The 144179-nt window shown below is 33.0% G+C and overlaps 4 protein-coding genes across 5 annotated transcripts in view; all 4 read right to left on the reverse strand.

Annotated features, from left to right (window-relative positions):
* The window catches only part of LOC137823680 (long chain acyl-CoA synthetase 9, chloroplastic), a 10704-nt gene extending 4810 nt beyond the window's left edge, over nt 1–5894 (reverse strand). The window contains exons 1-7 of the mRNA XM_068628904.1: nt 5119–5894; nt 3859–3939; nt 2854–3117; nt 2259–2390; nt 1962–2135; nt 1362–1591; nt 302–419 (exon numbers count right to left, since the gene is read on the reverse strand). Coding sequence (XP_068485005.1) covers nt 302–419; nt 1362–1591; nt 1962–2135; nt 2259–2390; nt 2854–3117; nt 3859–3939; nt 5119–5565 — 1446 coding nt within the window. The 5' untranslated portion in view covers nt 5566–5894. The remainder of the gene's footprint in view (nt 1–301; nt 420–1361; nt 1592–1961; nt 2136–2258; nt 2391–2853; nt 3118–3858; nt 3940–5118) is intronic.
* Nucleotides 5895–30806: 24912 nt separating this feature from the next.
* LOC137824045 (uncharacterized) lies at nt 30807–40201 on the reverse strand. The gene is made up of 10 exons (XM_068629470.1): nt 39909–40201; nt 39407–39642; nt 37464–37497; nt 36384–36517; nt 33186–33252; nt 32262–32361; nt 31948–32111; nt 31506–31552; nt 31377–31427; nt 30807–31219 (listed from the first exon to the last, which is right to left on the reverse strand). Exons 1-10 carry the CDS (start codon nt 39985–39987, stop codon nt 30944–30946), a joined length of 1188 nt encoding a protein of 395 aa, XP_068485571.1. The 5' UTR covers nt 39988–40201; the 3' UTR covers nt 30807–30943.
* An 11939-nt stretch (nt 40202–52140) lies between these two features.
* LOC137823575 (sister chromatid cohesion protein PDS5 homolog B) lies at nt 52141–83937 on the reverse strand. Of its 2 annotated transcripts, XM_068628764.1 has the most exons (28): nt 83703–83937; nt 83085–83318; nt 82771–82952; nt 82249–82369; nt 81558–81785; nt 81184–81400; nt 80944–81089; nt 80702–80859; nt 80469–80618; nt 80349–80397; nt 78914–79105; nt 78266–78433; nt 76946–77085; nt 76279–76399; nt 72783–72920; nt 72584–72661; nt 64019–64161; nt 63208–63325; nt 61018–61152; nt 58352–58545; nt 58102–58249; nt 57898–58020; nt 57715–57804; nt 57129–57623; nt 54257–54306; nt 53096–53187; nt 52496–52566; nt 52141–52412 (listed from the first exon to the last, which is right to left on the reverse strand). In XM_068628764.1, exons 1-28 carry the CDS (start codon nt 83796–83798, stop codon nt 52386–52388), a joined length of 4104 nt encoding a protein of 1367 aa, XP_068484865.1. In that variant the 5' UTR covers nt 83799–83937; the 3' UTR covers nt 52141–52385. The 2 variants fall into 2 exon arrangements, 1 of the variants encoding a protein (XP_068484865.1); XR_011083149.1 differs by lacking the exon at nt 54257–54306.
* Nucleotides 83938–111155: 27218 nt separating this feature from the next.
* LOC137826327 (uncharacterized) lies at nt 111156–113482 on the reverse strand. The gene is made up of 3 exons (XM_068632258.1): nt 112778–113482; nt 112158–112279; nt 111156–111525 (listed from the first exon to the last, which is right to left on the reverse strand). Exons 1-3 carry the CDS (start codon nt 113132–113134, stop codon nt 111366–111368), a joined length of 639 nt encoding a protein of 212 aa, XP_068488359.1. The 5' UTR covers nt 113135–113482; the 3' UTR covers nt 111156–111365.
* Between the last annotated feature and the right edge of the window lie 30697 nt (nt 113483–144179).

The following is a 144179-nucleotide window of genomic DNA, read 5'->3' on the forward strand; positions in this document are numbered from 1 at the left end:
AGAAAGGTAGATTAATTATGCTTATAATGCGTCATGATATAAGTTGCAACGACTTTCTCTAAAGCTAATTGGGAAGTATGATTCCATTAAATAACAGTATGAAAATTAGTACTGACTTGTGTAAGATCTCGAGTTAAAGCCATTAGGAGGGGGCTAGTGGTGAGGTAGGTTTGAGTAGTTTGCAAGAGTTCATAGGATCAAATGCCATGCTATGACATTACCCCCCTCCCCATAAGCAAAAAATAAATAAAAAATCGCCATTCAAGTTGTAAGAAGGTAAATTGATCAAATCTATAATTACCTTAATAAATGAGCACGGAAGAGGTGGTCCAACACGACCAACAGAAGTATCATCAACATCAGAGAATGTCCCACCAGCACAAGTCTCTGTAAGACCATATCCTTGACCGATTGGAGCACTGAATATGACCATAAATTTTAAATATGACAACATATTAAAGGAAATGCAAAAGGCAAAAGCACTAGAGTAGAAACTAGTAAAATTTCCTTTAGTTGAACACACAAAAGTGAATGAAGTAATTTATCCTGTAGAAGGCCATTCTACGCACAACAGATACATCGGATTTTAAAAGAAAAATGCTAACCCACAGAAAAGTTTCAGTTTTATTTGTTTACGACAACTATCAAGGCCAATTACAACTTCAGCAATTACGTTTGATATTTTAATCGCAAGCCTCCCTATCTAGATTATATACTCTTTCATAATATTCTGACTTCTTGTGTTTGGTTCAGATTGTTTTGGGATAAAATAATCACTTCTTTCCAAAAGCAATTTCATGAAACTGGCAAAGGAAAAAAGAAAACATCGTTTCTCTAAAATAAATTGTGAAAAATCATCATGAAGGTTGATAGAACGATATCCTAATATTAAGTCTGACTCTCAAATTGGTCCTCTAGACTTAAAGTTCTGATCCTCAACCAGTATCATAAAATAAACGGTCGAAACTTTTACAAGTTTCACTACACCACCTTAAAATACCAAAATAATATGTCTTCAAAGTTAAAGATAAGCTAATATTTGACATATACATGCAATGCATGCTGCAATTTAGTGCAATGGTTATGTTTTGGAGAATAATTCTTTCTCTTTTGATTAGCTTGTAAAATATAGTGTTCTTTTCAATTGACAGTTATTTTATATGGATTTCAACTGTTGAAAGACTAGCTAGATTTGAGTTAATGTGTCTTTCATGTTTAGCATAAACTTTATGTTTTTAATGTTCTTGGTTTCTTTTAAGAAAATATCTTATCCTCTACACTTTTTCGCTCATTTTTTTCCAAAATAAAATTAATTTTTTATTTCAAAGATAATGCATATATATAATGACAAGAAGACTGACCCGAGACAAATGTTGATGAACTTCTGGGTATCACCAGAAAGAGGAGCGCCACCGGATAGTATAAAACGGATACGGCCGCCCAAAATAGCTCGGACCTTTTTGAACACAAGAAAATCCCAAAGAGCCTTTTCCAAACCCCAAGCTCCAAGCCAACTACCATTAACTGCTTGCAACCTCCGGGCATAGGCTAAATAAAATAATTTCTTTGGCAATCCTCCTGTTGCATTTACCTGCATTGACAAGCTTTTAAGTTTTAAGTCCTCAATCTCGCCCAACTAGACCGTGTTTGGATAAACTTCTCTATAAATACCTTTAAGAGATAAAACTCAGATAAAATACATTGACCTTCTCAAGATAAAATTAACTTATAGAGCTTAGTTTCTGGTAGAGCTAAATAAAAACTAGAACTTTCACAAATGTAAAGTGTATCAATTGATTTTGGCTTATGCATGAAGCTCAATTCATTTTACCTTCTTTTGTTTTCTTCTTTAATTGCTATAGAAAAGTACGTCCTAACAATGCAACTAGCTTTCTAACATACATGTACTCTTGATGTGTGCAATGTAGGAGTGCAATCACATAAGTCACAAAGCAAAGTACCTTCTTGAACACTCCATCACGAACACGATCAAGAATTGCCGGTACAGCTGCCATTAAAGTTGGACCCAGTGCACTAGCATCCCCCTTTGTTCCTTTTTTAATCTTGTTTGACGTGTCAGTAAGGGTCAAAGGAGATCCATATCCTATAGGAACTCCTACAGCTGCCATCAAACTCTAAGTCGTATGCAAGTTTGTCAAAACATGAAATAAAGGAGAACAGAAGAAATTAATATGGAAATAAATCAACGCCCTTAAAAATATTCATGGAATGTATTCGAGAACAGTATACTCACGTACCTCAGCTGCTAATTCTAAGATATGAGCCATCGGTAAGTATGCAAGATATATATCCTTTGTCCCAATATCAGGAATAATGGTCATCACAGCAGAGAGTGTAGCTAAGACATTCCCATGTGTCATCATCACACCCTGTGCAAAAGAAAGATTAAAGAAATGGCAAAACAACATAAAATTTAAACTACTTATTTGGTCCTAGTTGTCTCCATTTTAGGTTTTAGTCCCTGTACAAGAAAACTGTAAATTTTAGTCCCTACCTAGTCTTTTTGTGACAGTAGATAATTTTCGTGGCGGTTTTACTGTCAGAAAGTGTTTTCTAGTGTTAGTAACAAGGATCAAAACTAAATTTGTGTGCATGCACAGGAACTAAAAATTTAGTTTTCTTGAGCAGAGGCTAATACTTAAAATGAGGGAAACTATAGAACCAAGGGAATAATTTAACCTAATATAAACAACAATAGAATAAAAGGGAACAAAAAGAAACAAAGAAAACATATTTTAGACTTTCTAAAACACTATGTAGAACAGTAATTCCAGTAAAAGGATTCAAGAAATTGAAATTGGAAGTGCTACACATCTCAAAGATGCTTCTGACCTTGGGTAATCCTGTACTTCCACTTGTATACATTATAACTGCAACATCTGCGGAAAGAGGTAAATCAGCTTCGACAGGGTTTTCTTTGCCAAGTCTCGCAACCTCAGCGAACGAAGTGATTGTCCAGTTATATGCAATAGAAGAGGCATCAGATGGGATATCATCATCCATGCAAATCACACGTTTCACCGAATCAAGTTGTCCACTTATATTTACTAGTGTTTTCAATTCTTTTCGTCCACAAATCACTGTTGTAACCTCTGTCTGGAAAAGGTTTCTTAAAGTGAGTTCGTAACAAAACAAAGAGCACACAAACTTAAAAAAAAGGCAAACACAAAAACATTGCAAACCATATTAAGTTCAAGAAAGTAAATCACAAGTGTGAGAACGAGCTCTGGCTATATAAACAACTTTATGAGACATTCAAATTTCGGTAGTTAAATAAACCGTAAATGCTAGAAAGTGTGCGATGTGATGTTCAAGTTTGCTCACAAAAATATTGTGAACAATATCTCAGTTGATTTCTTTCGAAAACTTACAAACCAACTATAGCCTTTTGTTGGTTGCTTATATAATGCCACCTTATGATGTAGCCAAAATTCGTTTGGTGCACTGAATTGAAGAGGATTGAGAAATTGCAAGAAGCATTTATACATTGACATTTGCTGTGAAATAGAATTGTCTTCATGGCATTCTAGTGTTCTGCCAGATAGCCAGCCATGGCTACTGTGCAGTTCCTAGCAAAGTTATTATTTGGCATACATCAAAAGAGGCCATATTGCTTTAGAAATGTAATCACACTTCTTTCTTTCTTTTTTCTCACATGTCATATACGGGACAAGAGCTAAAAAAATAGATCCATCATATAATACAATCAAACGTGGCAAACTGGTATTTATCCAAGGGTAAAATCCACTGGATTATGATGAGGAGATACAGCAATTAGCAGGACATTCCAGGCATAGATGTGTGAGAAATAAGAGACAAAAGAGGAGTAACAAAAACCTCATTCAATGAGTAAGATAAAGCTTCCTCTCCCAATGATGCATATATAGTCACAACTGTCACATTTCGCCTGAAACAACCCTGAAGAAGCAAAAGGAGGGAAAGAAAAACCATGTCAAATTATTTCGCCCTTATTATAAGGAAGAGTTATAAGTACACAATCTTATCCTTCCTAAGCAAAGAAGTTGTTTTCACATTTAAATTCATGACAACTGATATCAAAGTGCAACTTTACCACTGGACCAAGTGTAACCTTCTTTAAATGTCACGAAGGTGTAGTTTCTTTCTACCTTACTAAACTTTAAAGACAGCTTTTTTGTTTCTTAAGCGAGTTCTTCCAATCAAATTTCCTACTTGATAAATAAAAGAATGGTGATGACTCTACTTTGTGAGAAAACAATTCCAGCATTAGAAGTGAAGCGTGACCCGTTTGTATGTAGTGACAGAAATATGTAAAAAATAAATAATTGCCACAAATATTTCATTGAATAGAAATTAAAAATAATTCACAAAAATAGTTAGAAAAAAATAAAATGGTCAGGCAAAGCAAGGTTTGAGAGTGGTCTAACCAGTCCTCGACCTACTATGATTGAGATAAATTAAACAGAAAGTGTAACCCATATAATTTCGTAAACTTAAATAAATTTTATCTATTAAAAAATGTACTTCTCCTAAAATTAGCACGACATGAAGTATTAGAATCAAAATGAAAGTGCATACAAGTCAAGAAATTAGTGCAGATATAAAATGTCAAGCGTAAACCTATATTTTTATAATTACATAAATATAATCTTACTTTTTTTCACAAAAATCCCATGTTACTTAATTACTTAAGAAATTTAAATATTTTCCAGAAAACTTACTGCCTTAAATACATTTTATTTTCCATACTTTCAATTTCGTGAACTTAATCCCATAATTTTTTGCAAAATTTTCATTCTTCTACTATCTTAATAATACAATTTTAGTCTATCCATAAATTTAATAATTGACAAAAATCTTGATGTTACATTACAACATTGTCATAACATTTATATTGACCGACACTTTAGTATACTATTACATGAATATTTTTTTATCAAATATTAGATGTTGAAGTAATTCACATAATAAAATTGTACATTAAATACTTAGAAAAAGCAAATCCAAAACAATATGAAATGAGCGAAACTGCAAAATTTGAAAAAAAAGAGTATAATAATTAGTCAATTTTAATTTTAATTAAATTTGTTCAGCAATAGTTTAACCAGGCAGCAGAACCTGAAGCGCCATAAACCACTCTTGGCGCGTGTCAGCGAAGATGGCGGCGCGTTCCTCCCTGGCATGTCCGAGGAAGGCCAACCCCGAGGCAAAGCTCGAAACGACATCGAAGACAGTGGCGTAGGAGAGCCAGCCGTAGTCTCCCAAGTGAAGCTTCTCGAACGACCTGCCGTCATGCCCGCTCTCCACTTCCCTTGCCAGCACCACGCGCGTGCCGAGGAGGACCCTCTCCGCGTGCGTTTTGCACGCCTCTTCGAAGAGCTCCGCGAGCGTTGCGACGCCTTCCCACGCACTCTGGACCGGGGAGTCGAACCGGCTGTTGCGGATGGTCAGACCGACCTCATCACCGGTTTGGAGCGGAACGCCGCGTTGTTTGCGAGGATTCTTGTTGCGGACGAGAAGCGTGACGAGGAGAGGGAGTATGACTCCGAAAATGTAGGGATTCATGGTGGCGAGGGATGTGTGTGTGTGTGTGTGATGTGTTCGAGAGAGAGGCTTAAATTAAGTAGACGGAAGAGAAGAGAGTGCTGCGTTGGGGAGAACGACGCAGAGAACGGCGTTGGAGTTTCAGTAGCGAACGAGTTCCCCAACTTGGTTTGGCTTAAGTGCTTTCAGATTTGTTTTGTCGTCAACCTTTCTCTGTTTTTTTTCTTTCGAATTTTTGTTGGATGGTTTTCCTTGGATTAGGTTGCCTACGTGGAAACAGATGCCTGCCCGCAAAAGCGGAGAATAATGGAAAGAAATCATTATTCCACCAAACTACACTAAAACTCTACAAAAATGGTTTCCTTCTTATTTTTTAATATTTATAACAACTTTTAAAATACATATAACAGCTGTCTTATAATGACGGTAATTTAAATTCTTTTTACACATATTGATATCGCTTCTTAAATAATTTTACTCTTTTAATATATATATATATATATATATATATATATATTGTTTATTGAGCGAAAAAAGTAATTAATTTGGAAATGAACTAAAAAAGTTAATGCCCCATTAGAAATTGAAAATATCAGTCAAATTAGTTTTTTAAAAACACTACGGTTACAATTATTTAAAATGAAAAAAGGTTGGATGTTATACTTTTCATTTAATTTAATGTATAATATTGTCAATATAATGCTAACGTGCGAATTAAAAAAATATGAAATATTTGTTACAATTTTAAAAACTTTAAAGGGATAATGCAATTTATTCAAATTAATTTTAAAATAAATAAATAGCATAATAGATTTAATTGTAGAATTTATTATTGAAGTTTTGTACCGGTTCGATACCAACCAAGTCATGTCACTCGATCTTAGCGACCGATTGATCGATTGAAGACACATTTAAAGCAGTTACAATAAATAGTAGTTAAGGTAGTTGCAAGAATTCCCTGAAAATACAAGACATGTCTCATCAAATCCTGGTAATGCCCCGAGAAATCAGGGAACCTCCCTAAAAATAAGTTAACATTGATATATGATAGATTTAACCCATTACACAGATGGTCAATGACTAAACACTATAAATAAACCCTCTACAGAGGTGTAAGGTACGCTTTTAATCAATTCTTAATATACACTCTATATATTGAGTACTTACTTGATCATCGGAGTACTTTTTCCAGGTCAACCCCGATCAAGCACCAACAATTAAAGAATGAGACTTAGAGGGAGGAGCAAGGGAACGACCGACACGTCAACAATTGTACAACCAGTTTCAAGTACTATCTAGGCTCACTTTGTCCATACAAGTACAATTGACGTCCATCGTGGGTCCGAGATAAAATACAACAAACAACAATGGTTTCAATAAGGCAACATCCAGTGAACAATGACCGAATGCCTGAAGACCAAATCGCTATGCTCCAAATACTTCAAAAAACAAATGGAAGAGATGCGTCAAAAGGCATTGAAGATCGACAGAAGAATGACAGGTTTATTTTATTAGCCAAGTACTACACGGTGTAAAGGTTCGCTATCAAATGATTGAAAAGGTAGCCATAGCACTAGTTGTCACCGCACGAAGAATGCAGATGTATTTTCAAAATCACCGCATAATAGTCAAGACTGACTACCCACTTCTAAAGATTCTAGCTAAGACTGATTTGGTCGGACGAATGATTGGATGGGCAGTCGAATTATTTGAGTTTCAGGTTCAATATCAACTAAGGGGGGCAATTAAATCTCAAGCCTGATGTGAGTTGATTAGGAGATGATTCATTTTTAGACACTTTAAGAATTAGGATCAAGATTCTTCAAGCAATTCAAGAACACAATTCAAGAAACAATAACCGAATTGATACTAAGATACAAACACACCAAACCAATTAGAAACTCATTTCAAGAACATGAACCGATTGGTATCACAACCAAGCACACATGAACCGATTAGAACCACAAACAAGTAATTCCCACCGATTAAAATGAAGATTAACAACAAACTACAAAATTAAAACCAAGAATAACAACTTCTATCGATTGAAAAACAAGAACAAAGAACAAGACATGTTTTAGAGTTTGATATGGAATGAAAATGGAAGAAGAAGATGAAAGGTCGGTGAAAACTTATGTGGTTATAGACAAGGGAATGATTCACACCACTTGGAAGATGAATGGCTCCAAGATGAGTGAGGAATGCGGCCACTTGAGAGCTCCCAAAGACTCACAAGATAAGACTAGGAGAAGGAGAACAAATCTCACAAATCTCTCTCAATTTGAGAAGAGTAACTTTACTTCAATTTCAATCTAATGTTATGTGTATAATAACCAAGCACCTCTTTATATAGTGTAGAGGGTTGGTCACATGAAAAGGCATATGAAAATGCCGCCCAACAAGTTACAAGCTCCATAGAAAAAGTGACTTTTGGTACTACTCTTCATAAGTCTTATACTCCTATTCATACTTTCCTTTTTATGTTCTATTTTAAATCTATTCTAAAGATATTACAAAAAAGATATTAATTGGGCTTGGCCTCATTTTGAGAAGACTAATAAGAAGAACTTCAAATGCTTTGGGCCTTGTCCATTTCTTATTGATGAAGTCTTTATTTGCTTGTTGAGATGACCCTTCAAGTATAGCATCCTTGGTCATCTTCATGTATTTTTGGGTCACATCAAAGCCTCAGCTAATTTTATAGCTGAACTCAACCCTCGCTCGACCAAGGCTGATGATCTCCAATGGACTGTGCATATGGATGGCTCGAGCGGTATTCTCCTCGAGCAAGCATTCAAGTTAGATTTTAAAACTTCAAACAATCAAGTTGAATATGAGGTCATTCTAGTCGGCCTCAATTTAGCATATGACATGGAAGCTCAACAACTTATTTGTAGAAGCGACTCTCAACTTGTGGTCAGACAACTTAAAGGGGAGTTTGAAGTAAAAGAATCTCTGTTACAAAAATATTATCACCTCGTTCAGAATTTGATGTCTAAATTAAAAAATGTTCAAATTGAACACATTCGCCGAGAACATAATGTTAAAGCCGACATGCTTTCGCGATTGGCTACAGTTAAAAAGAAAGGGCTCCATCAATCGATCATCTACATAAATCTCAAGAATCCCAGTGTCAACACGAATAAATGCATCGCAATTCATGAAAAAGAAAACTAAATGACACCTGTCAAACAGTTTTTAGAAAAAGACGAATGTGGAACACAAGAGGAAAAGACAATGAGGCAACAAACCACTTGGTTTATCCTCATTGGTTCTAATCTCTACCGACGAGGATACACACAACCGTTGTTGAAATGTATATCACAAGATCAAGCTTACTATGTCACGCGTGAAATACACGAACATCACCAATTCAGTAGAGCACCCTCAAACCAATGGGCAAACCGAAGCTGCCAACAAAATAATTCTTAACGAATTAAAAACAAACTCGACCCAGCTAAAGGCAAGTGGACCAAGGAGCTCCTTGAAGTCTTATGGCCTTATAAATGCACACCACAAACCACTACTCAAGAAACTTCATACAACTTGACCTATGGTACAGAGGCTATGATTACAGTTGAAGTCAGAAAACCTTCTCTACGACGTCAATTATTTGATATAAACATCAATGAGGAGAGCCTCTCGGTCGGACTCGATCTCATCAACGAATACAGATACAAGAGTAGAATAAGAGAAGAGACTTGCAAGATTCAATCATTTTTTCCTAAGAAGGGTTTTCGACTGAGAAGGTTTTAACGAGGCACTTTAAAATTCATATTTATTATTATTTGAATTAAACACACACCGCATTAATTCAGTTGCCAAACACGAAAACTCGATCGGTTAAGGCAATTCGCTTAACAATTAGTAGCCCTTCCGACCACACAAAAACTCGGTTAAGGTATTTCGCTTAACAATTAGCAACCCTTACTAACTGCACGACTACTCAGTTAAGGCAGTTCGCTTAACAATTAGCAACCATTACCAACCACACGACAACTCAGTAACTAAACAACTGGAAATCCTTACCGACCGCACACTTACATACTCAAAGACATAACCTAAAAAATGGCTATTGACTAAGGTAGTTTGCTTAACAATTAGCGGCCCTTACTGATTACATGCGTAAAAGCATAAATACACTAGGAGGATTTACCTTAAAAAAGGCTCTAGACTAAGGTAGTTACTTAATAACTAGTAACCTTACCCGAACAACTACACAACGTAATTCATCTGGACATATAAATGGTTTATTCAATGATCTATTGTACCTTGAAGACCTACGACTAAAATTTTCTTGAAGCAAGCTAGCAAATTATTGCACACGGTAGGTGAAAATATAGTGCCCGGACGGCATAATCAAACTCTTAAAAGATCGTTTAACTTCAAGTCATATCAAGAAGACATAAAGATTATGCCAAGCATATGTTAAGTTATTACTTGTTCAATTTTATTGATTGTGATCAATACCATTCAGTCGGTGTTTCACACTATTAACTATTACAAGTAAAAGTTAAAAGAAATTGCGCCCAACAAATAATATTGGTCGTCATATGAGATATCGATCAACATGAAAAGAATATAAAGCATTCAATTAAAGAAAAAATTGAATAAATTGAAAACAAATATCCCAATTGTTTTATGCCCACATCTCGGGCTCAAGATATTTCTCAAAATAAAGATAAAAATAGATTTACAAAGGGTCGAACAACTCTTCCAAAGAGTGTTTGACCTCATGGGTTGGTCCATCAAGGTTTTATCCTTGGCCTTTAGCTTCCTCACCATCCTCTTCTCCGCCAACTGATACTAGTTTACCATTGATGACATCTCTATCTTCATCGTATCAAGCATCACCAATGGGAACGCCATGGAAGAAAGTCGTCAGTCGGATACCTTGGTTGAAACTTTGTTTGCTAATCCGGAGCAGGAAAGACTAATAATGCTCTAACTCATTGGCCAGGGTCTTGTGCTTAGTTGTTGCTTCCTCGTCGACCTTCAATCGGTCGGCCCTCTCAGTTTACAACTCGACCTCTAGGGTCGCCACTTTACCATTTGCTTTGTCAGTTTCAGTACTAACTTGGCATACTTTCTCTTCTAGCGACCCCATCGCCTCGAGAATCACCTTCAACGAGTTGGAGGACTTGACCATTTTTTCCTTTAACTAGCCACTACCATGGCTAAATTCCTTTCCAGCTTGCTCCCGAGCGTATAGCTCACCACGAGCGAACGACTCAACATTTCAATTAGTCCTAAAACCAAGTCGCAAGTGGGAGCATCCGCCGGGATACTCTTCTCCTCGGGCGTAATCGCCACTTGAATGCCTCGGGCAAGTTGGAGGCGTTCTCCCAGTACCGAGGGAGAAGAACGAAGATGACCCCGCTTTTGCCCGAGGTTAGGGTTGAGGCACTTTAGTCGGGCGACCCCTTTTCTTTGAATTTACCAGTTGTTCATTATTGGCCAAGGGCACTAAGTCTACTATAGGTGCGGACGTCCCTGCACCTATCAGTTCAATGGACCCTTTATGTCTCTTTATGGCTTGACGCTTCAGTTACTTCAAAATGTTAACAAACTTTTGATCAATGTGCGACATAATCTCTGCATTCAGAAAAAAATTAAGAACACGATCAACATAGTGAATAAAAATAAGAACATTAAAACGATGCATGCCCGTTAAATCGACCCATATATGGGACGACTCGTATTAGTTCAAAAGCTTTCGAGTAGGGAGCCTATTTGGAAGTTGATCAAGTACATGAAAGACTTTTTTGTCTTGAGAGTCATGGAGGACCTCAGCCAAGATGCATAACAAGTCGGAAATTGGGTTCAATGAAAGGAAAATTTAGGTTTCCCCTCTGAATCATAAGAATATGGTTTACCGTTCGGCTCAACGAACATTTAAAAATATCTTTCCTTGAAATTTTTGTAAGAAAAGGTGAACGGGATAAAGAGAATGCCACTCGAACAGCTTGTCAATGCCAGTCAACCCATAGGATGAGTCGGTCGGGAATTATAACAAAAGAAAAAAATGATTGGGGGGACGGCTTCAACCTAAAGACATGACAAATTAACCTAAAGTCCTGAAGGGTCGCCCATAAATTTGGGTGTAGTCGGGTAGGAGCAACATTGAGCATATTGTAAGCTTACCTTGTATTTCGAAGAATTTTATTACTAATATTTTTAAATTAATTGCATTTTATCTCTCTAGTAAAAATAAGCCAAATGTTGATCGTTATGATGTTACGACACAAGTGATGTGATGATTGAAAATTGAAATAAAATGATCCAGATTTAAGTTAAAAAAAATGACACAGGTAGTAAATTATTCCATTTTACTAGTCACTTAAAACTTAGAATATTCAATTTAATCCATCAATTACTTAATAATAGATTAAATAATTATGCATGACTTTTAAAAGTCATGATACACAAAATCATCAACTAAAATAAATTAAATTATTCTTTTTATAAAAGATTAGTCTATTTTTTAAAAGTTATAAATCAATATTTAAATATGTAAATTTGAGTAGATGTGTCTATTGAATAAAATATTTTTCACTGACAAGTAAAAGTGAGTTACAAACTTTAGTGAATAGACATTATTTATACTAATTCAAACTAAGTTAACTCCAAGTAGTTTTCTAACAAAATATAAAATAAAATATTTGCATACTCAACATAATAGTAAAAGTATTTAACAGCTTTAAACAATATTTGACATTCTAAAGACCAGTAGATATGTTTTTTTTTTTTTTTTAAGGTTTAATCACTTTTTTATCTTTATATTTAAGGTCAAGTATTTTTTTAAAAAAATCAATTTGGTTATAATGTTTTTAAAAAAAGTATGCAACTTGATCCCTTTGGTTAAATTTTCACCAACAACATTAAATGTTGATGATGTGGCAAGTGTGAGTGGCACACATGTCTCCACATCAGAGCCTCATCGTCACACTCAACCCTAAATTCTTCTCTCGCCCCTCTCTTCTAACCCTAACCATCTTTCTCCAATGACCACACATGTCTTCCATTCGGTGCCTAGGGTTGTCGCAGTTCTACCTCCCGTAGAAACGAACTCCACCTCCTCCAATGCACCAGCACCACCGTATCACTTGGGAAAGGCAGGGAGCAACAATGGCTTCCTCTGGATTTAAAAACTATATCCATATACACACCCATTTTCTCTTTCTACAGTTTAATCCATATTTTTGGGGAGAAAGAAAGAAAAAGAACAAACAACATCATAAGATAAAACATACCATATGCTTGTTTAATTAACACTTGTGGCTTTGCTTTTGAAGAGGAAGGTAAGAACATAACATTGAGGCCACAAAAACACAGGAAAGAAACACAACCACAATTAAGAAAGTCAAACATTTCTCCATCATTTAGGATCGCATGTTGCACTTACCTACCTCGGTGGATGTTCTTTTTAACCAAATAATTTTCATTAAAGTTTGTTGTTTTTAATCCCTTTCATTTTATTTATCTTTTCCTAGACACTTAGTTATATTTTTCTATTGTATCCCAGTTCAATAGTTGAATTGGTGTTGGGATAAATTCAATAGACATGTGTAGGAGGGTTGATGTAGAGGTCGGTGGAGACGGGGATGATCGTGTTGGTATTGACGAACCTCCTAAGTGGTGAAGAGTGGTCATCCATCATGGTTGATTGCAGCTCTGTTCTAGAGCAAGCGAGTTATGGTGGCCCATTTTTTGTCGAAGCGAGAATGGGCATTGAGTTTGGGTAAATGCTTTTGGTTGTGAGGCAGGATATGATAAATGATGGAGAAGAAGTCATTATTGTGAAAATGGAAGTCAGAGAAATATGGTTAGGGTTAGAGGAGATAGGGGAGAGAAAAGGGTTTAGGTTTGAGGGTGATGACGTGGAGACTTATGTGCCACTCACACTAGCCATGTCATTAGCAATTAACATTGTTGGTGGAAATTTAACAGAAGGGACCAAGTTGTAAACATTTTAAAAAATCTTAGACCAAATTGATTTTATTAAAAACCACTATAGTAAATTGAATATTGATCCTAAATATAGGGACCAAAAAGGTAATTAAACATCTTTTTAACTATACTTTGAACTTCTCTAAACATAACATTTAAACTTCCAAATATCAATACTTCTTGCAAAACCCGATTCAACAATTGTTAAACTTCAATTTGTCTAATATATTTAAAACTTGAATCAACGAAGTCTTCAATATTTTAAATTCCAATTTAGTTAACATAATTCAACATTAAACTAGTAGTTCACCAAGGTATCTATTTTACAAGTAAGATATCCTTAACCAGAGTTCTTAAGTCATGTAATAATCTTTTTTTCTCCTTTCCTTTCCATCTTTAGGGTCTCAATTGTCTCTTGGTTTGGAGCAAGATACCTGCAGAAACACGTTGACACTCAAGTCAGATGTGGTGGTATGTTATAATTGTGTCTAGGGTCAAACATTCATTACATTTCACTTTGGGAGCATTCACCTATTTATAGTTTTCGCCACGACGCCAACCTATAGGGGGTCCTTCTAGGCCCATGTCGTCTCAATGCTTTCTTAATCATGTTCTTAGTGTTGATCAACAATGATCAAGAGCTTTGAAGAATCCAAATTCATGGTGTTTGGTGAAAGGTTGGTGTTGCTGCTGTGTGTGGGTGGGATCTGGGTAGATTAAAGTGTGATCCACTCTTTTGTTGAATCTAAAACTGATGTGAATTGAAACCTTTTTGAAATTAGATGTTTTTCCAACTAAGTGAAAAACAACATGTTGTTTTGTCGAATCAACCGGTTGTTTTGCTCTTAAAGGTTTTGAAAAAGGTTGAAAGTTGTTTGACTTGGTTGACTTAATTGTCAAACCAAATCAATCGGTTGTTTCGTGGTTTCAACCGATTGTTTCTTTGAAAATCCTAACAGAATTCAGTTTTGAATGGTGAATCTGTCTTAAATGTTTTCTAACTGAATACAGTCCTTCATTAAATGTTTAACCAATCTTTGGGAAATATAAATAGTTTGTTATATGTTTATGAAGGGTAAGAAACAATTTTGAGAAATTCAATTTCAGATAATTGATCTCAAGTTTTCAAGATTCACATCAAGCTTTGGATTTTCAAGTGAGAGTGGAATAGGATTGCTATTGTATTCTTTTCAGTTGTACTTTGATCATGTGTAATTTTTTTCTCAATCATCTGTATTTCTGTTGTTGTATTGCCAAGGAGTGTTGTGTGTTCTTGAGGTGTTCAAGATCAATACTCTTGGTGTGGTTTGCCAAAGGTAATGTGTTTCTTGAGGGGTTCAAGGTCACTACTTTGGTGTGTGATGTATGTAATCTGGTTTGATTGCTTAGTGGATTACCCAGTGGTTTCTGGGAACTGGATGTAGCTCTTGTTGTAAGAGTGAACCAGTATAAACTTCTTGTGTGCATTTCTCTTTCTTTGAACTCTTTTAAATTCTATTTTTAAGTTGTTTAAGTTTTAATTGGTATAAACAACCAATTGATTCGAAGAAACAACCGATTGTTTTTGTGTGTTTCACTTTAAAACAGATTGTGTTCTTGGCTAACTTGATTCCTCTTCTAGATTTCTTCACTGAGTTTCATTAAACCTTCAAAAGTTTTCGAAAATATCTTATAAAAAATTCATCCCCTCTTGTTTAAGGCCATATATTCTCACAATTAGAGAGTAATTATTTTTTCCCATAATTAACCTCCATCATAGGTTTTGACTCTTAGTGCCAAGAGGTTAATCAATTGTGAATAAGGTTCGCCTGGTAGGATGACTGAGGTGCGGAAAGGTGTTATGACATAGAATAAAGAGTTGACCAGTCGAATGCTTGGGGTGCTGAAAGGTTTGGTGTGGCATTGAGAGTTGACCAATTGAATTGTCGAGGTACCGGAAGGAACGAATTTGGTGTTTTGGTGAGCCTATAGTACAATATCTTAACACCTATTTTGGAGCCTTCAAATGTTGTTTATCTGAATTCACCATAAATCTATTAATAACACTCATAATAAAAAGTCAAATACAATAAGCAATACATCGTTGTGTAAATGATACTTCTAACCACACTAAAATAAATATTATTATGCATATAAATCAGTTTTTCTATAACCTTCTTGTGAACAATTGATTTTCAAAATCAAATAAAAATAAAATGAATACTAAAGAAGAATCCATTAAGAGTTAAGAACCATGTTTTTTCAATAAAAAATAAAAAGAACATTATATATACCCTAAGAGTAAACATGGAGAGGGGGTCAAATAGAAAGAGAGAACATTATACATACCCCCACAAAGAGAGGAAGGGGTGTGTGAAATCTTTGCTATAATTCCTATCGACCACCTTCTAAACAACATCATAATCCTAAAAATCCCCCTTATGCTAAAGAGCCAAAAGTATACCTTCTGTCTTTTTATGGAAATAAATATGTTGATGTGTAGTTAGAATGGGAGACAAAGGTTTATCAATTTTTTTAATACCACCAAGTGAATGAATTTAGAAGATTATCCATGGCTACTCTAAATTTTCAAGAACATGTCATGTCTTGGTGGAAACAAAGGCAAAATGGTGTTAAGATTAGTAGAAAATCATAAATTTTGAATTGGAATGAAATTGACAATTGTCGTTTTGCTGTCAAATTAAAATGTAGACCTATCTAACGCTAGAGAGATGATAGTATAATTGTAGTAAGATGACCCCAAGTTGTCGCCCAACGAATCCAATAGTAAAATCAGTAAATCAATGTTTAGAATCTATCTGCAAGCAAGAAAAGTTAGCTATAACAATAAAGATAAAAAGGGGTTGAGATTGTTTAACATAAAATATAAAAGAGATTAAAACAACAAATAAAAAATGATTGATCCCCAAGTTCTTTCACCAATGAATTCCTCACAGGTTCTCTAAAGATTATTCCTTTCTCAATCATCAAATAGAGCTAAATCACATTGAACATGTATCAATTTGATTCAATTTGAAACTTATCAGTAAAGCATGTGTCTACTGGTTTAATCAATATCCATGGGAATGTTTATCTCCCCTATCTTGAATCATGCACCCAAGAAATTAATTAGAACAATGTGAACTAACTAAGAAGCCAAAGTTTAAGATAAAGAAGACTCTCAATCATGCGTGAAGTACAACCTCTCACAAAAATTAGTTTTTCAGGAGACTATAATATTAAAACAACTGCTATAGAGAATTAAAAAATGAAACTTTTATTAATCAAAACCTTAGAACTTAATGGGGAATTACAAAGGAATCGACCAAAAAGGTTTAACCTTCCATGCAGAGACAAAACAAAAAAAAATTATAAAGAAGAAAAAAACTAAGAAAATCATGTGAAACTTCCTCCTTTTCTCCTTGAAACTTGTGTCTTTTTATAGGTTTTTCTGCTCCAAGGATCTTGAAAAAATATTATAGTTTAGATTTTTTTAACAGTTTCTCAGTTTCCAACTTTCCATTATTCTTGTATTTTGTAAAGGATTTGCTTCTAATTTTGTTTCTGAGATATTGTAGATTTTATTTTCTCTTTCTTCTCCTTAGATTTTGTTTTCTGTTTTGATTCAAAGAAGTAACTTGAACTTTTGCATATTTTGCCCATTTGTGAAGGTAGACAATTCCTTCAAACTAATATAAAAAAACATAAAATTAACACAAAAAATAGTTAAGGCCCAAATAAACCCAATTATATTGAATTAAAATAATAAATTTATTTATTATTGTAGTCCAATAATCTATGATGTTATTGAGTGTGAATAAATATATGTTCATAAAAAATGAAGGCTTGTATGAAAAGAAAAATTGTTTCGCCTTCATATGAGAACAAATTAAGTTTAGAGAAGAGATAATAAAAGAGCTTGCAAGAAAAGGAAGAAAAAATGTAGATGAAGAAAAGCATTTCATAAGAAGAGAAAAAAGAATTTAGAGAAAAACTGCAAGCTCTTATTAAAAAGAAAAAAAGAGAAAAGATACAGAGAAAGAGGGAAGAAAGAAAAGAGAGAAAAAGAGAGAATACAAAAGGAAAGAACAGAAAAATTAGTGTCTGATGTTGAACTAGATATAAATATAAACATTTCCTCCATAAAAAAATCATATGAAGGATTGTTTGAAAAAGAAGAAAAAGAAGAAGAATCTAGAAAGGATGAAGAGTATCTTATAACACCCCTTACAAGCCTAGTTGGAAAAGAATTCTTAAAGGAAGATTGCAATACTTTGAACTCTCATTTCCTTTAAATCATGATGCCAAATCTTTTTCCCAAAAATCACAAAAACAACACTTAGTGATGTTGTTGCCTATCATGGGCAGTGAACAACACAAAGTGAAAAAAAAAATGAAAATGGCCTTATTTCTTTCCATCAAAACTTTTATAAAAAATAATAAAGGGACATTATTTTCTTTAAATACAATTGTCTTTACTTTTTTATCCCACTTTTCTTTGATGTTTATTGTAGATTGATATTTAACCATAGAGGAAAATAATAAATAAAACAACAAAAGCTTTTATCACTAAGTATTGTTCAAATCTTAGGACAAATCCTTCTCAAAAGGGAGGGAATGATGGAAACCACTCATCCTCAAAACCATAATTGAAGATAAAATAAGATAAAGCTTTATAGGAGAGGAACACTCATAATTGAAGAGTATTTTTCTTCTTCTTAGCCTTTTGTACATAGTAGTTTAGAACTTTATTTAGGACATGTGTTGGACCTTGGTTTAATTTTGGGCCTTATATTTGGACTAATAAAGGTAGGTGTGTATAGTAATAAATCTTCTAAGTTAGAAAAAAGTGACTCACCACTTGACATGAGAAGCATGAGCATGGCACGAGAAGCATGAACATCCACATGACTCTTCCTTAATGGAGAGGATTCGCACCAATTAAGATGTGACATTTGTCAAACTCTTATTTGATAGGAATAACTCAAATGTGAGGAAAACACTAGTCAACTTCTCATTTGAGAGAATCATGAGCATGAAACATGTGACGTTACTTGTCACCTTGCCAATGAAATTTTTTAGGTTAATTTATTTATTTATTTTAGATATCCAAATCTCCTATAAATAGAAGTGCACATCTCCTGTAATTTTTAACTTTGATTTGAGTAAAGAATTATTGTCCAATTTTTTCAGACATTTATACTTGTCAAAGTTGTCTTTAGAATTGTCTTTTTACTAGAGAAATTTATAAACTCCTCCTAGTAGTGTTTGTCCAACCTCACTATAAAAATTAGGTGTTGACCTAACCTCACTTATATTCAACTTATGATTTTCACCTCCTCTTCATTCTTAGGCTTGGAATACCTTTTTTTTTTGTCTATCTCATGCGAATTAACCTTGAGCAACTTCTTTCTTTCAAAGTAAACGGTTCTTTAGATTCTTGTCCAATTCAATGTTGCTTCTAACTTCGGCAAATTTGAGTAGGATGTGTTTCTGTAATTAGTATTAATTTTCCCAATCTATAGTTAAATAAAATCAGAACCTAAAGCTAACATAAAACTTATATGATACTTGTCACATCTTTAGCAGATCGAGGTTACAAATAATTTTACAATTATAAACAAACAATTTTTAAAAAAATAACTAATAATTTATTTTGTATCAAAGTAACTTTAATTTTAATCAATAAAAATAGTCATTAATTAATTAAATGGAAGAGAAGAAGACTGTGTTGTTGTCTGAAAGAATGGTTGTTCAATTTCCAGCCAAGTGGATGATTGTGGACCTCTTGATTCAGTAATGTGTTTTGTGTGGGTGATGCATCATTACATTATTTACTTCGTTGCCCTTTTTCTTTGTAACTTTTGTTTTAAAATACATTGAGAGTATAAAACCTTTTAAAATATTATTTACAATAATTTGACACTTGTGACAAGGTTGTTAAGTTTTGTTATATATATTTAAAAATTATACGTGTATTAATTATAATTAATTGATCATAACAAGTTTACTTCAATATAAAATTAAAATTATTAATAATTAATAGTATTTTTTTTTTTGTCACGGCCTAAGTTATAGGAGGATATTGTAAACCTACTTTGAATGGAAAAGAAAATAATAGAGTGGAAAGAAGCAGGAAAAAAGGAGAAGAAATACGAGTAGATTTATTAGAAATATGTCTTGTCTATGGATTAACAAAATAGAAAAGGAAATATTGTTCACTGTTTGTTTAAATTAAAATGTGAAAGAAAAAAATTATGAAAAGATAAATATACTCTTTAATATCTATTTACAGTAAAGATATTTATTTCTTATAAATTTTAATATAATTCATATATTACAAATATTCTTTTATGAATTTTAACTTTACAATAAATGGTTTTATTTTAAAAAAATAACAAAAGTTTAAAAAAAAAATGAAAATGAAAAGTGACTACTTTAAGATGAAAGTACTATAGACATTTAAGGAAAATCTGGTTCGATATGAATTACAAAAACAGGTTTGTTACAAAGTATAAAAACAAGAAGAATATTTATTATGAAATATATACCTCGCGTGAAAAACACATTCAAAGAATCACATGAATTAAAGATACAACTTTATTCTCTTTAATATAGTAATATTCATTTTCTCTTTTCCCCGAGGAAGAGGCATCTGAAGTAGTGAATCCGACGGCAGATTTGAATGACTGAGGACACTCATCCTATCCTTATTATAATCCATCAATGGTAATGAAAGATATTATCAATAATTTTGAGGCCAAAATAATATTTTTAACATCTAGCCTTCATATAAAATTACTATATTTATTCTTCATACGTTTCAAGGTAACGTGAGTAATCTTCTCTTCATTCTTATATGCGCACGGTATCACCCTCACTAATGACAGATCCCCCAACCAGAAGTTCTACTAGAACAAGGATCCAAAGAATCCTATGAGAATGGAACTCAACGGAGACTATTAGAGGAACATTCTTAGGACTCCAAGGAGAATAGAACTCAACAGAGATTTCTGGAGAGACATTCTTAACATATCTTATACCTTGTTCTAGCTATTAAATAATATAACAGAATTTTATTTCTTGTAAAATAATTTCGACCTACACAATTAGGTCAAGTAGTGTAGAAATTTGGTTTGTACTTACCTTTAATGATACTAGATTTAGGTTTAGGGGTTTAAATCTACCTAGGGTTTAATTGGGCTCAATTATGACCCATCTTAAACCCTAGACCGATCATAGAAACCTATGCATGGCATGGTAGAATTCAGATCAAATATACTTCAGTTATGTTGCTGAATTTGCTAGCCAAACTCTCATTGTCTCCTCTCTTTAAGGTAGACACCTTGTTTGATCTCTCTCTCACTTTCTCCAAGTGATTAGGCCTAACCTATCACTCTCCACACTCCTTACAACACTCATTGGAGCCAAGAGTTCTTTGCAACTTCTCCTTGACCTCCATTCTCCATTGCTTCCGCCAATCACTCTATTAAGCCAAGAACCAAGCCAATCCATGGAGGTTTCAACTTATCACTCACCTTGCAGGTGAACAAAAGATGTTGAACAATTTCATACTCCTTAATCACTAACAAGATTTGACCACCTATCTCTACTCTCTACTCTTGATGGAAGAAGTGTCAAAAGTGTTGAATCTGATGACAAGGTGGGTGGTCGAGGCTTCCCCCACCCCTATTAAGATTCGTTATTGCTAGTGACAAATCTTGACCAATAATTTTGGGGATGAAAAAAATAATATACTAAGACTAAGTATAATTTTAATGTCTAATTTTCTTACAAAGCCACCAGAGTCCAATCTCCACACGTCACAAGTTAGCATGAGCGAGCTTCTCTTCCTCCCATTTGCATACTGCACCACCCTCACTCTTTATGTAAAGAAAAGATATTGAACAACTACATCCTCCTTAATCACCAATAGTATTGACTCTTATCTCTGCTCTCAAAGGAAGAAGTGTTATAAATGATGAATCTAACGACAAGATTGGTGGGTCAAAGCTTTCCTGCTCTATTAAGACCTACCACTTCAAGAAAGCAAAAATAAGGGTGACCAATTTCACTTATCTTGGAATATTGTTTTAAATTAGTCAACTACTTATTGTAGTGTAAATTGAATATATAGTATTTTTTTTAAAACTTAAACAAAAAGATAATATATAATACATTCATCATATGTATGTTCAACATAAATTTGGTGAGATGATAAAAGAAATATTTTTTTTTTGGTATGACCATATGGATGGTACTCACCTACGTTTTGCTAATTTCTTAGTTGATCTAGATGAAAAATTGCCCACCTTATTAATAATGAAAATATTGAGAAATGAAATGTGATAAGGATCTCATGAAATAAAAGTTGATATTGAACTATTAAGAAATAAGACTTTATCATAGATTGTTTATCTTTGTCATGAACCTATAATGCAAGTTATTTACTCATGTTGAACTTGTCTCTTTCTAATATTTCTATAGAGTGTGTGAAATGATACTTTTCAATATAAAATTTGTTGGACTAAGAGTGTGAGACGAAGTCCTAAAGTTTGTTTATTCGGTAACATTTCATAAAATGAGGGGTGGAATAAATACCTCATATTCGTCAATTCCTCAAAATTGGATGAAGACTTCATGTTCTTATGCCCTTACTTTATGAGACGAAGATTTAATTTATTAGATGATTGTTGAGTTATTAATACTAGTTTAATTTGTGTTTAAAATCATTTTAGTAATAATGTCACAATAGTATTGAATATATTAAAAATATCAAATGGTGTTTTTTCATTATCATTAGTGTTGAATTTTTAGTGTTTATAATTCATGTTATATTTTGAAATTATATACGTTAACTAACTAATGTAAATTGTTTTCTATAAATATTTATAATTTCATTGTTAGAAACTAAAAAAATGAGAGTATAAAGATTTGTTTTATTAATATAAAATATTTAATTTCAAAATTATGACAGAATTAAAATGCATTATTTTTCATAATTTATTAGAATAATGATGATTAAAAAAGTCATATCATAATCAGAACAAAATTATGAAAATTTCAAACATTATCTACAAATTTAAGTTGTTGTTTATACCATAAATTAAATGACATTATTAACTTAATTTTTAGTAGTGAGTTATAAATATGTATCAAACAAAGATAAAGGTAAGAAATATCAATATAAAACAAATATATATATATATAAATAAAATTCTTTACTTTGTAAAGTAAATATCAAATCATTTTGGATAGAAACTTTTATATCCTATAATTATTATTTCAAAGTTTAATTTTATGATAAAACACATCTAGTACTATTACAGTCAATGAAAATGAATATTCCTTGTCTGATGTGGTGCATCAAATGGAACACACGTAACTGCAATGGAGAAAGGGAGGTTCTGATGAACTTTAATTGCAAATGAAAAAGAGACAATGACTTAAGCATAAAAGAGAGAAAAACAGAGAAAAGAAAATACAAAAGAAATTCTTATTTACATGGTGAATATATAAGAAAAAGACTAAGACAGATGAAACAGAAAAGGAAGTTGAGCCAAACAAACAAAACCCAATAACTTAAAACAGAAAAACTAAATATGTTAACACCCCCTCAAACTGGGGAGTAGATATTCGTCAGGCCCAGCTTGGATTTGAGAGTAGAGAACTGTGCAGAAGTAAGGGGCTTGGTGAATATGTCAACAACTTGCATGACAGAAGTAATGGGCAACAGTTTGAGGAGACCAGAGTTAAGTTTTTCACGAACTAGGTGACAATCAATTTCGATGAGCTTGGTGCGTTCATGAAAGACTTGATTGGACGCTATTTGAAGGGCAGATTTTTTGTCACAATACAGGGTTGTAGACTGGGATAGAGGAAGATGTAAATCCTGAAAGAGGTAAGACAACCATTGTAGCTCACATGTGGTGGTGGCAAGGGCTCTATACTCGACTTCAAGGGGCTGCGGGAGATAGTTGGTTGCTTCTTTGATTTCCAGATATTAGGGAGTCTCCTAAGTAGATGGAATATCCAGTGACAAATTTGTGTGTGGTAGGACATGTTGCCCAGTCAGAGTCACTAAAACCACAGAGATGAAGTGAGCTAGTATGAGAAAAATATAGTCCTTCACCAAGGGTTCCCTTGAGGTAACGCAAAAGACGTGAGACAACTTGTTGATGATGAGTTGTGGGTGCAAATATGAATTGGCTTAAATTGTGGACAGTGAGGGCGATGTCTGATCGCGTGTTGGTTAAGTAGATTAGATGTTCAAGGAGTCTTCTGTATTGGGAAGTTGCATCAGCATCAAGAGGGGAGCCTTGGTTGGGAGAGAGACGAAAGGTGTGAGTCATAGGAGTGGCCACAGGTGCATAGTCAAGCATGCCAGTTTCGTGAAGAAGATCAAGAGTATACTTGCGTTGACTTAAATGAAGACCAGAACTGTTGCGAGCAATTTCCAGTCCCAAAAAGTAAGTGAGATGACCTAAATTTTTTATCTTGAAGTGATGGTGAAGGGATGCAGTAATTGTATTGATTTCCTCTGTGTCATCACCAGTTAAGACCAAATCATCAACATAAACAAGAATAACAGTGAATTTATTGTTATTATATTTAAGAAAAACAGAGTGATCAACAATAGGAATAGAGTAATTATTTGATAAAAGAAAAGTAGAAAGCTTGGCGTACCATTGGCGACCAGCTTGACGAAGGCCATACAAAGACCGTTGAAGCTTGCGAACATGCTGGGGAGAAGGAAGAGAAAGTCCAGGTGGGGGGGTCATATATACCTCTTCATGGAGATCACCATGAAGAAAGACATTATTGACATCAAGTTGTTTTAAAATCCAATTTTTTGTAGTGGCAACAACAAGGAGAAGGCTAAGGGTAGTGAGTTTAGCAACAAGTGCAAAAGTGTCTAAGAAATCAAGTCCTTCAAGTTGGGTGAACTCTTTGGCAACAACTCTAGCTTTGTGGCGCTCAACAGTTCCATCAGAATGGTATTTGATTTTATATACCCATTTACAACCAATAGTTTTCTTTCTTGGAGGGAGAGGGGTAAGTTGCCAAGTATTGTTAGCAGCAAAAGCTTGAAGCTCATCTTGCATGGCAGATTGCCAAGAAGCATGTTTGGAGGCTTCGTTATAGGTCCAAGGTTCAAGATGAGAATTGATAGAGGAATTAATATTTCTAAAATTGGAAGATAAGGATTGTAAGATAAGTAATTATGAATATGATATCTACTACTTACATCGTTGGTTGCAGTGTGGAAATCCGCAAGATAGGCAAGTTGTCGGTGAGGATGAGTTTATCTTCTTGGAAATTGAGGTGCAATGTTGGATGCAGGAGCAAAGGCACTATTTGCTAGAAGATCAGAGGATAATGAGGCTAGTGGAGGGACAATATTGGGTGCAGGAGTAGAGGCATATGGCTCGGCAAGAGGTGCAGTATCAGAAAAAAAATCAAAAGCAGAATTATATGCGTTAGAAATAGGGAGAGATAAAGTGTTAAGGTCCCTAGGCAAGCCACTGTCCAATTTATATGGAAAGTGGTTTTCATGAAAGATTACATGTCTTGATATCTCTATGCTATGAAACTTTAACTTTAAGATAATATAACCTTTTGTATACCAAGAAAAATACCTTTGATAGATCTATCATCTAATTTTTTTCCTATGTGCAGTAATGGTACTAGCATAACAGAGACAACCAAACACTTTTAAAAAGGAAATGTCATACAATTTTCCAAACAACTTTTCATGAGGAGTGATGTTATTAAGTAATGGAGTAGGAATATCATTTATTAAGAAAACATCATGATTTACAACAAATTTCCAAAAAATAGGAGTAAGATTTGCTTGAAAAAGTAAAGCCCAAGTTACATTTAGTATATGTTGATGTTTACATTCTACAATGCCATTTTGCTGTGGTGTTTCAACACAAGATTTTTAATGTATAATTCCCTTTGAAGCATAAAAATTTGGCATAGCAAACTCAACACCATTGTCAGTATGAATCGTTTTGATATTAGTTTTGAAATGATTTTGAATGAAAACAGTGAAGTTAATGATGTGTTGACGCACTTCAGATTTGTTATGCAATAGAATAACCCAAGTATAACGCGAGTAATCATCAACAATAGTCAAGAAATAACGAAAACCTTGCATAGAAATTATGAAACATGGTCCCCAAATATCAAAGTGTACAAGATAAAAAATAGCAGAGGTAACAATATTACTTAAAGTGAAAGAAAGTTTTCTCTGTTTTGCACGACTACAAGTGTCACATACATGATGAGTATCAATAGTAATGAAAGAGAATTGTTTGCTTAAGACATATAATCTTTCAAGTGAAGGGTGTCCTAGTCTATAATGTCACGGTGTTTTGTTTGTGATATTACAATTAATAAAAGGAGCAAAACAATGCGGTTTAGAACGGCTAGAAGCAGGCAAGGTAGTGACAAGGTACAAGCCAACAATGGCTTTAACTGTACCAATCCTTTTTTGGGTGAGATTGTCTTGTATAATGCAGTGGGTTGAAGTGAAAGTTAAAGTGCATTTAAGTTGGTGTGTGAGTTTAAAAAAAGATATTAAGTTTAATTGAAAATGAGGCACATATAACACATCAGACAACTAAAACTTATCAGAAAAACGTACTAAACCAGAATATGTGGCATAAACAGTTTGACCATTTGGAAGACTAATTAAGACAGGTTTAATTTTAGTATAAGTAGTAAAAACGTTCAAATTGTAGCAAACATGATCCGTGGCACCAGAATCAATAATCCAAGATTCTTTTATAGCAGATAGTGAAGAGAGAAACTTACCTGTTGAAGATTGCTCAGTATTGGGGATTTCATCCGCAGAGAAGGTGCCGACTTGATTAATTTGAGTGTGAGGGGCAAGATCCTCAAGGTTTTGCTGACGCAAAATGTTGGTTAGGAATTGGCACTATTGTGATGTAAGTTGAATCCTCTTTACATCTTGTTCTTTAGGAAAAAGCTCAGAAAAAGTGTCAATAGTAATCATATTATTGGCTTTGGATGTCCAATTTGTGAATTTGTAGCCAGGAGGGAACTCATGCTTTTTATAACAGGTGTCGACAGTGTGGCCAAAACGATTACATTAAATGCAGACTTTTCTAGTAGAAGAAAACTTTGAGGTTTTAACATTACCAGAAGGAAAACCCACTTTGCGAAAACAAACAGCCTCAGTATGACCGTATTTACCATAGAAATTGCATGTAATAGTGTGATTACTATTAAGACTATGAAGACTAGGGTTTTCATTAGACATTGTCTAAGAGATTTTGAAACCCAATCAAGATTTTGAAAGAGAACAGAAAAGATAACCAAGAATAACAAATGGGAAAATAAAGATCAGAGAGAAGCGCAACAAAGCTCTTCATTCGAAGAGTTTTGATACCACATTACAGTCAATGAAGATGAATATTCTTTGTTTGATGTGGTGCATTAAATGGAGCACATGTAATCGCACGTAATCGCAATGGAGAAAGGGAGGTTCTGATGAACCCTAATTGCATATGAAAAAGAGACCATGACTTAAGCATAAAAGAGAGAAAAACAAAGAAAAGAAAATACAAAATAAATTCTTATTTACTTGTGTATTAGAGAGTAAAATACATGGTGTATATATAAGAAAAAGACTAAGACCTAGATAAAACAGAAAAGGAAAGTTAACCCAAACAAACAAAGGCCAATAACTTAAAATAGAAAAACTAAATATGTTAACAAGTATAAAAGTTCTTTATTATTTATAGACTATTTGATATTAAACTATTTAATTAGAAAATCATTAAACTGGATCAATTTTAATAATAAAAAATAATTAACTATTATATTGACTAAATTAGATATTATTTTAGAGACTAAAAAAATTATTATCTAAATTAGTTTCTATTATTGGTAAATAGTTTATAAATTAATATTAATTAACTACCAAAAGTTTTAGATACCAATTATTTAGATTCTAAAGTTGACTATTAAAACCTTGGTAGTGAATTAAATATCAATTTTGAAACTATTTATCTATAATAGAAACTAATTTAGATACTAATAATTTTTTTGTCTATAAGATGGTATCTAATTTAGTTAATATAGCAATTAATTATTTTTTTTCTAAAATTGATTTTTATTTAATAATTTCCTTATAGTAGTAAAAAGCTCACACTAATTCATTAGAGTTATATGTTATATACATATAAGTAAAAGAAAAAAAAATGATTTTAAATAAAAAGATCCATAAACAAGAGTAAGAGTAAGAGTGTGTTTAGTAAAATCAATAAGCTAGCTATTAGCTTATTTGACTAGGTTATAAGTTAGTTCAACCAACACAAAAGTATTTGATATGTACTCCAAATAGCTTATTTTAGGAGCTTTTAACTTATAAGATAGAAACTAATTTGAATAGCTTTTAACTTATTTAATTTTCTTCTATTATTACCCCTTCTATTTTGATACATTTTCTTATTAGCCTTAATTTCTTTTTACCCATTACTACTTATTTTAATTTTATAAAGATAAATAATTATTAAAATATTGTTAATATTTCCTGAGTTACTTTTTAATTTTTTTATGTAGTTCAAACTAAAAAATTTAACATTATAAATTAAAGTAACTAATGTTTCATGCTATGTGAAAATTACACAAATTTCATGTAACAGTAAATTAAATTGAGAAATCAAAAAAATTAAATTTTGAAAAAGAATAAAAATTTAATTAATTAATATTTATTACATCAACTAATTTAAATAAAACGACTTGTTTAGATAAAAAAAAAGTACTAAACTTTAGTAAGAATTTAATTATTTAAACTATATAAAATTATCATTACATAATAAGACATATTTATTTGAAAAATATAAACTTCACTTCCTTTTTATAATAAAATTTATATAATTATATTTTTTATAATTAACTAGTTTATTAATTAACTTATCAAACATTTCTAATTAAATAGAGTAGCTTGTTAGGTTGGAATTTATAAGTTGGAAACTAATATTAGTAGGTAGCTGAAAAGCAAAAAGTTGGCTTTACCAAAAATGGACAAGGAGCAACACACATGTTCTTTTACTTTCCAACAAATTTCTCCTTGTATTTAAAAAATAATAATTTTATCTTTTTTAAAAATGACTTTTGAATTTTTTTTCAAAACATATTTTTCAAAATACATGAAATATATTTCTAAAACGGAATTTTCAGAATAAACTTTTCAAAATGTATTATATACGTTTCAAAATATGTTTTTTTTTTTAAAATCCAAAATATATTCTGAAAAAAAAAATAGCTTTTAAGAATAATGATAAATTAAATGAGATATTTTGTTCATTTCAATTAATTTATAGGATAAAAGGGATAATTTGACACAGTACAGGAAGAAACACCCTTGCATAAATGTTCAAGATTCGATTAATAAATAATCTTGGTTGTGCTTTGATTTACAGTTTTGTTTCAATTTGTAATATTCATTTTAAAAAAATGGAACTGGAGACTGTAAATAAATTGAATTTGCACCATTCATTTTAATCTATAACAAATTCTTCTCATTTTTAATAACTTCAGGAGAGTTCTAGACTTTTAATTTTAGTTTTTATGTTAAACCATTTTTAATTATTTTGGTCGTTAAATATTATTAATATTATTATTTAAGTTATACAGTTTTTTAAATTTTAAATTAAAACAGTTGTCGAATTATATTTTAAGAGACCTTATTAGTTTTAGAAACTGAGGCACCAAAATAACTTTTTATCCTAATTTTTACTGTCACCTAAAATTTATAAATGAAAAAGATAAGTCCTCTTCAACTTACAAATTAAAGTTTGATTTATATCTGAAAAAATATTTGATCTTATGAATACCCTGAAAAGTAAGGTGCATTTACAACTATCATATCTTAAAATATTCCTTCAAAATTCAAAATACATGATCGTTATGGCTAATGTAATGAAATTGGTAATTGTCTTGTTAAAGGATGAGTTAATTTGAAACACTAAATTTTTTTATTTGAATGTCATAAAAATAGCTGAAAAAAAGTATATTTATGATTCCTGTGTTAGCAGCCACAGAACTGGCATACCAAACCCTTCTGCCTGTGATCCTTATGGCGGAATCTGTTAGGAAGCTATATTTTATATTTAATGTTTTACAAATTCTTCCTCCACCTTCATACTTTATCTTGCATCTTCATATTAATTATTAAAAGTCATTTTTTAAAATTTTAAATAATCTTAAATAAAACATAATCTTCTTACATTTTAAAATAAACTTAGTTGTACTATTTAAAATAAACTTAGTTGTACTGTTTGAATTATAATATAAGTGATAACTTTATTACTTATTTAAAAATGTATAAGTAAATTAAAAATGAAAAAATGACATGGTGGGTTTCCCAAACATGCCTAAATACCACCTTCATTACTAAGAATTTAATTATCCAATGTTTTTCTTCTTTTTAAATCAAAATAAAATGTAACACAATTCTAAAGTTGTTATAAGCCAAAACATGTTTTTATATTGCATAGCAGATTGGTGTGATTAGATTGTTTTTCAATTTGAATCTATGAAAGTTTGTTAAAGAACATTGATATGTTTTGCAAGATGATTTAGTACTTGAAATGTGCTTTTCAATCAGGTAACAACGCTATGCAATTTAAGAAATACAATGATACAATTGAGTTGTATAATTGTGCCATTGCACTCAAGGAAAATAATGCTGTTTACTTCTGCAACATGTATTCCTCTGGTCTACACTTATACTATATTGTTAAGTATATCTAGGCTAGAAACAGGAACTTAAAAAAATTACAAGTTAGTTTTCCTTGTTTACTATATTTAACTGATGAAACTGCATTTTGTGCCTTCATTTTTTGACATATATCAGGGCATATGCTTACACTCAGGTTAACAAATATTCTGAAGCAATTCTAGATTGTCTTAGATCTATCAAGATTGACCCAAACTACAGTAAGGCATACAGTGGTCTGGGTTTGGTTTATCATGCTCAAGGAAATTACAGAAAGGCCCTCGATAAAAGATTTATCTTTAGTTTGGAAAACATAAAATACAACGAAACTTCTCGTCAACTTTTTCACCCAAACTCAAATATCCAAACTCAAATATGAAACTGTTCTTTCAAATTTCATGGCTGGAAAATAATGTAAATGTTGTTATTGTTGTTAAAAGAGAAATATGAAGTGTGAGGATACAACTAAGATTATTTAGAAATTTTGTTACGAAAATTCTATTCTAAAAATCATGTTTCGAAAATTTTGAAAAACTTACTTTCAAAACAGGTAAATTATGAGGGAGGAGGAAGAAAAGGCCCAAAAGAATAGTGCCTCATAAGCTGTATATGATGTAAACACACAAAGAAGTTGGTTAGTTAATGGTGTTGTAGTATGTCAAAAAGTAAAACGAAAAAAATGGTGTTTACAAATTCTGAGAATGGCGAATGGGCTTAGTTTGGTCCTGTTCTTCGATTGGTTTGATCATGTGGTTGGCCAGGGGTTACAGTCCTAGATAACGTTGCCATCATAGATTGAAAGGGCCCTCTTAGATTCTCCGGAATTTGGTCCATGTTTAAAATTTCAGTAGTCGTAGTCGTACGCCGAGTAGTAGTGGTGGGGTGAACCGTCGTAGTAGAAGACGTAGTAGAAAATGTACGTGGCCCCCCCTGGCTTCCTGATCCTTGTGCAGATTGGTTTGGAACTTCTCGAGATGACCTTGTTAAACTCTTTAGAGAATGAAGGGAGAAATTTGTTGAGTTGAAGACATTTTGTTAAAGTTAAGTGTCATTGAACACTATAAACATCTTAATAGAAATAACAACTATAATATAACTATTTAAATAATAATAATAATAATAATAATAATAGTAATACTAATAATACCTGGTTGTGATGTGCACGGTGTTGCTCTTCTAACAATTTCTGCTCAGCCACCTGTGTTTAAAGGTAGCATTACAACCACATAGAAAAAGTAACAAGAGAAGCACAAGGAAAAGTTAAAACAGAACAAACCCGTATATTTTCTTTCACAGATTCATTATTTGGATCCAACTGCAAGGCTGCAGATACAAAACATGCCAAGGTAAAGTAAATAAATACATGGAGTTCGAACCAGCTTGGATCCTATACATATAATGACATTAATAACAGCTTCAATCATTTTCAAACTATAATTCTAATAAATACAGAATGCATTTTCACTCAAATCAATTCTTTAGAGTAAAAAGTTCCTAATATGTTCCAGCAGGGGTAGGAAACCCAAATGGCAAAAAAGAAGCTAACCATTGGTGAACTTTCGAGAAAAACTTAGGTCTGATTAACATTTCAAAATTAAGGTGATGGATATCCACCATATTCACCTTGATATGTAACAGTAGATAACAACAATAAAGTCAATATCATCCGAAAATTTCCAGTAAAAACACAACAAAAAAGATAATAATTCTTTCCCAACCTTTTCTAAACCCTTTATCAAGGGCCTCCCTGTAATTTCCTTGAGCATAATAAACCAAACCCAGACGACTGTATGCCTTGCTGTAGTTTGAATCAATCTTGATAGACCTAAGACAATCTAGAATTGCTTCAGAATATTTGTTAACCTGAGTGTAAGCAGCTGCCCTGATATGTCATAAAACGAAGGCACAAAATGCAGTTTCATCAGTTAAATATAGTAAACAGGAAAAACTAACAACTTGTAATTTTTTTAAGTTCCTGTTTCTAGCCTAAATACACTTAACAATATAGTACAAGTGTAGACCAGAGGAATACCTGTTGCAGAAGTAAACAGCATTATTTTCCTTGACTGCAATGGCACAATTATACAACTCAATTGCATCATTGTATTTCTTAAATTGCATTGCGTTGTTACCTGAGTGAAAAGCAAATTTCAAGTACTAAATAATCTTGCAAAACAAATCAATGTTCTTTAACAAACTTTCATAGATTCAAATTGAAAAACAATCTAATCACACCAATCTGCAGTGCAATATAAAAACATGTTTTGGCTCATAACTTTAGAAATGTGTTACATTATATTTAGATTTAAAAGAAGAAAAACATTGGATAATTAAATTCTTAGTAATGAAGGTGGTATCTAGGCATGTTTGGGAAACCCACCATATCATTTTTTCAATTTTAATTTAGTTATACATTTTTAAATAAGTAATAAAGTTAACACTTATATTATAATTCAAACAATACACAAAAATTAACAAATAAATAAATAATTTTTTTAAGAATTAATTATGTTGAGTTAAATGTATGATTTTTAGCTTGTTCTTTAATTATTATTGAAATTAAATAATTAATTTATATTTTTAAAAATTATAAAAAATAGAAGTATAAAAATAAAAGTTCAACTCTAATACAAATGCGTGTGAGAGAAGAAGGATTAAGTTTCTCCTTACCGTCACTCTATAACGGTTGAGTTACATATTAAAACTATTAAATTAAAAGGTAAGGATGAGACCTAGTTATCTTAGAAATACTTTTAGAGCATCTTGATCCTTCCCCTCTCCCCATGTCTCTATCTATTCACACACACACACATATATAGATACCCACTGATTCAGGTTTTCTTGTCATAGACATACTACACATCACCTAAGTCACAGCTGAGTTGTTCAAGAGAGAGAATTTTGATTCATCCACGGAAAACATCAAACCTCTTAAAGTTAAAGTCACTTATCATACCTAATGTTTTTAGTGATTCAGCCAAACTCTCCAAACAAAACCGCTGACAACCGGATCTTACCATCTCCTACATAGAAGCAGATTTCATCAGAATTAAACACAGTTTTACTAAAATTTGTCTTTTGATAGAAACCTATCAGTCCAATGGCATTGATTAATCTGCATAGCCAACCCCATCAAGTGGTATAAGACTTGACTGCTGTTGTAGAATTAAACAGGCAAAAAGCAAGATATTAAAAACAAATTACATAATATAACACGAATAGTAGCAGAAATAATAATTTGCATTTTATTAACTAACTCGAGATAGCAACTGTATATTTATCATCCTCAAGCTCTTGTTACCCGCCTCAACAAAGCATTAATGGAAGAACCTGGTTCTCCTGCTAACCCACCCCTTCTTCCATCATCCTTGCATCTCAAGATGCAATTTTAGATCTTCCAATTCCCATAACGTACATTTGTGTCCCTCAACATCTTCTTGCACCTTTTATACAATATGAGCAACTTTCTCCTTCCACCAAATCCGTTTTTGCTTCTTTACTGCTGTCTCAATTCCAAAAACAATCCCCAAGGGCCTGATACTTAATGGAATGCAATGGAAGAGGAAAAGATAGCTTTTGAACATAACCAAACAGGGGATCTTACTTTTCTCATCGTTAAACATTAAATTTTTAAAAAAAGCGTGGGTAATGATTGCTATTGACAAGAGTAAGCAAGTTGCTAAAGGTTATGCGTCGACTTAAAATATTGAGCTGCACTAAGATCTCTAAGCTAAGTTGGCACATATTCTTGATCTCCTCTTTTAAGGTGGGCAAGTAGGAATTGTTAAGATATGTTGAGAACCTTGATGTTATTTTGATTCTATAACCGCATTTCCCCTAATTTAATATCCCCTGTTTTCCAGTTTCCCTATTTTACTTTAATTTTATCTTATAATAGGAACTTGAGTTTTATAGAGTGTCTAAGTCTGAAACCGAGTAGTATGGAATGGTTGATGGTGAATTTAAGTGTTTGGTTTTCTCCCCTTAACAACTAGCTTTTAAAGGTGAGTTTCCTAAGTGTTTGAGTGCTTTCCAATTGGTAACCAAACAGATTGTCAGTGTCTTGAAAAGGGATACCTACAACAAAGAAAGACTCTTCTGACTAGTAGAGGGTTCTAACCAATAAGGAAGTTAAAATTTGAGAAAGAGAGAAATATTGAACTGAAATCGCATGTTTCTGAGTCAGCACAGGTGTTTTATTTATATTGAGAAAAAAGGAATCAATACAATAAATAGAGGATATTTGATATCCTCTAATAACAAAGATATGATGTGGGAATAAGTAAAAATACTCCTAATAATATATGATTTAAATATTTTTTATTATATAGGATTACATCCTTATTTATATAATTATAACAAAAGAAATTCAGTGAAACGATACAGAGTGTGAGCCACTAAGACGTTGACTTTCATCGGTGGTGCAGCCCTAGGGATTTGGTATTATGGGGTGTCTAAGTTCCACAACAAGTAGTATGGATGCTTGGTAGAGTATTTAAGACTTTGGTTCTTCTTCTTTAAATTAGCATTTGCATTTAAGGGTGGGTGCCTCGAGTACCCAGTGCGTATCAGATAGCTCAGTCATATTGTTTAGTTTTCTTATATAGTAGACTTCTGGGATATAAATTTTGTGTAAATAATTGTACAAATTGTGCAATACAAGAGAAACAATTCCTTCTATCTCAATAAGAACTAGACCTTGTGACACTTCAATGGTTCTAAATGTGAAACTCATTGCACATAATGGAAGTTACTATCTGAACTGCCACGTTGCTAAACTTAATTATCATACTATGACACAACGAGAGACATCTCTTTCCTATAAAGTATAGTTAGTCAATTCATTTTATCTGATCAAAGTCATCATTAGGATATAATATTGTACATCTCAAGGTATTCGGCAAGGGCCCTAGGTTGTCAAATTAATTTTAAGAGAAAAGGAGAAACAAATTACAAGGTTCACCTATTGCAAATTTGACTAGTTTTCCTAAAGATTAGAAACAACCCTAGCAGTTACCATGTGTTCCCAGAAGGAAATTTAATTTGTTAGAAAAGCAAGAAATTAAATGTAGCAGTAAGATCAAATGCAAAGTAAAACGTGTATTGGGTTGCACTGATGAAATCAGCTTCAAGGGCCACCTTCTACCTATGAAGCTCTGCTGGACATTCAAGCTGCCCTCGCTGTTACCTCAAACCCAACAGAAGCTGATTGTCATTTTATTCAGGCGGGAGGGAGGAATTGTATCCCATGGACATGTTACGACTCAACAATAGATAGTTGATATCTTATCAAGAGTAGGAATGATTATAACAACTTGAGCATGATTACATCTCCGAACCAACTGGAATGTATATTGCACTGCATTGTACTGCTAGCCTAATTTATTGAATTCGAACACAAAGACAGCTGCACCCGCACTGAATCAAACCAGATCGGTAAAACTATCCTGTCCAGGGATTATCTAAACACACTAGCAACTGTTTCTCAAAATTAATTGCTTATTTTTCAAATAGCTCTTTCTAGAAACCAGGCAAAAAATAAGCCGAACAAACATGCATTAATTCTACAAATCAATGAGAATTTGTTTTCTCTATGTTCTTTCTTTGTGTTAAAATGTTCTCATATAGGTTCTTGTCTTCCTTATCCCTCTAACAAGTTCTACCACCATTTTCCATCCTACAATAAATTTCATAAAGTGGTACAGAATAAAATTTATTAGATTTTCACAATTTGAAGTAGGGAAAGTCCAATAACACCAAAACTCTAACTAAAATCTGGAGTTCCAACCTGCTTCCTCAAGTTGCTCAGGACATGACAAATTGTGAGTGCACAGAATTCCAACTTGCAACATTTTTATGAGTTATATAACGCAAGCAGAATGGTTATAGAACCTAAGGTTCATGCATAGAACTTTCATTTAAAACTAGAAATCAACCACACGTTGGAATCTTGACCAAACAAGTGTTAGGTTAGAAAATGCATCATGTTGGGCTCTGATTACAAATCAGTAGTATAGTATTAATTTATTTTTGCATTTCTTTTCCAGTAAGTGGGAATCAATTGTGTATATCAGGATAGAAATAAACCAAATTTAATAAAATAATAACAGCAGTAAGAGCAACATATGTTCATGCATGATATAATATGTCATACCTTATAAGCCTCGTCAAATAAAGAACATGCTTTCTCCAGTTGCACTTGGTCATCACTCCCATCAGTATTTCTCCTGAAATAGTGATTTTTCTCCAGAGCAGCAAAGAATTGTCCGCACAGTTCATCTTTAGATGCTGCGCTCAAATATTAAGAATATCAATGTAACTTTTCACTTAAAACATTTTAAGAAACCAGTGCACTCCAAAATAAATTTAGAAATTATTCTCTTGGGGTTGTTATTATCAATCACCTTTGGTAGTTATTATCAACCTTTAGAGGATATCTCATCTTTCTAACCATGCAGAAGCATCTTTTCTATTGCTTCAATTTTTTCCCTTTATCCTAATTTTTTTTTTTTTTGTAAAAGTGCACCTGACCTTAATAATAAATGTTAAAAAATTAGAAAAATAGCATTCATTACTCCCAGAAATAGAGAAGAAGGAAGTTCTATATGATTTTCAGATTTTTTCAAAACATAGCGTGCTTTTACATTTCATTTAATTTTTCCTATCGTCTATTTCTTACCCTATGATGAAGAAGCACATTAAAGAAAACCATAAAAAACCTAAACAGACTCATCTAGAATCTAAATTAACAATAAATTTTTTGTATAATAATTAACAAAAAGCAACACCTTGTAGCTGTTTAATATCTAGATTATCAATGAAAATTTTATTCCCTGCCTTTCTACCCATTCACAATCAGAAAAATCATATGGATATGTCAAACACATTAAGAAATTGTCATTAGAAAATATTAGCAATCTGCAATCTTTTCTTCCATAAAAATGACTATTCAAGGAAGAATTGTGTTAGTCCTTGTCATGTAAAAGAAAACTAAAATAATTTAGATATTAATATACATAGCAATGTTTGATGAAGGGGTCTACATCCAAGAGCATTCTCAAGGTATAACAAATAAGGATTTTAAATGTTAAAATTTCAAAACTATAAACCTAGATATGTCTTGTCATTGATAGCCTTGAGACAATAAATAATATAAAAATATTCTCTAAATGAATGTTTAAAAGTATACAATAACTCAAAATTCAAATAAAATGAAGGGAACCTATTATCCTACCAAAAGCACGATGGCCCTGTGTTGAATCTTCAACCTGGTCAAGTTACATATAACGAAATAAATCAGAACTGAATCAAAACTTCAGCAATACACAATTTTAATGTGATTGTTTGATATGCTACAAGAACAGTGAAAGTAGAGAGATACATCATGAAATAATTAGGCATCAATGGGACATAAATATTGTTTATTAACTATTATTAGCAAAACCAATATTACTCCTTAAGTAAAAAAGGTTACAATTAATCTTCTAATTTCCTCAGCAGCGTAACCATGAACCAACTATATATACTACACTCACGGATCATCCATACCAAAAGTTCAAGCTATTAGGAATGTCACATGAATGGTTTTAAATAACACACCCACAAGCAAGAGATTCTTGAGCTTGAAGTGTGAACCATGCACAGGCTCATTCTATCTTAAGCTAAAATTTACCTTTCATTAGAAGAACAGGTACAACAAGGATTGAAGGCACAAGTCATGACAATAGGTCATAGAGGCTATATCTCATGTCATGAACGAACTATCCCAAAAACTTATGCTGCCAAGTGAAGATGCATGAATGATTTTATATCTCATTATATTTCATCATATGTTTATTCATTAAAGTAGAATTTATAGTCTAAGGTAAGAATAAATAAAGGAGTAAACCCCCTAGTTAGTCCAAAAACTAGTCACATGCAGTCACCTTAGTCCTTGGAACTAAAGAAATTAAAAAAGAAGTCCCTGGAAATAAACATGGTTCCTCATGTCAGTTGAAGGGATAAGTGAGGAATATTATTTTAATAAAATAGATTGGCTTATGCGGTATGTCATCACATAAACATGACACTCATGGATGCCCCACCAAACAGGGTCAAGTCAAACATAAAGGCTCAACAGGAGTGCAAGCACTTCCTCTCCTTGCCAGCAAGCTCGTTTGCTTTCATCACCACTACCACAAGTTCAACATAATTGGAGAAAAACACTGACCCAACACACAAAACCAAAAGTTCAAAAGCCAACCAATATAAGTCGTTGTAGTTGCACTTGGGTTTTTACTGTTTTTTTTTTCAATTATTGTTCCCAAATGCTCCATCACCTCCTCCCAACATCTTTTCACTGTTAAAATGGAGACCAGGAGTATGATCTAACTATTTGATTTCAAAGAGGTCTTACCACCTTAATGCTGAAATAATAAATATATGTCCTTTTCTATTATTTTCAGCTATCTGTACCAACTTTGTGGAAGAGAAAATGCTGTTATTTGCTTCTACTATGGTAAGTAGTCATTTGCACTCAAGTAATAAACAATGAGAAAAAGGATAGTGGCACTTCATACCCATTTTGTAACTTACAAAAAATTTAAGGCATTGAGCCTACTGGCAGATGAGTTAACTTTGATGCATGAGGTTTGAGCATTTTGATGCCAACTGCAGGAGACTGCCAGAGAAGACATATTTCCCTGGCCTTTTACAGGTCGCTAGGTTACTGGTAGGAATTTAAATTTTATTTTAAGTGACAGATTTCTGGTTTTGTTCAGTAAAACTTGAGCTCTTTATGATAGATTTTCTTGAAGGCTTCAACTCGTTAGCCAGTGTGAATCTTGAAATTATATTTCCATTATTCAAAGATTGTTCTCTATTCTTCCTTCTCGACGTAAATCCCAATAATTTCAATGTACACGAGTAAAACAAGATGTTAAACTATGTCGATTTGAACGGTTGAGTAAATGAAATATCGCATGCTCACCATGCACTAGTTAAACAAGAACAATTCAAGAAAAGTGTGAAACATGAAAAAAGACAAGCAGATTCCAATCAGCTGAACAGACGAGGGAAAAAATTAACTCAATCCATAAAAAAGTAAGGCCCCACCAAAAGACGGTAAAATATAACAACCAAAAAAGTTAACGAACTGGCCTAATGCGGCATAAGAGGGTAAGTGTGAAGTCAATTAACCGTAGATTTTGACGCCTCAGAAGAGAATGAACTAGAAGCATTCGCAGAATTCCGTCGAGTATCTGACTTCCTAGTTTCACTTTTCTTGTTAGCTTCAAGAGACTTGAACATATCAATCAAAGAATCAGATTTCACGTCATCCCCAGCCACAGAAGACGAATTAAGCTTGAAAGCCTCTGTCAAACACTCTCTAGCAACCTCAATCCCCTCAGCATCAACCCCACGTCCCAGTTCAACTATTCCACACGAACCAAATCAGAAAGCATGCATTGATCGCAATAAAAAAAATCAAAAAACAAAACTGACAACATAAACGAACAAATTCTCTCTACCCTATTAAACTTAATACGATTAAAATGACAATTGGCAACTCGAACCTAATTAATCACAACAACAAAAAACGACCCGGTTAATAAAATTGCTCGATATGCATACATAGGCAATGAAGATAAAATCTTGCAGTGGCAATTAAATTGGAAAGTGATTATGAGAAGAATAATACCAGAATTTAGGAAGCTGAGGAAGGCACGAACTATGCGACGAGAGAGAGGAGAATCGGTGGAGATGTGATTGTCAGCCATAGGCTATCGCAAAAAGAATGATGATTGAAAGAGAAACTAAATGAAGATAAAGAAATTTTTCATGCTAAAACTTGTCTTCTGGAAACTTCGTAGAACAAGAAGCGAATCTAGCCTCAAGTGGTTGAAGGCGCACTTCGTTCGTAGGTTTTTTATTTTATTTAACTTTCTGCATTTTCTATTTTATTTTTACATTTTATTGAAAATTTTGAGAAGCACAAAACGATCCTCACCTTAGATGTTATAAACTATGAAACTCACAAACTCCTCTTAAATGACGTGTCAGTATCCGATACTTATCAAATATTTATCAGATATCGATACTTGTATGACACTTGTAGAACATGTATCCGTGAAGTGTCAAATTCAAAAAGTATTGGTTAGATTTGTGACAATTTTTGTACAGTTCTAACATAATTTTCTAAAAATTCAAACTTTATTATATAAATTGTTATTATGATTATAAAAATATAATAAACAAATCCTTGTGAACCAGTCATGAAAAACATTTTTATGTTCCAAAAAATAATCTGTAACTTGTGCACATAAATCTTTATTGTCAATTTATATAATTCATAATTATATAGTATATAAATTTGTGTCCTCGTGTCCTACATTTTAAAGATTTTACATATTTTCGTATTCGTGTCCATGTTTTTACTACATAGGTTATAAACAAAAACAAACTTGTATCGGTACTAAGAATATTTTTCTCTATAACATGAATAAACATTTTTTGTTATTTTTATTTACATGTTTATGGTACAAGTGAAAAGTTATAAAATATTTTAATGGAAGAAAGAAGTTTAGATTTCACTTTAAGAATAAATTAACCTAATATAAAATTAAATATTAATAATTATCGATTCAAACCGGTGAGATTTCAAAAACTTAAATAGTTATATTAGCTACAAATAATAGATAGACTATTAAAATTTAAATATCAATATAATCAAATAAAAATAACAATTATAACAATTTGTTAAATTCAAATAGGAAAAATAATTAGAATTGGAATGTTACCCCGGTGACAAATAAAAAAATGCTTTTGATTTATGTATAATGTTGTGAGATATAGATTAATTACATAGAAATAATTAAAGTACTATTTGTAAGACTTCAATATTTGTTTATGGATGAAAGAAGTTTAGATTTCACTTTAAGAATAAAATAACCTAATATAAAATTAAATATTAATAATTATCGATTCAAACTGGTAAGAATTCAAAAACTTAAATAGTGAAGGTGATTTGAAGCTATTACGTGAAAATAAAGTTTCTTTTGTGTATATTTGATTAATGTTTGATGGTTTACACCTTTAGTTGGATTTTATAACATATCTTGCACTATATAGAGTTTTACTAGTTATGTTTAACATTATTTAGTAATTTTTCTTTTCAAGTTTTATGTTCTCTTACCTTATTCTTTTCTTACATTTGATAATGGAGAGATTTTTAGTTTTTTTTTTCTTTACTAATTACAACTTATATAGAAGATCAATTAAATGTGTTGAAGTGATTGTTATCATTAAATAGAGGGGATTTAATGATTAAGTTGATATGATGCTCTCAAGTACTTGGATTTGATGATGAATGCATTGAAGATTTATTGTTGTAGTTAATTTAGTATTTGAGTTGTATTTTTGATATTTTTTTTTATTGTTGTAAGTTTTCATGTTGATCTTGATTTCTTTGTATTAATATGTCTTTAAACTGTTTAGAATGTAAGTTAATTTTAGTTTATTAAATATGCGTTTAATCAATTTAAATATTCTTGATTGTCTCTATAAGTTATAACATTTTAATTGATTAAATAGTTCTTTTAGTTTATTAAAATCAATTTAGTATTTTTTTAAGAATGAAGTTCACGTTCTTTTAATCAATTAGAACATTAAAATCACTAAAAGAATATTTTTAAGTGGTTAAAGTTTCATTTTAACAAGCTAAATTTTGTCAAGTCCATAATTTTTTGTTTCAAATTATTAAAACAATTTTTAATTGGATAAAATTGTTAAACTTGCACATGTATGATTTTTAGTCTTTTTAATAGACAAATTAATTCAAAGTTTAACAATACTGAAAAATCAAAAAATTATTTTGAGTGAGTGTTTTTCATTGTGAAAAGTATTTTCTTAAAAATTTCCTAGACGAATCATGTAATCATGGTCATGACCATGATTGACGAACTTACATTAAATATCATTATTCTTTCTTTTCTTCTTGGTTTGAGTTGAAATTGTTATAAAAACTAATGTCTTGTTTAAATTAAGAAAGTATGAATTGATTTTTATTTTTTTAGAAAATATTTATTTTATTGAAGTTTTTTTCAAAATTCTTTTAAGAATGAAAATTGAATGCGATTATATTGAAAGATTGAATTTCAAGACTACTAAAAGAAGATAAACAAAGAAAAATTGAAAAAAAATAGTATATTAATTTATATAAACAAGATCCTATATTCACTCTCAACAATTCAACTATTGAATTGTTGGTTACACTAACTTCAAAAGTTATTATAATACAATCAACTCTTTAACACTTTCTAAAGGATAATAAAAATCTTAATACCAAGAGGATATCAATCCTATTAACTCTTTTCAACACAAAAAGATTTATGTTTCATTAACTCTTGATTACCAAGAACCAAACACTTGAACAGTCCAATTATAGCAACAAAGAAAAATGTTACCAAAATTTCATGACAGCAATACATAAGGTTCAACAAAACACAACCTTGACTAGAAAATCTTGAGAACACAAATGAGTGTGAGAAAATGCTTAGAAAAACTTAGTATAGAATGCTTTTGACGGTAAATGTGTTATATGAAAATATTGGGTCACGTACTTTATTTATAGAGACCTAAAAACACTAATTAAAAATTGATAATAACGTTTCTATGTGATTATATAAGTTGTAAATCAAATTTTCTTTTTAAAATTTATTTACAACATTTTCTAGTTTAATTGATTAAAACACGTGTTAATAGATTAAAAGGTTGAAACAAGGTTTCCGACTTTCTGCTTTAATTGATTAAACATGAGATAATAAATTATCTTGTTCAGAAATTGGGAACAACTTAATCGATTATAAAAAAAAAATTATTATGTTCATAGAACCTTTTAAAATAATCGTTCTCTTTTAAAACTCATTTTAACACATGTAATTATGTTGTGTGTTGATTAACCTTGTGAATACCTTGTGTGAAGGACTCAAACAACCATTATAATGAAAGGAAAACACTTTAAAACATCAATATCTCCATCTTTAATCATCATCATCATCAAAATATTTTCACTTGAGGTTTGAGGATTTCTTCAAGATCAATAATCTCCCCATTTTTTATGAAGACCCACATCTAATGCATGTTCTAGACTTGTATGCTAGATATGATGTCAAACAACTTTCTTTTGAGTCTTTACATCACACAAGTACAAAGACATAACAAGGAATTTCCCCTTACTATGTGAACTCCCCCCTTAGTCCATGCCCTTTGCTTAAGGTTTAAGGAAAAAAACAAGCGAAGAACCAAGACTAGGAGTCCAAAGAAAATTTTAATTTATTTGTAAAATTAAGTGCATATATACTATAGTCAACATACAACATGCATACATCTCCCCTTTGGGACATTATAAAAAAGATAAACCAACAAAATTATGATATATAACATGTGTTAAAAAGAAAATATGAAAAATTTCAAGTCAAAGTATTAATAATCAGTTATCCTAGAGCAAACGTGAATTTCAGAAAACAATTCACTATTGAAGATTGATTAAGCTCCCATGTAATCTATTATCCTAGAGATAAAACTCATTTCTAGGATGAAAACCTTATGGAATAATCAATTATTGACATTAGAAATAAAAAAAAATAGTTTAAAATATGATACATTTAATCTATTATTACACATTTTAATCCATTAAATTGATATTGTAATAAATTATGTCTGAATTTAACATATTAAAATCGAAATAAAACTAAAAAAAGTGAACATAAAAATCTAAATTGGGCCAATATCTATTTATTGATTATTTTAATAAAAAAAAAAACAAGATACAAAACAAGAGAAATCAAAACATCATTACAAGAAATACAACGCAATCAAAGATAGACATTATTCATCACTAGATTCACTACTACTACTCTCAACATTCATCTTTTTCAACTTTCTCTTAATGCTTTCAAGGGCAAGGTGACCATTCTCTAAAGTGTCATTGTGTTCCTCATCCTTTCTATATTGATATTGTACAATTTGTTCAAAGGGAGTAAGTAGTTTTTCTTCTACCTCTTGGGCATGATTTCCCTTAGCTTGCATTGGTTCAAGCTAATCTTTTGGGGCTTGAATATTGTGTTCATGTTTGAAGACCCATTGGTCATTCCTTTTGATAAGTCCTATTTTTTGAAGTGTAGTCTCTTCGATCTTATTAGAAGGGTGCAGGGATGTTGCAAACTCTCCTTCAACTCCAAATCCATACTATTCAAATAATCTAGAGAGAAAAACAACAAAAGGAAGATGATAGACTGACAAACTTTTTGCTTAAAGCATAATCTAAAAAATGATTATAAGCTAGTTTAATTGGATGCTATTTTAGAGGCATAAAATAGTAGCATGTCATCCTCCAAAAGTTTAGCATGATTGCTTCCTCTTGAAGCCAACATCCATGCAATCACAAAGGCTAACGATCTTTCACCCATCTTCATGACACCCATTTATAATTGTTTAACATTATTTCCTTGAACTACAGTTGGGTCTCTTAGACAATCAAGATAAACAACTATTTTATTGAAATTTTCCAAACTAGATAATGCAACCTCAGCCTCCAATTTGAGCTCAATAATGTTAGCCCTAATTTATTTGGTAAGGGGAATTTCAACTCCTTTTACCTTATAGAGGAAAAGTCCCCCTACACAAGAGAGTTTTGAGTAGAAAACTCTAATAAGATTAGGATAGTACTTACCCTACTTCTCAAAAAATGTTTTCAACCACTGACTTCTTAATAATTCCTAAAAGGTGAACTATCTTCCCTAAAGTAATCCAAAAGAAGACACTTATAGGTAAACTTCCTATCACTCCAAAATCTCTCATACTCTTCCCTAAATTCTTCATCGATAAACCATCCCTTAATAGACGTTGGGAGTCTTGAGAACATTGGAGTTTTCCCTCTTTTAGTAACAAGGCTCTGAACTCCTTTAGGATGAGAAGGAAATGTTATTTCTAAAGTAGTGTTTTTGAGACAATAAGGAGAAAACTAAAGTTTTAATCAATTATAATAACCTAGAACGATAACTTTAATTGATTAAAATTTTAAGTAACTGATTATATTTCTCTTAAAAATCAATCATATGAATGCATACATAAATAATGGATTATTACTCATGTCAATCAATTAAATCAGAAAGTCCCAAAATAAAACACTCACAAATAATCGATTAAACTATGTTGTAATAGATTAAAATAGACAATACAACAACAAAATGCACTCAATTTAATCAATTACGGTGAATGTTAATCAATTAAACTACAACATTTTGCTTAAGTTTGTCACGGATAATCAGTTATATTTCAAGATAACATATTAAACTGCACAAAAAACATTTTTAAGCAATACGTTTAACATATCTAAGTATATTATCAATCAATTTACAATCTTTAAACCTTTAATAATACACCCAATGATTCAAACAACATGTTAAAAAACATGTTCACCTTGATATTATGTAGGAGCTTTTTGATTTCAATCTCCTTTTGTCCCACCCATGCAAAAACAAGTAAATCAAATTCCAACTATGCTCAAAAACAAATATGGATCATCTCATGTTAGTGGAAAATTGTACACCTTGGGTTCATGTATATTCTCCTTTAGCTACACCAACTTTTTTGAAATAACATTTATTCATTGCATGATCCTTTTTCATGCAATTGAAACAAGAGACTTGATATGTAAATGATCTTTTTCTGATTTTGTTTTTGTTCTTTTGGTTGATTTAAATCCAAGTTCAGATTCGTTATTCACATCTCTTGGAGAATTAAAGAGGACATCAAAGTTATACTTTTCAATTGATAATCTTGCAACTTCACCTTCAAGAAATTTTAATGTTTCTTCCAAAACCAGCAAGATTCACATTCAAAGATTTTATCTATTCAAACTTTTCAAGATTTTTATATTTAGTTCTTTAGTATAAAATTTCTTACCTTGTGCAACCAAATGATTAATCACATGTGTGAATCTTTTTTGTATTTTGAATATGTTGTCACGCTACTACATTTTGAACATTTTATATTCTTAAATCAAGGTGTTTTTCCTTACTTTTATAACCTCCTTTGTATCCTCATGAATAACGTCCAAAACTTCTCACGTTTCTTTATCAGTTTCACATATAAAGATTTGTAAAACTTGTCCAAGGTCAATGCATAGGCAATGATACTTCTAGTCTTGACATCATACTATGCTTTCTTTCTTCATCAATAGTTCAAAGGAAAAGGTCTTTCTTTTCTTGCATATTATTAATAACATTTATTGGAACAAATGGACCATTCAAGAAATCCTCCCAAATACCTTTATGAAATAATTCCAAAACTATTTGCATTCTTACATTCCAAAAAATATTATTTTCTTCGCAACATAATGGAGGTATGTTTATAGCAATGCCTTACACAAATGTTTGATTTTGCAAAGCCATTTAATGAAAAACTAAAGATCTTTATTTTGATAAATTCTCAAAAACTAGCTCTAATACCTATTATTATAAAAGAATGAACATCTTATTTAAACCAAGATGGGGTGAATTGATTTTCAAACCTTTTTTGAGAAAATTTTGTAGAGCTTGGAATCTTTGATGTTTCAAATCTATGGTGAAGGTTGAAGTTGTGCTACTTTTGGTTTGGGCTTAGTCTAGGTTGTTTAGAATCCTTGTAAAGATCACTCCTAGTCCCTTGCACAAGCTTGCTCAATCTGTTTTAAAAGAGAAAAGTGTTTTTCTAATCAAAGAGAAAAACAACCGGTTGAAACCTCGAAATAATCGGTTGTCTGTCACTTGGCTTGTTTAAAGGTTTTAAGACTGTTTTTGACTTAGTTAAATAACTGCCTAACCAATTCAACCGGTTAAAACAACTTTTCAACCGGTTGATTGTAACATTTCATAACAGCTTTTTGAAAACCTGTTAATCTGTTTTGGAAGTGAATCAAAATTGTTTTGGCTCATAAATGCTGCCTAGAACGGCTAGTTTTGAGGGCTATAAATATGACTTTTCTTTTAAAACAAACAACAAAAAGTTAGATATCAAATACAATGAGATTAAGATTGTTTTTGAAAGAAGTTTTTCAATAGTTTGCAAGATTGCTGAATAGTTGTGCACTGGTTCAAGGTCTGATCATGGGAGCTTTCTGATTCCTGTAAATTTAGGTGTAATCTGTTCCTTTCATTATTCTTGTATTTGTTCTTTTATAAACTTGTAAAGTGTGTGGAAATCCTGTAAAGTCAGAGGGTGTTCTGACTAAAGTGTGTGTAGCAAAGAGGGTGAGTGGTTCTTGTGGTATTAAGATCACCTCTTTGTAGTTGTGTAAAATGTAATTTGTGATTGGTTACTAGTGGAACCCAGTGGTTGTTTTGGGAACAGGATGTATCTCAAGGTTGAGTGAACCAATATAAAATTTGTTGAGTAAATCTCTCTCTCTCTCTCACTCCTTATAAACTGTTTGTTTTAATTATGCTTTTGCTGCTGCCATAAACAACCGGTTGAAATTCTGCAAACAATTTCTTTTACATTGTTTAATTGCTTTCCTTGATTGCTTAATCTGTGAATTGTGATAAAGCTTCATTCGTATTCAATCTTTGCGAAAATCTTTGATAAACAATCCCCCCCTCTTATTTAAGCCATTAATTATAACAATTGGCATCAAGAGTTTTGGATGGTCTTAAGCAAGTACCAAGGCAATGGTATGAAAGGTTAAGTTGTTTTCTTCTATCTCATTAATATGAAAGAGGGAAGATTGATAAAACCCTTTTCATTAAAAAAATCTGATTCTGCTGTAATGTTGGTCCAAATATATGTAGATGACATTATCTTTGGATCTTCTAATGAAAGAATGTGTGAAGATTTTGTAAAAGCTATGCAGGGAGAATTTGAAATGTCATTGATGGGGGAGCTCTCTTTCTTTCTTGGGCTGCAAATCAAGCAATCCAAAGAAGGCATCTTCTTGTGTCAATCCAAGTATTGCAATAACATACTCGAAAAGTTTGAGATGGAGAGTTGTAAAGCTGCAACAACACCTATGTCTACAAATTGCTACTTAAGTGCTGATGAAGTTGGAACAATAGTTGACCAGACAAAATACAGGGGGTTGATAGGTTCTTTACTATATGTTACTGCAAGTAGACTTGATATTATGTTTGTTGTTTGCCTCTGTGCAAGGTTCCAATCCAGTCTTAAGGAATCTCATCTTAAAGCTGCCAAAAGGATCCTAAAGTATCTTAAAGGCACAACATTTGTAGGTTTATGGTATCCTTCACACTCTCCTATTCATTTAGTAGGATACTCTGACTCTGATTTTGCAGGATGTAAATTAGATAGGAAAAGCACAAGTGGGACATGTCATCTACTTGGATCAAGCCTTATATCATGGCACAACAAAAAACAAGCGTGTGTAGCATTATAAAGAATATATAGCTGCAGGGAGCTGTTGTGCACAAATCTTGTGGATAAAGCAACAAATTGAAGACTTTGGGTTGAAGATAAGCAAGGTCCCTTTATTGTGTGACAACACAAGCGCAATAAATCTCACAAAAAATTAGGTTCAACACTCCAAAACCAAACATATTGATATTAGACATCACTTCATTCGTGACCATGTCAGCAATGGAAATTGTGAGATTTAGTTTGTTGCCACAGAAAGCCAGCTTGCAGACATTTTTCACAAAACCCTTGACAATTATGACTTATCAACTTTTGATCACCAATCAAACACTAGAATATCTAGAAGTTACAACAACAAAGAAAATAGAGAAAAATGTTACCAAAATTTCACAATAGTAACACATAAGATTAAACAACCCACAACCTTGATTAGAAAAATCTTAAGAACATTAACGAGTGTGAGAAAATAATTAGAAAATCTCAATATAAAATGTCTTTTATTTCAAATGTGTTATATGAAAACATTTAGTCAAGTATATAATTATAAACTTTTGAAACACTGATTAAAAATTGATGTTGATGTTTTTAATTGATTATATAAGTTGTTAGTCAATTATTATTTTGAAAATTAGTTACAACATTTTATGGTTTAATTGATTAAGGCACATATGGTTTCTCAACTCTCTACTTTAATTGATTAGATAGGGATAATCAATTATCTTGTTCTAAAACTCATCAAAAAGCATTTTAATTGATCATACAAAAATATAATTGATTATTATGTTCATAAAACCTTTTAAAACAAATTTTCTATTTTCAAAACTCAATTTAATTCATTTAATTAAGTTGTGTGCTAATTAACCTTGTAAATACCTTGTGTGAAAGACTTAAACAACAATTACAATGAAAGCAAAATACTTTAAAATATCTACAACATCTTCATGTTCAATCATTATCATCATAATATCTTTAGTTGGGCTTAAGGATTTTCCCAAGACCAACAAAATTTTATCAAGGTAAACTTGTTCCTTAAAAAATTGGCAATTGCTTCCTACACCCAACACTTTTCAATCTGCACCCAATACAATTTCAAAAATTCTAAAAACACCCTTTATTTTGGAAATGAAAATCCGAAATTGAAAATAATGCATTTTGGAAAATTAGACCCGGAAGAGATCATTGTGTTCCGGATATAAAAATCCAGAAAAATCAAAATCCCATTTCGGATAAAAATATATGGAATTGAAAATAATACATTCAGGAAAAGTTTATCTGGAAGAGATTATTGTGTTCCGTTAAAGGAGATCCGAAATGTAATTTTATATGTACCTCATTTTTTAAGGGTATTTTTGTCTTTTTCCCTGTAATTGGGTGCACTAATATGGTGGTGCAGGAAGCAATTTCCTAAAAACTTTCTTGTGAGTTGTAAGGTGTTTATAAAAAGGCAGTTTCTTCCTGCACCCCCACAAGGTTGCGCAAAGACAAAAGTGTCCCTATATAAATTGTACATTTTTTTTTGTATTCCGGGTTATGAAATCCGGTAAATTTTTGGATTGGCACTTCCGGTAAATTTTCGGATTGGCGCATCCGGTAATCTCCCGGATTGATGCTTTCGGTAGTACATGAATGATAGTGTTAATCCAAAATAAAAAAATACAAAACATCCATAATTGAAAAAACCATTTCGGATCCACCAATCCGTAATTCAAAATATGCATTCCGGATTCAGAAATCCATAATTGAAAAAAATCATTCCAGATCCACCAATCCGTAATAGAAATTAGACTTCCGGATTCAGCAATCCAGAAATCAATAGTTTATGCAAACTTTGCTTCCGGAACACCCCCTCATCCGGAATGCAACATGATTCACTTCCGCCTTGATGAATCCGTAGCACACTTCCAGATCCCGAAATTGTGGGGGTCAGTTTTGGAATTTACAAAATTGTGGGGGTGCAGGAAGAAAAATGTAGGGGTGCAGGAAGAAACTGCCTTATAAAAACTTGAAGTTAATTGATTGGCCCAATCTGGATGATTAAACAACGACTGTTTCTTCCTGCACCTCCATAGGTTCTTCTGGCACCCCCATACACAACATGAAAATACCTTTTTAGCCTTCTTGTGCCACCCCAATAAAATAGCTTCCGGATTATGTAATCCATACATGCATTTAAAAGAGACTTCCGTATTATGTAATCTGGAAGTCTTTTTTAGCTTCCGGATTACATAATTCGAAAACTAATCCTGCATCTGAAAAAATACTTCCAAATTATGTAATCTGGAAGTTAATTATGAATTTAAAAAGACTTCCGGATTACATAATCCGGAATATTACTGAGGAGTATTTTTGGAAATATGAAAATATATGGAAGTGGGAGAAGAATATATGGAGGTGCAGGAAGAAACAGCCTTAAACAACTGGAGGTGAAGGTGGACTGTAACATTCCAAATTTTTAATATACTATTTTTATCAATACTATGATTTTTAATGAATTAGATGATCTTATATATGTTTTACAAATAAACTAAACCAGTGTTATGATAGACGTGGAAATGATTCATCCGACTTAGCAATAAACAATTAAAAAATTTATGTCTAACACCTTTCTTTTGACAAATACAGGAGTTTAGATAAATTAAATCTTCATTTGATGAATTTGAGGGTCAAACGAACATGGAGTCTTCGTCTAATACACAAGGAAGAACACATGAATCTGAACTCTTCACCCCGCCTTTCATTTCAGGAAATATTAATCAGCAAACTCTAAGACTTCTTTTAATGCTCTTAATTCGAGAAATTCTACACCGAATAAGTATTACTTGACATGTTTTAGATAAATATTGGAAAAAGACAAGCTGCTTGAGGAAATAACTCTTGTGTGTTAGATTCATGACAATGACACACACTTTACGTTGAAGAATAGAAGCTTACATGAAATATAGAGAATAATTATACGAACAAAGTTATTTCAATTAAGTATTCAGACTATCAAGAGTCTTAACTTATTGTTTGACAAGAATTCATTATCAAAAGTCTTAACAAATGGAGTGGTAACACTATAATATTATATTCTTTCTAACAAATATTTATTCATATAAGGCCAAAAAGATTATTTTAACCTTAGTTATTGTTCATGACATGGGTAAATCTATAATTAATGATAAAGTCTATCCAGGTTGTCCCTTGTTCATAGAGAGTAGAAATTTTCTTATAAATCTATTTTTTTTTACCTTTGTCGTAATTTTGGATATGGACTTATTATCTTCTAACCAAGTTCTAAATTGTGCTGAAATTTTTTTAAGATTTCCCAATTCAAAAGACCTTTTTTATTCATCTTCCAACTCAATTAGCATATCCTCAAAGGATGAAGTTCATTGGTATTTAATATTATCCATCATTTGTTAACTTCTGCATTTTATTGATCGAATTCGTATACATTTGGTTCTCCTTTACACTAATACTTTCATGCTTTTTTCAACTGGACATTTCATTATATCTCACATTTGATTTTCGCATGGTAATAGTTTTTAAAATAAATGCCCCCCTCCACTGTTGTTGGTGCTATTCTCTATCATTATATCTAAATGAAAATATTAGTATATATATACAAGAAAGAAAATATGTTTGGGAGTCTGGAAGTTTTAGCATGCATACAAGATTAGAAGAAAACGTATAAACACAAGCTCGAGTTCTTCTCAATACGGGGAAGGTTGCAGTATGTGATACGCGGTCTTCAAAGCTCCGTATCCATGAGAACACGGCACAATATTTATACTTTCCGTCTTGTTCTTCTAACCTGAAAATAAGCAACAACAGTTTAAAAAGCAAAATAAACATTTGTTAAATAGGGCATCAAAATATAGCTGGGCAAGACTTTACAGCATTTGCATTTGTACTGACAACTTCTGAAGCTGATGTCTCCATGCATTCTCCCCTGGTATTTACATTTGCTGCACCAAAATTCTTGAGGGCATGAAAAATCCCATATATACATACATTCAATTAAATCTTGTGAACCAGTAATCAACAAGTAGCAGAAAACTAAACATCGTTTAGTTATCTTAGCGGCAGTGTGTTATAGTTCATAGAGAGTCTGTTATATAGTAACAGAACAGTTATGGTGCAGGGTTTACATATAACACCCGTGTTTTTTTCGTTAAGACATATAGAAGTATTGAATTCATTTGTTCCTCTTCAACCTGTGAGTGTAGAAAAGATGGCAAATTGTTTTTAACAGTGATTATTGCATGTACAACATTTGTTTAAAAAGTTTTTATGATGCCTCGATTTGTAATTGTATTTCCACCCACGGACCATGGAACACATCATAATCACAGGTTATTTTTCTGTGTTTATCTAGAACACGGAATTTTACATGCTTAGGAATGTTTAAATATTAGAACTGTTCTTAATAGGCAGTGCCTGTAATGTATAAAATATCAGCCACAAGATCCATTTGCTGGTTGTTGAACTACTTACTATTTTCCTTATTCAGTGGTGTTTTCTCTTTGGCAGCTAGGCGTCTAGTAAGTGCAGGCTTTACACCACCAAGAGAATATTCACCAGGTTCACTGCAACATGAAACAAGAAACCTTGTAATTTATTTCAAAGACAAAACAAAAACGGCATATAAAACATAAGTCATACGGAAAACAAGATGAATAGCTGATACAGATGTGTTTATCGGCTGGTCAAGTCTCAAGGTGATGAAAAAATAAAAAGGTGAAATCAGAAATGAGATACCTGCATTGGCATGAAACTGCAGGCACATGGATATTAATGGACTATTTTATGGTGATTTTTGACTAGTAAACTTAAAGAATTTATGTTTACAAGTACTCCCAGTACCCACCATTGTATCAAAAAAGAAGCGAGGGAAAATAATCAACAGAAATCAAGAGTGGAATACCACCAAATCAAGTCAATATCAATTAAACTTGTTGGGTTCACAACAATAGGAAAATCACAGAAGAAAGAGAATTGAAAGAAAACACTATTATATTGAATAACAATATTAGATCATACATACAATCAAACTAGACTCTCTATATAAACCTCAAGTGTACAAAAAATCGTTAAGATATTCGACTGTCTATTGTCTATGCAATAATAGACAGACTAGTCTACAAACTACTAAACAAATCTAACATTACTAGAAGAGTTCAATTGACAGTCTAGAAGTCGGCCTAACCGATGACACATATATACTTTAAATATTTCAAAGTTATATCAAAAGGCATTGATAAAAAAAAAAACTAATACTTTTTAACTTCATAAATAATTTTAATTTTTTGGGTATCCATTGACCCAACCGAATTCATTACTGATTTAGTTGATTTTGGATTTTGAAGAAAAATTATTCTAATGGAACTTAATCCGAGCCAAACTATTTTAATTAAGTTGAATAACTACTTGATGAACCCAACCCAACCCAACCCGAACATCCCTAGAAACAAGAAATAAATGTATGTAATTCTAGACAAATCTGAATTGATTTGATTCAAATTTGTTGCTCAAAATAGGATCTAATGAATTTAGACATATTCTTCTACCAAACTTGACACTTTTTAAAGAAAATTGAAATTTTTCAATAAAAAAGGGGTAAAAAACTAGAAATAATAAAGTTATCATAAAACTCACCGAAGGCTGAAATTATTTTTATTCGAAACATCTTCTAGTATATCTTGTTTCTACATCAAAAAATCAAATGATATTCATAAGAATTGTTTCCACAAGAAACACGTAAGCAGCATAATATAAGTACAAAAGACGAGTAAGGACAAAATGAGGCAAAACAAGGGATTCATTACACCTATTTCTTATATAGCATCAAGAAGAAAAGCATAGCGCTATCTTCTCAACTAGTACTAAAGGAAACGAAAAGAAAAAAAAAATCAAGGAGATAAAATGAGTCAAACATATCCCATATGCTAGAACGTAAAATCAACTCATGCATATCAGCTTTTCATAAACTTTCTCACATAACATCTCAATAAGCAATTAAGCATTTACAAACTTAACAAAGGTTTGAATTCTTGCCTCAAAAGATTCAACAGTTGGATTTTATATCTTAAAAGTCCCCATAAGTTAAAAGCTAATCCAAACTATGTTTTCTATTCTAAGTACCTGTTTTCTCATTAACAGAATGCCTTCTTCACTTAAAAATCCCCATAAGTTAAAAGCTAATCCAAACTATGTTTTCTATTCTAAGTACCTGTTTTCTCATTAACAGAATGCCTTCTTCACTTAAAAATCAAGTTACCTACTCATTTCTATTTCCAAAAGAACCCCTCTTTCATATCAAGAAGACACATTTCGGTTGTGTATGTTTTGTCCATGATGTTTCCAGGATTAGATAAACACTCGGCTAAAGCCATCAAATGTGTCTTCTTGGGCTATTCTCGACTTTAAAAAGGATATTGATGTTACTGTCGTGAGACCAAGTATATTTGTATGCTAATGTCACCTTGTTTAAACCAACTTCGTTCTTCCTTCCTACACAATATTCTAATTTTGTCGAACATGTTCTACATGTGCCCTTAGTAGTCTTTTGTTCCTTCAGCTCTTGACACCCAAAATTCCCAATAAAATCTTTCTACACCATTGTTACTACCTTTTATTACTTATCAACTAGAGATGGCCGCCCAGCAGCCTGCTACCAAAAAAAGAGGGGTGGACTCACTTATCTAGTGTGCTGACCCGTTTTGGCCATCCCGCATAACCCGCAACTTGCACAAGCCAACAGTGGGGCAGAGCAGGCTGGCTCGCTGGCCCGTATAAATAAAAAATAATTATTTTACTTTTTTTGCAAAAAAAAAATCATGTCTCATAGTTAATAGTATATGTTGATGGTATAGTTATTACAAGAAATGATACGGCTAAAATCTCTCCGTTAAAGGAACACCTATACAATAATTTTCAAACCAAAGATTATGGAAATCTCAAAATAATTTTTGGGCATAGAAGTAGCCCAATAAAAGGAATTAGTGGTAACATCTAAAAAGGAAATATGCTCTTAACATCCTAAAAGAGAGATATGATTGATTGTAAACCAATGGATTATCCCATGGATCCAAATCAGAAATTAATAATAGATCAAGGAGAAGTTTTCTCTAATCTAGAAAGATATAAAAGACTAGTTGGAAAACTTATTTATCTTACAATTATCAGACCAAATTTGTCTTTTGCAGTTGGTGTTGTGGGTCAATTCAGACAAAATCCTTGTATTGATCATTGGAATGTTGTCATCCGTATTCTAAAATATCTCAAAAAGGCTCTAGGACAAGGAATACTCTATGACAATAAAGGGAATACCCAAATCTTTGGATAGTCTAATGATTAGTTCTCTTATGGACAAGTGCTCTGCTATAGGATATTGCTTTTTTGCTAGGAGGAAATATTATCTCTTGGAAAAGCAAGGAACAAAATGTTGTTGCTCGATCATCTGCTCAAGCTTAGTATAGAGTAATGGCATCCCTCACTTCTCCAAGAATTAGATTTTTGTGAGATTTAGCTGATGAAGATGTATTGTGATAACAAACTTGCTCTCCACATTGCTTCCAATCCATTGTTCCATGAAAGGACTAAACACATAGAAATTGACTATCATTTTATTCCATAAAAGTTGTTGTCCAAGAAAATATGCACTGAGTTTTCCGGATCAAATGGTCAACTTGTAGATGTGTTAACAAAATCCTTGTGAGACCTCAAATTGAATTTATTTGTTCCAAGTTTGACACATAAGTTAGAACAAATAGTCTTAAATAGAATTTATAGTAAAGATGTGTGCTTTGTGTTGTACTAGTTCCTAGACATATATTTTCATAGTCTCTTCTCTTCCCTCTCATACACTTCATCTGATGTATCCAAAATTATTATAAACATGAGATCCTAAGAGAGGGAAATTCACTCTCTCAAACTCATTCTAATTCTTTTGTATTTTTCTCAAGTGACCTCATTATGATTAAATTACTTACTGATTCAACATTATTAAAGCTTCAGGATATTTTTAAAGCATATGCTATTGATAGTAGCTTAATAAATGGTTTATAATTTTTGTTTATAATTTTTATATAACATTAGTTCCATTAGGTTGAGAGCATGTACAAAGAACTGTTATCAGATGTATCCAAAGTTATTATAAACATGAGATCCTAAGAGAGAGAAATTCACTCTCTCAAACTCATTCTAATTCTTTTGTATTTTTCTCAAGTGACTTCATTATGATTAAATTACTTATTGATTCAACATAATTAAAGCTTCAGGATATTTATAAAGCATATGCTATTGATAGTAGCTTAATAAATGGTTTTTAATTTTTGTTTATAATTTTTATATAACCTAGTTGCATTAGGCTGAGAGCCTGTACAAAGAACTGTTAGGATAAAAAGTTTAGTAAACACTTGCAGTCATAAAATAAAATGAATCAAAGAGATAAAATAAATCAAATTTCTTTCATGAGCACAAAAAAACAATACTAAAGTTATGATATTTCAACGAATTTCCCACCAACCTTTGAGTCACATGTATCTTTCCGTTTGGTTCTAGGACATTTGAAAGGTTCAACAGTATGTTTGCTACTTGTCACAGCATTCTCCAATGAACAAGCAGCAGCTCTTTTTGATTTACGGGTTTGCACATGTGATTCATACAGAGAACCCTTAGAGCACACAGAATCACTTGACGAAAGGATGTTTTTCTCTATTGTCTTTCCACAATGTTTTGATGGTATTTTTTGTTGCTTCGCGATCTTAGAGCATTCAGGCAAACCAACAGAACCAGGAGAAGATACAGACACACATTTTCTCCTTTTCATTGAAGGGATGTCTGGCTTCGCAGTTTTAGCATTTGTTATTTCTCTCCTCGACAAATCATCTGGTTTGCTAGATGCCAAGTCCAGTACACCATCAATATTAATATTAGACTTTTTAACATCTTGTTTACCCTTATGACCATGCTTAGAAAGTTTTTTTGCAGTCTGTTTTGCATCAATCACACCAACACCCCCCTAAAAAAAGGAGATAAAAATAAAAATGAATGGCATCATTAAAAAAAAAATGAGAAACAATTATTGACAATTGTATTTACAAAAAACGTACCTTTTGAGCCACAGTAATTTCCTTAAGTGCATGAAAAACTCTCCTTAGAAAATTTTCATCAAAAAAAGACTTTGGACATTTTGAAGTAGTCTGCAGTTAAAAACAACTTACTGTATAAGCTAAAAATAAATAAATTAGAAACTAATTAAATCTTCTGTCTAAAGCATCCTCAAGAAAGCTTACGAGAGTCACTCTATATAATGATGAAGGCAATAAAATTTTTCCAGGTGTTTGCAATTTGGAGATTCCACCGTGACTTAATTCGTTTAATGTAAATATCCCAAATTCAGCCAGCATGTGCAGCTTCTGCATTTCATAAAACTCAAATAAATCTTACATACAACAAAAAGCAAGCAATTATTGAAGAACAAGCTCAAAAAAACTTACAGTTGTCATTTGTGCATCAACAGCATCCTCAACCATTCTGATTGCTCGAAAAATACTAACTGTATGTTGGAAAGCATCATCGACAATGTTCAGGTGACCATTAACAATATTGATATCAACTAATGCCTGCAGGAGAAAGAAAAGTGGACTACAAAGAAGCAACCAAGATGTGTCACCATCTAAGGGTGTATATTCATATGCCATAACTGTTAAAACTAAAATATGAAGAATAATAACTGCAATATATTACCGGAAAACGTCAGCATAAATTTTTTCATCTGGACAAACTTCAAATGGAAAGTCATTACTCCGAGCAAGCACATGGATCAAGAAGACCAAAATGTATGCTGGGTAATCAATGATGACTCCTTGAGTAGCAGAAGTTTCTCGCTTATGGGCTACTATACTGTAATCCCTTATAAACTCTGCCATATACTTGTAGTTCTAAAAGAAGCACCATCAATAACCAAACCATTAATCAGCACAAGCATAACCTAAAATAGGACAGGTTCTAGAATATAATTTATGTCATATCAAGAAAAAACAATAATGATAAAATTGCAGGCTTTCTTCTAGGGCTGTAAGGCTGTAATGGGAAATAAAACCCTACACTATCTCTTTCAAGTAAAATCATGTTGAAGAACCTACATTGACTAGAGATAAGACCAAATTATAGTATATAAGCGGGGTGTAAACCTCACCTTACAAGTCGGTTTGATAAGATTGAGTTAAACTTAAATTCCAATACTTTAAGATGGTATCAAAGTCATTCATAGCTTACCCTAGCAAGGAGTTGGGCCTCATGTCACCTGCTATCGGGTTCCACCCTAGTCCCACACTCGAGATGTTCAGTCCTCGACGTGAGGGGATGTGTTGAAAAACCCACATCAACTAAAGATAAAGTCAAATTATAGTATATAAGTGACTGCAACCCACTTTATAAGGTTTGAAAAGGATATCAACAACCTTAACCCCATAAGTAAATATGACCTCAAAATAAAATATGAAACTCCTATGGGTTTGACGTGTGATAATTAGTTTGCCATCAGTATTGCACACAATCCAGTTCCACATGACCGAACAAAGCATGTAGAGATAGACCGACATTTCATTAAGGAGAACGTGGATAATGGTCTTATAGTCATCTAGTACATTCCTTCAAAACTCCAATTGGCAAAAATGTTCACTAAGGGACGTCCCACAAAACATTTCAAAGATCTTACTTGCAAGCTAGGAATGATAGATATACATTCACCAGCTTGAGGGGGAGTGTTGCATAATTAGGAGATAATTATTCCATAATTACTGCAGATTATGTTTTCTATTTATTAGGACAAATTCAATATCTTTTAGTGATTTGATTTGATTTGATTTGTATAGCTTTAATTATCTATTATTTATTTCCTTAATTAGGTTGTAAATAGTCTATAAATTTATACTATAATCACATTTGTAAACACATTCAGAAATATATTTAATCTTCTTTCAACTATCTTTTGTCATCAATGGAGGTCGTTGTTTGGGTAAGATGGTGAACATAATCCTATCTCTTATGCAAACTTATTGCCAACTAACTATTCATATCGAGCAACACTTGATGTTGCCATACACACATCGAGGAGAGAGAAAACTAGAGTTGAAGAGAGAAACACAAACACTTACACAATTCGGAGGGGAGACGTAAAATGATCTTCGATAAAAAAGTTGGTACCAGATATGGAAAGGGCAAGTTCAATGTCAGTTGTTACTGAAAAAGTTGTTAGACATGGAACCACACGTAGTGGTTGGAGACAAGCAAAGGTCATCTACGCGAGAAGAGACCAGTGCCTAAGAATAAGAAAAATGGTATTAACTAAAATTTAGGGAGGAATAAAGGTATTATTTAATGGAGTCGAAGTATATAATTCACAGATTATGGAAACAAAGGTGCACTATGGTTTATGGAGGAAGCATTGCGATTGAAAGAAATACAACATATACGTATAGATAACTTCAAAAAAATATTAGAGAAGGTGTTGTGGTGGCAGGATAAAGGTGTTGTTGATTTGAATTGTGAAGGTGCAATAATTATAATGTTTTAAATGGGCCAAGTAAGGCCCAAATAAACCTAGTTTTATGTAGGTTTTGCAATTTCAATTAGGTTTATCAGCTTCCTTCCAATGACGCCACACAGCACATTCAAAACTTAATTTGAATAATTAGTGTTTCATGAGTTAAAATATTTGAAATTAGGGTTCATTGGGCAGTTAAAATAACAAAGACGGTAATCCCATATATCTACTTCATTTTCTGCCGCTGTCACAACGCACACCGCCACTGCCGCCACACAAGCTCATTGGACCTTGCGCCGCTGCCGCCACACAAGATCATCAGACCCTGCACGCCTCTGCCCACCTTATTCTCTCCGCCTTTTTCGCTATTGTCGTTCCTGTTAGCATCCCATGATGCAAAAAGCGGTCGCCATGGACTGCCATGAGAAATATGCATCTCCACCGCCTTGTTGTGGCGGTGATCAGAAAATCTGCCACCACCTTCTGGCATGGCGACACTATAACCGATTAGTAATAACACTAGATGGAATGGAGAGAAACTTTATGGAAAGCACTCCATTCCATACATCTCATTTCCTTACCCTTCAATTTCACAAAAAATGGAACCATTGTATTTTTTCTTACAATAATAAAAAAAACTAAAAGATGAAAATAGTAACTTCGTTTCATTCAATTCCACTCCAATCAATTCCATTCCACCCCATTAGATATCTTGCCATAGCCTTAATAATACCAACAGTCATGATAAAAACATTTCAACCACATGGAATACAATTAAATATCCAACAAGTAATGCAACTTGACATGAATAGAAAAAAATAAAATAGTAAAAATTACACATAAAATTTAGGACCCATAAACACACCTCATATTGCTGATTGCCAGTACCATTTGTCGCTGCCAAAGCAAAAGCACAAGCAAATCTCATTGGTAATTTATGCTCTTTCAACAACTTTTGGGTCTTACAAAGAAAAGTGCTACTAACAAACAAAGAAGAGTCCTGAAATACGGAAAGATACAAAACAAAAGTTAAAATAAAAAATATAATAATGAATCAATTGAGAATCATTTATAGTTTATGGAAGAGCTATTTTTAAATTTTTAAAAGCAATACAGGCAAAACACAAATTTAGTATGTTTGTCCTTGTGTGCCAAATTTCATATCAAAATCAAGTGGCATAGATAAGATCTACATCAATTTAAAATTCCATTCACTTTTAACACGATAGTAAACATTAGCCAATGTTTGGCTTGTTTTACTTGAATAATGGAGGGAATAAAGAAATATTTTATAGATTACAATCATACAAATCACATTCTCAACTTCCCTAGTTGTAACAATCACATTCTCATAAAATAATAAATAAAATCTACCAGAATGAATGTGTAGATACTACAAATATTTTTTCAAATTACAGTGGAGATATTAAGATATCTTTATCCTAATAATCCCTTATTTACAACACTCCTTCTGAAGTTAGCTAACTAATGTTTTGTAGGGACATGTTCTGAAGTTAGCTAACTAATGTTTTGTAGGGACATGGGTAGTAACTACAAGACCCTAATGAAGTCTCTGAATTTCCTTATGTTTGGTCCCCATCATGCAATGGATTATGAGCAATGTCAGTGGATGACATGTTATCACAGTACAATTGAATACAGATGTCTACCTTTATTTTAAGGTCATCTAATATGATCTTCATCTAATGCTTCACACACACTTTGGTGGCAGCAAAAACAGAACATCCAAGGTTGAGAGATACCAACTTGAATAATGAGACAAGGAATAAAGAAATAATTTATAGATTACAATCATACTAATTAGATTCTTAAGTCCCCTATTTGTAACAATCACATTCTCTTAAAAAAGAAAATAAAATTTGATGAAATGAATGTGTAGATTTTAGGGATGTTTTTCCCAATTAAAACAAAGATATTACGATATTTTTATCCTAATAATCCCCTATTTATAAAATTTCTTTCTTTTCAATATCAATTGGTATGTTCTTAATAATTACAATACTACCAGATTTCAATTTGTTTCCTATTTTAAAATTTTGTGAAGGAACATTTATAATTGTTGGAGTGTGTTGGAGACCTCATATTGACATGAGATATGATCAAATTAAAGAATATACGTGGGTAGAAACCTAATCATATAAACTGTTTTTGTGAGGTTGGGCTTAAAATTCATCTAAGAGTGATCAATGATAAAAAAATGAATATATAGAGAAGAACACGAGGATAAAAGTCAGGACAAGTTGGATCAACTTTGCATATTGAGGATACAAATTTAATTTATCTAAAAAATGAATATAAAAAGGAAGAACATGTGGACTTAGTCTTGAAACTTACAAGAGAAATGTGCCAAACTTCAACTAAGTTCAAGCATGGAAACAAGTATAAGAAAGGAGTTACATGTTTTCACTATAAATCTTGACAAGGTCCTCAATTGGATATGTTAGTAATAGGCTAGAAGCATATGATAATTTTTAGCTTGAATGAGAGTGTTGACAATATGTTTAGAGATTTGATAAGATAGTATTTTCCTCTCTCCTTATTTTCTTTTCTTTTCATTTGGTTTTCCTAATTAATGCACAAACTTATGGAATTAATTTATCCCTCATCTATAACTACAAGTGTTTTAATCATTCAATAATGCACAAGAAACAATTATTCTTCCCACCTCAAGAATATGATTCAACTTAGACAAGTCCACCTTTTAATAGGCATTTGACTATAGTCCATTTAGTGCTCATTGGAGCGAGCCAAATTTCTTGAAAGAATAAAAGAAACTATAATTTCCAACTCTTAAGACAAAGAAGCTATTATTGTAGCAATAGATGAATAGAATTCTTGTATTATTTAAGCCAATGTTATAAACATCTTGAAAGGTATTGTGTTTTTTAATAATTTAATGTTACTATATCTCAATATTGAATTTAGTATTTTAGAAACTAAGCAATTTTTATTAATGTTGTCATCAACTTTAAAATTTCATCTACTTCCTCTACCAACTGAATTATTTCATATGTAGACAGTTCAATATACATACCTTTGCAATCAATATACAAAACTGAAAAATCTGAGGAGTAATATGTAAATCCCACTTTCTAGCAAGACGAATGATTGCCTTTGCCGCAGCTAATCTAATATGAGCCTTATCATTTTCACTACATGCAATAAACACAACAAAATTTATAAGCAAGTTTAACACATGAATGTTAACAGTTCAATGCAGAGAGAGAGAGAGAGAGAGAGAGAGAGAGAGAGAGAAAAGATAAAAATAATCAAGAACATAACTTAAATTAGTAACTATTCACTACAAGACTTCTAAAGGTCTTCTAAACTTTGCAAAATAACAATTATCAACTATAGATTGTTGTAACATACAATTTCAAAGTTGATTAATATGAAATCCTTAGTATGTGAATCTTATTCTATATGAACCAGCTGAACTGCACTAAGTTTTAGGAATTTAAAAGAAATAATATGGATATTTATTATACAAGAGCAAAACAAAAAAGTGATGTTGTATAAACACAAAAAGTAAGCCAAGAATAACACTCAAATTTATTTGGTACAACAGCATAAAAGTTCAAATCTATGACTTTCTAACTGCTACACTAACATCTGACCATTATGATTTTTTATATTTGTAAGTAAAACAAATTGAAAACAAGAAAGTCTGATAGTGATGCCTAGCATATGTTTCATAAAAAATAATTGAAAACAACAAAAAACAAGGTTTTTGTAAGTAAAAACAAGGAATCAACTTTATCAAAGAAGTGGAAAATGAAGAAGAAAGCATTGTACCCAAAGATAGGCATACATAAAATTGACCTACAGAAATATAGAAGTTATACCAGGAGCTAGCAGTTATATTAACGAAATTATCACTTTCTTGTAGCATTCTTGACAAAATGTCCAACAATCCATTAATATTGCGCTTAACATGACTTCCTTCATAATGCAAAGAAACCTTCACCAGTGTTTTCAGCCCATAAATCTGCAAAATCAAGGTCATGAAACTAAACAAATTACAAGGCCATTTTGGGATGTGTCAAAAACCATATCTTTATGTAAATAGCAATTCTTTGAAACATTGTTTAACTATTGTTTTGGGACTCAAAGTGATAGTATCCTTATTCAATTATTCTCTCATTATAAATAAATATGTGTTGCATAATCAGGAGAATTATGCTGTAATTAAGTGCAGATTCCATTTATATTTATTAGGAGAGATTTGTTAGTGATTTGATTTTATTTGATTTGTACAGCTTTAAACAACCATTATAATTGTCTTTATTTCCTTCCTTAAGTAGATTGTAAAACAGTCTATAAATAGAGACTGTAATCACATTTGTAAGACACATCAGAAATACATTCCTTCTTCTATTTCTTTCTATTCCTTTCAACTTGGTATCAGAGCTATTTCGAGCCTATCCTAGCGAGTATTTGTTGGGCCTATCGTGCCACCCGCTATCGGGCCGCTATCGGACCACCCATAATATATAGTCCCACGCACGAGTTGGTAGTCTCGGCGTGAGGGGGTGTGTTGCAGATCTCACATCGACTAGAGATTAGAGCCTTTCATTGTATATAAGTGGGTGCAAACCTCAACCCTATGAGCCGGTTTTATGGAGTTGAGTTAGGCTTAAAGTCCACTTCGTAACATGGTATCAGAGCTCCTGATCTGGGAGACTCTGTTTCTACAATTTTTTGGCAGCCTTCATTGCTGCAAATACTTTTCTAGGCAGCCTTTATTGCTGCAAATACTACCGCTGCCGACCTCTATAGCCGACCTCTACCTCCGCTGCCGACCTCTATAGCCGACCTCTACCTCCGCTGCCGACCTCTATAGCCGACCTCTACCTCCGCTGCCGACCTCCGACGCCGACCTCCGCTACCGACAGACGTAGCCGACCTCCGCTGCTGCCCGACGTTGACCGACGTAGCCGACCTCCGCTGCCGACCGACGTAGCCGACCGCCGCTGCCGACTGACGTTGACAGACGTGCCGACCGACGTAACCGACGTGCCGACCTCCGACGCCGACCTCCGCCGTTGACCGCTGCTGCTGAAATTTTTTTTTTCCAGCATTTTTTTTTCAAACAAAAATCACCTCCAGTTTTGTCGTGTTTCGGTCAACTCTTACCAATGGCAACTAACAACACAACCTCTCTTAGCTCCAATGATTTGCCGATGTTGCAAAGCAGTTATCGTCTCGATGGAAACAACTACCTGCAATGGGCCCAGTTGGTTCGTGCTACTCTCAAAGGAAGGAAGAAATTGAGTCACCTAGAAGGGAACCCTCCAGCCAAAACTGATTCGAAATATGAAGACTGGGACGATGAAGACTCTCTTATCATGACCTGGTTATGGAATTCTATGACGCCAGAGATTAGCCGAAATTGTATGTTCTTCTCCACTGCTAAGGAGATTTGGGAAAACCTTTGTCAAACATACTCCATGAAAAAAGATACTGCAGCATGGTACGAGATAGAAAACAAGATCTTTCATACCAGCCAAGGGAGCCTTTCAGTAACAAACTACTATGGTATGTTGAATGGTTTATGGATCGAATTAGATCAATATCAAAATTTGAAGATGAAGTGCACAGATGACTGTATTGCACTAACACAATTTCTTGAAAAGGTACGCATATTTAAATTTCTTTCTGGATTAAACCCTGAATTTGATCCAATTAGGATTCAGATTTTGGGAAAGGAAAATTTCCCTTCTCTCTCAGAGGTTTTTCACATTGTACGAGGGGAAGAAACTCGGAGGTTAGTAATGTTGGATGGGGGCAACTCCGTTGATAGTTCAGCTCTAAGTACTAACAACTCTGGTGATAGTTCAGCTATGGCGACTGGCAAGGGACCTATAAAAGGTTCATTTCCTTCATTTGGAAAGCCTCCCACAAAGGCTAATCGTGAAGATCGTTGGTGCAGTTATTGTAAAAAGACAGGTCATACTAAGGAAAGATGCTTCAAACTTCATGGAAAGGAGAAGGTCTTGGAACGTATTGGAGGATTCAAAGGTACCATACAAAGGCATGCTAATCAAGCATCATCTGACTCTGAAAGTACGACCTTACCTTTCCCTCAAATAGCAGAGGAGGTCCCCTCACTCAGCAAAGAAGAGTTGGAACGTTTACGAGCTCTCATGAACTCTCTTAGTAAGACTAGCTCTTGTTCTTTAACCATGAGTGGTAAGAGTTCTAGTTTCTTATCCTTTAATGCTTCTGGTACTGAGAATATCTGGATTATAGACTCTGGTGCTACTGATCATATGACACCTCATTCCTCTTATTTTTCATCCTACAATGTCTTGTCTTATAACCAACATATTACTGTAGCTAATGGTTCCAATACCCCCATTACTGGTCGTGGTAATATCCACCTTCAACCTTCCTTCCCTTTAAAAAATGTGCTTCATGTTCCCAACCTATCTAATAACCTCTTGTCAATTCATAAGATTACCCAAGATTTAAATTGTGCAGTGACATTTTTTCCTTCCCATTGTGTTTTTCAGGATCTTGCCACGGGGAAGACAATTGGACTTGCTAAAGAGCAGGGCGGGTTATATTACTTACAACAGGAAGAAACTAAAAAATGTGCTAAACTACAGGCACACACTTCTAGTCTTCAGCAAGGCACTGAATCTTGGTCATCTTCTCAAATATGGCTTCAACACAGACGTCTTGGACATCCTCCTTTTAGTACCCTAAAATCCTTATTTCCTGTTTTATTTACAAAATTATCGGTTGAGTCTTTTCATTGTGATGTTTGTCAGTTTGCTAAACACCATAGAACAACTTTTCCTTCGAATAATAATAGAAGTTCAAAACCTTTTGATCTTATTCATTCTGATGTATGGGGACCTTCATCTATTCCTAATATCTCGGGTGCAAAATGGTTTGTTTCATTTATTGATGATTGTACTCGCGTTACCTGGATATTCCTTATGAAAGATAAGTCTGAAGTTTTTCACTTGTTTGTAAATTTTTACAAAATGGTTCAAACACAATTTGAAAGTCCAATTAAGAGATTACGTTCTGATAATGGACGAGAATATGTCAACCAGAACCTTTCAAAGTTTCTTCAGGAAAATGGAGTTGTTCATGAATTAACCTGTGTGGACACTCCTCAACAAAATGGGGTTGCTGAAAGAAAAAATCGCCATCTCCTTGAGGTAACTAGAGCTTTACTTTTCCAAATGTCTGTTCCAAAATCTTACTGGGGGGAAGCCGTCCTGACTGCCACTTATTTAATTAATAGATTACCTTCTCGGGTTCTAGAGGGTGTTACTCCTATTCAACTTATGACCATATTCTATCCTTTTATTCCCATGTTAACTAGTCTTCAGAGTCGTGTCTTTGGTTGTCCAGCTTTTGTACATGTTCATAGCCCGTATCGAGGTAAGTTAGATCCTCGTGCCATCAAATGTGTCTTCATTGGTTATGCCCCCAACAAAAAGGGGTACAAATGTTATCATCCTCAAAGTCGTAAAGTTTATATTTCCAAAGATGTCAGCTTCCATGAAACAGAGTCTTTCTTTCCTAGTTCTCAGCTTCAGGGGGAGAGTATTCAAGAAGCTGAGGACCTTGAGTTGCCACCTTTTCCTTTGTTGCAGAATTCCGTTCTTAAGGAGAATGACAAAGACCCTATGCCAACATCATTACCAGAGAAGAATAATGAGGACAGATACTTTGGGAAACAATACCAACGAAGGCAACAAGAACCCGTCCTGATCGAACAGCAACTTCAATTGTCCGAACCGGAGGTAAGAACCCATACCTATGAGACCCTTGAGGACACTTTAAATAAAACTAACCTAGATGATTTACCTATTGCCTTGAGAAAAGAAAAAAGATCTTGTGCCAAATATCCTATATCTCAATTTGTGTCTACAGAAAAACTTTCTATGCAGCACCAGAGTTTTCTTTCAGTTATTGATTCTATTAGAATCCCTACATCAGTACAAGAAGCCTTAGAGGATGAGAACTGGGTTCGAGCCATGAATGAAGAAATGAAGGCATTAGAAAAGAATGAGACTTGGGAGATTGTAGAGAGACCAAAGGATAAGAAGGCAGTGGGTTGCCGGTGGATATACACAGTGAAGTATCAGTCTAATGGCACGTTGGATCGATATAAAGCAAGGTTAGTTGCAAAAGGGTACACTCAAACCTATGGGATCGATTATGAGGAAACTTTTGCTCCAGTAGCAAAAATGAATACAGTCAGAATTATTCTCTCCTTGGCAGCGCACTTTGATTGGGAGATGCATCAGTTTGATGTTAAGAATGCCTTCTTGCATGGATGCTTGGAGGAAGAAGTATACATGGAGATTCCACCGGGTTATGGTAATGTTAATGAAGAAAATAAGGTGTGCAGACTTAAGAAGGCCTTGTATGGTCTTAAACAATCACCTCGTGCTTGGTTTGGAAGGTTTACTCAAGCTATGGTATCTTTGGGGTACCGACAAAGCCAAGGTGACCATACTCTGTTTATAAAACATTCTCAGAATGGTAAACTCACTCTACTTTTGGTCTATGTAGATGATATGATTATTACAGGTGATGATGAGATTGAAAAACAAAATTTGAAGGAGAGACTAGCTGCTCAATTTGAGATGAAGGATCTTGGGAAGCTGAAGTACTTTCTTGGGATAGAAGTTGCTTACTCAAGACAGGGCATCTTTATTTCTCAAAGAAAATACATCCTTGATCTTCTCAAAGAGACTGGTAAGTTGGGTTGTAAGCCCACTGGAGTGCCAATAGAGCAAAATCATAGGATTGGGAATGATGAGGAAAACCCAAAAGTGGAGAAGACACAATATCAAAGACTTGTGGGGAAACTCATTTATCTATCACACACTAGGCCAGACATAGCCTATGCAGTTAGTGTGGTTAGCCAATTTATGCATGATCCAAGGGAAAGACACTCACAGGCAGTAGATAGAATTCTTCAGTACTTAAAAGCCTCCCCAGGAAAAGGATTGTTATTCAAAAAAGGGGAAAACTTATCCATGAAAGTATATACTGATGCTGACTATGCAGGATCGATTGTTGATAGGAGATCCACCACAGGCTACTGCATGTTCTTGGGTGGAAATCTGGTGACATGGAGGAGCAAGAAGCAAAATGTAGTTGCAAGATCAAGTGCAGAGGCAGAATTTAGAGCCATGGCTCAAGGGGTGTGTGAACTATTATGGGTGAAGATCATACTTGATGACCTTAAAATAAAATATGAAGCTCCTATGGGCTTGGCGTGTGATAATAAGTCTGCTATCAGTATTGCACACAATCCGGTTCAACATGATCGAACAAAGCATGTAGAGATAGACCGACACTTTATTAAGGAGAAGTTGGATGATGGTCTTATAGCCACGGAGTACATCCCGTCAAGACTACAATTGGCAGATATGTTTACTAAAGGACTTCCCACAAAACAATTCGAAGATCTTACTTGCAAGTTGGGAATGATAGATATACATTCACCAACTTGAGGGGGAGTGTTGCATAATCAGGAGAATTATGCTGTAATTAAGTGCAGATTCCATTTATATTTATTAGGAGAGATTTGTTAGTGATTTGATTTTATTTGATTTGTACAGCTTTAAACAACCATTATAATTGTCTTTATTTCCTTCCTTAAGTAGATTGTAAAACAGTCTATAAATAGAGACTGTAATCACATTTGTAAGACACATCAGAAATACATTCCTTCTTCTATTTCTTTCTATTCCTTTCAACTATATGTATGAGATTACATCCACAATTCAATAAACTCTTTATATTACAACCAAGTATCCAAGATCCAAGAGAAACATGAAGTGTTGATTGAGTGAAAAGGTGCAACAACTCACTAACCATATCATTGGTTGAAACAAAAAAGAGTCGATAGTATTTGATTCAGTTTTCAGTAATGGAAAGTTATCCACCAGGTGATGAAGCTTATCGAGATAGGTCTACGAGCCCATATTCTCTAGATTTGTGGACATCGTAGAAGTAACCAAATTATAAAGATGATGGACATCATTGGAAGAGATTTTCTTGCCCTTGATAAAAAATACTTCAAAGCATGGTAGAAAAACATGATATTAAAATTAAAGGCTAGCCGATATAAAAAACTAAAGAACAGTACATTAAGATGTGTTAACTTGTTGCGAACAAACTCAATCCTTGGTGGCAATATATGAAACACGGGTGATCTAGTGATCCACAAGCTTTGATTGTGGAACCACACAAAGACAAGAACTTCCCAACTATGACTAGAGAACCCATACCGACTAGTCATACTGACAAATTATTGCATATAAGAATATAGTCCTCACCTTAGAAGTCAGTATCGTATGATTTAGTTAGGCTTATCATGTCAACAACCATCCCACCACTTGTAAAATATAGATTTATGAGGCATGTTTTTAAAGTGTCCTATTCAGTGGTCATTGTTGTTGCTGAAAAATAGGTGACATGTTTTCAGAAAATAATTATAGTGGAAAATTTTCATGAAATAATTAAAGTGAAAAAGAAAACAAAATTAAGGTGGGTGGCACTAAATAAAGATAATTTAAAGAAAAAAACTCTCAACAGAATGCAGTGACAAGGGTAGTGTCAACAGCAATGCCGACAGCTGCAATAGTGGTGTTAGTGGCAATGGCAACGTCAACTATGAGCAGCAGCATTAGTGGGTGTGATTCCACAACAATGAAGGAGGTTGTTGTAATCTGGGTACGGAGCTAGGTCAATGTCATAATGTTTGCATTAAGTGAGGTTGTATGGCCCAACCCCTTTTGTTAAAAGGAAAACAAACGTTTGGGTTGTCTCTTAGTGAAGAAATGAGGGATCATTCATTAAGGTTGTCTTAGTAAGTACGTTTATGCCTAACTCAACCTCACAAAACTGACTTGTAAAGTAAGGTTTACTTGCCACTAATATATTATGATTTGGTCTTATTCCTAGTCAATGTGCAATCTACATCTCATGGGTGTCACAATGCACCTACTGTTTGTCCTTCATTTTTTATTGGTTGCTACATCATCTCTCCGCAACTTTCACCATCTTCGTTCTATGACAACATTCTATGACACAAAGCACCGCCATAGTGGATTTTTCGATAACACTGGGTCTAATAATGGTCTGATAATGGGTGACACAATAGGTCTTACAAACATTGTTAGGATAGGCTCTAATACTATCTTACAAAATGGAGTTAAAGTCTAATTCAATCTTACAAAATTAGCTTACAATATGAGGTTTACATACATTTGTATATTATAATTTGGTCATATCTATAGTCGATGTAGAATCTCCAATAAAAGATCACTTTTTGGATTTTGATTTCCAATAAAGAAATGTATCATTGTAATACTGGTGACAATGATAAAAAAGAGTTGAATTTAGAAGATGATGAAGGATGATTGATGATTCACGTTTAGGAATCTTGTGTTTGCATTTAGTTGAATGTTTTGTTTGAGACATGTAAGACATTTTATTGTTAATGAATGTCAAAATAGCATTTATCCCACTATAACATTTTTGGGATCAACAACTATCAAGGATTTAAAACATTATTAAGAGATTGTTAATAATTGGTCTTGAATATTGCATTGTCATCAAAATTCTACTAAGGCAGAACTATGATGGAAACTAGTGGTGTATTTTTTTATAATATTTATGTGTATGTATTGTATTTTTATATATGTATATGTACATATTGTTTTTTTTTTTGTCCATGATGATTCCTCCATAAACCGTTATGGCTTTCGATATATTTTTATAAAGGATTTGGTCACTGATATGTTCCATTACTGATATAAAAAACAGTGGAATATTGTCTTCTGTTAAAATGTAATGTTATTTTACTATTTTTTTTGTTTGTATGCACCAACTTTAGGGTAAGGATTTAAGGTAAATGCCTCGCCTTATTTTGTAACTCCTATTTATACATCAATAAAAAGCACCACAGTGTAGGTTGAATACATTGTTTCTCCTTCATCTTATTAATTGAAGTTTCAAATAAAAGATGTCTTCAAATGTGTATTTTATTGCTCTTGAATTTCCGAATCCCACTGCCCTAATATTTAGTTAAAGCCTCAAAAGGTATGAATACTGAACGTGAAATCCAATACCTAAGAAGTCATGCTTTCAGTTCTTTTTTGGGCCCCTAGAATAAGCTAATACAAACAAATCAATTGCTTTGTACAAGTATTTAAGGTGGCTGGAATTTTAAGATGGGCAAGTGAGTAGAAAGACGAGATTATTTCTACGAAAACTATTTGCAATTTGCAATTTGAAAACAAGAAAATAAATTCAATATATGGGCACAATATACAAGAAACATATAACAGATTAAAAAAATATTTATATGTATAGTCAGATGAGAACTTTGTAATCAAATGCAATATTTGATTCCTCATACTAACCTTCAATTGACAAAATTCGCTACATTGAGCAGTGTCACCCAAGGATGTCACATAATGACCATCATCCAAATGCTCCATCTAATCAAAGACGCAACTTATTTCATGAACAATTCAAACAGCTAATATATTTTCCAAAAATATCAACGGTGCTCTAGTAGAATAAATTAAACAAGCAAGACAATTTATTAAATTTAAGTACTTGAATGATCTTCTGGAATATATATGACGTGATCTCTTCAACTCGAGTTTCAAAATTGGAAACATATTGTGTAATGCATCCCAGAGATTGCAAAATAGTAGGGACATTCCGCTCACTATATAAAGAATCAATTAGCTCCTGGGCACATACAGAAAAACAGAAAGGGATAATGTTAATTGTCAGTGTTAAGAAGCAAATCACCTACTAGTAACAAATAGCTTTAAGTTATAACTGTCAATAGACAGATTGAAGTATGCTCATGGAGCAATTTGAGCTTTCACAAATCAACCAACATGCAAATACGGCTGTATGGTAACAGGTATAGCTTCAATTCACTAGTAGCCACTAGGGGTGGCAATACTGGCTGGGCCACCCCGTATTGTCCTGCAAAATGTGGACCGGGTTGGCCCACCCCTCATAAGGCATGGCCCCCGGTCTTGCGGGTCAGCCCACATAAGAAAATTAAAATTCTATTAGAAATGATAAATATTAATGCACTTGTAATATATATAGAAAAAACAAGCGTTATCTTGTCTGCAAATTGCATGGTGGTAGTGTTGGTGTGACAATAATCAATTTGCATCGCTAGGGACCACATTTTACCTCTTTTAATTTGTTTTCATTTTAATAATTTCTCCAATGACTTTACATTCCCCTAATATTCCTACCACACTACGAACTAAAAAGGTATTTAGGGTGGCAGAAATAGTAGGAGTCAAGAGAGCATGTGGGGGGACTGGGACATGACATTAATAAGAACAAAAGTTGGAGGAGGCAATTTTGTATTAGGGTGTTTCTTCTTGCATCCCATCAAATTTCTCCCTACACCTCATCAATTTAGGAATTTAATTTCCATAACATAAAAATTAATTTCGAAAATGGAAATTTAGAAGAGAAATAGAAAATATTCTAGAATAAACTTTCTGGAACAGCTACTTTACCTTCCATAACTCAATTTCTAGAATTGATGGGGTGCAGGAAGAAATTTGATGGGATGCAGGAAGAAGCACCCTTTTTATTATTATGCAGGTTGGCTCGTCTTGCCCCATACCTGGCCCACAAGGATTGCAGGTTATGCAGGGCAAGCCTAAGCAGGTCAATGGGCCAAAATAGTGGGTTGGCCCTTTGTTTCCCAAAGCGGGGGCTGGCCTGCTGGACCTGTCCCGCATTGCCACCCTTAGTAGCCACTAGCCATAAGAAGGAAACAAAGTGTTTACTCAACTCTCAACCTTTTACAACAATCAAATAAACTTGAAGCATGGGTGATTATGGATACGGGCTTCTACACATAAACTAGGTCATTTTTTCCTCATTTTAAGGGGGTTGAAGAGCTGTTATAATGTTAAAGAATTAATTTTTCATTTAATATATACAAATATATGAAATTATATGCAATTTTTGTATAAGTTAGTTATTTGAGATAGAACTACGTAAACTAAAAATGAAATTGTATTGTATTTAGGTCTATCAATAGCAGAACTAAAAAGAGCTTTTGTAATTAACTCATTGGAGGATATTAACCGGAAAAACTTGTTAAGTTATACATGGTCATGATTATGAGAAGTCAACATCCATACTTTGATCATGCATGTGAACAAATTTTGGTTAGCCAAAAGATCCCTTCAATGGACAACTTAGTCACTAGACTTCTTCAGGTCCCTACTTCGGAAAAAGATGAAAAATCAACTGAAGTTATTGAAATTTCATCAACGATAGAGGAGGAGAACAAAGCAACTATGGTGGACATAGAAGTTGGAATGGACATTCTAAATGCACATACTATAAGAGCATGGTCATATCCAAGAAAGTTACTACTCCTTACACTTTTTCCAAGACAAGCCAGTCCATATGTCTAAATTTGAAAAGGGAGATTCGAAGTTTTGTGATGAGTACCATGAATATGAGACTTAAATCTGAAAATTTTAAAAATCAAGCTAAATCTTCTTCAACAACAAGTATGTCAACATGTATTTCTCAATCTGTGGAAGTACAAACTAAAAAAAAGATGTAACTCAATTTTTTCTACCATTCATTCAAACACTTGGACATCTTTTGGGTTTAGATATTTTGTAACCTTCATTGATGAATTTTCTTAATGTAGCTAGGTTTATTTAATAAAAGATAAATCTTAAATTTTGTCCATGTTCACATCCTTTAACGAGTTTAAGAACCAATTTGGAAAAATAATTAAAATCTTCCAAAGTTACAACACTAAAAACTATTTCTATATTGAGTTTTCTTCTTTTTTATCCTTGCAAAGTATTCTACATGTCCCCACGCACCAACACAAAGTGGAATAGTGAAGAGGAAGAATGGATATCTTGCATGCTCCTTAACGCTAAACCCAAATGTTCCTCACTATCATCGGAGAGATAGAGTCCTCACTACATGTTTTCTAATAAATAAAATGTCTTCTTCCTATCTTGAAAATCAAAAAATTTCACTCCATAATTTTTCCAAATGATCCTTTTTTTCATGTCTCTCCTCAAGTGTTTGATTGTACATATTTTTGTTCATAATGTCTCTCAAGGGTTAGAAAAACTTTATGCAAAGGCTATTAAATGTGTTTTTCAGAGATGTTCCCTCCTTCAAAAAGTATACAAATGTTATTTTCTAACTACCGAATGATTATATGTCTATTGTTGTTACCCTTTTTAAGGAGATACCTTTTTTTGTTAGTTGTTCTTTACAGCCCCTGTATAAAGAGAATCCTTGTTTTCCTTTGTACAATTTATCAATACAAAAGTTACTTTTTCAAAGTGGTTACTCTTCTTGTTAATCGTCACCCACCTTGAGTTCACGGGAGGTGTTATAATTGTAATCTATTTGATATTAGCTTTATTATAGGTGTTTTTCATCAGTTATTCTTTACAACCCCTGTATAAAGAGAATCCTTGTTTTCCTTTGTACAATTTATCAATACAAAAGTTACTTTTTCTCTTTTCTCTCTCTCTTAACTCTAATATAGAATGTCAATAGCACTTCCTCTAGGATACTACCAATCCCATCTATTGAGCAATGTGTTAATATTCTAGCCAAAGCCCTTTCTACCACTTGGTTTCAATTTGAGGAATAAGCGGAAGATGTGTAACCTTCCACCCTTAGTCCAATCACCTACAACTTGAGAGGGATATGTTAAAGAATATAGTTAAGGGTTCACGGGATCCTATCATTAGCATTGTTGTACTGTATTTCTCTCTCTAGTTCATCACCCTATTCAATTAGTTAGTGTCCAGTTACATTGAACCGTGTAATCTTACTATTCACAACCAATAATAATAACATATATCAGTTTCTTCCTTTACAAGTTTATCTTGCTTCTCTCAGAATCTTCAAGTGATGATGCCTGAGCAATTAATATGTACTATAGGAAAAAATAAAACTAAAAATTGTCTCTCAGTTGGTAGCTGTTAAACATAAATAGTTGTTTTCTTCACTAAAAAACTAAAATAACAAATATATAGTTAGAAGTAGCATTCACACAAAAAATGTATACCTCATATAACTCTCTAAAAACTGATTGTTCAAAACGTAAAGCAACAATCGCAGAACCAGCAAATTTGGCCTGTCTGCGTGTTCCATCCAAGCAAAGTCTCCTTAAAAATGGATAAATATCACTGCATATAGAAAACACAGGGAAACTAAATTAGGAAGGCAGTCAAATATCAGTTCATCGACTTTTACTTCGAATGGTTAACTCAAAGCTGACATTTCTCCAACTAAAAGAAAAGTTTCAACTTAACTCCAAAAAATTACTATCTTAATCATAATTATAGATTCTTAGTACATTTAGTCAACTTTACATAATTGGAGAAGCCGCAAAATCTGACAAAAGGAGAGAACAAAATTTGAAAATTAACAAGCTGACAACATGAATACAAAGTATCTATAAATTACTTAATGTCTCAAAGCAAGACCCCACCAGATGCATCAGAAGTCCAGGAAAAAGCCACTGTTTTTATCATGAAAATAAGTTACAGATCAAACCTTTAAAAGTCCAACACAGGACTCTTTTATAAAAAATATTTCAAATTAAAACAAAACACATTTGGATGCAATACAAGTATTCATTGAAATAGTAGCAACAATGGTAGTTTTTATTAAAGCAGACTATCTGGCGTGTAATTCTGTAAAAATATTTAGCATACATATGTTGAAAATACCTATGATTGAAAGACATATGACAGCCTGCCTTTGCTATAACTTCAATCAGCTTGTCATTAACAGGACTTTTCTGTTCCAACAACAATAAGAACTGTTTTTCCAAACCTTTCACCATAGAGGGGAAATATCGAACAATAGCCTGATTCAAATAAAATGGTGGCAAGATTTATCAAGTAATTCAAATTAAAGACTACTGCTTGACTCCTACAAACAAATAGGTTTGATTCAATTTGGCTTTAATAGCAAAAATAATTTAATATTCTTAGGGTAGCCATAAATCACTTCATATTCAAAAACCTTCTCTACTTTTGAATTAATTACTGACAGAGAGACGACATTGATAAAGAAAACACACAAAACCATTCCTGAAACCTGATGGATTAAGCTTTTGCACTACATACGTTCATTCATGAGATATCTAAATTATTTTGATCACACTTTCATTCCTCATCAACATTAACTTACAATGAACATATAAGCAGACTCATATGACATCCTAAACAAATAAAAAATCCAAACCCAATAATCTATGGTTTGTTATTCTTCAAGCTTGAAGATATTTCATTTGAAGAGGATTGAAACAAACATATCATGCGTTAAGCCTTCTTCCTATTGCATAAACTTCTAGGATGAGTACATCTTTGGCCAACATAACAAAACCATAGTAAAATATCACTTTTGAATGCACTTGTGTGAAAGGAACAGAACAATAGAAAACATTGTTAACAAACTGAACTGTGTTATTTCACTTATGAAATAAAAAGCCTACAAGAGTTTTATAGGTAACTGCTTACAATAAAAGATATAGTAGTAAGTAATAGCTAACTGTTGTAACACTGTAGTAATAGCTAACAGCTGTAATAGAGTAGTAATAGCTAACAGTTGTAACAGAGTACATACCCAATATAACAAAGTACTTACTCTAACGCCACCCCCATCAAACTCGAGGAAAAGATTTTTCAAAGGAAAACTCTTCAAATAGAGTTTGCCTCCAAGGATTCTGTGAAGGGGGAGCATTTGTTACAGGACGGGACTTTTTAGCTAGTTACTTTGTTTTTCTGTTTTTATGTTGGTACTTTAACAGTTAGTAGTTTAGCTATAAAAAAGGATGCTTTGTGATCTGAGTTCTTAATTTTTTTGTCCGACTCATTTTGTAAACTTCTGTATCTTTTTCCTAATTCAATACATTAGGAATCCATTCATTCTTTAGCATTTCCTATTCTTCCAATTCTTAGTTCCCTATTCTCTTGAAATGTCTACATCAGAACTAACTATATTGAAGAAAGTGTATGAAAATCGACTAAGAAGCATTGTATTACCAGCAGAAGATTAGCAGAAGAATCCTCCAAATTCCTATTTCCATTTTCATTATTGGTAAGATAATCTAAGATACATTTGACATGCTCTGAGCCGAAAATGTTGGATGAACATTTGGAGAATAGTGGACGTAAAAACTCATAATCTCCAATCATTACCAGATGTTTATCCTGCAAGAAAAATATAAAAAAAAAGACATAAAATGGGGAATATGGATGGTTATACAAAAACAAAAATAAATACATACAGAATACTAAGATTAAAAATATACATAGAGAACATTCAACAGGATGTATAGAAAAGTTCGAGAAACTTGACACATGAAAACAATCATTACATATTCTCATTTGCAACACTCCTGAAGCATAATCATCACACAAGTCACTTACTTTTAGGGAGAAAACAAGGTTACTGAGGGAAGAGCAACGAAAGAAAAATTATGAGAATCTCAACCCTTAATCCAGCAAAACTAATTCACTTTCAATCATAAGAGAACTGTTTAGGGTATGACTAATTGTACAGAAGTGTTAACACTTCCCTATTCACAGGACCACACACAAAAGAACACTATGCATGACATTCAATTAAAAAACTCATTCAAATTTCTGATATAGAATATTGTGTGCATAAGTGGGAACCAAACAGCATACTTTCATAGTTTGTCCAATCATGGTGAAGTCTTGTTCCTCCAACAATTGTTCAAGTAAATTAAACACACTATTATCTTTAATTTGGTTTAACTTATGCAGACACTCTTCAGCTTTGTGAGAATCCGGGAAGAATGCTGCCAATTTTGTAAACATACTATCAATCTTCTTCTGCATTTCTTCAAGACAAATTTCCTGAAAATAGTTACCAAGCTCCATTATTATCAAGCTATCAAATCATAGGTAGAACACATAAAAATGACCATATGTTATGCTGATTCCATCATACAATTTCTTAACTATTAATTACCAATTGGGGAAAAAAGTAATGATTGACTTTCAGTAAAAAAATTATAATAAAAGTCAATGAAAAAATATAACCCATAAGATGAGCAAATTGTTATGGCTGAAATTCAATCATGTGCACAAGTTAAACCTTTATTATAAAGACCCTCCTGAGTTGTGATTCTCCCACTATAAAGAGAACCATTAGAAAATGTTCCACGCTAGCTAAAAATATGAGCAGAATATTCTTTATAAGGTTTGGGAAATCCTCCTCCCTTAGGCTAGTTGTAAAAAGTAAATATGGCTCTATTTGTTCCTAATATCATACTAAAGTCTTTCTGACAGTTACTATCAGAAAACCTGTTTCTGATAATATTCATAGAGGAGCAATTGCTCTTAAATAGAATACAAAAAAACTTAATAATTGAAAATCCTAATTTGTGATGGACACAATGATTCTATCCCTATAATTTTTAAGGATCAATGATTGTGTACATTAAATATAAAATATACTATCAATCTATTAATCGTCCTAATTATGGAATGTAATTAAATCTCCTAATTATGTAATTAAAACTGTACAAGGAAATATTTTCTCCAGCAAAAATCAAAGGATTCTGACAGTTACAGAGTTGAATATTTAGAGAGTCAGTTAGTGTTTAGAAATATAAGAAATATCTAAAGATATCAGGTACTGGGCGTAAAGGGTATTAAAAGGTCCTGTAGAATATGGGCAAATTGTTACTTATAAGACTTGGACATTCCTCCTCCCTTTAATATTTTTTTGCTAGTGACCTATGCCCAGTCCGTTTCTAATAATCATCACTCTTGCTCCATATGTCTAAAAAATATATCCTAATTACATACATAAGATTGTAATAACAAACTTATGTTTTGTTACTGCCAAGTCAATCACTCTAAAATTACAAGTAGGAAGCCTCTACTACTTAATTACATAAAATATTCTACTAACAAATAGCAAGCCTTAGTCTCTACTCACTACTCGTTAATAATTAGTTTGATTTTATGTATGCCTTTTTAATCAGCTATATATTAACAACTTACTGAAGTATTCCACCTATTTCTGTCCAACAAAAAACATACTAAAAGGTCACCTTATAATGAGTAAATACACCAACTATTTTACTTTTACCTTCATTTTCTTCCGCATAGTCAAATAGTTTTTCATTTCATTTTGGAACCTGAAAAGAAAGGAACAATTTATAAACAATACTCTGTTTTGATCCTGTTCACACCATGTTGGTATTAGTACCTTCTCTTTTGAACCAAAATAATATCCAGCGCCTTTTCAAGAGGAAAACGGGAAAGAGAAAACATGTGTATCCAATGGTTTGTCCTTTCCTCAATTGGAAGATCCTCAGGGAATAGATCATCAGAAAGAACAAATTCCAAGTTCTGGAACCTGAACAATGAAAAATAACTTTCACTTCTAACAAGAAAACTCTAACTTTGAATCAACTAGCAATCTTGAATTCATAAACTGACCTGAACTCCTTACAATCTTTATCATAGGACAGCCTCATAATTTTACAGGGAATCTCTTCAAAGTGATTACTAATTTCCATGCTACCTTCATAACATTTCTTGCAGTAATCTCGATATACCCTGATCAACTTTTGCAAGGCACTTTTTCTAACAGTTATCTGTAAAAGCATTACAAATTATTAGGAATCTATATTGTCCCTATTTTTTCCTTCAGAAAGCAAACAAAATTCCACAGCACATGCCTTTATATCCCGAAGTCTTTCGGTGGCTTGAGATAGTAGTTTGGATGAAACAAGTTTTAGGTTTGAACTAAAAATATCACAGGCGACAAACACTGCCTGCTTTCTCACTTGTTCATCAGAGTCTAATAATCGATCTTCAACACAAGCTGCTCAGTTGGACGAAATTATCAGGACATTTGAATATTGAATATGGAACCAAACAAGGTACTATCAATGAAGAATATTTATCAAGGAGCTTACTCATAATATCACATGATTCTGTACCATCACAGGGATTTGCTAAATAGAAAACTTTAGCACATTGTAGGGCACTAATCTTAACATCCACAGATTTATCAGAAAATCTTTTCAAAAACTCCATAAAAAGAAGAGGATAGTTCTGAGCAACACGATGTTGAAGTGCAAAAAGCTTCCCCACCAAATTTATAGCTTTTATCTGAACATCAACCTCATCAGCCTGTAAAGTCAAATGCAAATACAGCCAAAAAAAAGTAAGAGTACCAATACATTTTAAAAAAAAAAACAGAATGGACATGTAGACAATAAATGAACCAATTTCAAACAACTGGTTCCATCTTATGTAAAATTTAAAATTTTGATGTAAAGGTGTGTACCGATAATTCTTTGATTAAACTTGGGATGACAGACACAAGCATCTCAGGCGCACAGTCGAAAACTTTTGAGAAAATTTCATAGTAATATTGTTTAAGCGCACTGCCCATAGCATCTCTGTCATGTATACAAGAAGCTAAAAAACCACAAACTAGGAGGTTTAGCTCATCCTCTTGAGCACAAGTTTTGATGACTGATGCAGCAAGGTTTTCAGCAGCAAAATTTGCATCCTGCCATTCTGCTGGAGTTAGATTTTGAAACAATATGACTTCATTTCAGATATAGAGAAGTGTTTTTTTCAAACCCAAAACATCCGAATAGACAAAACAAAAACTCAAAAATATCTAAATGTCACTATCACTATATAATCATGAATAATGGTATTCCCAGCAATTAAAGAGGAAATCAAATTGCGAAAATAATTTGCATCAGACCTTACAAACCAAAGCAAACCAAATTAGAAGGCTTTAAACATAAAATACACTAAGCAAATTGACTTCACAAAACAATGAAGCACAGTGTTTTCTGGAAAATAGTCATATTCTAGTGGACAAAAAAGGGAAATAAATGAAATTGCATCACACTCAGCATTTGATTTTCAATTACAAAGCTCATTTGTGTATTTCCATGAAAAAAAATACAAAACACATGTTAACTACGATTAAAAGAATTGAAAAAAAAAAATCATCTTACCCCTTTTTGCTTGACAAGATTTTGTAAAACCACTCCTAATAGTTGCTGAAAAGCCTCCTCACTATCATACAAAATGTTTATCATTATAGAAGTCATGGCACTAGTGAGAAGTTGTTCATCTCTGCAAAAGAGGTGAAGTGGGTCAGGTGTCATTAATTTTTCCATGAAAATCAACAATCGAAAACGGATTGCATATTTCTGCAATTATAAGGAATGGCTGCTTCACAAGAAATAACAGCTATGGTTATTAAACTACAACCTCCCAAGCCCCACCAACTGTTGTATTACATAACTTAAACATTAAGGATAAATGGATGATATGAAAAATCCATTATAAGCTAAAACTATCAATTTTGTCTTAGAAGTCAGACACTGAACTGTGTCCGCCGTATAAAAAGACCTTTGGTAAATCTAAAATAAGCTAATACAATTTTCCCCAATTAGATAATAATCCCAGAAATACAGTAAAGTAGCCAAGCACAAAGAGGGAGGGAGAGGCAGGAGATTGATCTCATGTTAAACCTCACAACTGAGAAGAAAATATTGAACATCTCAAGAACTAGGTCCAGGCAGTTATTCTCCAGCATTAACACACAACACTTTAACTGAGCCATTATCTCCAATACTTTAACCCTTTTCGAAAAGAATGGACTTGCAGTATCAGCTAGATCCTCAAACAAATTAATGATAAGTTTAAATACATCCTGAAATAAAAATACATCTGCAGTCAGCGCAACAATTAAACTAAAGTAGTATATAATTCAAGCAGTCAAGAAGCAAAAAAGAGTAAAAGAAAAAACTACACATATTTCAACTATGCTACACATAATAGATACCCTCAAATGCTTGTCTTCAAAAGGCGGTTCAGGTGCCATAAGTCTAAAGAGCTCGGTGACACACGTGGCAACCACAAGTCTAACTTCCTTATCTGCATGTTGAAGCATACCACCACAAACCACAGCATTTGACAGGGGCTTCAGAGCATCTTCTTGTTTCTTAGCAGCTTGTAATTCCTTGGCCGTCCGTGGTTGAGGAGACTGTTTTATCTGAGACAAAGCATTTGCCGCTTTCTGCACAGCATAATAATAATAATGAGAATAATAATAATAATAATAATAATAATGTACTTAGTTTACCAGCGGGTAAGGTAACCAACACTCACTGGAAACCATTTTAGAGAGGAAACTGAAATTGATTACAATGGAACCACAAAGTGACTAGTATACTCAGAAAAGTAACTAATTATCCCAACTACTAGCAACCATCTAACCAAACACCTAGAAACTGATTTCAAGAAACAGAGTTCAAAATGTCACGGTAATTCTCGAGACTGATAATTTATTACAACCTAGTTCAACGCACTCAAAATTCATCGGCAAACGATAAAAATCACAGATATAAGTGGTGCAAGTGTCATTCGAGAAAGAGAAGGTATCCAAGAAGGAGAAACTTACTCCGAGGGATTTGACGATGAAGTCCTTGTTGGGACGAGTTCGTTGAGCGAGGTGTCTTCCGATTTCGGAGACTAATTGCAGCGAGGATTCGTCCATGGAGGAATTGAGGAACGAACGAACAAAGCAGAGCGTAGTTTGGGAAGAAAAGGAGCGGGAGTGTGTGAAAAATAATGAGTAAAGGGCCGTTTCGTTTTCGTTGAGCAGGGAGGAACCCGCCCTAGCACGCGCGTTAACACTAATCGCGTGTCAAAAATAAAAATATATAACGAAAGAAGTTAGCTTCTTTATAAAAATATTAAAAATTAAATAAACGATATTATAAATTTATAGTTTTTATATGTTTTTAAAAAATAATTATAAATAAGAATATATATATATATATATATAAATTTATAGTAATATTTAAAAAATATAGATATTTATAAATTTAAAAAAAAAATATTTGTAAGCGCAAAAGGAGAAGAAATAATGTAGTTTTGTATGTATAAGACAAAAAAAAAACACTTTCACTATTATTCATTTTCAACATTTTTCTTTATTCTCTTCTTCCATATATATGATCAGGTCTTAATTATTTAATTGACTTTTTCTAATTTAATAAGTTCTTTGAAATGCTTGCAAGATAATTCATATTTTAACTATTTGTTATCTCAAAGAAATTAAAAAAGAAATAATTACGATCATATCAATTTGGTAATATTTTAGAAATAAAGAGAAAACAAATATTGATAGTAATTCATAATTAATACTAATAATAGATACAATATCAGTCATGACTGATTATTCGTACTAATTAATTCTAAGAAAACACAAATCCAAATATGTGTAATATAAATAAAGTTAATACATATATATCATACTTGGTGGCTATAAAAAATATCACTGTACAAATGAGAGATTCACTATACAAATAAATTTATATCTTTTAGTAGATTGATATCTTTTTATTTCAGTTTCACTCATACTTTTAAGGAAAAATAATAAAATTATTTATTCTTTGATTTTGGAGTATCATATCTTTATTTTATTTTTTCTGTAAAAATTGAATAAGTATGCATCAATGCTGTTAATAAATTGATTTACTCGATAAGATATTAATTTATATTTTTTATGGGAAAACAATTTTCCTTTGTTCTTTTATGAATTAAAATATGTAAAAAAATAATTTTTGTTGTTAGTATTCTACGCACTAAGTCGACGCTTATTATCTCTCTTAAGTCTTTTTGTAAATAAACAATTAGGCAACGATAAATTAATATGATTAATAATTATTGGCATCATTCTGTTTTCCATTTTGTTTTAGAGTAAAGTCTACATCTCCAATATTTGGAATGCTCAGTGCTATCACCAATTTTCCATTCAAGAAAATAGTTTTCTATTTCTAATATCATTAATATGTCTTTATTAACAAATTCTTTAACAGATATTGAATCAATGTAAAAAAATCCAAATATGGGATTTGTGGAAACAAAGAATATGGTTGCTTCATATTTCTTACTTCCTCAAATCCAGCGACTTAAAAAATCCAAGACCTTCATAAGAATTCTATTTGAAAAAAGAAAAAAGCATATGAGCCTACAAAGATTACATGGAAATCCAAATACATCATATTATTAGTCAGTCAGCTATTTCATCAAACTTTTTTTTTTTTTCAAAAGGTTTGAAAACAAGAAAATCGTGAAATGAAAACTAATTTTAGAAACTAAAAAAAATTAGTTGCTAGTAACTAAATTAGACATTATTTTAAAAATTAACAAAATTTTTGTTTTTAAATTTATTTTTATTATTATTAAATAGTTTCTAAATTGGTATCTAATTAACTACCAAGATTTTTGCTACCAAATTTGGTAGTTATTAGATACCAATTTAGAAACTATTTAACAATAATAGAAACTAATTTAGAAACCAAAAAAATATTAGTTTATAAAATGGTTTCTAATTTAGTCACTATAACAACTAATTATTTTTTATCTCTAAAATTAGTTTCTATTTCATAAGTTTCTATGCATTGTTGGAAATGTAAATATTTAAAAAATGATGTTATCATTATTGTCAAATAAGTAACTTGTTGTGAAGTTTTTCCTCTCATAAACCACTTCATATTTATATTGTAGTAGTACCAATAGCAAAATACTATATAGGTGATTTTTCTTAGAATTGATCTTGATTTTTTTTTTTATAGAAAGTGCAATACTGCAATGCTTTTGCTGCCACATGAATCACTTAATAAATACCTTAAAAAAGCAAACTAAGTGGAATGTTGAGCATTTTCGAAATTAAACAATTTTACATTGCTTATGAAATTGAATCTTATTGAAAAAGGTTGATATGTAAAGAGTGTTGATGAGAAAAAGTGAGGAGGACGGTGATCAAAGTAATGAAGAGAATCAGTTATTAACAGGTTTTCATTTGAATATCAACTCATTCGTGATATTGAGAAACTGCTCCTTAAATTGAAAATTGCTTAGCGGAAGAAAACTGCTTAGTGGAAGGGAAAATTACTAAATCACCAAAGGATTCTTCTGATAATCAAATATATTAAAGGAGTAAAATAGGAAAAAAAAATTGTCTACACAAAAACAATTTTAAAGGGAAATCTCCTTAGCTATAGATTTTAAAATTATAATATTTAAAATTTTAAAATTACTATTTCTGTTATCTATCAAACGATATGATAATAAATTATAAATTCACCAAAAATAATTATACAATGTTATTTTATAATATAATTTTTTCTTGTTAATCTTTAAAATAATTCTCAACAAATTAATTAGAGACATGTTTATTATTTAGTTTGGCCATCATTTTGAGAATAACATGTGCTAGAAATCAAAAGTTTAGTTTCAAACATTTCCTAATGAATTTTTCAAAATTGACTAAGAAACTTAACATCTATATAAGACAATCTTAGGTAGACCATGCAACCCGATAACTTCTTTTAATAATGGTTTAAGAATGTAGCTAGCATTATCTAATTTGTGGCATGATATAAAATGGGTCATCTTGCTAAAATTGTACACCACCATAAAGATAGAATCATAGTCCCTATGGGTTCCAGAGAGACCTAAAACAAAGTTCATTCTTATTTCTTGCAAAGGGGTACTAACTATAGGGAGGGATGTATAGTTCATGAGGCATTATTTTAGACTTAACTTTCAAACAAACTATGCATTTATAATAGTGCCTTTGGACATTTACTTTGTGTGGCCAATAAAATTTGCTTTTACAAAAAAATAAGGTTTTATCAATCCATAATGGTCCATGAGACCTCCCTCGTGACTTTCTCTTACAAGAAGTTTCTGATGAATCCTTGAGCTATATAAAGTTTTTCTTTAGTAAAATGATAACCCTAAGAAAGGTAGAACTCATAAAGACATGATGTAAATGTGGATGCAAAATTGAATGATCAAGTATGAGAAGTTAAAGAACAACAAAGATGGATCCTTGAATGTTGTTAGTCAACTTAGGCTTTGGATCCTTCCCTCCAGTGTATGTTTAGGCTTTAGCCTTGTGGCTTTCTCCCTTAGACCTTTCTCAAGGCCTTTTGACTTATTTTCTTCTTTGTTCTACCTTTCAATGATGTTCCCTCTCAATGATTTGGAATGTTGCCCTGAGGTCCCTATTTATAGAATTTTGGAATGGACCTCCAATGGATTCATGAGATTTGGTATTTTTGGCTTCTTGAGATTCTCAAATTCAAGATTTGTCAAAGATTCGCTCCTAGCTAAGCCCAACTCTCCACCTTTCTTAGCCATGAAGTAAATTTGACTTGGGTTTTGGCTTCAAGCAAAATCTGTCTCCTTCATTTTTATGCATGAGGGCTTCAAGTCTTTCCTGAGTGAATTTGGGTTTTCTTCATGGTGAATGAGTCTCTGCACTCATCCTTCTTGGATTCCCTCAGCCCTTTGAGCTATGGATTTCTTTAACTATTTTGGCCTCAATCTGCTCAACATATTATAAAAGCGCTCAACGTTGTGAGTATTTTCTTGAAGCTTGTTATCTGCACTTAGTTCGTTGAGTCTTTCTTCATGAGTTGGACATATTGACTTTTTTTTACTTTGTCATAAGTTTGCTACTCTTTTGTCCTTTTTTGCAAGATTTATGCATATTTCTCCTCCTCTTCTTTATATCTAAGTTCAACTGGTTTTGGAAGGAATTGACATGTTTTTCAACTCATTTTTATACATTTTCTATGCAAAATGCATGTCTATTGATGTATGATTTTTACTACATTTTAACCCCTGTCAATTACTCCTAACTTAGCTCTTTCTTTTTCTTCAAGCAAAGATCTTGTAGGTGTGGGTCTTGAGTAGTAATGATTAGCTTGAATTTTGTCAAAGTTAGTTTGGAATTGAAGAGATGTCAATACTTATGCTTTTAGCATAAGTGTTGCATACTTAAGCCCAAGACACATGAAGTTTGTATTACAAAAGGCTCTAAACCATGCATAAGCTAATTCATTTTCCCCAATCCAATTTCACTCCCAACCCATATAGTTGTTTACACTCAAGTGATTTTTGCAATTCTCAAACAATTTTTGTATTTCATTTATAGTTCTCAAGATAACACAACAAGCACAGACTAGTCAAAGTGCTTGTTTTTTCCCTGGGGAAGTGTATCAACTTTCTCACTTAGACATTTAAGGTTTATCTCTTCTTATTTCATAACACTTGTTATTTTCCTTTTTAGCCAATTCCTTTCTATTCTTCTATTGCTCATACTACTTTTCTTTTTATGATTCTACTAAGGGTATGAGTTAAGCACTTTGTTGGACATCTAAGGGTATTTCTCCAATTTGTTTTTGGTGAAGTCTAGCTTAGTTTTCTCATGTGTCTACATTTTATCTTTTTCAAAATAAGATGATGGATCCAAGATAATAGTTTTAAAATGGTTAAAATGTTTTTGAAAACGTTATCGAAATGGTTTATGAAAGTTATTTTTTGTTAACCGGTTAAATTCATAAATCAACGAGTTGAAAATACTTATGAATTTTTTCAAGTGCTTTGCGTGAAAAGTTTTAATCTGTTAAAAAATGAGTTTTCATGTGTTAGATAAAATGTGTTTTTCATTTCAGGTTTTTAACATGCATAAAAAACCGAATTATACTAGTAATTTCACTTTAAGTGAAATCAACTGGTTAATTCATATTTTAACCGATTATTTTTTACAACTGTGTATTTAATTAGTTTTGTTGTTTGTCAAAATTTATAAATAGGTTCCTAGAACCTTAAAATAAAATCGTTTTTGGAATTTGAGAAAAATATTATTGTATTTTTTTACACAAAGGTTGTAAATTTTTATTTATTTTTTAATTATTGGAGATCTTGTTTCATCATCTTGTTTTGTGAAGGATTAAGGTTGATTTGGATAACCAAAAACCCAAATTGTGTTTCTATAGTTTTTTTGTCAAGTGGTTTCATTCCATCTTTCTTTCTTTACTTGTATTTGATTGAATTACAATGCAAGATGGGGTTTCTTGGGTGTTGTAATATGTATCAGTGTGTTACAGGACTACAATTAATCTTGTAGGGTTTAAGATTGTTGTTCTTTGTATAAGAATTGTTTTGATTAGTGAAAACCATTTCAGTGTGAAGTGGTAACTCGATGTAGCTCTTGGAAAAGAGTGAATTGTTAAAATATATGGCCTTAAACAAGAGGGGGTGAATTGTTTAAGAAGGATTTTCTAAAACTTTGAAGGTATAATGAAAGCAAATGAAGAATCACAAAGAAAGAAACTAAGGAGAGCAATGCACAAAACTATTTTAGTTGATTCCCAGAAAATCAACCAGTTGTTTTTGCGATGCAACCGGTTGTTTTTATCAGCAATTAATAAAAACAACTTCAAATATATATATATATATGTGTGTGTGTGTGTGTGTGTGAGATCAGGGAAAGAGAAAATCACACAAATAGATTTATACTGATTCACTCTTACACCAAGAGCTACATCCAGTCCTCAGAAACCACTAGATATTCCACTATGCAATCAAAACCATATTACAAACACCACACACCAAAGTAGTGACCTTGAACTCCTCAAGAAACACACTACCTTTGGCAAACCACAACTATAGTGTTGATCTTGAACACCTCAAGAACATACAACACTCTCTGGAAACACAAATACATAAATACAGAAGATTGAGAAAGGATTACACCTGATCAAAGCACAACTGAAAAGAATACAATTGCAATCCTATTCCACTCTCACTTGAAAATCCAAAGCTTGATGTGAATCTTGAAAACTTGAGATCAAATTTGTCAAACTGAATTCTCAAAACTGTTTCTTACCTTCAGGAGCGTATAACAAACTATATATACTTCCAAAGGTTGGTTAAAAACATTAAAGGCATGAGCGTATTCAATTAGAAATCATTTAAGACAAATTCACCAATCAAAACTGAATTCTGTTAGAATTTCTAGAGACACAATCGGTTGAAATCACGAAACAACCGATTGATTTGGTTTGACAGCAAAGTCAACCAAGTCAAATAGCTTTCAACCTTTTTCAAAAACCTATAAGAACAAAACAACCGGTTGATTCGACAAAACAACTGGTTGTTTTTCACTTGGTTAGAAAAACATCAATTTTCAAAAAGGTTTTAATTCACATCAGTTTTAGATTCAACAAAGGAGTGGATTACACTTTAATCTACTCAGATCCCACCCACACACAACAACAACTCCTTCCTTTCTTCAAACACCTTGGATTTGGATTCTGCAAAGCTCTTGATCACTCTTGATCAACAATCTCCCCCTATTTGATGAAGAAAAATCCCTGGTTGCTTGTGTTGGTCTTGTTTGAATCTGAAACAACACCTGCAAAACAGAAACTATGCAAACCCAGAGCATCTCTAATAGCAGGTTATGATGGCACACTAACTAGTTTTCTGCATAACCACAAGAGTAGAGAAACCAACCACAAACAATGCCAAAACTACCAAAACTGCAGCACCAAAACCAAACCAGCATATGCAGCAGAAACTGAAACACACTTCAATTAGAGTTATAGCAGTTTTAAGACAACATAAAAACCATATTCTCCCCTTATTTGTCTTCACAAATAAAATTGGGAAGAGATAAAAATAGAATTAAGAAAGAGATGTCCAAAAAATAAAGTAAGATAAACATAAAGATAACTAAAATTTTGCTTGAATCTTCCTTTCCGTACTGCAACTCAAAAAGTTGGTTTTAAACAGCTTCAATTTGTTCATCAAGGTTCTAGAAACGTGTATCCATGCTTTGGAATCTGTCATCAAAGTTCTTAAAATTTGTAGCACAAAAATCATGGAGATTCTTTTGGTTTTCAGCAAAGTTGTCCATCCTATTAACCATAAACCTCTGAAAATGAGACATCGAGAGAATCATTTCTCCTTGATTTCCAACACTAGTTCCAACACCTATATCAACAACAACATGTTCTTCTTTTAGCATCAACTCCAGCACCTTCAGCATCAAGATCTTCCTCTTCTTGTTTAGCTTGCACACCACTTGAGGAACCACCTTGATCACCATCTTTGCTTACCCATTTTCCACCAATCTTGGTGAAACCCATCTTTCTAAGTGAACCATTGTTCACTTCAAGAGATGATTTCACAAATTTAGTTTGTTCTTCCTCAAGGTCCACTTCAAAATAATTCAAGAATTTAGAAATCAAAACAACATATGGATAATGATAATCATTTAACCTTATTGATTTTTGCATGTGTTCCTTGATGATGTGGATCCAATTAATCTTAACTTTGTTCATAATACAATACATGTAGACAAGATCCTCCTCAGTAAGCACAAAATGATTGTTCCCCCTAAGTGTGAGCATCCATGTCACAATCAAGGCAATTAGCCTTTCATTCAACTTAAGACCTCCCACTGAAAAATTTCTCACTTTATCTCGAGGATTCTTCAAGCAATTCTTGTAAAACTGTATTTTGTTAAATTCTTCCACCACACTAATGTTCCCTTTGTTGATTTGCAGCCCTGCATACTTTAATCCAGTGATGGCAGTCCATACTTCATGTGTAACCTCCATATCAACCCTTTTTACATGAGAAACAAGGTTATTTCCAACAAATTGAAGGTTGGTATAGAATACCCTTATAAGATCAGGATATATGTTCCCTGACATCTCCAAGAACCTCTTCAACATCTATTCTTTGAGAAGACTTCTCAGCTCACCCAACTTCTGCTCTTTTAACCAAGTGAAAGAGATAAGCTTTGGATTGTTTATTGTCTTTCTACTTGTTTCATGAAGATATTTCTCAATCTTTTCATCTTCACCCGAGAACCATGCCTCAATGCGTCCTCCCCTTCTTACAACCCTTGTTTTGACCCTCTTTGATGAGGGGGGTGTGGGTTCCATGAAGACAAAGAGAAAAGCAGAATGAGATTCTTGGGCAGATTTTCAAACCAACAAGAGATGTGGCAATGAGTTGTTTTTGTGAAGAGAAATAACTGCATATGAGTTTATATATTCACAAAAAACAGTTCCAATCCTTGGCATTTAATGGGTTTTAGTCTTCAAGAAAGAGAATTTGGTCCAAGGTTACACAGTGGCACGTCACTTAGTGGCAGATTTCACATGGTGACACATGAATACTTTGACTAGTCATAAAGATTCTTAATTTTCCAAGAAATTATGGAATATATTCCATTTATGACAAAAGTAACACCCTTCTGAACGAAATCAGACCCATGATAAATGCACTTTGACCCATAACTGCTTGGGGAAAGAATCTACAACAGTCATAATGAAAAACATATTAATTCAATTTTTAATGCAGTGTTGTCAAAGGGAAACAATCGGTTGTTTCGTGAAGACAATCAGTTGTTTTTTTGTGACAACAACTTAAGCATTTCACAGACTCAGAAATGACAGACAAAGATGAATCAGAAAGAAGGCTTCATATACACATTACATAGGTGAAAGATAAAGGCATCAATCAATATTTTTTGTACTACACAATTAAAAAAAATCAAGAGATGAAAATAAAAACAAGGAAAGTCTTATCCTTTTGACAAAGTAGTTCTTTTAATAATTCATTGTCCATGATCAAGAAATTTCACTTGGCCTTCAAGAGGACTAAGCTGGAACTACACAATAATTGGATGTCCAAAAGATTCCTTCATAAGCTTGATCTTGTGAATTAAGACTCATTGATCATTGTTGATCCTTTTACCAATCAACACTACTTCCTTTGAATTGGGTAGGCATATCTCACAAGAGTTTGGCTTGAAGATTACTTGTTTGTCACATAGCCGACTAATGCTAAGAAGACTGTGTTTGAGACCTTCCACATAAAGGACATCATGAACCAAGAAGTTTTTCTTGTTTCCAATGGTGTCTCTTCTAAGAATCTTTCCTTTATTGTTGTCTCCATAAGTCACATGACCTTCTTGCTTGAAATTGATGTTCACAAACTTAGATTTATCTCCATTCATGTGTTTGGAACAACCACTGTCCAGGTACCACATTTCCATGTTTTCCATCAAGCCCACCTACAAAAGAGAAAATCAAGCAACAAGATTTGGTCCCCTTACAAATGTGGGTCCTTTGACATTAACTTTATCACGAGGAACCTCATAATTCTTGGGAATCCATCTCATAATACCTTTAGGAACATAATATTTCCTAATATTGCAAAATCTAACAGAGTGGCCTCTTTTGCTGCAATAAAAGCATGTAACAACCGGTTGTTTCGATTTTTCAATCCATTGTTTTTCTGGCAGTTTTGAAAAAGACTTTGAAAACTCATTTTTCTTGCTCTGTGGATTAAAACCTAAATCTGCTTTTCCAAAAACACAATTTTGAGATGCCAAGATATTCTCAAAGTTGGATTTACCCTTTGAAAGCTTATCCACAATTTTCACAAGGTAGTGAACCTTCTTTTCAAGAGATTCACAATTTTCATAGACAAGTGAGTCACACTTGCAATAAAAGTTCTTGTAAAGCATTTCTAGATTTTCAAAATCAGTTTTTGAATTCTCCAACTCTTCTTCTATTGTCTTGACTTTGTTTTCAAGTAAGTTATTCAACCCTTTCAATCGGTTGTTTAAGAGTGCCAAAAAATTAGCTTCCTCATGTGTTTCTTTAAAAGCTTGAAGAAGTTGACTATAATTTTCAGCATTTAAAGAAGAGCAAGAACTTTCACTACTTGCATCATCCTCTTCCTTGGCCATCAAACACAGATTAGCTTCTTCATCTTCACTTGATGAGGAGCTAGATGAAGAGACATCATTTTCATCCCAAGCAATGTAGGCTCTTTTTTATTATGCTTTCTTTTCCTTTTTGCTTGATTTCTTCTCTTTATTTGGGTATTCAACCTTTATGTGCCCCTGCTCTCCACAACCATAACAAGTATAATTGTTAGCATTAAAATCACTAGTTTTCTTGTTGTCAGACCTTTCTTTATTAGAGTCTTTGTCACGGTTCTTCTTCAAGAATTTGCCAAACTTTTTGGACAGCAAATTAAGAGTTTCTCCATCACTTGAAACTTGATTGTTCTTGTGCTTGGCAATTTTCAAGGCAATGTTTCTTACATGCTTATCTTCACTCTCTTGAATGTTGAGTCTATTCATCTCCAACTCATGCTCCCTAAGCTTTCCAAACAAGGAGGTTGTAGTCAAATATGTCAAGTCCCTTGATTTTGAGATAGCCGTGACTTTAGGTTGCCAAGATCTATCAAGACATTTGATAATCTTGATATTTAACTCTTCTTTGTCAAAGACATTTCCAAGACTCATGAGATGATTGACAATGTGAGTGAATCGATTTTGCACATCCGCAATTAATTCTCCTTTGAGCATTCTAAACACCTCATACTCTTGGATTAGAGTATGTTTCCTTGCCATCTTTACATCGTTTGTTCCTTCATGAGTTACCTCAAGAGTATCCCACATATCCTTAGAAGATCTGCATTTAGAGACCCTGAAAAACTCATCAGAATTTAAGGTATAGGTGATAATATTTTTTGCAATGCGATCAAACTTTGCTCTTATGTTTTCTGCATTAGTCCATTGGGACCAAGGTTTTTCAATAGAAACACCATCCTTTCAAGCTTAGGAATAAAAGGGTCATTTTCAATTGCATCCCATATTCCTTATCAAGAGATTCAACAAAGATCTTCATACGTACCTTCTAAAATTGGTAATTCAAACCACATAACAAAGGTGGTCTGTTTATTGATGCATCCTCCCCAAAGGGTAATTTTTTAGCCATAAGAAAAATATTTTTAGGATCAAACTTGAGTATTTTTCAAGTACCAAGCTCTGATACCAATTGTTAGAATATATGGCCTTAAACAAGAGGGGTTGAATTGTTTAAGAAGGATTTTCGCAAACTTTGAAGGTATAATGAAAACCAATGAAGAATAACAAAGAAAGAAACTAAGGAGAGCAATGCACAAAGTAGTTTTAGTTGATTTCCAGAAATCAATCGGTTGTTTTTGCGATTCAACCGGTTGTTTTTATCAGTAGTTAATAAAAACAAACTTAAAACAGATATATATGTGAGATCAGGGAAAGAGAGAATCACACAAACAGATTTATACTGGTTCACTCTTACACCAAGAGCTACATACAGTGATGGAGATCAAGCCCAAGAGGACATGGAGGCCAATCAACAAGATCAAGAGGAGGAGGAGGCACAAATAGAAGACGCCCATGGAGGTCAAAGTCCACCTCAAAGGATTACAAGAAGCATGTTCAAAGCTTTGGGAGCTAGAGGACATTTATTTTCTCTTTTTGTAATTTCTTTAGTTGAAGGTGCTTAGAGGGAAACATTAGAAACCTCTTTTGTTTTAGCATCTTTTAGTCTTTAGTTAGGAGTCTTAGGGGGTGTGTGTTAGTAGATAGGTGTAGGAGTAGAAAAGGAGGTGCCAAAGTGAAGGAAGAGGTCACACCTTCCTCATGCTTTGTTTTAGGCGCAAATTCTAGAAGCTTTTTGGGAGGGAGTTTTTGAATTTGTGTAGCTTATATTTCAGCACCTTAGGCTATAAATAGAGGTGCTCTCTTTGTATTTTTCAGATTTGAATTTATCTAAAGAAACTATACTCAAAATTGGAGTGAGCATTGGAGAGCTTTTGAGCCTTCTTCTCTAGTCTTATCTTGAAGGATCATGGTTTCCTCAAGTGGCGGCTTGCACACTCATCTAGGAGCATCCATACTTCTAGTGGCGTGATCATCCAACCATTCTTCTATCCTCATGAGCATTCTCTTCTCCTTCCTTTCTTATCTTGTTAATTTCCTTGTTTTAGCTTGTTTCCTAGTTGTTTTGGTTCGGTAATTTCAGCTTGTTTTGTGTAGCTATGGTTCATTTGTGTTCTTGGCTGTTTTTCATCTTTTCTTCTTCAATTCCAGCAATTAGATTCGGTTCCTTACTGTTTTGTGTTGTTAATTAGTGTTTTTGCCTTTCCTCCATCTCTTTTGGTTCAATTTGACAATATGTGGAACATCCAAATGAGTTTGGGATTTGGTACTAGTTTTTGGTGAGTTCTTGTCTTAGAACAATGATCCAACTCTAAGAAAAGTGCCTCAATAATGTCCAGCTCAAGGTGATTCCTAAGAATGTCAAGAATCATTCTCCATATGGCTAGTGGAATCACATCATACAGTCCCCAGAAACCACTAGATATTCCACTATGCAATCAAAACCATATTACAAACACCACACACCAAAGTAGTGACCTTGAACTCCTCAAGAAAAACACTACCTTTGGTAAACCACACCAAGAGTGTTGATTTTGAACACCTCAAGAACACACAACACTCTCTGGAAACACAAATACAGAAATACAGAATATTGAAAAAGGATTACACTTGATCAAAGCACAACTGAAAAGAATACAATTGCAATCTTATTCCACTCTCACTTGAAAATCCAAAGCTTGATGTGAATCTTGAAAACTTGAGATCAAATTTGTCAAACTGAATTCTCAAAACTGTTTCTTACCTTCTAGGAGCGTATAACAAACTATATATACTTCCAAAGGTTGGTTAAAAACATTAAAGGCATGAGCGTATTCAATTAGAAATCATTTAAGACAAATTCACCAATCAAAACTGAATTCTGTTAGAATTTCTAGAGACACAATCGGTTGAAATCACGAAACAACCGATTGATTTGGTTTGACAGCAAAGTCAACCAAGTCAAATAGCTTTCAACCTTTTTCAAAAACCTCTAAGAACAAAACAACCGGTTGATTCGACAAAACAACAAGTTGTTTTTCACTTGGTTAGAAAAACATCCATTTTTAAAAAGGTTTTAATTCACATCAGTTTTAGATTCAACAAAGGAGTGAATTACACTTTAATCTACCCAAATCCCACCCACATACAACAACAACTTCAGCCTTTCATCAAACACCTTGGATTTGGATTCTTCAAAGCTCTTGATCATTCTTGATCAACTTGAACCAATATAAAATTACTTGTGCTATTTGCTTATGTACTTACTTCTTTTTAATTTGCTGAATTTTAAATTGTCTTTAATTTTTAATCAATTGTTTTCATAAAGAATCAATTAATTATTCCTCTGATACATTCTATTAAGATTTGAATCAATTATTTTTCAGAATTAATTGGTTTTTATTTTTAACAGGATTTCTTATTAAAATTTTAATTTGTTGTTTTTAATAAACAATCAGTTGAAATAATTATGTTTTTCAAGAAAAGCTAAGATTTGCGAAAATCTGCAACTTCTTCACGTGTCTTCATTACTTCAAGAATGTTGTTAACAAACTATTTATTGTATCTGTGGCAGAGGATTCAACTTCCCTTAACTCCTATACAGTCAATGGTTCACCAACATTTTCAAAATCTTCAGGTTCTTGAAGTTGTTGTGGCGGCCTTTTCTAAGCGTATGTTATAATAGTTGTAGTGTTTTCAGGGTGTTCCTTTTCATGTCTCACTGCTTTATTGAAGGTTGATGTTGCAACAAAAAATTTACTCCTTTGGAAGCTAATTTAATCTACAGGCCATGACCCAATTCTCCTGAACTTGTCAACTGTCATCAAAGGAAAAAGGATTCATGGTTGGTGCAATTGTTGACTAAGAAAACAAAAAGAAAGTTTCTCAAGCTTTCGAGTGCTTAGGTGGCTGACCTTACAGTTTCTCAGTGGGTAGGTGTGGTGCAGTGCACGAATCGTTTCTGGGGTGACGTCTCATCATACTCAATCCAAAGCGTACACGTGGTATCCTCATCAATAGTGGGAAAGCGTTACCGCTTGGCATTCCCAATGTTCGAAAACTTATTCTCATTTTACTGTTTCATTTCTCTTAAACCTCTAAACCCTTTCAGACTTCTCAGCTTCTTCTCCACGCTTCCACTTCCACTTCCTCACTCCATAAACTCTCACGCACTTGAGATCTTCCATATAAAAGAAAACTCTTCTTCCCAATCAGTTAACGTAACAAGTATTTCTTTATTTCTTTGAGGCCAAACGCTTGGGCCGCCAACTATGGGTATCCGTTAACGGTGCCCCTGGAAGAGATTTGCTCACCCTCTTCAGTCTTTCTACAAAAACTTTAAAGGTAAATTCTTAAAATTTCGTTGTAACAAAAGAAATTTGACCCTTCTGGACATGTTCCCTTTGTATTGGACCTAAGAGCCACGATTTCAGGGTGCTCGATGCCTAGAAGACCTGCCACCTTTAGATCAGGAGGTCTGCAAGTTTCTGTTGAGCTTGAAGATTGTCTTTGACACCACCTTCCTTCTAAGCAAAGAGTTAACTCCTGGTGCTCTAAAGGCTTATACTGGTATTTCCCATTTCCTACTCTTAGTGAGATGAACCTTTGCTTTTTGTACTAACCATTCACTTGCTTTTCTTTGCAGGAGGATGTTGTCCAAATTTAACATGAAAGAGTTAGAAGAAATGGCCAAGAGGATGAGGGCAGCTACCAACGTGCCCAAGGATTCCTTAAATCAAAAGTTGAAAGCTCCTGCCACCACTACCTCAACCCCAACTGATGACGAGGAAACTCCCTTGGGGTCGGTCTTCCCAAGAAAAAGGAAGAAACTTGCTACCCCTACCGAGCACAATCACTCGGATGGGCATGCTCCTTCTCACCATGCAACTCCCTTCGAAGACCAATCTCTACCTCGAGAAATGGTGGTTATCCAAGAGGGCGAAGCAGAGAGCTCCAAAGGAAAAAAATCTATGGGACCCAATACTTGACGCCCTTACATTCCTTGAGAAAGCCCTGCTGCCTATCGAAGATTGGGAAAGGTTTATGGCTCAGAATGAAAACCACTTGGTTCGTGAAGTCATAAGACAATTCGACCTAGCCCTTGCCACAAACTGCTTGGCTGCTGCTAAAATGAAAGAACGAAAAGCGGTAGAGGACTTGAAGGCCCATGAGATCTCTAAGCTCCATAAGAGATGGAACTCCTGCAAAATGAGCTCCACCATACCAAAGATTTACAACAAGAGACTGAGCGACACTTGGTCGAGAAGACTAAGGAGGTTGCTGAAGAAAGGAGCAGACTCTTGTCTGAAATTGACAAACTCAAAGGAGAGTTGGTTAAAAAAGATGAAGACTTGGCCAAAGAAATTGAAGCGTGAAAGCAAGACGCTGCTTAATCTTACCTTGTGGGATTTGAGGCAGCAATTGAACAAGCATTAGGGGTTCACCTTGAAATTGACTACTCCCAACTTGACCCGAGTAAAACCATGGTCAATGGTCAATTGAGGGATGAGTAGCCATACCTTTCAACTACTTGTAACTCTCTTAACGCTTGAACAATGTAACGCTTTTTATTTATCAGCACCTTTACCTCATGCGCGATAATATTGACTATGTTTATGCTAGTTATCAATAATAGAAATAATAATAATAATAATAATAATAGAATTAATAATCATAATAATAATAATAGATAATCATCATAATCATAATATGAGAACAAAGTTTGTTTGGTGTAGTGATTATAAGTTCTATGTTTACTTATGTGACATGAGTTTGATTCCCCTCGACAACAAATTGTTAATAATATTAATAAAAATAATGTTAAATATAATAAATAATAACAAAAATAATAATAATGTCAGGGACTAGTAAAATATTAGTAGTTGAATCATCTTTTTTTTATATAGTGTATATATGAGCAAGACAAACATGACAATTCTTCTTCACTTTTTCAACCATTTCAATCCAGATTATGTAGTCCATCAAGGACCAACAAACTTTTCCAAATTTGTCATTCCACTAGCAGCTAAAGGAGTTGAGATCAAACCAACCTTCTTGAATCTAGTTTGGCTTACCTATTTTTAGGTAAGAACATGAGGATTCATATGCTCATTTGGATACCTTTTATGAGTAGTGTGCTACCATGGGATTTGAAGTTGGACAATAAGAGGTTGCTTACATGAAGTTGTGTTATTTTCCTGTATTGGTGAAGCCAAAGATTGGATCAAAGCACAACCAACTCAAAGTTTAACTAGTTAGGATGACTTGGAGAGCAAATTCCTTAATAGATTTTTTCCAACTACAACATATGTAGGTGTCAAATGTGAAATTTGTTGAACCAAGTGGTGTTCAAGCTTTGAAGAATCCAAACCCTTTGAAGGGTGTTGAAGGCTTAGATGTGCTTGCTGTTGCTGAGCTGTCTTAAATAGGATCTGGGGTAGATTGTTTATGTAATCCACTCTTGATTGAATCCAAAGCATAGACATTCTCAATCTTTTTAAAAGAAAAGTGTTTTTCAAACTAAGTGAAAAACAACCGATTGTTTTGTCGAAACAACCAATTGTTTTATACTTAGGTGTGTTTAGAAAAGGTTGAAAACTATTTTTCAAATGGTTGAGCTGTCAAAACTAAAACAACCGATTGATTCGTGGAAACAACTGATTGTTTGTTTTGGTACCATAACAGAAAAACTACTTTAAGCTTTGACTGAGCATTAAATGTTTTCTAACTGATTACGCTCCAGTTTTTAATGCTTTGACCAATCTTTAAATGCAATAAACAGTTTGTTAAGATTTGATAACAAACATCTTTGATAAAAAGAGTAAAACAAATTTGGGTTTTAACAAGAACATATTTTAGAGTTTTTCAAAGAGTTGAGATTGCTTAGAGATTGAGATTGATCAAAGAGTGTGAGATAGGATTTCTGCTTGTATTGATTTCAGATTTGCTTTTGTAACAAGTGTAATCCTTGTATCTGTTGAACAAGATTCTTCTGTGTGTTTGCTGAGAAGTGTTGTGTGTTCTTGAGGGGATCAAGATCAGTATTCTTAGTGTTGGTGTGTTGGCCAAGAGAAGTGTGTGTCTTGAGGGGATCAAGGTCACTTTCTTGGTTGTGTTGTAGGTGATCTAGGTTTGATTGCTTAGTGGAATTCCTCAGTGGTTTCTGAGAAGACTGGATGTAGCTCTGGGTTTGGAGTGAACCAGTATAAACATCTGTGTGCTTTTTCTTTCTCCCTTAACTCTTTAAATTCAGTTTTGATATTTGTTTACTGGTATAAACAACCGATTGTTTTTCTGGTGCTGTGCTTTTAGCTTTGTGTTTTGGAAAACTGGATTCCTTATCAACTGTTTCTTGAGATAATTTCATTCTTGACTTAAAAGTATTTGAAATCCCTCTTTAAACCATTCACCCCCCTCTAGTTTAAAGCCATCGTTTCTAACAATTGGCATCAAGAGCTTGGTTCTTGAAAGTTATTCAAGTTGATCCTAAAACTGTTTTTTAAATGGCTGATAGATTACCTTTTGGGGAAGGTGCTTCAATCAACAGACCACCTCTATTTTGGGGTTTGAACTACCAATTTTGGAAAGTGAGAATGAAAATCTTTATGGAATCACTTGACAAAAGAATTTGGGATGCAATTGAAAATGGTCCTTTTGTCCCAAAGTTTGAAAAAGATGGATCTGTCATTGAAAAGCGTTGGTCTCAATGGACTAATTCAGAAAGCAAGAAGGCCAAATTCGATTGCATTGCCAAAAATATAATAACATCTGCTTTAAATTCAGATGAGTTTTTCAGGGTCTCTCAATGCAAATCATCAAAAGAAATGTGGGACACCTTGGAAGTAACTCATGAAGGAACAAATGAGGTAAAGAGAGCTAGGAAGCATACTCTAATCCAAGAGTATGAGATGTTCAAAATTCTCAAAGGTGAAACAATTGCTGAGGTGCAGAAAAGATTCACGCACATCATCAATCATCTCATGAGCCTTGACAAGACCTTTGAAAAGGAAGAGCTAAACTTCAAGATCTTGAAATGTCTTGATAGATTATGGCAACCCAAGGTTACTGCTATTTCCGAATCTAAAGATCTAACATCCTTGAGTATGGCTTCTTTGTTTGGCAAGCTTAGGAAACATGAGTTAGAGATGAATCGACTCAATGTTCAAGAAAGCGAAGACAAGCATGTAAGGAGCATAGCCTTAAAAGACTCCAAGCACAAAGGCAAACAAGAATCCAGTGATGATAGTGATGAGGAAAACCTTAGCTTGCTGTCAAGAAAGTTTAGCAAATTCTTGAAGAGGAACCGCAACAAGGACAACAACAAAGATAGGTATGGAAACAAGAAATCGAATGATTTTAATTCAAATAACTACCTGTTTTGGCTGTGGTGAGCAAGGTCACATAAAGGCAGATTGCCCAAACAAAAGCAAGGAGAAGAAGTCTAGCCACAAAGACAAGAAAGGGAAAACAAAGAGAGCCTACATAGCTTGGGATGAAAATGAAGTATCATCATCAAGTTCTTCATCAAGTGAAGATGAGAAAGCAAACATCTACTTGATTGCTGAAGAAGATGATGAATCATGTAGCTCAAGTGAGGTAAGTTCATGTGCTTCTTTAAATGAACAAAATTATAGTGAATTGCTTGAAGCTTTTCAAGAAACTCACGTTGAAGCTAATCGTTTGGTACTTTCAAACAACCGATTGAAAGAACTCAACAACTGGCTGCAAAAGAAAGTGAAATCACTTGAAGATGAGATTGAAAAATCAAAAGATGATTTCAAGAACCTGGAAAATCATTTCAAAAAGACCTCGTGCAAGTGTGACACTCTCATTTGCAAAAATTGTGAAAATCTTGAGAAAAAGGTTCGTTATCTTGTTGACACTGTGGACAAGCTTTCAAAAGGGAAATCTAACTTTGAGAATGTCTTGGCATCTCAAAGCTGTGTTTTTGGATAGGCTGGTTTAGGTTTCAATCCACAGAACCAACAAGATAAGTTTTCATTTTTTTTTAAGAAAGCCAGTAAAACAACCGATTGTAAAATCGAAACAACCGGTTGTTACATGCTTTTATTGCATGAAGAAGGGCCATTCGGTTAGATTCTGCAAAATAAGAAATTTCTCTATTCCTAGAGGCTACATGAAATGGATTCCTAAAGGATGTGAGGTTCCAAATGAGAAAAAGAAACCTATTGGACCCACATTTGTGAAGGGACCAAATCTTGTTGCTTGAACTCATGCTTATGCAGGAAATCTAAAGAAGTGTGAAGGACTGAGTCATCTGATCAAGTTATTGGAAGGAAAAGACCAACATTGAAGCTGAATCAATGTTATAAATTTGTCCACAAGCCCTCAATAGTCAAATTAAGGCTTCTTGATCTCAAAGCACATGGCTCATTGAAAGAACAACACAAAGGATGAGACATTCCTTATCTTTGTTATTAATTTCTGTTTTAAGTTCTTTTATATGTTTGTATAACCTCTTTAAAGTGTGCAATTTCATCTGCTTTGGTTTATTTCTGCTCATGCTTAAAAATTCAAAATGAGTTTACTCCTGCAGAAAAACAACCGATTATTTTCTCGAAACAACCGATTGTTTTGAGTCTGACACTATGAAGAAACCAATTTTTTTTTTTAATTTCTATCAGTTGTAGATCAATTTAAAGAGAGAATCCTTGGTCAATGAACCTGTGTTGAAAGCTGATCACGTTCAGAGAGAAGTTACAAACAGTCATAAAGGAATATATTTCAAAATCTTGGAAATTCAAGAGCCTTAATGACTAGTCAAAGATCACATGTGAAGACCATGTGATTTTCAGCTTTTTCTGATGTTTTCTGTGCAGGGCAGGGTCAAGTCCTCTCTCTCTGAAAATCTGGTACCCACTCATGTCATTGAATGCTTTATGATTCTGTTTTGTGCTATAAAAACTGTTGCAGCTAATCTTCCACAAGAGCAACCAATTGCAACATCTCTTGCAAAATCTGAGTGAGCTTTTCTCTAATTTTCATCTCTGTCTTCATGGAATCAACCCCTCCCACCTCAAAGAGAGTCAAAACCAGAGCAGTAAGGTCTGAAGGAAGGCTAGAAGGATGGTTTTCTGGTTACAATGATCTAATTGAGAGATATAGGTTTGAAACTAGCACCAAAGTGATAAACAACCCCAAGGTTGTGTGCTTTGATTGGCTGAAAAGCCAAAAGCTGGATAATGTAAGGAGGCTGCTCAAAGATCAATCTCTCATAAAGTTCTTGGATATGAAGGGGAACATCTACCCAAATTTGATAAGGGTTTTCTACACAAATCTCAAGTTTGAAGGAAACAACCTTGTTTCTCATGTAAAAGGTGTAGATATGGAGATAACGTATAAAGTGTGGACTACTGTAGCTGGCCTAAAGTACTCAGGTCTCAGAATTAACAAGGGAAACCTTGGAGTAGTGGAGGACTAACAAAATTCAATACTACAAGAGCTGCTTGAAGAACCAAAATGCACAAGTTAGGACTTGTTCGGTTGGTGGCTTAAGGCTTGATGAAAGGTTGCTAGCCCTCATTGTGACTTGGATTCTAACTCCAAGGGGGACCAATCACTCAGTGCTTACTGAAGAGGATCTGGTGTACATCTTCTGCATTATGAAGAAGATCATAATTAATTGAATACACATCATCAAAGAGCACATGCAAAAGGAAATGAGGTTAAGTGACTATCATTATCCACATGCTGTTTTGGTTTCTAAATTCCTGCTCTATTTTGAAGTGAACCTAGAGGATGAAACATCTGAGTTGGTCAATTCAACTCAAGAGTTGAACAATGGATCACTCAGCAAAATGGGTTTTACCAAAGTAGGTGGCAAATGGATTAGCAAAGATGGTGACTTTGGTGACTCATCTAGTGCTGCTGCTGATCATGAACAAGATGAACATGTTGCAGATAAGGATTTTCAACATGAAGATCTACCTGAAGCACATCAAGATGCTAGACCTAGTGCTGGTGCTGGAAATCAAGAAGAAAGAATGCAATCCATGTCTTCTTTTGAAGAACTCATGATGAATAGGCTTGATAGCTTTGCGGAGAATCAAAGAAATCTCCATGATCTGTGTACAAGCAATTTCTAGAGGATTGATAACAGGTTTGACATCATGGATGCACGATTCATGACTCTAGATAAACAGATTGAGGCAGTACAGAACCAAATCTTTGATCTTCAATATGATGATGATGATGAATGAAGAAAAACAATCGGTTAATGTATCGAAACAACCGATTGTTTTTAGTGGTTGCATCAGTTTTCTATGTTTCTGCTTTTGCTGTTTTTAGTTTAATGTATTGAGAATAATTATCTTGTTTATCTCTTCTTTTTGTCTATTTGTGAAGACAAATAGGGGGAGATATATGCTGTGTTTAAGTTTTCTTTCTTTCTTTTGCAAAAATAGTTTGGATGAGTAAAACCTTATAGGTGTTTGCTCCTATATTTGTTTGTTATTTGATCTTTACTCTGATTTACTCTATATTTGTTTCTGTGCTAACAAAATATCAGAAGTTCTGTGTTTTTGCTTAAAACTGTGCTTTGCAGGAACTGCTTCAGATTCAATCAGGTACAACACAAGCATAAGGGATTTGTCTTCATCAAATAGGGGGAGATTGTTGAACCAAGTGGTGTTCAAGCTTTGAAGAATCCAAACCCTTTGAAGGTTGTTGAAGGCTTGGTTGTGCTTGCTGTTGCTGAGCTGTCTTAGATAGGATCTGGGGTAGATTGTTTATGTAATCCACTCTTGATTGAATCCAAAGCATAGGCATTCTCAATCTTTTTAAAAGAAAAGTGTTTTTCAAACTAAGTGAAAAACAACCGATTGTTTTGTCGAAACAACCAATTGTTTTATACTTAGGTGTGTTTAGAAAAGGTTGAAAACTGTTTTTCAAATGGTTGAGCTGTCAAAACTAAAACAACCGATTGATTCGTGGAAACAACCGATTGTTTGTTTTGGTACCATAACAGAAAAACTACTTTAAGCTTTGACTGAGCATTAAATGTTTTCTAACTTATTACACTCCAGTTTTTAATGCTTTGACCAATCTTTAAATGCAATAAACAGTTTGTTAAGATTTGATAACAAACATCTTTGATAAAAAGAGTAAAACAAATTTGGGTTTTAACAAGAACAAATTTTAGAGTTTTTCAAAGAGTTGAGATTGCTTAGAGATTGAGATTGATCAAAGAGTGTGAGATAGGATTTCTGCTTGTATTGATTTCAGATTTGCTTTTGTAACAAGTGTAATCCTTGTATTTGTTGAACAAGATTCTTCTGTGTGTTTGCTGAGAAGTGTTGTGTGTTCTTGAGGGGATCAAGATCAACATTCTTAGTGTTGGTGTGTTGGCCAAGAGAAGTGTGTGTCTTGAGGGGATCAAGGTCACTTTCTTGGTTGTGTTGTAAGTGATCTAGGTTTGATTGCTTAGTAGAATTCCTCAGTGGTTTCTGAGAAGACTGGATGTAGCTCTGGGTTTGGAGTGAACCAGTATAAACATCTGTGTGCTTTTTCTCTCTCCCTTAACTCTTTAAATTCAGTTTTGATATTTGTTTACTGGTCTAAACAACCGATTGTTTCTGTGAAACAACCGATTGTTTTTCTGGTTCTGTGCTTTTAGCTTTGTGTTTTGGCAAACTGGATTCCTTATCAACTGTTTCTTGAGATAATTTCATTATTGACTTAAAAGTATTTGAAATCCCTCTTTAAACCATTCACCCCCCCTCTAGTTTAAAGCCATCATTTCTAACAAAATTTCAACATTCAGGCAAGGATAAGCTGAACCATTTTATGCGGCATGGAAGATATTTCAAGTCTTGTTAAGGAAATGACCTAATCATGGATTTGAATATGTAGACTAGTTGAACATCTTATACAATGGATTGACTAGATACTAAAATACTTCTATATGCAGAAGCTGGAGGGACCATTATGTCATTAGATGTTGAGCAAGCCACAACAGTCATCAATGTATTATCATCAACGGGTAGGGAAGCTCAACATAACAGGAAGCCAATTCATAGAAAGTGAGTGTTAGATTTGCACACCACTTTTACAATTTTAGCCCAAAATAAAATTTTGACACAGCAAATTGAAGTTCTTACCAAGCACACCACATGTTGTAAATTCAAATTCGATTTCACAGACGCAATCGGGTTTAAGATGTGATTTTTGTGGAGGAGATCATTTCATTAAATACTGCCAGTATTCAGAAACAAGAAATGAAGAGGTTCCTTTCATGAGAAATCAATAAAGACCAAGTAATTTTTTTAATCCTAATAATAATGTTTATGCTAAGAATTTTGCACAGGGTTGGAGAAATAAACAAAGTCAAGGTTATGACTAAAAACAAGAAGCAGGACCAACCAATAGGCCACCTACATTTCAACATCAACAACAATATCCTTCTATTTATGAGAGGTAATAAAAAATGGAGGACACAAAAATTCTTGCAAGCTTCAATAACAAATTAGAAAAACAGTGAAGCTTCAGTCAAAAATTTGGAAACTCAAGTAGGACAACTAGCTAAGCAACTGTTTGAGCAACAAAGTGACCTATTTTTAGCCATCATACAGACCAATCCGAAATAGCAGTGTAATTTCATGACTTCAAAAGATATTGATAATGGTGATCAATTAAATGATGGAAATGTGTTTGAGGATGTGAATGCCAACAAATTGATCATCCAAAAAGATGTACAAAAGAATGATATGAGAGAGAAAGGAGAAGTGGTTAATGAAGACCAACCAAAAAATGAAGAAGGAAGTGGTAGAAGAGAAATAGAAAAAATAAAAAAGAATAAAAAATTAAAAGAGATGAAGAAAAAGAAAAGTTACATGTAGATAATGCTTTGTGGAATTTAGGAAAAAGTATCAATCTTGTCCCTCTATGTTTAAAAATATTGGAAGGGTGGATATCAAGACAACCAATTTAACTATACAGTTGGTAGATGGATATGTAAAAAAATTTGTGGTGTGGTAGATGACATTCGTGTAAGCGTCAATAAATTTATGTTCTCAGTTGATTTTGTAATCATGAATATTTAAGAGAATAGAAAAATCCCTCTAATTCTTTGAAGACCCTTCATGAAAACACAAAGGGTAGTAGTAATTGATGTGGATGAAGGATATCTAAAGCTAAGGGTTCGAGATGAAGAGGTGAATTTCCATATGTCAGAAGTTGTTTAACATAGAAAGAACAAGAGATAATGTTTTGGAGTAGAAGAAGTTGATGAAGTGTTGATGGATGTACATAAACAATTACAAATGTCAAATTTTAATTCAAGATCAATCAGAAGGAATTGGAAAAAGAAGATTAGACAGAGAATTGTTCAAATCATATGAAAGAATTCAAATGCAAAGATTTTGAAAGAATTCAAATGCAAAGATTTCGAAAGAAAGGGCAATGATCAATCACCATTGTCTATCTTTATGATCCTTGGCTGAGCAATATATCAAGCTAAAAACGTTAAACAAGTGTTTGTTGGGAGGCAACCCAATCTTTAACCTTTAACCTTTGATTCTTTTTTTTTTTTCTGTACAATTTCGAGGGAAGAAAGAAAGGAAGGGAGTAAGATGAAGTTTGATCAATAAAGCTTCATAAGTTGCAAGTTATAGATAGTGCACTTAACAACTTTGCTAGCATTGAGCGAATTCATAAATTAGAGGAAATTCATTGAGTTCCCAAGCTTTTAATTGAGTCCAATTATGCAAAAAAAAAAAAAAACACTGAAAAATTAATTGAATGGAACTTACACATAATTTTGCACATCCCTTTTGTTAGAGCTTAGAAAAATTCTCTCTAAATTTTATTATATTTTTTAAGACAATTTGCTGAATTATTATGAAGCATAACTTAAGTGAATTTGCACTCAAACTTAAACAAATTCTCCGAACAATATTTTCTTAAACCAATTACACCACTACTTAAACAATTCATCTTAGAAAAACAAGGTACTCTCGAATCTAAATCTACTAAGCCTTGAGGTAAAGTGCTAAGCGAAAATTCCCTCCAACTTAATTGTTTTCTTTTGCATTGAAAGCTCTTAAGCTTCAAGGAGTAGCACTTAAGCGAATCATTCATGAAAATCTCAAATGCTCTTTGGAGTGAATTCGCTGAAGTTGTGGAGTCAAGCACTTGAACGGATAATTCTTGCACAAAACAACTGATTTATTGAAGGAATCCGCGTCAAAATGCTGTACTGAGCTAAAAGAAGGTAATGTAAATGAGGTGTTCTCTGTTGAAATCGCTCAAGCTAATTCATTAGCGCATAAGCGAAAGTTTAACTACTTTTTGAATTGCTTTTTGGAGTAATTCCGTTCAACGCAAAACATTTCTGCTGAGAGAACTTTTAATAGTATAGAAAGGATCCGAATTGGAAAAAAAATGTTCAATGTACTCCCAAACTCAGGTTTTCCCTCTTTGTCCCAATCTCTCTCGTGTTTTCAATCTCCATTGCATCCTTAATCTTTATTCCAAACATATTTCTCCATTGGCAAATTCTTCCTACACCCAATATTTTTGAACTTGCACCCAACATAATTTTAAAATTCCAAAAATACCCTTTATTCCAGAAATGAAAATCCAGACTTTAAAATAATACATTCCAAAAAAGTAGATTTGGAAGAGTTTTTTGTGTTTCGGAAATAAAAATCAAAAGCCCATTTCGGATAAAAAAAATCCACAATACAAAAAATAATATATTAAGGACATTTTTGTCTTTCCAGTTGAATTGGGATATGGTGCAGGAAGCAATTGCCTTCTCCATTTGAACTCAGAATCACCAGAGGTATGTATAGTCCATCCTCATTTTTGTTTAACAATGTAATACACTAACCTAGGGTTTGCGCTCAACGTCCCTAGAGCAGCGATTATAAAATCTCTTTAATGCATGTTGATTAAATGTTATCTTGATAAGTTCTTATGGAAAATTTTGGTGATGAATGTTGTATTCAGAAAATGAAGAATTTTTGTTTTAGGGTACTTTGTTCTCGAATTACATCATGCAAACTGCTTTTCTTCACCAAGTTTAACTTCATTCTATGATTTCATTTAAGAATCCATTTTGAACTCCTATATATATTTCACTTGCATAAATCATGAATTATAAAATGAGGATAATGCTCAAAAGGATTGAAAGTTTAATTTTTTAGACTGAATGGGTGTTGTTTAAATGAATGTGGTGCCAAGGTAAAAGATGGGATTTCCACAACTTTTAATACCTAGTTCATTTTTTTAAGCCATTTATGGCTTTTTGACAATGTAATTTTATAAGCAGTTTTCTATTTTGCCTCCTCGGATATAATGTGATTGTAGTATACATTTGATGATAATTAATAGTTGGTTAAAAATACTTTTTTTTGTTAAAATGAAAATTATTTAGGTTTAATTATATTTTTTGATATTTTATTTTTGCTTGGAAGAATTTGATCCTTACTAATTTAGTTTTTCAATTTTGAGTTTCTGAAATTCGGAATAAATATTTTTTTAGCACTTCAAATTAAAAGAGAGAGTTTATTTTCTATAGAACTACAAGATTTTTTTTATATTAAAATAAAACTGAATTAAGTCAATTATTTATTGTGTTAGAAAATAACTGTTATTTAATACTTGTCATTCCTTAACCAAGGTTCTATTATAATATAGATAGATCCTTGGTCAAATTTTATTAGTGGTTAACATAATTTTGATTAATTTTGCAAGTTATGATGAGTTGAATGAGGAGAGGGGAGGGCTAGTAGTGAATGGACAAAACTAACAATGCTATTGTTTCATTTTGATTAAAGTTACTTGGTTAAACACTAATAATGCTTTGAAGTGTTTGATACACACCCTTCACAAAACAACAAAAAAAACACACCTACTAGCATTGAATTACGTTGGTATATGGTAACAATGAAGAATGAATCTCAATATCTCTAACCAATTAATCCCAACAACTTCATTGGCAAATAGGTTGAGTATCATACATAAAGGTCATAACTTGCAATAATTAACATGTTGGTTTTCTCTTACACATTCAATTAAAATTCCAAACTGCTTATAAATACTGTAAATTCTTTTACAACAAGCCTGTTAAATACTTACCAAAATCAAACAGTAAAAGTGGTGAAATTTAATGCTAATGTAAATGGTTTCTTCTACCTCCTGCGATGTGGTCCTTCATCTATAGGTGGTGGTTGTCCGTGACTGATATGATTTCACCGAAATGTTATTTCTTCAACCATTCATTTAAATTTCACACAGTGAAGAATCATCTAGACTAAGAACTTCAATTAATCATGTTTCAATTAATAGTATAGAAGTAAATTGATGCACCGAGTCATTTCACTAGTACAATGACAATGAAGTTAGAAGTAGAACAGAAGAAGGTACATATTATTGTGTTAATTTTCCCATTTGAACCTTTTTGTGAGATCATAACTATAGCCACTACCTACCAGCAACTAAAGTCAAGAACCTCAGGATCTAAGCCAGTAGCCAGAAGTTCTTCTGCCACCTTGTGCTGATAAGGTAGCCATTGTTGCCTTGACTTCTCTTCCTCACTCCAATTGCCAAGCACTCTGCATTGTTGATGCAGTACTCAGCAAACTCCTCTGAGCTGCTTATACTGTTGTTTCCACACAAGCTGCAACAATTACTCAGTTAAACTTCAAAAGCTCAATGCTTTTAAGCAAATGTTAAGTAACTTTATAAATTTAGTTTTTACAGTCCAATAAGATTTTATTACTTTACCCATCATATTCAATAACAGGACATGATAATAATATTTCATATTCAGAAATGTAAATTACTAATTAGTTATCTTTAAAATAATTGATAACCATAATTTATGATAAATTGACTATGCATGGTAAAATTGTTAATTCTTTTAATAATTATATAAAATATGATTTTTATAACTGATTTTTCATTCATCGAATATCAAAAAAATCCGAACTATAATATATTAAATTAAACTTTGATCAATAATATATTGGCTGGTTGGTCTAGATTTGTCGGTGCATTTTAGAAGGTATAGAGCAATAATGGTTAACTGGGGAATAACAATTAAAATTGTGATGTATACATGTAAATAAATAATATATAAAATAGTTCATAAAAGTATCAAAATCGTAATCATCGATTTCTCAATTCAGTTCATCACTCTGCATTTTACTGCATAAAGTGCAACGAGCCAAATTAAAATGAATAGAAAAAGGTTTCGAAGTTTGAGAGTTGAGATTGAAGGTTGGAAATTGCATTCATGTGTAATCCTACCAGCTAAGAAGAGGAGAGGGCTTCTTTTGACCCAATACCAAGATTGAAACTTCCAGCTTCTTCACTTGACTCATCACTGTGGCCAGTTTTGGTCCTTGGATTACAAGTGCTTCCACTTCCACCTATGTCAGATCAAGATAGTGTCAATAAATTTAACTTTTATTTTTCTGAGGGGGGAATGTGGGATGAAAAGCTGAACAAACATAGGAGTTTTCTCATCATTTCCTTCTGGAAAGTGAAAATAAAGAAGTGGAATAATACAGGAATCTCAGACCCTTTGTCCTCTAAAGAAGAGAAAAAGTTCAAAAACATTATGGGTAAAAGAAATGTGTATGATTTTATTTTAAATAATGTAAAAGGGTATAAGGAAGGAACATCATAGCTCCCTCTTTTTGAACAGCACAGAAGATTCAAGACCAACTTGAATAAAAAAACTCAAGATCTACCAAACACAATCTGCCAAGGTCCATGCCACACATCAATTAATCAAAGAAAACGAAAATGGAGAGAATGGACACAACATGGCCTATGTTTTGTCACCTGGACCATATAAGAAATGAAGTTCAAGACTCAAGAGTAACATGTTAAGTAGTATGAGTATATATGATCCAGGCATTTACCTCTGGCTTGCAATCTTTGCAAAGGGAACCAAGATGATTGACTAGATAGGTAGAGCAAGAAGATTGAGAGCCTCTGTGAGGAGGAAGAACAAGAAGCAAAGTGAGCAAATCACCCTTATTAGCTACATGAGTGAGTGCCCACATCATTGCATGCTTGGAATGTGAAGTGTGATCCACCAGCACCATCACTCTCTTTTTCCCCACCATCCCACTGTCCTCATTCCCATACATGGCAAAACCTTCCATTTGGCTCAGACTAGCTTCACATCCCCTGTCCTTCCCACCCCACCTACTTGATGTTGATTTCCAAGCCTCCTTCACACTCAATTGCTTCAATAATGACCCTGAACCTTGCATTGTGTCCTTCACACCCCCTCTGGATGATATATAAAAAAAAATATGTAAAAGTGCAGCAATGTTGTTGGTGAGAAGTGATAGAGTAGAGGGTGGAGGGTGAGAGTGTAGCAGAGGTTATTGCTGTTGTAGAAGAGACATACATAAAAAGGGGTTGAGAGGGGTAAGAAAGGGGTTGTGCAGAGGGAAGTGTCACGGGAATCACTAGCTAGTTATGGCTTTACTCTACCATGATGTTGTAGTCTCATTGATGATGAAAGATAGGATTTCTGAACCATCACTCACCTATTCTGATTCAGATTCTTTTGTACTTTAGCAACATTAGTTTAACATCTTCTGCCATAATAAACTGACTCATCAGGATTTCTCTTACAATCATAATATAAAACTAAATTACTCACAAACTATGGGTTACCTCATGCCACATGCCACATGAGCCACATGATGTAAAGTGGTCCATCTTTGAAGAAGTTAAAATAAAAAAATAGACAGCACTAATCAGTGTACTGGGAGATTCCCAAAGCCATTATGGGCTAACGGATGGGTCTAAGAACAACTTTTGCATGCACACTAGTTTTGCATTGTCACATCAGTGAATGATGAAGTTTGATGCAGCAGTACTTCACTGATAAATACCAAACAGTGTACTCCATCAATTTCCATTATTAGTTTCTGGAATTTCAGACACAAATTAAGAAATTTATACTCCATTCTTATTATTGGATTTAGAAAACTTTACCGGCTCATGTCATTTTGCTACGCTTTTCTTTTTATCTTTGTTATATTAAATAACAAAGTAAATAATATTAATAAATATTATTTCCTTGTAAATTTAAATAATCTTAATTAAGCTAGAATAACACCATATAAGTTTATTTTTTTATTATGATCGTAGTAAATAAATAAATAATCTCTACATTTTTAGTAAAATTATTTATAATTTATTAATTCAATATTTTTTTATAATAAAAATTTAAGACATCATCTTAAAATTATTCCTCAAAAGTACAATAATTTAATATTAAGATTTAAATTAAATAATAATCTAGTGATATTTTTTGACATTAATGTTTTATTTGAATTTGAAGATGTATTTAAATGAATGGATTTGAAAAGAAATGATGAAGAAAGTGAGGTTATTTGAATTAAGATAAATAGAGTGAAAATTATAAGAAAAGTTTGTAAAAGTTTGTGATAGATGTGATATGCGTGATTGAAATTGTAATTTTTTAAATGAAAAATATAAGATTATAAATTTATCCTTGTATATAAAAATTGTTGCAAAATGAATTTGATTGATTTATTGGTGAATTATAATTTTTTATAATTAAAAAGCTATTTTTGGTAATTAAAATATTATTTTCATTATTATGTTAGAGCTAATTTTAAGAAAAAATATTAATTATGTAAAATAATCATAATATATTTATTTATGATTGTCATAAACTTTATTTGGTTCAATTAAAAAAATTATATTATGAATTATTTATTTATGAATTATAGTTGTTTGTAGTTAAGTAATTATTTTCAATATGAAATAACATTATTTTTAGTATAGTGTTAAAGTTAATTTCAGAAAAAAAATATGAATTATGTAAAATATACATAACATATTTATGACTGTCAAAAAATTTATTTAGTTTAATTAAAAAAATTATAAATTTGTAAAGGAAAAAAAGTATGTGAAAAATTGGAAATTTAGTAAATTTGTTTATGTTGAAGGGAAATTATGAGAAAGAACATGAAATTATAATAATGTTCCAGAAAATAATAACAATGATACATTGGAATATGTATCATTCAAAATACTCTCAAAAGTCATGAAGTTGTTATTGTAGGCGGTTAATCCTGTCATGAACTTTGTCGAAATGTGTGTTGATGTTGAGGTTCATCTTGATCAATTCCTGTAACTCTTGAATTCCACTCCAAATTTGTGGTATCAATTCAGATTGATCATGGATTGCCTCACATGAACATCCTCGTCCGAGATGGCTAGGTCAACATCATCTTCGTCATCTTTCTCATCATCCAGTTGATTTGTCCCATATTGCTACACACCATGTACTTGATGGATATTTAACTTCTTCATTGTTTTTTCAAAGAAGTGGGATCATCTGAGCTCGAGACTTGTTTCGAGCGATAAACCGACTTCACACATATTAATGATATGTGTGATGAGCATGCCATAGGGAAGAAGCATGTTGTTGTCTCAACATTTGATCACGTGTGCCATTATATAATGGGGTCAATTAATCACAATATTATTTTTTATTTCCTATAACATAGAAAATATTTGCATGCAACAATTGAGAATAATTACTTTGTTGTGGACTCAAGATGTGAACAAATGTGTAACAGAGTAGTTTGTCATCTTCTAACAGACTACTTATAATCCTAACATTACGACCCTACATCATTGGCTTGATCATGGTTGCTAATGTCATATCACGATTGTAGTTCAGATCATTGATAAGTGTAGCACGTCAAAAGTAATAATTTTTCCCTAAGGACGGATATCGAACCCACCAGAAACAGTTGAATTATCAAGAATAAGACTCACTAAATAGAAACACAATAATAAAGTTTGTTGAAAGTTTGTTATAATGATTGCAAGAATTATAAAGAAAACAAGTAAAAGAGTTTGTTAGTTCAATTGGGAAAATTGGAACTGAGGTTCATCCTTCTTACTCTTTTGTATTTTGAAAAGCATAATACTATTCTATCATTTGATTGATGTTGATGCCCGTATAAAAGTCATTTATATTGGTTTCTCACATATAAAATTATTAAGAGAGTCTCCTAAATATCAATTCCTCGCATATTTATAAAAACTCCTTAGCATTATGATTAGATGTTGATAACAATTAACATTTCAAATCTATTACTAGCATTCAAATATGTTAAGCATTGTCATTTGGGTCAGAAACTTAGAGATACTTTTTAGTCAAATCTAAGGATCTTGATCATGGTAAACAAGCATTACAAATAAAATGACAATAGCAATCATCAATCAAAAACATAATATTATATTTAAATATCACTTCAATATATAAGAGTTTGAAGAGATTACTCCCAATCCCAAAGGGTAGAATTAGTCACTCATATTGGCCATTACAAGCACGGAAAGCAAGAAAAGAAGATCCAGGATGTTTCTCCATGACGACTGCCTCCTCTAGGGTTTTCTAATACCTTGTATTCTCCCAATTGATGTTTAGGGTTAAGCCTCACGCCTCATATTTAACCTAGTTGGGCTTAGACTAAGTGACTTCTCGTTTGGGCGAGTTGGACGAAAAAGGCCCAACGTGTTTGGAGTGAACTCGCCTGGGTGAGATTGGGATCGTTTAGTCTATGAGCTTCTGGCTTGGGTGAGTGCTTGAGCGTTCCAACTTTTCCTTTTTATCTTTGTCTATTTTCCTTTTTCCCTTTCATCTTTGTCTATTTTCCTTTTTCCCTTTCATCTTCTTCCTTAGAATCTTGAAATTAACACAATTTTGATAATAAATCATTCTTATTCAAATTATAATCACAAAATATGTAAAAATGTTTAAATTCATAAATTAAGGGTTATATTGTAGATATTTTATCAATTAATATCCATTAGTTCTTGTATTTTAATATGAAATATTACTTAAATATGACACGTATCAATCATCAAAAGGGTTTGCAACATTCACTTTCATTCTCTGGTACCTCAATTTAGCCAACGCCACCCAATATGAAGGGCCAACAATAATTCTCTTCCGGTTCGCCTTAGAACAAAGGGTACCATCGTCTGTGATATGAAGATTTGCATAAAAGACTTTCATCATATCCTCAAAACATCCATATCTCAACATCACAAATTGTTTCAATCCTTGACATTCCAAATTATGGTTAAATTCAAACAATGTTACCTGAAAGAAGGGAAAATTCATTACTTTAAAGGCCCCGATCAATTTGTTATAAAATCCTCCACCATACTCCAACATTTGCTCTCCCTTAGTAAAAAAATTATGATTGATTAAGAAGGTCTTCAATACTGGGGGTTCGTGCAAGAGGAACTAAATCATCTGTATGGGCTTTTCCCATATCCTACCAACGACTACGCTGTCTGTTAGAAGATGAATATGTCATTCCTACAAAACTTAGCACATTTTTTAGATAAAATCAATGAACAATTGCATACAATTTGATGATAATAACCAAAACAAAGACCTAACATTAAATAAATAAATAAAAAGTTGCAAGCCTCATATTGGAGGAATATACTATATTTAAATTAAAAACAAGTGTCAATTCGTGTCATAAATAAAACTACAAATCCAATAACAAAAACAACTTTTCATAACTAAATACAACAATAATGTAGATGGTTTTGGGAGTCCCAATCAGTATCTTTCTCATCTGTCTCTCGAGGGACATGCCAAAGAGTTGTTTTATGATATTAGGGTGAATACATAGGAAGTCATAACAGTTTTCCAAGACATTGATATCTTGTATGTTCACCTGCACTAACATTTCCTAGATATAAGATTCAGAGTACTGGAAAGCTACAATACGATAGATAGTCCCAATGTCTTAACATAATAGTTTATTACGTTGCTCTTTCGCAACTACATGTCTTTTATATTGCAGATTTTCTTCCGTAGCTTTAGTCATAACTTATTTGTCTAAGCGCTACCCCTCCCAAGGAAATCAATGACTCCATCAAGCCTTATATTAAGCTTGTCAAATTGTGCGTTAATCACCTTCACCATGGGGGCTTTTATTTTTGAACCTCTAGAGGAAGAAGTACCACTTGGTGTTTGAGATGGTTGAGATGGTGTCGATGGGTTGTCGAAGTCAGACTAGGGTTGTATGAATCGGCAAGCGGCATAGGTGAGTGAAAAGTTAGTTTCCTATTGTGTCGCATCAAATTTTGGCTCCTCCAGGATGTAGTCCATATTGTTATCTTTAAGATCTACATTGAAATGTTGTATATGGACATAACATCTGGCTTGCCAAGTTGTCCTCGCCCTATGCCTAATAGCATGATCAACCCCTCATAACTCCTCCATCAAGTTGTAGTGTCTGATAGTTTTAACACACCACTGTGCGGTTGAGGGCTTTGCCTGAAAATGATTGAAAACAATTACATTGATATTCGTAAAGAGTGGTTAATTATGTAGGGTGAACTATGGGTTGAATATGTTACCTGAATTAAGACATCGCACATTTCATCCTCAGCCTCGAAACATTTTGAGGTTTTGTTCCATACAAAACCACTAAGTCCACTAAATAGATTGTGGACCTCGCGCCATCTGTCCTATAGAATTTTCTATCTATTTTGACATTGTTCTTTGTAATCCCTACCAATCCATAGGGATTCAAATATGTTAGAGTAACCCTAATTCGCCCAACTGTTATAAACTCGGTTACCCAATCATACCTCATCGACTATGGCACTCATCAGTAAAAAAATTATGTATGCGGTCGATTTTGTGAACTCATGGATTCTTGCAAATGGCTATGGAGAAATACTCTTCTCGTGATCCATGTTAAAACCTAATAAAAAAATAAACATTTGCAATAACAACAATAATTGCATACATAAATATTCATAAAGGTCGCATATCAACATTAAACCAATAAATTATTCTCACAAACATAAAAAAATTGATTACATAAAATTAATTATTAGAATAATATGTCCACATAAAATTAATATTGTATCCTGAATGTGTGACCCGAGCCTATCGTCATCTTCACGAGTTTGCGAGTGTGACAAATCTATATCTCCTTCCATCAACTCGCAATCAACTTCTTCAAACAAAAGTTGATCATTATCGGCCCCACAAAGAAAGTTATGTATAACATGCTAAAACAGTATTTGTTATAGACTCCAAAGAGTAATGATGCTTCGTTTCACTAGCTATAATTAGGAATCCTTTTTTAGGACACCAAATTTTCCTTCAATAACATTTCAAAGTGATGAATGACGATGATTGAACAACTTGCGGACATTTTGTGAACATTTTCGGGAGTACTCTTTCAGATGGTTTTGAACTCTGCAATATGGTGTTACAACTTGGGGTTTTAGCATAAAACTCGTGTCTCCAAGGTAGTATTTTCCTACAACCATCCATTCATAGTTATTAATTATAAGTATTGTGATGAAATTAATATTGTACACTCCAAAACATAGTCAACTCACCTTCCGGAATGACCAATGGATCAACTCGTACAAATGCATCCTTCAATATCCTAGAATTAAAGGTTGTTTCTTCTGACCCAATGAGAACTTATGTGAATTTCGTGTCAAAATCACAAGCTACAAATACGTTTTGAGTTAGCCATTCTTTTTTTCAACAAAAACTTTGAGCATTTGCTCGTGGGACTTTCACACGAACACGAGTGTCATCTATGAACCTAGATAATCCTAATAGGAAACAAAATGACATTCATAAATAAAAAAACACATACAAGATTAAATAATTATGGATGTACTATTTCTCAGATTGGTACCTTAAAGTATGGATAAAATTGACTGTTCTTTTAGATATGAGGTTGCACCTTGGTCCTAGATGGTTGAATTAAGAACTCTTCCTCCAACATCAAAATGGCATTCAAAACATTATGAAAGTGACGAGACACTGTTTCCCAGATCGATATAAGAAGAAAGAAACACTTCGAATCTTGATGTTATGGCCAATGATGTGCAAATATTTTGTCACTTGTTCCTCAACTGTTGATTGAAATGCATCCTTTACAATCCTCGTTCCTCTTATTCATTGACATAATTGAATAAATATTTTCGAATTTGTATGAATTACGTCACGACATCTTTCAGTGTTGACCAAATACAACATCATTTTTTGTTGACAACACTTTTTTTGTGGTATGAACTCTAGTATGACATTTTTTGTTTCAGATAACAAATGCAACCATAAAAAGGGTTGTCATTGCTGCTACTTGCGTTTGCAACCATAAAAAGGATTGTCATTGCTGCTACTTGCGTTTGCAATTTGATTTGTTCTTGTATGTGTGTAATTATTTTGAAGTCGAAACCAAAAACATTGGGATTCATGTCATTCGTGATAGGCATCTCGACATCGTCAAAATACATAGACCAATGGTTATCGTTATCCATGGTCAAAAATCCGTTAACACAGATAACCATATAAGTTTAATTCCTACATGAAAACTTAGGGTTTGGGTTAAGGTTATGGTTATAATTAAAGTTAATGTTAAGTTAGAGGGTTATGGTTATAGGGTCAGGGACCAGGTTTAAGATTAGGATTAATGTTGGGATTTAGAATAAGGTTTAAGGGGTTTGGTTTAGGGTTAGGGTTAAAGATTAAGGGCTTACAATTTTAAAATATAAAGTTAAAAAACAAATTATTTATCAAAACATAAATTAATTAAATAATATAATTAATTGTAAACATAATCTAAATTTACACAAACAAATTATAAGCCATTATAAAACCTAAATTTACACAAACATATTATATAAAATTAACAAAAACAACATATTTATACACAAACATAACTATTTTAAACAACAAAATATTTATTTTCAATATCATTAAAAATAATTTGTCACACATGCAAAACACTGAAACACTATAATATTTGTTGGCATAAAACAAGTCTTAGAAAGGTTGGACATTTTTATTTTAGCTCTCAAAATTATCCATCAACAAAGTTATCATTACATACATGATGTCCATTCCAAAAAACTGTAACACTTAGTCGTCCTTGTAGATTATTAACCAGGTAAAGGTTTTTGGAAAGCATCAAAGAAGGTGAACACTACAACACCAAGAACAACTAACCACGAACACAACAACAACACACCTACACTCCTAAGAAAAACCTTATCAATCCAAACTAAAGGTTACCAATGTATACACATACATCAACCAATGTTTACTTTCAAAACCAATTTACGAAACACACAAACCATTTTAAACATGGTAGAAATGACAAGCCAATTCAAAGAACAAAAAAAAAAACCACCCATGATCGATTATGAGGATGAGATAATCTATTATCCCTCAAAATTACACATATAATCGATTATCATGAGACCAACATTAATTATCCTAAAAAATGAACATAACATCAATTATGCTTAAAACAATATCAAGTATCACTCAAAATTAAACATAACATCAATTATCCTTAACACAACATCGATTATCCCTTCAAATAACATGCATAATCGATTTTATTTGTCACAATGCCATGCATAATCGATTACCTGTGGATTTTGTGTCATGTAATCGATTTCAGCTCTTCGTAATCAACCCCACTTTGATTTCTTACCTCAAATGACCACCACAACAACACCTAAAACCACCATAGAAGCTACCAACTATCACACAACAACACCACTTATTTAACAACCTCAGTGCACTCACAATGTAACAACTTAACACATTATTGGAAGAACAACCCGAGACCTGTATCATGCACTAACATCACCACAACAATGATTTCCACTAAATCAACACTCTTGTATTTATAACGAGCCACCACAACAAGCTCAACAATTTTTCATTCCACCTTCTTCATGTATTTAACACTGTAATAAAGGTTCACATACATCACTCACCAACACCAACAAGCCAGTCAAAGAAGAGGTAAAGAATCTTACTATTGCTCTGCATGCATGGTCATACACTTTTGCTCAGGAATCTGCATTGTTTTAAAGAGGGTCACACGACTTTGCTCACTAAAAAAGAAGGACACAAATCTAAATGCACTAGCACAAAAATAAGAAAAGAGCGCTCCTTATTTAATGCGGCTCAACACTTAAACGCATTCGTAAAAAACGCGGTGGCATTTTTGAAATTAATTTGATTTACAAATGCGGTTATTACTTTAAGCCGCATTTGTAAATTGAAGCGCTTGATTTACAAATGCGGTTATTCAAATAACCGCATTTGTAAATCAAATTTACCCTAAAAATTTTACACGCCTCAACAGTTTCGTAGTTTCTTTCTCTTTGCGCTCATCTCTCTTCTTCGTTTTCTCTCGTTTTCGAACTCATTGATGCACTCGAAGGTATTTCATTTCCATTGCAACTGCATTGAACTTCATTGCTTTTTAATGACTTTCGCTTTCCCTATTGCTTTCGTTTTTAATGGGTTTTGGTTTCCATTGCTGCATATCGAAGGTATTTTCCATTGGCTCGCCGCTGTCGTCGCCGCTGCCGCTGTTCCTCTTTGTCCTCTTCCACTCTTCTTAAATCATATACTAAAACCCCTAAAACCCTTTTGCTAATTCAGAAGAATATACAAATGCGGTTTTTTGAAATAACCGCATTCGTAAATCGCATTTACAAATGCGGCTCTATAACCGCATTTGTATTTCTCTGATTTACTACTGCGTGCTGATCAAATGCGACTCTATAGCCGCATTTGATTAACATTTCTGCGCTAGTGATGACTACTATTCTACGTGGTTTTCTGCTCACTTCTCACACCTATGGACGAATCATGTTTTCGACTTTACTCATCTTTCCTCGTTCCTAAATTAATCCAAATCCCTGGATTTGAACAACGCAAATCCATTTGAATGAATAGTACTCATCCAGATGTAAACATAATATATATTAATATATATATATATACTATTTAAACTATATCATAAAATGTTAGAAAACAATATATTTCAATTTAACTTTAAAAGGTTAGGAACGAGAATATAAATTCTTGACATAACATTTGTGTAGGCATTTCCCAAAAAATTGTAAAATGAAATAGAGCTGAGTGGAGGCGGGATTAAGTGCATGTTACTAACCAATAGTCGAGTAAAACTATTAATAATATAAATAATTTTTAGTTGTTAAATTTAATCCGAAGAACGGATTATAAATAATTATTCCTCATGTTTAACAGTGTAATAGAAAAAAAATGGAAAAACATGATTGAATGAGATTTCATAAAGATAATTAATAGGTTTATGAGACAGGTTTATCCTCTGAATCAACTATATTACTAACAAGCTGATATGATCTATTAGGATTATATTCTCACGATACTAACTAAGTTCGATTGTGTACTATCTAATTTTTGTTTATTTAAAAATTTAGCTCTAATGACACGTCATATGCTCAGGTACAAATCATTACCTTACATCAAGTCGATTTACTTAAATATATCAAATTAATTTTAATAAAATTAAAAATATAGACAAAAAAATTGAATACAAGAATGATATTAAACCTTTCATTAAAAGATATATCTAAATTTAATTTAATTTTTTATATAGCAAAGGATAGATTTTAATTGAAAAGTAAATCACGGTGTTAAATTTGGATAAAACTATTTTTACAAGGTATATTCTCTCTTATAATCATTTGACAACTCAAATAATAATAAAAAAATATGAAATAAGTTATTTAGTTAAAATATAAATTAAATTATTAAATAAAAATGATTGTGGAATGTTACTATATGAAGAATATGAACATATCAAATCCTACTAAAATTTATTCCACTTAGCAGGAAGGTTCAGTGAGGCAATCCTGATTTCGAAACAAATAATATTTTGCCTTGGAAATCCAAGGTACCAGGCATATGAGGCCACTAATATCAAGAATTTCATAAATTATTAGATTAACACATGACATGAATTAACAAGCATTATAAACACACTATTTTCACTATAACTTATTACCCGTTTGGGATGTAGCGAGACACCTTATATATTTCTCTTACTTTTCTATAATGAATTTGTATAATTAAAAGCACACAATTAAAGATTAAAAAAAATAAAATCATTTACACTGTTTTTAACAGTTAATTTTGGATAAGAATGAAAAAGAAGATTAGAGGAAATGTATTAACATTATAAACAACTACTGGAACACATGGGTGGTTATATTTGAGTGTCTATTTTTAAAAAGTTGTGGTGTTTTCTTTGTCATAAATATTATATTATAAATTTATAATAATTATAATTTTATTAAATTAATATATGATGTAAAATATAAAAAATGAAAATAATAATTTATAGTCGAATAATCAAGTAACTTTATTTTAAAAAAAAGAAATTATTTAATTATTTTGAAATAAAAATAATCATTTAATTATTTATTTTATTAAATAAATAAATAAATTATTTTTTTAAAAGATGAGTAATTACACTTTTTTTTCTTTTGGAAAAAATATTACTATTATTATAATAACTATTGAAATAAAAATATATTATTAAATTATAAAAAGGTTTTTATTAAAAATTATTATAAAAATAAATGATTTTTTTAAAATTTGTTGTATGTAATTTTTTTATTGTGCAGATGATTTTTTATTGGGAAGAATTATTTGAATTGAAAAAAAAAGTTATTTAAAGGATAAAATTATAAGAAATTGGATTCTTTGTTTTTTTTTTCAAATTCAAATTTATCAAAATTTTGAATATTTAAATTTTAATTTAAAATAAATAATTCCTAAATTGATTATATTTTAATATTATAAAGAATAATATTAAGAAATAATATTTTTACATTTGAACACGCATGAGAAGGTTTATAAACATGATATAACACAATATGTTCATACTTGTATTATGATCAAAACTATTTATGGAGAGATAGTCCAATGGTTCTAGACAAGTGCAAATTATATGAATCTTAACAAAGATAACTCTTGATGTAAACCTTAGAAGGTTGAAAGAATCTTGATCAATTCAATTCAAGAGGTGTTGAAGAAGAGAAACTCCATGATTTTTGAAGCATTAATTGCATAAGCATGTAAACGGATGGAGAAACCCATTTTATTTGTATTAGTTTCAAAGGAAGAACAAGAACAAGTAAAGAAATGAAAAAAGATGGGTTAAGAGTAAGAAATGGAAAAGAACATGCCACCTTTAGTTTGAGAACCAAAAGATAAGTGCAAGAAGATTCATCACTCGAGAAAGTTTCTCAAGATAAGAACCAAAACAAGAGTAGAGAACTCTCAAGACTCTTAAAGTGAACTCACAAAGGATAATTTCATTCAATCTTCAAGGGTGTGTTTACAAATGGAGGAGACTTCCTTATATAGAAGGTGAGCTTGTTCAAAGGAGTGCAATGAACAAGAAAAATGGAGTTAACTTTGCTAATCAAGAGTTAACTCCATTAAACATAATTAACACACCTTAATCCCTTGAGATTAGATAGTTCACATGGGTAGTTCCTTGAATCTAGGGAGATGTAATAATTTCACTTATAAAAGTAATAATTACTCTTAGAGAAGTCACATTTTAGGCACATATCTACTCTTCAATGGACACAAAAAGACTCTTGAAAGCTTGAAGGGTCAAGTGGAAAAGTCAAACTACCTCATGTGCACTTGAAAGTAATATGTCATGCCACTTGGGAGATCGTCATGCCACTTGGGAGAAACTCCAAGATAAGTATTAATAGAGTTACTACTTGATCCAATTACCCAATATAAGACTCAAGTAAGAAGAAAATTGTCTCCTTTGGGAAGATCTCTAGAAAAGATCTAGAAAAGTCTCACTTTCATTCAATATCCAAAAGTTTTTTTTAAAATTAAACCGAGTGCATGCATTCTTTCAAATCATACCAAGAGACCACGACTGTTCTCTTGTTCAAACCAATGTCCATAACAACTTGCTATCACAACTGCATGGCATAGTATAAAAATTCTAGGGAAGCTAACTTAACTTTTTGGTCCTTTTCGATCTCATACAAATTAAAAATTTGATCTACCTTAGCTTCCCATCCTAAGTACAAATTAGAGTCACTTTCCTCACTCAAACTAGGTAACTTTACAAAAGGAAAATAATTCTTTGGTGGTTGGTGTTGGTGTCGCCTAGATCCCACATTTTGCATTCTCCAATCTTTTTCTTCACTTCCATAATGCATATGGTACCTTGTAGCTCGTCTAGGTTCCCGCCTCCTTTTTCTAACTAGTCTCTCTTGAGTATCCTCTAGCCTTTGTATTCTTTCTATTAGTTGTCGTATTTCCTCTTCCTTGTGGGCCAAAATCTTTTTGGCATCCTTAAGCTCCCCCAAAAGACGTGCCTTTTGAGGAGATTGCAACTTTGAATATTCTCCCAAAGACAATTGAGCCATGATTTGCACAAAAGAAAGCAAAAAATTAGTGAAAAACAACAATTTAATGCACCCACCCATGTGTAACATTCGACTATTTGGTAAATGATGGAAAAAAGGTAAGTTCACTCAAGAAGGTTTTTTATCAAGACTCCAAAGGGCCTACACTTGGTAGCAACACTTCAAGTGAAAGAGGTCAAAGCTCTTATCACGTGCCCACACAAAGAGTCCCCAAGAAAACTTAAGAGAACAAAAAAAAAATTAAAGACAAACAAGAATGGTTGAAAGAAAGAAAGCTAAACCAAAATGGAAGTATGGTGATGACAAAACTTAAACGAGACAAACAAGAAAAGCACTTATGAAGACTCAAAGAAACTTACTAAGACTTCTAAACTATGAAGGATAAAATTCCAAAAATGTTAAAACAATTTGCCACATAAAAAGAATGCTTTTAGCACTTTAAACTTGAAAAGTGAATTGAATTCAAATTGTTTTTGTATTTGTTTTTATTTTATGATTTTAAAATGTCCACGTTCTTGACATGCATATTTTTCATTCACTTTCATTTTTCACAAATAGATTGAGATTCAATTCATATGATCATTGAATTCTTTGTTTGGAACTAAATCAACTACCACTTAAACAAACTTTAATTACTTTTAGTTCTTTACAATCAAAAGAAAAATAAACATAATGGATTTAAAGACTCCTAGAACACTAAGAACATAAGACTCGAGCAAAAGGGGTAAGGTAAAAAAAAATTGACTCAAATTGATTCAAAAACATAATTTAAATTGCTTAATGAATAAAAAGGCGGAATAGTAAATTGTTGAACAAGGTGCTTTGATGCTTCCAAATCTGATTAGAGGACTTATAGAACTTGCTGTTGTGTTTGTGTATGTTGTTGAGTAGCTTTTGAATTGTTAATTCACATCTAGCATTGATCCAAACTCACTTGATTATTTATCTCTTTTAAAAGAAGTATTTTATAAAAATTTGTGAAATTTTAGTCAGTTGTTTTTCAACTCAATCTATTGAAAAAGCTGCTACTTAAAGGTCTTGATACTATAACAAGTTTTTTATTCAGTTGATTTATCAAAACAACTAGTTGTTTGACACTTAGTTGTTTTTCAAAAGGTTTTGAAATAACTTTGCTTTATTTTGTCTTTTCTGTCAAATTGAAACAACTGGTAATTTTGATAAAACAACTAACTGTTTTATATGAAATCCTTAACAGAAAAATAATTTCAATAAGTTGTTTTGTAAAACAATATGTTGTTTTCTATTAGAATTTTGTTAAGAATTCTATATTGTTTTGAAATGTTTATAACTGCTTTTGATTTATGATCTAATAGTTTTTACCATTTCTTTAAGTCCATATAAAGATTGTTTTATGATCTTTTCACCAACCTAAGAAAGAGAGTTTATTAAAAACATTTTCAAGAGAATCAAGAGCTTTTGGATCATCACTTGTGTGTGAAATAGGAACTGGGTTTTCTATACTTCTCTACTATTTCTTTGTAAAGCCCATATGTATTCTATTTCCTTCTTTTGAACAATGTAATTCTGTGTAATCTATGTAAGGAAGTTTCAGAAAGGGTTTTTGAAAATTGTGGTGTTTCCAATGAGTGTTTTGTGTTCTTGAGGGGTTCAAGATCAACACTTTTGGTGTGTGTTTTGTAATCTTGTTTTGATTGCTTAGTGAATTCTCAATGGTTAACTGAGGACTGGATGTAGCTCTTGGTTAAGAGTGAATCAATATAAATAGCCTGTGTGAATCTATCTATCCTCTCTTTTATACACTGATTTGCAATCTGTTCTTTGTTTTCTCTTATAAACAAAACAGCTGGTTGATTTTTTATAAAGAAATATAACACTGAAATTTTATCCAGTTTAACAAAAAATCAATTGGTTGATTTTTCAGAACTTTTCACTCTACTTCCAATCTTTGCGAAAATCTTGTGAAAATAATTCACCACCCCTTTTGTTTTGGCCACACATTCTAACATAAATGACAAGAATTTAAAGGTGTAATGGAAAGGTGCTTAAAGATAAAAGCAATAATTGAAATGTGCTGAAATTTAAATGCCGAAATCAACTCAGAAAAGATAAGCACAAATTAAAACCATGCTTTGAATACCACATGATGTGAGTTGATTTTAGAATTACACATTTTATTGGTTATTCTTTTGTTTATGAGTTTTTTTATTTTATTTTAAGAAGAATATGGTGAAAAACCCAAAGAAGATTCCTATTGGCACAAACTTAATCAAGTGGTTAAATAAGTTTGAAAGTTCACTTCTAGAGGACAAAGAGAAAATACAATTATATGGTGTTGATGATGAATAGGTGCAAAATTAAAGAGCATATACGGGAAATAAAGAAGATGGAAACCAAATAGAAAAAGATAAACACAAGAGCATAAAGGAATGGAAAAATAAAAAGATGAAAGGAAAGAAAGGCTTATGATGATGAAGGTATGGTCACGCAACTTGGAGGGAGAGGAGACTCCAAGATCAGTGGTGAAGAGTCGCCACTTGAAGTGTAGAGAACTCAAGATAAGACCCAAATTCTAAGAGACTCAGCTCACTAAACACTCTGACGTAAGTTTCTCTTATTAATTCAAATTCAAGTGTTAAATTACATGAGGCAAGACACTCTTTATATAGGAGAGAGTGACTTAGGGAGCAAGAGTGAGAGGGTGTCATTTGTGAAAAACCTTCTAGAAGGTAGGTCAAAAAACCCTAAACCTAGGTGCACATGTCATGAAAGGTGGGCTTGGCACAAACCCAATTTACTAAGTACACCCTACTCTAGTTTATTCTTCTATTTGGAACCCTCAAAGTGACCCAATTTATACTAAGTACACCCCATATTATGTTATATACACCCTAATCTACTGAAATAAAAAATAAAGAGATTAGTTGGTGCTCAGCTCCCATCATGTGGGCTCTGCTCCTGGTGGTCCTCTAAGGAATGATAGGCTATGAGGCACTGGCTATGGAGTGATCCTGACCTAGCCTTGTGTCTTGTGTCATGCTCCTAGTCATCCTTTTGGAAGGTTGAGCTAGCTTAGTGGGTTCTCTATCTCTTAAGGCTTCGTCAGAGTTTCTTGTGATCTTTTCTTTGGCTTTTACCTCCTTATTTGGCTGAGAATTATTGGGCTACATTTGGGATTGAATGTCTTCACATTGCTCATTGCTTTTTATCACTTTAATGTTTACACCCCTACCTAATTATAAAATTATTATTTACATCTATTTTACACATGAAACTAAATTTCTAAAGTTTACTATCCAAATAAACTTTATTATACAATCATTTATTTATTTTAAAATATTTAATGTTTTCCTTATCCACATGAGAACAACCTAACATTCATGTTTGATTCGCCTAATGGATTTGAATGCACTCATCGAATTTACCAATTTACTTAAGGGATTAGAATCTATCAAAGGGAAATCAAACCCAAGAGAGATCATGATATTTTTCCTAATTAAATCTTCTCAACAGATTGATTTTTACTCAACAAAATTTCCTTCTTCATAACTATATTCTTAATTCATTTGTATGATTCTAAATTATTAGAATTGTTTTTGAATATGTTTGGTGAATGAATAATGATATTCTATGTGATTATTCTTATTGAACTTATATATGATATAGTGATTCAAAGTATTTTGATATCACATATTTGAGATTATGGTGATAGAGTTAGTTATTCAAAGTATTGAACACATAATTATTAGTGGAAGGTGATACTCTTACTCCAGTAATCATATAAATTAAGATATTATTAAGTGATGAAAAGTTAGGGGAAATTCTTTCATACCAAGATACTTATATATTTATATATGTATAAACTTAGGATGTAATGAATTTACTTTGATCATTGATTTTTCAATTCGTTTGTTGATCAAAATCTTACTTTAAATCAAGAGTCAGTATATAGTAAGTCATACTTAATTTAAGTTTTCTGAAATTTATATATATATATATATATATATATATATAAAATTTTGTATCCATATTTACCTAAGTTCATTATAGATAATGGATAAAAATGGTCCAAATAAAGTCTTTTTAAAATTTACAATGATAATTTTTTATTTTGAATTTAATGTTAAATAGTATACCTTTCTTTATGTTATTTTTTATTTTATTATGATTGCGATTAGTATACGAGTATAGAATGTCGTAAATTTAAAAGTTAACTCTTGACAAATATAGACTATAAGTTTAATATGTTTAGTTATATATATCATTGAAGTAATTATAGTTTGACTTAATATGAAAATCTTTAAATAATAATAACTTTAATTATTATGCATAGAATAAGTTAAATCCGGTGTTACAAAGGTGTTTGGATCAATCTAAGGAGCTAGATGATGAATTTCCTCTTACCTCTTTTTCATTTGAAACGACACTCGGGGGCTCTGAAAAATGTCTGCTTTATATGTAGTTAAATTATTTATTGTACTATTCAAATATCAAAGCGAAAGAGTTTGGAAATCAGTTTTTGTAATTGTTCTGGTAAGGTTTGGATGGACGGGTGCTTACACGTGTTCGTTGATCCTGAGTCTTTTCAGTTTTATCGGTCTTTTCGTAGTAAGGATATCTGCACGATCGTTCAAGTTAGTTTAGGTATGAATGAATACGTTAGTTGTGGAGTCAAGTGTTCTTCAATCCATCGTCCCTTGGCCTCGTCCAAGCATTTTTTAAGCTCCATGAAGTTCATTTTGTTGACAGCTTCTGTTTGAGTGTTAGTCTGCAGTGTTCAACGGAGCTAGTCCTGTGCTTTATTCCGCGGTTTCTATAAAACTCTCTGAGCTAGTTGTCGGTGAATTGCTTATCAGTTTTGGTGATGATGGTGTACAATAGATCGAATCGACGTATTATTCAGCTTCAGACAAAATTCTGTACTTGTTTACTTGTTTGGCGGTTATCTTTATGAGGGATTCGACCTTAATACATTTGCTGAAGTAGTTTACGACATGAAGAAGAATGCATAGGGAAAGCGTTCAACGATGTCCGTGTCCCATACACCGAATGGTCACGGGAGATGATCTGTCGGAGTTTTTGAGGCGATTAATGGATGATGTGACTATTTTTTTGATAACTCTTGCACCTTTTAATGTCTCCGGAGCAATCCTATGGATGGTTGGCCAGTGGTACCTAGTCCGAAGTACTCTAACCACCATTGTTCGTTTGTTCGTTGTCCTGAGTATAGACTGCAAATGTAGTTGTGAAGTTCGTCATCATGACGTATTCAGCTTCTCCCTTCGAGGGAAACTTTAGGAGGGAGGCTAGAATGCCCTCTTTTGTAGAGCTCTCAGCCGAGGATGACAAACTATGTAGCCTTCTCGACCATAGCCTTGTCAAGCGTTGCTTTCTTGTGTCTTGCTCAACAAGAACCTGTTTTATTTTTTCTATTCAATCAACCTCACGTTCCTCGGTAGATGTCGGGACAATCTATTGGATGACCATCTCGTGCTCGTTCCTCTCTTTAGAAGTTGCTCATTTGGATAGCAGATCGACATGAGAGTTGTCTTGACGGGGGGATGGGTTGTAGGTTCGCTATTTCGAAGCTTGCCATGAGATTGGAAATCTTGATTGACGTGGAAATCCATGGGGGTTGTATTTATTCAACAAGGGATCTTTAACCAAGAAATCTCGATTGATGTGGTTGACAATGAGTGAGAGACGCCACTACCGACTTTGGTGGACGACCTGCTATAACTACGATATGAAGTCTACTAGGCATTGAAACTTGATGGATCCTTTGGGTTCATATATTATCCCAAACTTGGAGAGCTCAAATGACAATGCGATCATTCATCCAGCTAGTTCAAGCTTTCAGAGTATTTTTTATACTGGGTAGGTGATTTTGACAATTATTTCATGAGTCTAGATGTATGGTCAGAGTCTTTGGGACGCATGGACGAGGGCTAGTGCGACTTTCTCGATACCTTTGTACTTGGTCTCGACATCTTGTAGCACCCTACTTACAAAATTTATCGGCTTTTGCTCGACCATTCCTTGGATGAGGGAGGCACTTACTGTTTCGGGGGATACTCTGAGGTAGACAAGCAATGATTGGCCTATGACTTGCTTGGTCGGGATTGGGGGTGACGAAAGAGAGGTTTTGAGGGTGGAGAAAGCTTCCTCACACTCGATGCACATTGACAACTGATGAGAGATTATGCAAGGGTTGATTTCTGACATATCTGCAAAGAGGTCATGATTTTTTGTCAAGCACTTCGTTATCACCTCCTTCCCGACCTCAGTTAAGCTTGTCCCTAGCTGTCCATTTTGTCCTTCGTTCCGTATCTGCCAGGGAGCAATTTCTTCCTCAGGTTCCATCCTCTCGTCGTCATTCATTTGAGGGGTCAAGGTCTAGTAAAGAGACCTAATTCACTTTGGCTTGTCAGTGCCGAGGTGCTGTGAGGTACAATTCTAAAGCTGGTGGCATAGCATTCCGTGATTATTTTTTGGTCCATGCGTACCGTGATGATGTCTCGACGCTCGAATGATCGTGAGATGCGTTGTGGACATGATTGCTCCAACCATGTTCAACGATGGTCTTCCATGGAGGACGTTGTATGATGTTTCGGCGTCGATAATTAAGTACATGATCTTAATGGTTTTGTAGTTCCGTTCACCCTCACCAAAATTTGTGTAGAGGTTGATGTACCCCTAAGTGTCCACTAGTTCTCCCGAGAACCCCACTATCTGCTCATTATAGGGGACGATAACTTCTTCAAACAATTTGAGGCATTTGAAGGTTTTCCAATATAGGATGTTGATTGAGTTTCCTTAGTCTATTAGCATTTTTATCACAACGAAGTTGGCCACCTCGATAGTTACCACCATAGGGTCTCTGTGCACGTGATCAATGGTCTAGAAATCATCGTCGATGAAGGTTATTGGTGGAATAGTCTTCTTGGCTCTTCCTGTTATGGGGTTAACAAACCGTATATGTTGAAAAAGATGCTTTGATGTCTCCAAATCTAAGAGGAATGCTTAAAAATCTTTGTTGTTGGTTTTCTGTATGTGTCTAGTAGTCTTTGAATTGTTTATCTACTCTTTATGATGATCCAAGGTTAATTGAATCTTAATCCTTTTGAAAAATATGTCTTTTCTAAAGAGTGTGAAATTTCATCCTGTTGAAATGTCGATTCAATCGGTTGAAATGTCGATTCAACCGGTTGTTTTACACTCAGTGGATTTTGAAAAGAATTTGAAAAGCTTGACTTTGTTTTGACTTTTCTGTCAAACCAATTCAACCGGTTGTTTCGAGAATTCAATTGGTTGTTTTTTTGAAAACCTTAACAGAATTATGTTAAGTTGTACCAATCTGTTTTAAATGATTCAAACTGCTTTTGGTTCTTGAATTAAATGCTTTGACCATTTGATTGGGGTATAAAAAGGTTGTTTTACGCTCCTGGTCGTGAACTAAGAAAGAGAGATTAGTCCAAATCAGTTTTCAAGAATTCAAAGTGCTTTTGGATCATCTCAAAGTGTGGAATAGGATTGTCTTGTATTTATGAATTGTAATATTTGATTTTACCCAAGTGTATTATATTCCCTTCTTCTTTGAACATTGTATTTATTTGTGATTTGGTGTGGTGTAGTTTTAGAAGGTTGTTATGGAAACTGTGTGTTTTGCCAAAGAGTGGTGTGAGTTCTTAAGGGGTTCAAGACCATGACTCTTGGTGTATGTTGTGTAATTTATGTTTGATTACATAGTGAATTCTCAGTGGTTAGCTGAGGACTAGATGTAGCTCTTGGTTAAGAGTGAACCAGTATAAACATCTTGTGTGAATCTCTCTATTCTTACACTCTTTAAACTGCTTTAGCTTTGATTTTCTAAACTCCAGGTATAAGCAACCAAATGTTTCGCCAAACAACTGGTTGATTTTTTGGAATCAAACTAAAAACAAATTTCTCTTTGGCTAAATAGTTTTCTAATTGATTGATTCTTCATAGTCTTTCACTTCAATACTTGCAAGAATATTTCTTAAACAATTCACTCCCCTTTTGTTTAAGGCCTATAATTCTAACAACTGGTATCAGAACTGAGTTCTTGAAAATCATTCAAGTTTTCGATCCTAAAACCTTTTTTAAATGGCTGAAAAACCACCCTTAGGGGAGGGTGCTTCAATAAATAGGTCACCTCTGTTTTGTGGACTGAATTATCAATTATGGAAGGTTAGAATGAAAATCTTTGTTGAATCAATTGATAGAGGAATTTGGGATGCTATTATAAATGGCCTTTTTGTTCCTAAATTTGAAAAAGATGATGTTTTCATTGAGAAACCTTGGTCCCAATGGACTGAGAGTGAAAGTAAAAGAGCTCAATATGATTGTATTGCTAAGAACATCATCACTTTTGCTCTAAATTCTGATAAGTTTTTCAGGGACTCACAATGTGCTTCATCAAAGGAGATGTGAGACATCCTTGAGGTTACTCATGAAGGCACCACTAATGTGAAAAGAGCAAGGAAGCATGCTCTGATTCAGGAATATGAAATGTTCAAGATGCTTAAAGGAAAAAACCACCTCTGATGTGCAAAAGAGATTCACCCACATTGTGAACCACCTCATCAGCCTTGCCAAGATCTTTGAAAAGGGAGGAGCTAAACATCAAGATCCTCAAATGTTTGGATAGATCTTGGCAAGCAAAAGTCACTGCAATTTATGAATCCAAGGATTTGACAACCTTGACTATGACCTCTTTGTTTGGTAAGCTAAGGGAGCTTGAACTTGAGATGAACCGATTGAATGACCAAGAACATGAAGAGAAGCATGTGAGGAGAATTTCTTTGAGAGTTGTTGGTCATAAAGATGGTCAAGACTCAAGTGAGGGCAGTGATGGTGAGACTCTCAACTTGCTCACCAGAAAGTTTAGCAAATTCTTGAAGAAGAATAATCGGGAAAAGAATGAATCCTCAAACAAGTATAATAGTAAGAAAGTGAATGAACTCAATTCTACAAACTATACTTGTTTTGGATGTGGTAAACAGGGTCACATCAAAGCCGATTGTCCAAATATTGAGAGCAAGAGGCAAGCAAGAAGATTGAAAGGAAGGGCAAAGCAAGAAGAACCTACATTGCTTGGCAAGATAATGATGATTCCTCCTCTAGCTCATCATCAAAGGAAGATGAAGAAGTCAATATGTGTTTGATGGCAAAGGAAGAATCAGAAACAAATAATGTAAGTTTAAGCACTTCCATTAATTTTGAAAATTATAGTCACGACCTCTTTCGCAGTCACAGTCATTTTAGGTTATTCTTTTGGTGTCCTCCCAGTTGTTGTGCCTAAGATCGGGATGCGAATCATCAATCGAGCCTTACATGTTGTCATGGATCATTCCTTAACACCAACTTGGGCCAAGATGGTACACAACCCCCCAACCTTGAGCCGAGTAGGCGAGGGGAAGAGGTTTACAAGTGGCACTAATAGGCTTATGGAAAGACGTGGCTATAACAATTATTAATCTATCTTTATAGGTGTTTTAAATGTTATACTAAATGAGCAGTTATTTGGTTTGAATGTATCTAACTATAATTTGGGAGTATGCACATAAGTCTCCCACGTAGGTGGTTTTACGCTTCACAATCACCATGCAGGCGATCTTACGCTTTCGCAGCCATGATGTTGGTGGTCTTACTCTTTTGTGGTGCGACCGCTATGCAGGCGGTCTTATGCTTTCGTGACCGTCACACAGGAGGTTTTAAAATTTCCGCTTGCGATGCAAGCGATCTTATACTTTTTTTATGGTCGACTAGAGAAGTTAGGAATAAAGGCCGAATGATCAAGCCTTTCATGGGTTGATTGGAAAAGCCATGAATAAGGACTGAATAATCAAACCCTTCTTAGATCGACTAGTGAAGCCATAAATAAAGGTCAAACGATTAAGCCTGTCAAGTCTTTCTTTGGTCGACTGTCGAAGCCATGAATAAGGATTAAACGACCAAGCCGTTCTTAGATCGAGTGGTAGTGGCAAGAATTTACATGCATGTTTTTAACAATAGCAAAAATAGTTTTGAACATAACAAATATATTTTGAACATAAATTTTATTGAAAATTATGTTGTGAGAGCTTAAATTAGGGTTAATTGTATTTTAAAATGAAAGTCTTAAATTCTAAAATCGAATTAAGTTCAAATTCCAATTCATAATAATAATAATTGAAAACACAATGAGTGTATTGCATTTTATTGTAAAATTAATCCTTGTAAAACTGGTGTGGTAAAAAAATCTTTACTGAAAGTGTTTGATTGAATTTGTGGAAAAATCTTTACTGAAAGTGTTTGATTGAATTTGTGGAAGCAAGACCGATTTTACTTGGCTCTCAATGGGCACTAATGTTCTTACCGAGAAGCGAGTTAGAAAATTCCCAAAATAAGGATCAAATAACTTCTTTGTCGATAGTAATTTTAATGGAAGGGGTTCGACCTGCAGAAGATTCTTCGACAACATACAAATATTTAAATTAAAAAAGTATATAATTAGTATAGGTAAAAGTTTCTCTACTTCACGAGAGTCATTGTTTATTTATAAACCTTGATTGATCTGGATTATTTAAGAACATTGAATGGTTTTTATAAGTTATACAGGAATTTTATAATAATATCTCATAATCAAATTAAATATTTAAAAATTATATTAAATAAGTAATTAGTGATTTTAATTGTGAATATGTACAAACAAAATCAAGATAGTTATGTAGAGAGAAATATATTTAAAATAATTAATGAAAATTCCATAAATATTAAATGAATGTTAACTTGAGCCCGGACGCTTAAACTTTGAAAGTATAATTCTAATAAACAGATAATAAGATAATAAAATTAGGAGTTACACAAGATGGATAGATTCATAAACACTCCGTATTTATTGTCCTTCTCCATGGAGCAGATAGTTAAAAAGTTTGGAGGATAAAAAAAGTTTCAAAAAAAAGAAGAAAAACCCATTCACTTTCATTTCATCACTTCTTAATTATTCGATGGTTGGCAATGAGCAGAGGAACCTGACGTGTAATAACAGTAGCAACAATTTTGATACAATTAAAATGAAGAAAAAAAACAGTATTTTATTTATATTGATGTTACGTATAGAAATTATGGAAAGGAGGGGTGTCAGAAAACGAAGATTGGGGCCCCTCTCTTGCTTTGTTTTTGGTGCAGTGAGAAGTCAGAATGTGGCAACTCACTAATTACTCTCTTTTCTCTTTCACCCATTAACAGCTGTGCTTAGTTAATACTTTTATCAAATTTTTAATGTAGCTTTTAGGTTTGGTTTCTGGTCTCCCAATTCTTAATTACAAGTTATTATTAGGTTAACTTTTTAATGTAAACTTATGAAACAAAACTTTTATTTTAATTAAAACAACACACAAATATGGACAATGTACTATTTATTTTTTGACATTATATAACAGTCTCGTTGTAGTCCTTAAATTTAAATGAATTTTAAACTTAATTGCACATTTTGTTCCTTAATTATTATTATCTTTTGCGAAATCTACCATTTTTTTCTTTATATTTTATCATCAAACTTTTCGACTTTTGCATATTATTTCATTTATTGGTTAAATTTCTAATGAAATGATGTGTTATAAATTACTTTTAAAAATAAAAGAAAATCAAAATGACATTATTTTATGAAAAATTGTGTTAAAATGTGATCACTTTATTTTTTAGTTTTTTTTTTTCTGGCGTTATTATTCTGTTAGAACTTTAACATCGGTAAAATGAATGAATTTGAAAAGGAACGCATCAACGATAGAAAAGGTTAAATAGTTTAAAACGTTTTCGTTGACATTTAGTAAGACAAAGCTGATCATATGTTTTTGAAGATGATTGTTGATAGTTAAAAAATGTCTCAAAAAAAGTTTAGCTTATAAAAAAAAAAGATTGGCAGATGCAGTATACTTAAATTTTTATACTAGTTTACTCCATTAAGTTTATTTTTCACCTATAAATTGTAAAGAGATTTTTTAATTATTAATTCATTATGAGTATTCTTATTGGATGTTCTAACATTCACAAAATACATAAAGTTATTTTTGAGTATCAACTTATCTTCTATTGAAATAGAAACAAGTATTTTTCATGAATTCACTTTTAATCTTATTTATTTTTCAATTGATTATAAAATTACATAGATAATCCTTATGTTGATATAAAAATAAAAGATAACTCTTAATAGAGATTATATGAACTAATAACATTTCTTGTTATAAAAAGAGATCTTATAAAAAGAGATCTTTTAGTGATTCATTTATTTCTTATGATCGAGACAATATTATGAAAACAATCATAGGAAGACCAAAACACCCAGAACGTGTATGCATTATTGATGGTTCTTAGGGATTTTAAGATTATTTCGGCATATCACAAGAGAATTTTCATCTGTTGTAGTTAGGATGTCTTGCAAAGGATGGATATATAGTTTCAGAGAAGCTTAATCAAATTTGGCAATCCTTTCTGCAAGAGTTTGATGAGAAGTTAGGGTCATTTCGTTTTTAGCAGTAGACTTAGGGCACACTTATATTTCTCGAGGTTGTTCGAGTGTGTACGAAAGGGAGTTGTGTTGCTGTTACTACAGATCCCTCAATGGATCATTCTCACACTACTGTACCAAACTAGTGAGTTAAGTTGAGTTAGTAGACAAAATAATACTCATAAGATGATCTCATGACATGACCGTCTATAGATTTTGATCATAATAAAAACTATAAGGTGTATTGCGATATGAAAAAGCTCATTCATGTGTACTAAGAGATCAAACAAAAACAAAATGAAAGTGAGTAAGACTCACTAGAAGATACGACAAGAGAAAATGTTGTTAGACGAAACAATGTAAAACCATGATCAGATAATCCAATCTTCATGTTCAATCTTAAAATAAAAGATATATTCAAAAGAGAACATTGGAAAGAACCTTTGTGCATAACTGATTAAAAAGCATCACTGATGTTGGACCTTCTGGAAGGACTCATATTGGGCCTCTAACAAGGGTCATGGCTAAAAGATTGGAAGAAGAAGAAGAAGGATCTGAAAAGACTCTCTTCTTGTGGATAATTAATTATTGATTGATCTTCCAATTTCTCTAGTTTTGTAAAATTGTACAAAGTAGTATAGGCTTTATTTTGGGTCATGTTTTGGGCCAATTTCATGAGTCATATATTGGCCATATTAGAGTAGGGTGTAAATAGGTAAATGGAGTATATCTAGGGTTACAATTGGGTCTCATTGAGCCCAATGCAACCCTAGGCCATTTAGGGTTTTGGAGTGATTCCCAAAGGAGCTTGGGCAACACCAACATAGTAAGGAAGGAGTGAGTAGCCAGTTGCACTCACTAATGGAGAGCACGACCTACATGAGACAATACCTCAATGGAGAGACTTTCTAGGCAATGCCAAAATGTCCATTGTCATCATGGGAATGGAGATGATTCTCTACAATTAGAGAGGGACACTTGTCAAGTTAGGAGTGGAGAGTTTTTAGGGTTTAAAAGGGCACCTTGGTTGCCCTTGTCACTATAAATATAAATGCTAGTCCTCTTGTAATCTAGCTTAGAATTGATAAAGAAATGTCGCCCTAGTTTGTGCACAATTTATTTTCTTTGCTCACTCTTTGTTAGCACTAGTTTTGTATCTAGCTTAGAATCAGTTAGGAGTTGGTCTCACCTTTTCTAAGTCTCTATATTCACCAACCAAATTCATATTCTTTATTCAGTTTTCTCCATCCATTTAACCCACTCAAAGCATCCATCAAACTGCAACATATAAAAAATTATAAAGAACTACATGGATTCTACATAAGACTACACATATATGGTATTAGAGCTGAACAAAACGTCTATAGAAACCAGCTAACCCATGGAAGTTGTAGACTTCACCTACATTTTTAGGGGTGGGCCATTCTTGGAGAGGTTTTGCAATGGTAGAGAACTCATCAACTAACTCGTGGAAGTTGCAGACATCACCTACATTTTTAGGGGTGGGCTATTCTTAGATCGCCTATGGACACCATCTTTCCCAACCAAAAATCCAAGAAAAACAACATTTTCCTTACAAAAAGTTCATTTTTCAAGGTTGCCAAAGAGATGATGTTTCCTGAGAATTATTAAGACTTGCCTAAGATGGCCTAGATGTTCAACTAGACTCTTATTGTAAATTAAAATGTCATCAGAATGGATAACAACAAAATGGTCTATGCAATCCCTTAGAATATGATTCATTAATCTCATAAAAGTGCATGAGGCGTTGGCCAAACCAAAAGGCATGACTAACCATTCATATAATCCAAATTTGGTCTGAAAAGCACTTTTCCATTTGTCTCATTCTTTAATTCTGATTTCGTGATAAACACTCTTAAGATCAATTTTAGAAAATAAAGTGGTCTCATTCAATTCATCAAGCATATCATCTAACCTTGGGGTTTGGTGCCTATATTTTATACTGATTTTGTTGATGGCTTGAAAATTAATGCACATTCTCCAAGACCAGTCTTTCTTAGGGATTAACAACACGAGCATAACACAAGGAACGAGACTTTTCCGAACCCAATCCTTCTTCGGTAAGTCAGTAACTTGGTTCTCTATTTATTTTTTCTCTTAGGGGTTTGTTCCGTAAGCTGGCCTATTGGGTAGGCTGGCTTCAGGAACAAGATCAATTTGGTGTTCAATTCCCCGTAAAGGTGGAAGTCCATGTGGAACTTCCTTGGAAAAAAGATCATCAAAGTCTTTTAAAAGTTTTTGTACCCCGAATGGTCGATACTCAAGTTCCTGACTTGTGGCAGCAAATGCCTCCTTGTATCGGAAGAGAAAGAGAGGTTATTCCACTAGAAGATATTTTTTTTAATTTCTTTAAAGGTTTTGGTGGAACAACTTCTTCGGAGGAGGCACATAAATCCTAAATCTTTTTCTTCTTTTCTTTTATTTCATTTAGAAAAGAGAGTTTTGTCTTTCTTTTCCTCTCTCCTTTCCTCATCAAACTTTAGCCTTATTTGATCATCTTTCACTTGTTGAGGTGAAAGAAGACAAAGAGTTATTTTCTTTCCCTTGTGATTGAAGATGATCTTATTGGTGAGGTCATCATGAATAACATGTTTATCAAATTGTCATGGCTTACCAAGTAAAATATGCCCAACTTCCATTGGCACCACATCACACAAAATATTTTCATTATAGTTGCCAATGAAAATTGTAATACTTACTTGGTCTTTGCCTACTATGAATTGGATATGATATTGTTTTCAAGAGAGAGAGTCTGATGGAGGACCATTGTAAGGACTCATATTGGGACTCTAACAAGGGTCATGGCTAGAAGATTGGAAGAAGAAGAATGAGCTTATAAGACTCTCTTCTGGTGGAGAATTAATTATTGATTGATCTTCCAATTTCTCTAGTTTTGTAAAATTGTACAAAGTAGTGTAGGCTTTATTTTGGGCTTGTATTTGGGCCATGTTTTGGGCCAATGTCATGAGCCATATATTAGGCATATTAGTGTAGGGTGTAAATAGGTAAAGGAAGTCTATCTAGTGTTACAATTGGGCCTCCTTGAGGCCAATGCAACCCTAGGCCGTTTAGGATTTTGGAGTGATTTCCAAAGGAGCTTGGGCAACACCAACATGGTAAGGAAGGAGTGAGTGGCCAGTTGCACTCACTCATTGAGAGCGTGACCTACATGTGGAAATACCTCAATGGAGAGTTTTTCTAGGCAATGCCAAAATGTCCCTTGTCATCATGGGAATGGAGATGATTCTCTCCAATTAGAGGGGGACACTTATCAAGCCAGGAGTGGAGAGTTTTTAGTGTTTAAAAGGATACCTTGGTTTCCCTTGTCACTATAAATATAAATGTTAGTCCTCTTGTAATCTAGCTTAGAATTGATAAAGAAATGTTGCCTTAGTTTGTGCACAATTTATTTCTTTTCTCACTCTTTGTTAACATTAGTTTTGTGTCTAGCTTAGAATCACTTAGGAGTTGGCCTCACCTTTTCTAAGTCTCTATATTCACCAACCAAATTCATATTCTCTATTCAATTTTCTTCATCCATTTAACCCACTCAAAGCATCCATCAAACCGCAACATATAAAAAATTATAAAGAGCTACATGGATTCAACATAAGACTACACATATGGTATTAGAGCTGAACAAAACGTCTATAGAAACCAGCTAGCCCATGGAAGTTGTGGACTTTGCCTACATTTTTAGGGGTGGGCCATTCTTGGAGAGGTTTTGCAATGGCAGAGAACTCATCAACCAAATGTCTACAAAAACCAGCTAACTCATGGAAGTTGCAAACATAACCTACATTTTTATGGGTGGGCTATTCTTAGATAGCCTATGGACACCATCTTTCCCAACCAAAAATCCAAGAAAAACAACATTTTCCTTACACAAAGTTCATTTTTCAAGGTTGGCAAAGAGATGATGTTTCCTGAAAATTATTAAGACTTGTGGCAGCAAATGCCTCCTTTGGTGGAACATGCTTATTTGATACAGTTTGAAAAGACTAAGCTGATTATACGCACAACAGGCTTGGAATATTAAAATAAATTATTATTTTATTTGGAGTTAGGATTTGAACTCAGGACCAACTACAGAGTATCAACCTAACCACTGGGACAAATGATCATTTCTTGAAATATAGGGGTTGTATTTTTATTTTATTTACTTACAAACGAGTTAGGACCTATAACTCAATTTGTATTTATACACTTTTGAAAATCAGAATGAAGGATGAATGTTTTGGCAATTTTAAGAGTGAGTATTTCTCTGCTAGGGTTTTTCCCCGCATCTTGTGATCTTATCAAGAATCCACCAATTCTTGTGGCGATCATCCTTAGGCTTATCAAACTTTGTTTGTGGCGCCTTCCTTTATCCAAGTTTTTATTGTTACTGTTTTGAATTTATTTCGTTATGTAACCCTAAATTCCCAATTTTATTGTGATTTCTATTTGGATTCTTATCAGTTGGTATAAAGAGCAAAGGTTTAAGTGATAATACATTTGTGCATTCTGTTTTTTTTTCTTTGTTCATTCACCACTGTTCCGCACTGTTCACTGTGTTACTGTTTATGTTGTACTGTTCACGACGTTACTGTTCAAGGTAGTACTGTTCACTATGGTACTGTTACGGTACTGTTAATTTTATTTGCAAAAGCAACACTTTGGTTGTTGACCATTCTAACCAAATTAATTTGTTTCCTAGTGTTGATTCTGTTTTGCAGGAGTTCCAAACTCAAGTTGAAGAATTGATGAACAAAGGATGGGTACAAGAGCCCATGAACCCATGTGCTATTCCAGAAATTTTGGTGCCTAAAAATGATGGTTATTGGAGGATGTGCACATATTGCAGAGCACTAAATAACAGTACCATTAAGTATAAACACCCTCTTCCCATGTTAGGTGATTTATTGGATGAATTGTATGGTGCTTGTATATTTTCAAAAATTGACTTAATAAGTGGTTACCATCAAATTAGGATTAGGGAGGGGAATGAATGGAAAACTGTCTTTACAACAAAATATGGATTGTATGAGTGGTGTGTGTTGCTATTTGAGCTAACAAATGCCTCAAGCACTTTTATGAGATTAATGAACCATGTTTTGAGAGAATTTTTGGACAAATTTGTTGTGGTTTATTTTGATGACATCTTGATCTATAGCACTAGTTTGTAATTACATGAGGAACATTTGTGTGCTGTTTTAAATGTTCTTAGAACAGAAAAGTTGTATGCTAATCTTGAGAAATGCACATTTTATACTGAACAAATTGCATTCTTGTGTTTTGTGGTAAGTGCCAAAGGAGTTCATGTAGATTATGAAAAGGTGACGGCTATCCAAGAATTATGTTTACATCATATTGAGTTTGCTTACAATATGGTTGTTGATAGCACATCGAATTGTGATCCATTTGAAATTTTGTATGGATTATATCCTTTAACTCCATCAGATTTGTTAACTATGCCTAACATTTCTGTTTTAAAGCATAAAGAT

The sequence above is a fragment of the Phaseolus vulgaris genome, chromosome 8 (genome assembly GCF_000499845.2).
Source record: "Phaseolus vulgaris cultivar G19833 chromosome 8, P. vulgaris v2.0, whole genome shotgun sequence".
NCBI classification, from domain to species: Eukaryota; Viridiplantae; Streptophyta; class Magnoliopsida; order Fabales; family Fabaceae; genus Phaseolus; species Phaseolus vulgaris.

Bases quoted from the DNA above. Each gene is read 5' to 3' on its own strand.
- LOC137824045 (XM_068629470.1), bottom strand. From the start codon at position 39,987: ATGGCTGACAATCACATCTCCACCGATTCTCCTCTCTCTCGTCGCATA. The intron at 37,498-39,406 runs GTTAATTGACTT...TAACTTGACCAG, and splicing joins CTGAGGCGTCAAAATCTACG to GTTGAAGATTCAACACAGGG. The intron at 31,220-31,376 runs GTATTATTAGTA...CATTCTCTAAAG, and splicing joins ACCGTGCACATCACAACCAG to AGTTTAACAAGGTCATCTCG.
- LOC137826327 (XM_068632258.1), bottom strand. From the start codon at position 113,134: ATGCAAGGTTCAGGGTCATTATTGAAGCAATTGAGTGTGAAGGAGGCT. The intron at 112,280-112,777 runs GTAAATGCCTGG...GATCTGACATAG, and splicing joins GCAAAGATTGCAAGCCAGAG to GTGGAAGTGGAAGCACTTGT. The intron at 111,526-112,157 runs GTAGGATTACAC...TAATTGTTGCAG, and splicing joins CCCTCTCCTCTTCTTAGCTG to CTTGTGTGGAAACAACAGTA.
- LOC137823575 (XM_068628764.1), bottom strand. From the start codon at position 83,798: ATGGACGAATCCTCGCTGCAATTAGTCTCCGAAATCGGAAGACACCTC. The intron at 80,398-80,468 runs GTACTAATACCA...CTTTCTTTTCAG, and splicing joins ATTTTGGTTCAAAAGAGAAG to GTTCCAAAATGAAATGAAAA. The intron at 76,400-76,945 runs GTATTTTCAACA...TTCTATATGCAG, and splicing joins CATATGTCTTTCAATCATAG to TGATATTTATCCATTTTTAA.